This window comes from Pimephales promelas, chromosome 14, assembly GCF_988280905.1.
Source record: "Pimephales promelas chromosome 14, fPimPro1.hap1.1, whole genome shotgun sequence".
NCBI classification, from domain to species: domain Eukaryota; kingdom Metazoa; phylum Chordata; class Actinopteri; order Cypriniformes; family Leuciscidae; genus Pimephales; species Pimephales promelas.
Genome location: NC_142782.1, coordinates 21,386,493 through 21,507,746, shown reverse-complemented (window position 1 = coordinate 21,507,746; position 121,254 = coordinate 21,386,493). Strand labels below are relative to the sequence as shown.

Genomic DNA, 121,254 nt, shown 5'->3' with positions numbered 1-121,254 from the left:
CTTTTTACTCCGAATTCCAGCCTCTCTCTCTCTCTCTCTCTCTCTCTCTCTCTCTCTCACACACACTGGTATTCCAGTCAATATGAGGACATTCCATTGGTGTAATGGTTTTTATAACGTATTGCAGTTTTTTTTTTCAACTTCTTACACACATTTTCAAAACCTTGCCTCTTTTTTTTTTAAAACTTTACACACAAATTGAAGAATTGCATACACAAAATGCCTCACATCTCTTGCAAAATCAAGTTAGATTGTTAGATTTTCGTGTGTTACATAAAAAATTGTGTGCTGTGGTTTGCAAAAGGTGTTTTATGAATTTGAAAACTGAGTCGATGGCCAAGAATTGGTGTTTGGTTTTGCAGATTTGGTGTGTGTGGTGTTTGAGTGTCAGGATTCATAAATTGTGTGACAAGTAACTTGGATTTGGTGTGTAAGCAGTTGAACTGTAATAACATTTTCAAGCCCCAAACCCTAAACCTACCCATCACAGACAGCTTTCTGCATTGTTACATTTTCAAAAAAGAGCTGTTTCATCATGGGAACCATTTGGTCCTCACAGCGTAGGCTGTTACTAGGCACACGTACATAGCCAATACATGCCTATGCACTTTTTCTCACATAAACACACACCCACACACTCCCTCTCTGTCTCTTTAATCTGTTATAAAGACTGACAGAGGAAGAGATTGAGAGTTAATGAGTAAAGGCATCATTGTAAATATGAATATGTTCTTCAGTGACCTCTCCGGTTGGGTAAATAGCAAGAGTGCCAAACAGCAGCCACCAAAATTATTCAACGTCAGACAAGAACATTGCATTTTGTATGAAGTTTGTTTCTGACGTCAACCTTATTTTTTTTGTCATTGTTTTGGAGCACACAGGACACAGATACATCAAAAACTATTTTGTTACAAAATAGAAATTCATGGAATGTAACAAAATAAAATACAAAATAATTGTGAAAAATTTATTTAAATACATTTTATTGAAAAATATAAATACAAGTAATCAATATTTTGAAAATACAAAAATACTCCCACAATAAGTCCCTGTAAAGGCAATTCTAAATTAAAAAAATTCTAAACGCATTATAAATGTTAGAAAAGTAACATTGTTAGAAATGTATTGCTAAAACATATTACTAAAACTGTGAACTGTGTGAGGTACTGAATTGTGGAGTATTTTCCGGATTTTTTGGGCGGGGCTAAAACAGGGCTTGATGAAGCGCTGGAGCCCCTGAGCTCGTGGATACGCCCCTACTTGATGATGCACTGAAGCCACTGAGGCTGGCCCCTCCCCTAACAATAGAGCACATTCGCATCAGTTTGCCGCTTAATCACGAGTTACTGTCAGTACTATTAGTTATTCCAGCCTACAGTTTGCTACCTAGCTATGCCTTCGACACAGTATGCGTAGGCTACTATATCTGGATGCGACCGTGCACAAAACAGATCGGTGTCTTTATTGAAATTTCCTAAAAACGATCACATCAAGAAGAGGTGGATTAATTTTGTGGAGAGCCAACCTTGATGAAGAGCTGAGGATCACCGCCAACACCCGCCCCTGTAGTGATCATTTTACACAGGATCATTTTGTAAACTTTCGTCGGAGACAACTGGGATTCACTGATAATCCGTTGTTACTGGTGAACGGGCCGAACCGACGATCTCCCAGCAGCTTTCCCGCGAGTGGGCGTGGTTTCAGCGCAGCCAGCAGACACGCCCCCAGCGTGCTGAACACAATAAAAAGAGGCTATTCGCTGCAGTTCACTCGACATCCCCGCCGCTACACGGCGTGGGTCAAACTACAGTAAAACCTAAATAGCTAATTTACTTCTAGCCGAAATAGCGAAACTATTGAGCAAAGGTGCAATAGAGCCTTCATCTCAAGCTCAGAGCGAAGGGGGCGCTGCTCGAGGGCAGACCGGTCTTAGGCCAGTGGTCAGAACTGAATTTCGGACCAGACAGACGGTCTAGAAACAATGTTCCAGCAGGAGAATGGTCTCTGCACCCGGTCCTACTGCTGTGGGAGACATTCGGCAGAGCGCAGGTTGGCCTGTTTGCGTCCCAAGAAAACGCTCACTTTCCTACGATTTTCTCCAAGAGCAGGGATGCACTGGCCCACGTCTGGCCCCGCAGCCAATTCTATGCTTTTCCCCCCGTCTTGCTCCTGCCTTAGGTATTGGAACGAATCAAGGAAAACGGACACTCAGTGCGACTTGTGGTTCCGCTCTGGAAAACCAGGCTTGGTTCCCAGTTCTGATGCAGCGGACAAGCACTACACCATGGCCAATACCGACGAGGAAAGACCACCTCTCTCAGTCCAAGGGCTTGATTTGGCATCCTCGCCTAAAACTGTGGTCCCTGCACGGGCTATCAACGGGTACCCGCGTACTCCCAGAGGGAGTGTTAAACATGATCACGCAGGCTAGAGCGTCGTAAACTAGATGACTCTATTCCTCAAATGGTCTGTGTTTTCTGGCTGGTGCAAAGTTTGAGGCTTTTCACCCCTAGTCTGCGGGGTTATGGAAGTTCTCTGCTTCCTTCAAGAGCTACTGGATAAGGGCAGAACCCCATCCATGCTCAAAGTTTATATGGCGGCCATAGCAAACAAAACCATACAAAACCTGTGACTGGCCAGTCACTGGGGAAGAGCAATCTGGTCATCCGCTTCCTTAAGGGAGCTAAGAGGCTGAATCCTTCCAGACCCCCTCAGTCCCCATGTCGGACCTTTCCACGGTTTTTGAAGCCATGAAAGGTGCCCTGTTCGAGCCAATCCATTTGTCATTCCTTCAAGACAAGTGTTTCTCATGGCTCTTGCTTCAGCTTGTAGGGGATTTACAAGCGTTCTCAGTAAGCGCAACGTGTATGGAATTTGAGCCAAATGACTCGAAAGTCATCCTCAAATCAAGACATGGGTACATGCTTAAATCCCTCAACACACTGGTCAGGGCTCAGGTTATTTCCTTGTCTGTCCTGCCTGTTAACAATGAGGAAAAGGATGCAAGCTTCCTTTGCCCAGTCAGGGCATTAAGAGCTTATGTGTCTCGCTCATCTGTTTTCAGACAGACTGAGCAGCTCTTCGTTTCCTGAAACAGAGCCTATCCAAATGGATAGTTGATGCCATAGTGCTGGCATACACGTCTAAAGGCTTGAAGTGTTTTACACTGTGTTCCCCTAGCATAAGATATTACGCAGTACGAGAGAACCTCTCGTAAGAGAACCTCGATTACTGACGTAACCTCGGTTCTCTCTAGAAGAGGGAACGAGTACTGCATATCTTTGCTGTGCCTGCAACACACTCTAGTTTGCTTCGGCAATGAAAAAACAGATTATATCAGCCAACAAGCTATATTTATAGGCCCAGGCCACGGCAGCTTTGGTGGGAGGTGACGTAGTGGGTGCGAAGCGCCCCCATTGGATCTGACGTCACCAAGGCCCTCTCTTGATAGGCTGCTGCAGTTGTCGCAGGACAGCCAATATTGCACGCAAACCACCTTGTCTATGTCTGCATGCTGCTGCAACACGTTTTACATTAATTCAAAATTAAGAATAATTTTTGGCTTCAATATCGGGTGGAAAAGAGGTTTTCCCCTAGATATTACGTAGTACTCATTCCCTCTTCTTGAGAGAACTTACGTTAGTAACCGAGTACATTTTCGAATTTGGTGATTGATTTTCAAAATAAATTACAGAAAAGCCGTAATCTATCAATTTGCGTCCATTAATTAATTATTTTTTTTTGGGGGGGCAAAAAAAGGTCTGAAAATGTTTTAAAAATAAAGAAAAGCTATATAAATAAAACGGTAACACTTTACAATAAGGTTCATTAGTTAACATTAGTAAATGCATTAACTAACATGAACTAACGATGAGCATTACTAAACTAAATAAAGAAGATAGATTCACCATTTGTGATGTGGCAGTGAGCTTATGCAAGAGTGTTATTTTTATGTGATTATTGAGGTTGAATTCTAAACAACATATCCCAAACTTCCCTTACTACTTCTGAATAGGATGCCTACTTCATAAATTGTATGAAAATTGTGGAAATAATGGTTCAGATCACTAAAAAACAAATATGGAAATGGAGGTGCCCTTATATGGGCAGTAATGGAGTCTGGTTGTGACCTATTGAAAGCTCTTTTTTGGAGATATCAACCTAAAATTGGAAACACAATTTGTTCAGAGATTTGGCTTTGATTTTCTTGCAGTTTTAGAGCCCACCCTGTTTTTTTTTTCTTTTTTTATTGTTTTATATAAAATATGATTTAACTCAAACTAACTTTTTCCTGTTTCACTTTCTTCATTTATTTAACTTCCACAACAATCTTCTACAAACATGTCTTCTTTAAACAAGACCAATCTTACATCTATATTCCAAAGCATTCTTGAATTACAACCATTTAAGTTCAGATTGTGCATTTTCATGTTTATTCAAAACGGGGGCACGCAAATTAAGAAGTTAAGCAAAAGTACTTTTGCAAACGTATTAATGGGAGTTAATCGGACTTATATGCTCCATATGTTGAGTGATGATTGACTAGATAATGAATGGCGAGTCTTATCGGTAGAACTTGTGCTAGAGCTGCCATTTCAGGAGAAAACATTTTATTCAAAGAGTTCCCATTTTACAAGTATTTTGTACTCTGTCACAGTATTTTCATGTTGGCCTTTTAATTGCTTTTTGCTAGATTCCAAAACACAATGTCTGACTTTTTACCTGGTCTCCACAATCTACTTATGCATGATGCTTTTGGATAATAAAGCCCGGGCCAAAGCAAGTATAAATGGCTAATTCAATAAAAGTCAGAGAGTGAATCTTTAATAGATTAGGTTCAAAAGAAAAAATAAATCGAGTGGTAATTATTTTATCGTAAGATAGAACGCACATATTTTGAGCAAAAGAAATGTATGAGAATATATATTTTCCAGATTTAAAAAATACAAATAAATCACAGTCCATTGTTGTCCCTCTCTTTAGTATGTCTTTGTATTGACAATTTACTTTGAGAAACACATGCTTGAGAAATCACTTTCACCACAAATTTCACCACAAATTTGAAATCACCACAAATTTGTCTCAACAAGCTTGTTAGAAAGTTGTTTTGTTTACTTGTAACTTGTAAAAGGAATAGAGTTATACTCAAATTTGTAACCAGCTTATTTTGGTCCTGGGATTATTCTTCCAGTATTGATAATTTACAAACAGAAACTCTTATCTGATCTGAATATATTCTTAACAAATATCTCATTCTGCCCGCATTAACTTAAGCCTTCTAATCATGTAACGTACAACATTCACTTCTCTGTGTGTGTTTAAGTGGGTATGTATGTGTTTGAATGTGGTTTTAGGCAGAAGCCCAGCCACTCACTCTCTCTAGAAATGAACAATGGACTCTTTTACTGGGAGACCCACTCTGACGTCCTGCTCACAGTCTGAGCTCCATAACAGTGTGTTTGCGATACAATGATTTCTGTACATTCCTAATGAGAAGGGCACTTCCTGACCAGCAGAAGCATTCATGTACACTTGCATAAACACAGGAAAGTGAAGTGCCGAAACATACAAAGCAATGTCTGGACGTGCACACTCTGAAATACAAATACACACAATTCTGCAGATATGCACAAGTGTAAAAACAAAATCTGTGACATCACAGAACTATAAGTGCATGGCTTAGACTGAATAAATGTGGAAAAGGCAACACATACCCTCTGAAATTCCTGAAATCTCACTTTCACAAACACACAAATAAGGTGATAAAATATAAGCCTATAGTGAAGTGTATCTTTATGTGTATCACAGAAGAATGTGAGTGTGTTCAAGGGAGGAGGGCTAATACAGCAGCCTCGTGTTTACTGAAGAGTCTATGACACACACGTGCAGAGTCTCACAGTGTTTCTGGTTACTCCCCAGGCCTTGAGAAACACTCACTTACAGTGATGTCCACATGCTGTGATATATATCAAGGGAGAGTGTACACAGTACCAGTGAGAGACTGGTTCACACAACACTATCAGATCACTTATTCAGTTATCAGATCTATTTTTTTTAACATTCTCTTGTCTTATAAATCTATTTGTGTCTTATATTCATGAAATATAATATATATATATATATATATATATATATATATATATATATATATTATTATTATTTTTAAACTGTTTTAGTATTATTTAAAAGCGGTTTACCTCATGGGGACCAAAAAAAATTTCAAGGACAAGGATTTCAGATATTTCCATCTTTGTGAGGACATTTTGTTCCCATTATGTTACATTTATATATGTGTATAAATATATGATATATATGAGATATATTTGTTTGATACTCATGAAACAAAAACATGAAATCTCAGCTACGCAAATCTGATGCACTTTCTTACTTGTTTTGGACTTGTTTTAAAGGTACAAATATCTTAAATCAAACATTTTTAATCAAGATACATTTACTTGAGTCACAAAATTAGCCTACTAAAGGTATTAATGTTTTCCCAAAATAATTATCAAAATTATGTGAGTTTATACTTAAGAAAAAATATGTGCAAACAATAAATTTAAAACCACTGTTCCTCTAAAATGACAGATTTTTAAAAATATATTATTTCAATGAAAGGAATGTACTATATTTTACTTCGATAAGGGTTTCTATTTAATATTTTGTATTTTTTTTGGTAGTAAATTATATTTACGTTGTATTTATAATTCCTTTATTCACAAACATAAGAAGCTGGGCAGGTAACTTAAACTTAAAGTGCAGTCATAAATAAGGAGACGTACAGTTCCTTTAGAACTTCCTTTAGGAGACGTAGAGTACATTTATTCCTTAACGTGCATCTCCATGTGCTCCAATACCCATAAATTCCCAGCAACCTTATTGTGGCACTCTAAATCAGTGTCGCAAATATTCAGTGCTTACTAGAATATTACACACTCCTCAATCCTCAAATGCCCAATCCTAAATACCAAATTCCCAATCCTAAATCCTGAAATGCCCAATCCTAAATACCAAATTCATGTTCGAATTAGACTTTTCAGCGCAGTCTCATCCCAAGATGTCATATAACTGACGTCTTGGGAAGTCTTGTGACCATACGTCAACATCCGCCTTTTTAGGGTACCCTTAAACGTCGGACGTTATCGGATCCTAACCCTACCCCAGACCTAAACCTACCCCGTCACCTAACCGACGTTAAAGGTAAAGCGTCAGTTGTATGACGGCCCAGGATCGCCATGTAACCGACGTTTAAGGGTACCCAAAAAAGGCGGATGTTGACATATGGTCACAAGACGTCCCAAGACGTCAGTTATATGACTTCTTGGGATGAGACTGTGTTAGACTTTTAGTTTCAAATTTAGACTTTTAGTTTTCGTTTAAGACTTTTCATTTTAGACTTTTAGTTTTCAATCTGACCCAATAATCCCTTCATAATATGATTCCATTGTATAAGTTAATATAAATCTTTAGGGTCTAAATGAAAACTTTGTAATATACTTTTATTAAAAATTCTCATTAGCATTGTAAGAAAACACTAATTTTACAAAAACAGCAAACAGTGGTTTTCAGCACGCAGTTTCAGTGCATATGTCTTTAAATGATGATGAGGTTCGCTCACATGACGGACTATGATGACAGCTCGCTCAGGGCGAAGATGTGTTGAAACGCTGCTGTCAATCAACAATCTTTGGAGGGGCATCCGTTTTCAACAAAATTGAATGGGAAAACGCAAAAGTAAAAAAAAAAAAAGTATTTCCACTTATTGATCAATTTATGAGTTTCAGTGATGTGCATCTGTTCACATCTAAAAAAAAATGTGTTTGGGGGTTTCATGACCCTTTAAAGGAGTCCATATCTTCACATCACAGCCACATATGCAGACTGGAACAATTTGATCCTTTCTTCTCAAAAGGATGTGTATCATATTCAATCAGTGTATCATGTCAATCAGATTCAAAGATTTTCCATGTTCTACATTCATGTATTTCTGTGTTGTTAAAAGTCAACCATGTGAACAGTACACGAGAAGCTGATGTAATGAGCAAGGCTGACATTTGAATTTATGTGTGTGTGTGTGTTGGGTGGATCAGGATGGAGGCTGTTGTTGAGTTCACATCTGGTGTTCTGTGATATGTGAGTCTCTCTCCTTCTCTTTTGTTAAGCAGTTCTTTGTGCCATGTAGACGGAACATGCATTGTGTATGTGTAACACTAATCGCAGCTCAGAAATGACTATTGTTTAGTGTGTCAATGTGTGTGGCAATTGTCAGTAGTTGGCACAAACTTGCATCTAACACACAGTGTCCTGTAGATTGTTCTGTGTTCATCTATTTATTCTCAGTACATGAATGAAATATAGAGAGATTATGTCCAATATAATGTATCTTCTAGGTGAGCATAACCTATTTGTTTGAGGCAGCAGAGCCTTTAGACACTTGTGGAGTTTACCCAGTGGTGGAGGAAGTACTGAATCTCAGTACTTAAGTAAAAGTACAAATATCCAGATAAATATTTACTTTAGTAAAAGTAGAAGTAACACAATGACAACCATACTTAAGTAAAAAGTAAAAAGTACCTGATTATAAATGTACTTTAAGTATTAAAAGTAAAAGTACACTGTAAATGATTTCTGTTGTTTTCACAGGATTATACTGTTTTTCTCAACAGTTTCTTACTGTATAATCTATGTACAGTAAGTTACAGTAGATTTAGTTGTTTTCACAGTATTAAATTGTTTTTCAACAGTTATGTACTGTGCACACAGTTGACAGTATGTTACTGTAGAATTGCAATGCATTCTGGGAAATTATCAGTTACTGTTAATCTAAATACAGCAGTGCAATTGACCGCGAAAAACACCACACACAGTTCCACGGGTAAAATTGCTAGCCTACTAATGTTATTCTTACATTTAAAATAAAAATGTAGCACTGGTTGACCATTAACAGTCATAATTTATGACATAATTTATGTCAGTGGGGTGTGCATGAGAGCATATTTGACTTTGGAAGAGTTTCTCTGTCGTGTCAGTGGTGCTGCTGTCTTTTCTGCCGACCTGCAACTTCTTCATCTGGTAAGTAATAATTCTTATAATGTGTATGCAAACGGATTCTAGCTAGTAACTTTAAAGTTATTTAGAATAGCTGACCACGATTATATATTCAATTTAATATATTCTAGACATTTTAATATAATATGTATATGATAGGCTACTCTTCAATGTAGCCATTTGGGATATTACTGTAAATTCAAATACATTAGTACGAAATGACCGCGAAAAATAACCACAACAAGCTGCCATTTTATGAAGAACTCTTCAGTTCCCTTCCCTCTGTAAGAACACACAGGCCGTGCATCGCGTCGCTGTCGGTCGGCAACGTTTTCGCCATACATCTGGTTAGTAATTCATATTTTTATGCAAACCATATGAGTTACTTACGTTAACGTTAGAAAGAAGTGGCCGTGGAATGTTCTACGTCTGTATAAGTCAGACGCGGATTTCTTTTATGTTGATAGCCTTACTAGATTAAATGTGATTTTATTGACATATATTTCATATGTAACCTCTTATACGGTCAAAATGGTCTAATCATTTTGTTATTTACCACGTTAAGTCGGTGGAAGCGCCTGCACGTTCATTATTTTATGACTTACAGGGGTTAGGAATTGCTAATCGATAAATGTATCCTGAAATCGGACATCCAAGGTTAGGATTCGGATTTATTGTTATAAAATTAAAGTGCCGATTCCTCTTATTGATTTTTTCACGCTTATTTTCGTGTAAATCCTGACCTGGCGTTCCGCCAAGTGATAACTGATGGACCACGGAAAGCGCCCAGGTGTATTTTTGTCCAAAATACAAAGTGTGACTATAATATCATTGTTTTTTTTTTTTTTTTTTTTAACTATGTGTAAACTGACATGTAGCCTACTCATTTGAAGGGAACGATGCCTTGTCAATCTTTTTTTAAGTCATGTATCACACAAGCAAGATTTAACCTACGTTTTCACATTGTATTATATTACACAGCATACAACCGAGGACATAATGAACATACTTTAACAATTGATTTTAAACAACAGTCCAACAAACAAGATTTTAGTATTAAGTGAATTACACTTTAGACATCATTTTGTCTGTTTTTGCTGTTTAGCCAAAACAACAACAACAAAAACGTACTGTATTTTAACTGTCTTGTCTGTTCTCCTTTTCCACAGGTGTGAGCTGTGCATGTTAAAGGGTTAGTTCACCCAAAAATGAAAATTCTGTCAGTATTTACTCGCCCTCATGTTGTTCCAACCCCGTAAGACCTTCGTTCATCTTCGGAACACAAATTAAGATATTTAGGATATTAAAATCGCTCCTGCATACAGTCCATAGGCTTCTTGAGGGACTGGCTCTTGCTGTCCTCGAAAAGTAATTGAAGACATCGTTAAAATAGTCCAAGTGACTACAGGGGCTCAATCTTAAGTTTATCAAACGACGAGAACACTTTTGTGCGCAAAAAAACAACAAAAATAACGACTTTATTTCAACTATTCACTTCCTTCTCCATAAGCCTATAGTCCGTTAACGTAGTGTGATTGCGTAGAGCTACGTCACACGTAGGCTCACTATTGGTCATGTGTGTGTGATGCGTGTGACGTACAATAACAGAAGCTTACGCTATTAAACTAGTTAGCTGACTCGCGCAGAGGGAGAAATAAACGAATAGTTGAAATAAAGTCGTTATTTTTGTTGTTTTTTGCGCACAAAAGTGTTCTCGTCGTTTGATAAACTTAAGATTGAGCCCCTGTAGTCACTTGGACTATTTTAACGATGTCTTTTATGACTTTTCGGGGACGGCAAGAGCCAGTCCCTCAAGAAGCCTATGGACTAGTATGCAGGAGCGATTTTAATATCTTAAATATCTTAATTCGTTTTCCGAAGATGAACGAAGGTCTTACGGGGTTGGAACAACATGAGGGTGAGTAAATACTGACAGAATTTTCATTTTTGGGTGAACTAACCCTTTAAGAAGACCCCTATCCATCTTGATGACCGATGAATTGTAAATCTAATCTAATTATTCTATTTATCTAACTACTACTACTATACCTTGGTCCAGTACTGACCCACTGAGAACATTTTAAACAGATTATTATCCATCTGTGAATTTTGTCTATCTGCAAGTTGTTAAGAATTGTTGTGTGAAAATAAATGTTGTTGTACAGTTTAAGGTTTAATTGCATAAAAGCTTGGATAGAAAACTTCCTATTGCAAAAGTTAGAACATAAGTCTGCATATAAATGATTATTAATACCGTAATGCAAGTTTTTCATGGCACATGTGCATGATGAGGTTGTTTTGTGTTTAGTTTACTTTTTTTAAAGGACACTGGATAACTTGTCATTTTGTAATACTCATCTGGATTGGTGGTTTACTTGTCAAAGCTAGTTTATATGTGTCTCCCAGCCCTGCAAATCTGGTCCCTTAGATAGAAAGCAGCCAAAAACCCTTTAAAATCAGCAACTGACCAGTTAGACAGTCTATCTCAAACCAATAGACAATCTTAGACTAGTTTAAGCTGTTTTACCCCAGCAGGGAGTGGGTGGATGAGTTGTTATGAACTATCTTTCTAATAGATTGATCAGATAGCACCCCTTTAATCTTTTCTATTTTACCTGTTCATGATAATTTTTGCATGTATTTATGCATAATTGTTCATGATTGTCATGCATGATTTTTATTGTATTATATTACATTTTTATTATTAATGTATTTAATTGTATTAATGTATTTAAATGTATATTATGTAAATGTCCTAATGTGTTTGAAAATACACAATAAACCTTGTGCAGTTAAAGCTTCAATTGTTCTTTTTTCTATTTCCCATTAACAGTTAAAATAATATTTCTACGGATTTTCTACAGGTTACACAGTAGCACTATAAAATAAATACAATAACATTTCATACTATACAGTATTATTAAAAATTAACAGTGTAATTCTGTACTTTAATATGGTAAGAAATTACAGTAAAATAATGTTATTTAATTTGCAGTATGCTTAACAGTACTGTAGTTAGTGTTACAGTAATTTTACTGTTAAATGAAATACAGCAAGTACTGGATAATTGTTGCCAGTAAGTTACTGTTAATTTGACAAGAAATTTTTTACAGTGTACTTGTATAATTTATTTTCTTAATGTCTATTTTCTAATGATTAATAAAACATTTAATTCTAACTCATTCATCCTAATACTCCTATAATGATGTTCAATAATTATGGAAAAAAATTGTTGTCACCATTTCTGAAACAAGCTTGCAATTAGGCAATATGCACATCATGCTTATCCTTACTATATGTTAATAACTATGTTTGGCAGAAAACGCGATTGATTTATGGTGTAATTCTGAACCTCTTGGCTTGCCATAATCCTAACCAAACGAATATTACACACAGTGCATTTCCTATGCACGTAAAAACTAATTTTCGCGAGTATAAATTGCACGATAAACCAAACGCACTGCGTGCGAAACGCATTTAGTGTGACCGGGTTGATATATCTATGGCAACCAAACGTCACTGGTGAGACAAACGTCAGATTACGTTTTGTCAGGGGAAAAACTGATCAGAAAATGTAACGAAAAAGTAACAGAAGTTGTAGAAATGTAGTGGAGTAGAAAGTACAAAAAATTGCTGCAAAATGTAATGAAGTAAAAGTAAAAAGAATTCACTATTTATTCTACTTAAGTAAAGTAAAGATACGTGAAAAATTTACTTAAGAAAGAAAATATTTGTACTTTGTTACATTCCACCACTGAGTTTACCAGACCATACTGCATTTATATATACTATACAAATATAGTGTTCATTTGTTCACGTTCATTTTTCTGAAGTTATCTAGAGATAACTTTAGAAAAATCCAAGACAACTTCACAAAAGGTCTCAAAAAGAACAGTTGGAAGGAGTTGTTATTTTCGCAATTCATTTTGTTGCCACAATTATCTAAAAATCACTGTCCTGATCTAGGATGCCGTTGTTATCTTGTAAATGAATCAGTGCTTCATTGCTGCACACAAGTAGCCTGGATGCCAGCCCGAACCCCGTCCACAAAATTTTTTGGTCGGGAAGTTCGGTCTGGACTCGATCCATTGAGGAGTGATGATGATTGGTTCTGAAATCGTCAGGCCAATCATATATCACCATAGGGCGGGCTTTATACGATGATTGGCAGATGATCTCCAGTTACGTAATCATCACGTTATCAAAGAGCACTTGGGCTCAACTGTTTTTCGTCAAAGATGACGGCAGCTGGAGAATTGACATGTACAGATTCCGCAATCGTGTCTGTTGTAAAAGAAATCAACACTCGTTAACTAACGTAACCTCGGTTCTCTCTAGAAGAGAGAATGAGTGTTGCGTAAGCTGTCAGCCGTGTTGTTGTGGACACGGAGTCTAAGTCTGTCCTGAGAAAAGAGATTCTCTGTCTGGGAGACAGCGAACTCTTGGTCAGCGAACACGCCCGGTTGACTTGGAGACGTAGATCTCGCAAATGGTCCTGTGCATTATCAGTTCTGTTTCTGACTGGGTTAGAAGAAGCTAGTTGTCCAAATAGTTCAGTATGCACATCCACATCCCCCGATATCTCAGGGGAGCGAGCACTACCTCCATGCACTTTCTGAAAGTATGGGGTGCTAAAGACAAGCCGAACGGCAGGACGGTGTACTGATACTGACCCTCAAAGGCGAATCGCAGGAAAGGCCTGTGTTGAGGGGTTATTTGAATCTGAAAATAGGCGTCTTTCAGATCCAGAGAGATAAAGCAGTCCCTCGGGTGAATGTGTGTGTGGATTTGTCTGAGCATTTTGAATGATCTCCTCATCAGTGCTCTGTTCAAGGGCCTAAGATCTAGGATGGCTCTGAGACAGCCATCCTTCTTGGGTTACAAGGAAACACCTGCTGTAGAAACCTGACTGGCTCTGTATCAGAGGGACAGTTTCTACAGCCCATTTTTGTAGCAGTTTCGCTATTTCGGCACGAAGCAGATGTGCTTCATCGTACTGCACCGTAGTTTCGACCCTGGTTTTGAAACACGGGGGTCTGCGAGCGAACTGCAGTGAATAACCTCACCTTATAGTGTTTATCACCCACTCTGACACGCCCGGTTACATTTCCCAAGATTTTAAACTCAAAGCTAGAGGGAGAATGACACCCAGGCTTTGGTCGCTGTGTGTGTGTGTCACAAAGTTCACAGCGCCTGTCTGCTCGCTCGTGAGTGTGTGTGTGTGTGTGTAGTGGGGGAAACAGTGTTTAAGTGTAGCCTGGGTGAGTAATGAATAGTGGGCACATTTACTACATTTGACATACAGGCGGCATGAGATGTCTTTATTGATGTGGGCCCTGTATGAGTGTCACTGAACGGGCCATGCTTATGTGTAGGGGTGGGCACTGGGAAGTTTCCTACATTCAAGACACCTTCGGTGTGAGCCGGAAACACAGACATAATGCTCTTTTCGAGTTTTATCTGGGTAGCCGTAAAAACGGCTTTTGGGAACTGGCGAGTGGGTCGTGTGACGGGCTCGTTGGCTGTGAAATACACTGCTCCACATCTATCTATCCATTTTGTTTAGGTGGAGGCTTTGAATGAGCACTGTATATTAATTGTATCACTGCTTTTTATAGTATATATTTTATATTGTGCAAAATAAACTATAATAAAGAAATAAAAATACACAATAAATAATTTAAATAAAAATTGGTCACTGATGGTCTGACCTCAAAAGTCAGTATAGCTTTAGCGATAATTTATAAGGGTTATTAGGATTTGTGAGAAATTTGGGGGCTTTTGGGTAAATGCTTGAGCTCAGGTAACAGTGAGAAGATGATGAACTCTGAATTCTCAGAGTTTTTGGATGATTCATTCATTGTGTGGCAAAATGTGTGTGGTGACAGAGTTGGATTGTATTTAATTGAGCAATATCTAAAATAGATTAATTATTCAGTTTAACTCTTCATAACTCCGCATTTAACGTTGAAGAACTAAAATAATATTGCAATTATCTTTTGAGCAATGAATGCAGTGAAAGTGATAGGGGCTTTTTTCTTTCTTTTTTTAGCTCAATCTGTAGCTGATGCAGGGTTGAGGTCACACACATGATCTCACTCATTAAGATGCAAGAGGAACATGCAGGGCCGGCCCGAGGCATAAGCGAACTAAGCAGCTGCAAGTCGAAAAATGTAAAAATAAAATTGATTTCATGCGTCTGCCAGCGTTTAAAGGGATAGTTCACTCAAAAATGAAAATTCTGTCAGTATTTACCAACCCTCATGTTGTTCCAACTACAGATCTTCGTTTATCTTCGGAACACGAATTAAGATATTTTTGATGTGAATCACATTAATTTTGATTGAATTGTTTGATTGAATCTGAGAGCTGGATCACCCCTCCATAGCCCATAGGCTTCTGGAAAAAGTTGCCGGCCTGGAAAAGTTATTAAAGACATCGTTAAAATAGTCCAAGTGACAACAGTGGCTAAATCTTAAGTTTATCAAACAACGAGAACACTTTTACGACAAACATAAATAACGACTTTAAAAAAAAAAAAAGGTATCCCTCTGGTGCCAAAAATAGAATGAAGAAAATGACAGAGGAGGAGAAAAAAAGAGCAAGATAAAAGTATGTTTGCATTATTATTTACTGTATGTTTTGTGCAGCAATTGAACCATTCCTATCTACGGCAAGCCCAGAGGGGAAAAACACATTGCATACACACATACAATGAGCGCCAGTATCGGTATTATAGTAACATACTTTGTTGGATTCTGTCATGTACAATCTAACAAAGTCTGTTACAATAATAATAATAAAAACAATTGTGGACAGTTACACTGTACTGAGACATTTGAGAAATAATATTTGTACAGTTTTCAACAATAATTGTCATTGTTGAACACTTGCTCTTATTATGTTTTTGATTTCTCAGTTGTCATTATTTTAGAGAATAATTTATTTGATATTTGAGACAGTTTGTTTTAAGAAGTTTCAAAGAGTTAGTAAAAGAGAAGGCCTAAAAGAGTAAAAAATATGTAGGCTTACTAGGCTATCTATTTTTTAATAAGTTACATATACATACATAATCTCACTGTATTAATTTATAATGTATCATTATTGCGTGATAATTGTGTCAATAATCATCGACCCACAGGTGACTCGGGAGGGACCCCCACAAGGCTCGGGCCAGCTCTGGGAACATGCATGGCACATGCATGGCTGACACTCACACAATCCCATTCTAATGTAAAAAGAATGTTCAGTATGGTGAAAGTGTGAGGGTGGAAGGCAAATGATTGAGTGGGACGACCCGCAGATGAAGGACGAGTAGGTGATGATTAATGCAGAGTAATGTGACGGTTCTATAATAGGTTATTGTTGAATAGAACAGAACCCCGCTGACCACTGACACCAAAGTAGGCACATAGCCTAAATTCCACAAATGACACATATGCTGATATCGGACCTATGACTTCACAATATACACTGCACACATATGGTTGGTTCCCACTCCTCTTTAGACAAAAATGTGACCCCGGGTTCTACTTGTTGACACAGAAACAAACACATTGTGTAAACTTAAACCAACACACTTTTCCTCCCAAAATTATATGACTAAATACAGTAGATATAAATGTTTCACATATACTGTTCTAAATGATTGCAAATCATCATAAGATATGAAGAGCATTAAAGATAACTATGAAATTAAACAGATTGATCTCATGAAGTAGCGTGTGTATGACACGCCAATTCGTATTTCCATTTTTGGCGTGCTATCAAGATGCATAATCGCCTTTCAGCGTGTTTATGAACGCTGTTGACTTAACGTTATATAAATATATGATTTACCTCAACCCCGTCCCTAAACCTAACCGTCACTGGGGTTAATGGCATTTATGACTGTTCCCTTACCATCCTAGGTCAAAAAAAGATATGACTTACCTCAACCCCATCCCTAAACTTAACCGTCACTGGGGTTAATGGCATTTATGACTGGAGATTTGACTGCGTGTACAGACACTCGGAATGACGCGGACGTTAATGGCGTAGACATATACGCATACACGCGGATACACGTGGATAGCTCAAAATGCGTAGAGATAACACGCCACCTGACTCGAAAATGGCGTATATGTTTACGGAAAAGTCATGATGTCATGTTGAATTAAAGAACATTTGAATCACATATTAGAAACAAGAAAAAGATTGGAAAAAACAACATAATTGAAAGGAGGTATAGATGTATAATTAAAATAAAGAAGAGGAATTTACTTATTTGAGGATGTCCATCGTTCTGGTTGCTTTGCGGTTTGAGAGTCCTTTCAGTGTTTCAAAATAAATCTTCAAGTCAGCTTTAAAATGGTCAGTTAGGTGACGCCTTGGGGGTGAGAATGGGAAAAACACGTCCCTTTTCTCTATAGTAATCTTAATTGCACCTAACATATTAAATAAATATTCCACATCAATCAAGAAAAACACATACATGCATTCAAAGAAAAGATGTAAGACAGTTTCAGTATCCTTTTTACAAAATGTACAGGATTCAGAAAGGTCATTTTATTTCTTTTTAGGAACTCATTTGTTGGGTAAATTGTATGTATCATTTTATTACATACACTTTGTTATTAATACAGTATTTATTAGTGTACAAGTCAATCTCCAATTTATATTTCCACAATGTTCATTCCAAAAGTATTTATTTTGAGGTGTAGCAGGACACTGAATAAACAATCTGAAGTGTAAGTAAGAAACCCTTGTTATTTATTAATTGTGAGACCATTAGAAAATCATTTTAACACAATTGTCCCAATTAAAAATAGCTGTATCATCAGCTAGTTGACAACATTTAAATTCTTTATCCATAATGTTGATGGCTTGAAACAAGTCATATATAAAGCCAAAGTTTGCATGTAGAAGGAATAAGAAAGGAGTCGTTGGGTTGCTGAATACGATTAGTTCCCCATGGAAGTTTAACTGAACTATTGCAATCGCTATATAAAGTTTGTATTGCCCTTTTAAAGTGTTGACCAAAACCAAAAAGTTCTAATACGTCAAATAAACATTCATGTATCAAAGGATTTGTATATATATCTATTAATAAAATGTAACAGTTATGTAATCCTTATAAAACCAGACTGACTTACTTTATTCTTTGTGCAAAAATATGGGACAATTTCAGATCATTATTAATTAAGGTTATTGGCCCCCAATTGTCAAGAAGCAAACAATCCTTAACAATGTAATTAAGCCTTGACACAAAGTTTGGGGAAGGTTTAGCCTCCTTAAAAACTAATAATAAGAATTCAGAAATGTAATCTTGAAATCCTTAATAAAATTCACCTGTTAGGCCATAATTCCTTTGGGATTTATTATCTTTTTCAACTTACTAATGTTCTTTTAAAATTCTTCTTCTTTCTGAGTTTCATCAAGACTTGAGCCACACTTTTTATACAGGAGATAAAATATGAGCTCTGACAACTGTTGTGTTCAGAGTATTGTTTTTTTATTATTATTTTTTTTTTATATATATATATATTAATCTTTCACAAAATTAGAGTTTTTGAGGGGTCTTCAGAGATCTGGTCATTCATTTTGAGTTTATATATACTGTTAACACTAACATTTATTTTTTTCCAAACTATGAAAATACTTTGTATTCCTTTCACCATGCTCTATCCATTTTCACCTAATGAATAAAGGCTCCATGTGCCAAATTTTGATAGATATTGTCCAATTCAGCTTGTACTGTAAATTATATAAAATATTGATGACTTGTGCTTGTCATTTTTATCATAGATAGAAATTATTCCCTTGAGTATTTTATCTTGTCTCATTCTTTTTTTTCCTTAGATAATTCTTTATATTAGCCCTTTCAATGGCCATATTACAGATCTGAAATGTTGTATATTCCCAATGTTTGCCATATATTTTGTCTTTTTTTGCTTCTAGTGATAGTAGATTCTATCTCTCAAAAGTTTATTATTTAATTTCCAATAATTTGGTTTATATTTTATTGATTGTAGTAGTAAAGTAATCAAATTATGATCAGAAAAAACTGAGGGCTCTATTTTAGCTTCTTCCACATTGTTTAGCAACTCATTTGAAATAAACCAGAAGTCAATCCTGGATCTCTTAGATAAATTTGTGTTATTCCAAGTGAACTGGATTTGCTGTGGATGTTGTCTCCAACAGTTTAAATGCATAGATGATTTAAACTCTCCATAATTGCTTCCTCCGGATCTTTGAGGTTGACCGTTTTTGATGGGTCACTTATGTAGTTCCTTATGTAGTTCCAGTCACACCCCAAAATTAATTTAACGCTTACACCAACACAGACATTAGACGTCCAAATGAGTATTGACGCAGTGGTATTACTTTTTCAGCGCTTACGTACAACTTGGGACAGCGCGGCCTCTAGTGGTCGCTCGTAATAACTATAGAAATGTGTGTTTCTGAAATTAAACAGGCTGCATCGTTTTAATTCCGATAAGAACAAAAACCTTGAATATAAATGTATTTAGATCGTTTTTAATGTCTATAGCATACATTAACATGAGCACACCTGCTGGCAATAAACGCCATGCTCCTTTGGACTCGAGTAAAAAATGCATAGGCCTACAACGTATGGCTAATTGAAATTTCGGTTCAAGGTTGTAGCCTAGAAGTGTTTGTGTGCTTTGTTTCTGATGTTATGTAACACAGTGGTTGTTGAAAACACACCAGCAAATCGTGGGTGAAACGTAATTTGGAATTATTTGCACAAATAGCTGGGTTTCAGTCACGCGATTATGATGATGTGCTGAATTCACATGGGGGCAGGGAGTGAAGCGGACAATGGAAGAGATGGAGGAAAGTCCATACTGTACTACTTTACACGCTATTACAAGAGAAACATATAAACAAAAAATCAAACATATGTTGAACGTGATCCTTACGTTATGAAGAGGAGCGATTTTTCAACTGAATAATTGAATATTTTCCTGCCATCGAGGCGGTAGATATCAGCAACTACCTGGTTTTACAGACATACTTTGACTTTTCAAAGTTCGGAAATGTTACACGTTACACAAACAGCCACTTAAGTTGTATTAACTCACCTTTGATGAAGTGATCACTAATGTTACACATGGGCATTTTTCCATTTGGCACCTCCCGACCGCAGATGACAGACGTAGGTTTTGCAAGCCATTTTTCCAGAGTTTTTCAATCAATTTCTTGCATTTCCCCCCTTTATGAACAACAACATTTGGTACACGATAAAAACACCTCGTGATTTGATCGATTGAAGTAACCATAAACAACGCGAAACTGTCCTCCATTTGTATTTAGCGCCACGCAGTTCCGTGACGTCACATGAAAACAAGCTGTTTCATAAAAGATTTTACATTTTGTTTATGCAGTTTTTACTGAGCACAATACATATAGCATAATATAAATAATTTCATGATTAAATTAGTAATATTATTTTTTATTAATGACAATCCTTCAGATTCAGTTGGTGGATAATACAGAGTTCTTTTTAATACATTTAATACTATGTTGTTAGTAGGCCTATAATCTCCTTTTTAAAAGTGCTTTGTTGCATTTACATTTCTGAGAGAATTTAAAAAAACGTATTTTTTACAACAACAATACAATATTTTCAAGATCTCTAGGCTAGTCAATAAAACATTCTCTCTGAAAATATTTGAAAATAGCTAGCTATTTTATGGTCCATGTGCCCATTTGGGAAATGGGAAAATATATATTTGTCGTGATCAGAATTTTAAAAATTAATTAATAAAAAATAATTAATTATTCTTTCAAAATAATTAATCAATAAACTGACACATTACAATTACACATAACTTAATAATAAAAGAGACTTTTGCTTTGCGTGTAATATTCCATGTACTCTGTAGCCTACTACAGGTGCATGAGATCTCGCACATGCGCCTTTCAGTCGTGCAGTCTGCAGTAGCGTCCGTCCTGCGCGTGCCCACCAGACTCAAGCAGCGAGGCGTCACAACAAAGCTGGTAAGCAATACACAGGTATTGCCAATTTAATACAGAGACCAAAAGGGCATACCTAATCAAAATCATATGGCATAAGACGGTTTGCCGAAGTTTTGCTATGTCAATCTCGTTTATGTTGTCTGCGAGTTAGCACCGGGACTAAGCGCGCATGATTTTTTTTTTTTGTAAGTAATAACGTAGTAAAGCTCACAGGGAAATACAGGCGTACTAACTTAATGGATGTCAAAACACTTAAACGTGAAGCGTGTGTCTCTGACCGTGACCTTCCCGTCTGCGCTTAGCGACAGTGCCAGCCGAGCTTTCAAATTTAAAGGGCTGTCAGACACCCGCAACATGTGCGCCTTGACTGTACAATAGACATGTTTAGACGATTATTCCCGCTTTAACACTTGAACCTATTCGCTGACAGCATGCATTTATGTTGTGCAATTGCGTAATTATTTGAACGCATGCATAAATCCGAATAGGGCCTGGAAAATATTATAAACATCTGCTGCATGGTGGTAAATCGATCCGCCTCAAATGTACAGCTGGAATGCGGCAGTTATGGGTGCATTACGTTATTTCTTGAGCACCATAGACAAAGACTCGTGCCTATTGCCATTGTGTTGACATTGATACGTTATCTATTTACCAGGACGCCCTGTGATCCTGAGAATTAAAATGAGATTATTCAATATTAGTTTAGGTAAATTTATCTGACCCCACCCACTGACCCACACCTCCATCGTCTATCAGGTATGCTACAAATGAACCCATGAAGATTTCACTTCCTGTTTTGTTTTTGTTTTTTTACATTTTGTGCTTGTATTTGTAGTGGTAATTTAATTTACCAACTCACCACTTACAGATACCATTAGAAAACATAATAGACATCACATTCTCAGAATTGTGTAAAATGTACACAAGGTGCTATTTTGTGCAATCTTGTACAATCAAGTGGCAATAATTTGAAAAGTTGCGTTTCAACCCTCTCGGCCTGGCCAGCCATGATTTTTAAGGATCTTTTAACATGCAGTTGAAAATGTGTTGATATAGAGCGTTCTGATTCAGATGATAGCAGATGCATGTAATTTTACATGTATTAACATGATCACAAATCAAATCATAAATCATAACTTGTCATCCTCATAATATTGTAACCCCAGAATGACAGTGACATTTACAATAGTAATAAAATTGCAGTCAATCAATCTTGTTGTATTGTAATTCCAACATATGTATATTTCTCTAAGGTCATAGCAATCGAGATATGCTTTTAATATAATAAAACTATTTTCAGTAATGAACTCTACTGCCCACCTTTGTTTCATTTGAATAGTTGCGATGATGATGATTTGATTATCCTTTGTTTACACATTTTCAGACACGTCGAATGCATTTATTAGTATATACGTATGCGTGGGTCCTAGGTTATTTTAAGATGTCAGACAAGAGTGACATTGCAGCATGCAATGAATCAGCAACTGCACTCTCTGTCACCCAGTTGGTTAATCTTTCACACAAACATAAATTCTGAAGTATGCAATTAATAGAGATATATCTCTTATGGATTTGTTATTTTTAAATTACTAGGCTATTGTCTTTGCGTGCCTTATTCTAAAACTAAATCTTTGTCAAAAAATGTGTTCATTTTCCCCTTCAGCCAACAGTTGGGCTCTTCTACATCCCCAAGAAGAAATGTTAGCGAGGGCAATGAGGAAGATGTGCAGATCAGATGACAGTAAGTTTAAAAATGTTTCTTCATTTTGTTCATTTAGAAATGTTTTGACATTCATTGGTAAAGATTGCACAGGGTATATACAATCATACATCAATGAAAAATTCTTCCTTATGTCACTGGTATATTCATATATTTCAGTTGTGGAAGAGGAAAAACATAGCATGCCATCAGCGGGTTTTCTCCAGCAACCTGAGGTTCAAGATGACTACTCTGATGAAGCTGCACTTCATAGTAGGGGAGAGATAGAAAGAACCAATGAGAAGATGGATTGCAAAGACAAACAAAACACCCAATTGTTCCAGAATGCAAGCCATTCTGTGTCCCAAGATCTAGCTAATCATAATCAAGCCAGTCAGGCAAGTGACCATGAGCATGCTGGAATAATAAAACAGGATTGTTGGACTGATTTGCCTATAAATGACACTAAGGCTGACCTTGACCATAGTACTAAACTCCAGGGTAAATTGCCCTGTCCTCGATGTGAGAGAAGGTTTACAAGTAGTCAAGGCCTGCAGCGTCACATACAAACACATGCTCTTTCAACCTGCCACACACAGCGGTTTAAATGCAATCGCTGCAGAAGGACCTTTAGTACGCTCTTTAGTCGTCGGAGGCATGAGAAAAGGCATGAAAAAAGTAATAGGAAGACGAATGATCACACAATTGCCACTTGCACTGCTAGTCAGAATGTCCCTGGCAGTGGTGATCCTTTGAAAACAGCATCACAAAACCCACAGCCAAACGAGTGCATTAATGCAGCTGATGGTGAACACAGGGATGTTAAAAACCATGCTTTCAAAGCCTCACACTTCTGCAAGTATTGCAAAAAAGCATTTAGGACTCATACTAGCCTAAGGAGACACCAGCGCAGGATCCACGAGTGCCAGCTTCTTCCTAGAGGAGTTTATAAGAAGGTCAAAATCACTCAAGAACCTGAAATACAGCAGCTTGTTGAGACAGCACAGGACTGTCAGACTCTTAACCCACGTTGTGCAGAGGACATTGATCAGGAAAAGGAATACATGGTTGACATCTCCAGTAATATTTCAGAGAATCTCAGCTTCTACATAGATGGGAAAATTGTCTCGACGAGTGCTGTAAGTAACTGTGAGGTGATTGAGATGAATTCTGGGGGCTCTGCTGTGATTGGATTGAATGCTGTTATAATCAGTCCAGATCAAATTACACAAGCTCTTAAATTAGAAACCAGTAACGGCAGTTTCATCTCTGACCTGTCTGGACAATCCTCAGCCAAAAGAAGAACGTCGACCCCACCTTTACTCCCACAAATAAAAACAGAATTAGAGTCTGAATCCATCTTGAGTACCTCATCATCTTCCCTGTCATCTTTAACATTGTCCTCTGGGTCTGGAGCTCCACTGGTCACTGCTCATTTACCTCAGTGCATTGAGACAGTTGCCTTTCACAAGGAAAAAACTGTCTATCTGTCTCCCAAACTCAAGCAGCTCCTGCAGAATCAGGATGGCAGTGATCAGTCTTTTGCGTTAATTGCCGATGGCCACAACCTGGGTCCTCCCTTATCCCTGACTGTTTTACCTGCAACAACAACTAGATTTAAGAGAAGGACAACCTCCCCTCCCAGCTCACAACAGCAAACCCCTGATCTGAATGTAGAAAATCAAGATCAGGATTCTACAAATGCCAAGATGTCAAAGTCGGAGAGCCGCGAGTTGAGCCTCTTGGGCAATGAAGAAATTGACCCTTTAAATTTACCCATAAACAGCTCTGATGGAGCTCAAATGCAGCAACAGATCTTGCCATTGGACTGCTCTGTATCAAGAACAGGAGGAAACTCCTGTAATCAACAGCCATTGGACCTCTCCAAATCTGTGGGTAAGCGAGACAGCAGTGAAGTCTTAGCAGAGTCCATTTTGGACTTAAGTATTAGTGGAAAGAGTTTAGACTGTGACTCCACTGGAGTCTACCTCACTCAGCCTGCTTTGAGGAAGAATAAACCTAACTCTAGTATGCTTCAAAAGGTGCTTATGAATGAGTATGGTGGGGTAGACAATCCTTCTGTTGAAGATTCAGCTGCTGCAGGTGTCGTCAGTGCTCCTGACCTAACAAACCTTGCAGTTGTGCCAGTGTCTGATGCAAGTCCACCAAACCCTGAAAAGCTTTTGTTTGAATTGGCTCTTCCTCCTGCCTCAATCAATTTAACCCCTCCATTGCTCACTCCTGTCAGTATCCAACAAACTGCCCCAGTCCCTTCACGTCACTGTTCATCTTCTTCATCTCCAACTTTTGTATCCTTTCTATCAACTCCCACTGTGGAACCCAATCAGGACATTCAAACTCTCCATTCAACCTTCCTGGTATCTGACACTGTACCACCCACAGCATCTGTAGAAGACTGTGCTGATAATCCTGTACATCTCTCACAGGATGATTTGAAAGTGACAATCCCTGATTGGGTGTCCTCTGCTCCTGTAGGTCTGGAGAGCCTCATACCTGCAGCCCCTTCTCTGACTTTACAAGGCCCTAACTGGGTTGCTGATCCTGCCGTGTGTGAACTAGCTCAAAGAACGTTGGTTGTAGATTCTGTATTAGCTTCTGACACACAGATATTTTCTCCATCTCTGCCTGTTAATCAGACCAACATCACATCCTTGACTTTACCTCCAAACACTGTTGTTATTGAGTATACAGTTGCACTGCAATCTACAGAAAATATTCTCCCAGCTCTCCAAGCTAATTCTGTTCATTGCCTCTCAGATAAAATACCTGTCGATGCATTACAACAAGAACCTTGTGTATCTGAGCCGCAACCTCTCAGTCTAGACAGCTCCCTACTTTCTGAACCACCCACACAGTCGGTTTCTATAGAGCAGTCATCAAACTCTACAGATGGTACACCGACCCTCACGGCTTCCACTTGTGTTGTAAAAGCAGAGAGCAAAGAAGAGGGACAGGACAAAGCCCAGTCCTCTGATTGTTCTAAGCAGGAAAACACAGTTGAAGATGAATTACCACCATTGCATACTTTTTGCAAGAACTTTATGTGCAATGTTTGTGAACAGCCCTTCCAGTCCATGAAGATTCTCAGCCAACATGTTGGTGAACACTCTAGGGAGTGGCCCTATAAATGTGAATTTTGTGTACAGTTGTTTACGAGTGAAACAGGTTTGCTGGAGCACCGTTCCAGTTATCATGGCATTGGTAAAATTTATGTTTGTAAAACATGTTCCAAGGAATTTGCTTTCCTCTGCAACTTGGAGCAGCATCAACGAGATCTCCATCCCGGTCAAGAGTGTTCACACACCGAAGTAGTACATGGCAAGTTAAGACCTGAAAACCATAACAGTCCCAAAACTGACATGACTGATCCAAGCCTTCCAATGAAAGAAATTAAGCAAGAATCTGACAACATAACCTTAAAAGCAGAGGAGGATGCCTTGGACAACTCGGACACTTCTGAAGAGCTGTTTACAACAATAAAAATCATGGCATCTGGAGGGGTCAAACCAAAAGGCCCAGATGTACGTCTAGGCATCAATCAACACTACCCAAGTTTCAAACCACCTCCTTTTCCATACCATAATCGAACGCCAACTGGGATGACGGCTGCATCAGCCACCAACTTTACCACCCACAACATCCCTCAGACGTTTAGCACAGCCATTCGTTGTACCAAGTGTGGTAAGAGCTTTGACAACATGCCCGAACTGCACAAGCACATCTTAGCCTGTGCTAATGCTAGTGACAAAAAGCGCTACACTCCTAAAAAGAACCCTATACCCCTTAAGCAGTTTGCAAAAGCACAAAATGGGGTGTTGTCAACGGCAAGGATTGTTAATAGTAGGCAGAATCTCTCTCAAAAGGTCGGGCAACTGAAAAAAATGAACTTTCACGAATCGGCTGTTAAAATAAAAATGAGTCTCCTGAATAAGAAGAAATCTCAGCTGTTGCAAAGGGGCAGACCTGCAGGTCTGAGAAAGGCCTTTGCTCAGGATGACCTAGACATTTTTGCGTGTCCTCACTGTAGCAGGGAGTTCACATACAATGCTAGCTTAAAGAAACATGTAGCTTTTAGCTGCCCCATGAGGCCGGCCAGTAGAAACTCCAAGAAAAGAACACTCAGTATCGTTTCAGCTCAGGAGAACAACGGGAGCCTTCGTAGACAAATTTCAAATATGAGTGCAAAGCCACAAGGGTCAAACCATGGGCCAAAAATAATAACAAAGAGTCAAATCATCAAGCAAGATGCAGCAGTTGATACCGCTCAGGATTTTAGACTTAAAAGATCTTCCATTCTGTCAACATCTGTGGTTCAATCGGGTAAAAAAGGCAAGATAGTCCTCTCTTCGGTTGCTCAGGTTAATTCTCAGGAGCCGGGTGTTCGGGTACATGTTTTAGGTAGAAAAATGGAACAGGGCGTGGGTGACGTAAAGCTACAGCCCAGAAGAGAGGACCGTTTGTCTCTGAGGTTGAGAGAGAGAGTAGGAGGACCTATTACTCGCAGTGTGCAGCAGGCCAGCACCACAACAACAGTCCTTAAACAGCCAGACAGCAACAACATAATCATGCATCCTGTCATTCTTCAAGTCAAGAAATGAGACTTGTAAACTATTGACTTGTATCCATTTTTTTAAATGCCCCCTTAGTGCAACTTTAACCTGTAAATATGCATCTAAATATTGGACATGGTTGAAACAAATTTAAAATTATGGCTGAAATAAGCATGTCCTTTACTATCTTTTTAAATTCACTGGCTCAAACATATCAGCAGGCTATAATATTTACATATTAAGTATTATGAAATGCCATTATCTATTCATATGAGAACACAGTCAACATATCAGCTTGTCATATATGTAAATACTTTTGCCATCTGAAACATTTGAATGTGCTATCACAGTTTCTGGACATGTCCTCTTACAAAGTTTAGCTCCACTGCTCTAACACATGTAGTATTGAAATGACCTTGATGAGCTGAAAAGTAGATCTCCGGGAGCTAGGCCCAGTACTTTTGGATTACATAAACCTCAAACCTTAGAATTATAGTAAAATGTCATGTTAAATCAAAGTCTGAAGAGTGGGGGGTCTCATGCACTTTATGCTGTAGTTCATATTCACCTGCTGCATTGCAATACTGCAATTAATCAATTACCACCAATTATTATTAATGTATGTATACTGTGTTTAAGAGAAGACGAGATGTGTTCAGTGAGGTTCACTGATAAACAGGTATTTGTTGTAATGGTTACTGGCTTCTATTTTTGTAGATTGTGTTAGTTGTGTTTTATTTGTTTGTATTGATGCTGTTTAGACTCTTCATGCATGCCAGAGATTCCATGTATAGGTGAAGGGAAGGGTCAGAGTGTAATATATCTGCACCACAAGAGGCAGGAGAAATGTATATTCTGTTCACAAAGAAGATGTATGAATATATTTTAAAAGTCTTCATTTCTCCCTGCTATTCTCCGTATAAAACATAAACATATTTGGTCAGCTGCTGTCAAATGAGTAGGTCTCTTTTTTAATGCACATATTGTGTAGCATTAGGGAAGATAGTTATTTGTGAAATAAGACATTAGGTCTGGAAATTTAGCTCTAAATACAAGTGTTTTAGCACAAAGTTGTGTCTTGATGTCTCTTGTTGGCCAAGCGGATAAACAAAAAGTTCTAAAAGGGTCAATGATTTAACAATAATGATGATAACAGGCAAAGTTTAAGGCTAATATGAACAATGAAAAGTTTACTCTATGATTGACTGTTGTGACTGTAAATGAAGCAATTTCTAGCAGAAAGATGCACTTAGCTAAATAGTCTACTTATAATATATCAGAACTTGTCTTCTGAGAAATCCCAAACAGACGGAATTAATCTTTTTAAATATTATAATCATTGCTTGCGGAAATTTCCTTTTTATTAAACTAATGTAACTTTTATTCCATTGTTTAATTTCTGCCTACAAGTTTGCTATATGGTGTGACACAATGTTTTCAGGCTTTGAAAGGGTTTCAGAAGTATTTTAATGTGAAAGACTGAATAAATTGCTCTGTTCTACGTTAATTTAATGAATGTGTTTGGTTTTTTAATGACATAATATATATTAAAAAAAATCAATACATTCTATGTGTTTTACGTATGACTTTTCATGCCAAAATAACCACCTTCTATATTCAAGTGTGTGCTGATGTTATAGTAATAATATCCACTAGGTGGCGGCGTTGACTCGCCGCATGATCGCACCACCACAAAATTTACATCACAGTAGCTCTCATTATTGTTTAGAAATAACATGTTTGTACTGCATTTACAGAAGAAAATCTTTGATTTGTTAACATGAATGGGTCACGGTTTTATAAACATTATTTAGGCTGTGCAATGTACACTGTACGTATCGACATAAAATAAATAAATAACACGCCATAAATGTTCCGCCCTGAAAACATTCATTGAAAGCTGGTTGGCTAAGAAAATTGGCGCTGGGGATTGATGGACGTGTCAGGTCAAAATAAGGGCGGGACCAACAGTCCTTTAAGGCTGAAATTAGGATTTACTGCAGTGTTGTTTATGTGAAAGGTACAGATCACATAACAGAGAATAGAAGAAAGATTTATTTGAGACGGGTTTGCTTTTTCTTGAAGACACAATTATTTACCGATGTCTTTAATAATCTATCTATAATGCTTGTTCTCTCTCCCCATCGCCCTTCCCTCTGCCTTTCTGGGTGTAAACAAAGCCAAAGTGGGTAATTTTGTCGTGGGAGGATTTGATCTCATATAAGAATAGTAAGGGTTCTGCTTCCGTAACGAATTTTGTGAATAGCCTCCAAGCGATTTATCCGTCACTAAAACAACAAACTAAATTAAACAACGCCGTTACAATGTTGCTGTGAGACATATTGACTTGGATTTCTAGACTGATAAGCTATCCATATCCGACATCTATCTTTCCAAGAAAAAAATATTCATTGTTTTGTTGTTATGGGGTTGCCACGACATTAAGAAACCGCTGTTTGAGATACACAAAAGAGTTGAGGATGCGCCTGCAGACGCGCTCATTCCCCACCTCCTCGGGTGGGTGGGTGGGTGCATGAATGGGGGGGGGGGTTCTTTGCTCAACCGTTCTTTATTTTAAAAACACGTTTCAACCTTTACTGTCTATGGTTTCAACACGTAGCATGAGCGAGACAGGCGTTGGTATCCAAACTAAACCAAACCAAACCTCCCCACGCCCGGTCTGAACCGGTTCGGGGGTAGTGCGCGCTCTTGGAGACTCCCTCCTCCCCTTTGCTGAAATTCCTGCCACGCGCTCATACACACACAAAAAAAAAATCCAAGCAGAGAACGAGCACGCGCACGCCGGCGCATACGTCACTCCCTCCCCTCTGCCTTGTTCACCTCGCATCTTCCATTGGTTCCTGCGGACATCTCGAGCCCCCTCTTGTTCTCTCCCCCGATTGGTTCGCGGTGAGGACTGTGGAGTGCGATTGGTTAATGTGAGTGCAAGCCCTACTTACTCATTGGCTGATGCGGGCTGTGCATGAGCGCGAGGGAAAGAGTTGTAAACGCGAAGCGCGTGCTGGAAAAGACGAGGCGTAGAGCTGAGAGCGGCGCGAGCACCGGAGATCAGCAGGGGCATCACTCGTCACAACATCCAGCCTCTCATCCGCCCTCTCTCCATTTTGTCGCGATTTTTTCGCCATATCTTTGAAATCTAAATCGAAGCGAGCATAAGGGAATCAAGTTCTGTATCGAGGCTTTTGTCAGCCCGTGTTGGGGGCAATTACTGTTGCCCTCAGAGGGGGGAGCGCGTTATCGTTTTTTCGATTATTTCTATTTGGGTGGCAAAATTACTGCCTCTCACCGCGTGTTCGTTAAAATTGATTGTGGGTGCTTTCTTGCTTGATTTTGGTCTGACTAGAACGGATTAACTGGGTTTTTTTTGTTTTTGTTTTTTTTAACCGTGTTGCGGCTCTTTGTGTGGGTTCAGCTTCGTGTCACTGTTATAAGCTACCCAAAGTTCCGCACTCCGAGCTCCAAAACATGTGTTCCCGGGTGTGGTTTATCACAGACCGGCGGATCAGCCAGGAATACCCGCAGGTCCAGATCCTGCGAGCTCTGAAGGAACGCTGCGCCGAGGACGATGTTGAATTCCGCTATCTTCTAATGGATGAAATCGTCCTAACCATCACGGACGGACAGCTCGGTAAAAACCGCGCGCACATACATATTCATTCATACATGCATACATTCCATTTGTACGAGTGCTGAAATGGTTGTTGTTTAAACTGTCGAGTTGGCTAAACTGGTCAGTGTGGATGGTTAGCACGCTTGCTTTGAGCGGATGTGCATCACCGTGTGAATGTGTTTTGTGTAACGTTAGATGTGCGTGTGGGTGACCGCCTAACCCACTTTCAGTCAGCCACCACAGCCTAACGTTACCCGATGGATGGAACGCCGTTTAAAATAGTCGAGAAATCGTCGAGAACATATTCGACATTATAATCTCATATCGAATAAGTAAATAAATTCACATCATTATTTAGATATCATATAACCGGTTATTATGCGCGCGAACAGTCACGAGTGTGCGGCGCGAGCGCGTTCATTATCATCACATAAAGCCTCGAGCGCAGATGGCGCGACGTTCACAAAGACCCGTTATATCCAGGTGCTACGCAAGCGATGGTTTTAGTTTTTAAACCCTTGTTTTATATTCAATCAGCAAACTTTGATCGGAATGTATTTAGCAGACATGCTATGACGCATTTGCGCAAGGTTTCACATAAAAATGGCTTTAATCGAAATAATCGATTCATCACGTGCAAATATTCAATCCGCAAACTTTGATCGGAATGTATTTAGCAGACATGCTATGACGCATTTGCGCGAGATTTCACATAGAAATGGCTTTAATCGAAATAATCGATTCATCACGTGCAAACCGCAACATAAATACGACTTTTTAGTTGCAAGATGTTTGTGCGATCGTTTAGACGATTACTGATTTAATCGCATCACGTTCTGGTAGTAATGTAGTATTAAGAATACAGATAGACATTGTCTAACTTGTGGTATCCGGGATGCTTGAAGATACACACACACCTACCGCCTCCAAGTCATAGATTATCTTGTTTTAATAGTCACTAATACATCGGAGTCAGCATTGGGTACTAACGTTACCAAATAATCTGACATAACCCCTTATGCACAAAACGTGTGTCGGGGTCATGCAGTTAAATTAAAAGGATGGTTCACAAAAAAAAAAAAAAAAAAATCATAATACATTTCTTAATATGTAATCACCCTCATGTTGTTCCAAACCATCATCATGCTGATTTTCTTCAGTGGTAAATTAGATGTTTGGCACAATGTGAGAGGTTGGCAGCCTGAGTCACCATTCACTTTAATTGCATCTTTTTTTTCATGCAATGCTAGTGAATGGTGACCTAGTCTGTCATTCTGCCTAACATCCTCTTGGAAGTAAAACATACTGGTTTGTAACAACATGGGGGTGAGTACATGTTGTCTTTTCAGCTCAACCATCCTTTAAATAACAAGCTGACTGCAAGTTGCACTGTTTCATAAGATAATGATCTGGGTTATTGGCACCAGTGTTGCCATTGTGGAAGGTGGGGCTGTTTTGTTTTGACAGCATTTATTTTAGGTGGTGCAGATGGGCACTGGACATAAAGCTCTTTGCATGGACCTGAGGTAAAGGGAGTGGCTATGCACCAATGCAGCTCTGCCTTGAATCAGATACTTGTGACAGCTACGGTGTGACTTCGTGACATATTGGATTGCCAGTCTAACAGGAAGACCCGAATAGACAAGATAAGAAGGAGAGAGGAACTAAGACCATATTGAGCTACTTTAATGCAAAGGTAGACAGCTGTATGGAGAACGTGACCGCAACATAACAGGAGCAGGTTGTTGGCCTGTCATGTTTATGTGTGTCTGTGTTTAATGTGCTGTCCTGGATTCTGTCTTGGTCCAATAAAGAGGTGGTTGACAGTTGGTCAGCTCAGGGATTTAAACCCCCAGAGATCCTGACATTCTGCTGAGTTACATCATCAACATGAGACGCATGGAACAGAGTAGGTCAGCACTTGTTTCAGGAAAAGCATTGCAGTTAAAGACCATTGTTTGAGGACATACTGTTATTCCTAAATAACAATTTCCTGAATTTATTGGTGAACCTGTTAACAGGTGTGCCGCAAGAGTGTGTATGTTATCTTATCACCTGCTGTGCATGTTACCCCACATGCGGCAATCAAACAATCAATAAGCAATCAGGGTTCAGGACTTTTGGCAGACTGATTTTTCACTTTCATGATGGTGCGAGAGATGCGTGTATTACTTTTTGATGTCAAGTGTCCATTCCTCTAAGACATGTGAAATCTAACACCAGTTTATTGTCTCACACATGCACAAACTGCAAGCCTTAACATAACATGCAGATAATGCACACGTGACCTAGAAAAGGCCATAGTTAGTGGTAAGTGAAACTTCTGACAGGAACGATTTAATCAACTACTTCCCAAGACGTCATAGGGAAGATTTTATAGACGAAGAAGATGTCTTGGGTTGATTTTATAGACATAGAAGATGTCTATGTATAGGGTTGAGAAGTGTAGTGTTTAAATAGCAGTAGTGTCTGTAGTGCACTGACATTGAGGTAGTTCCCCATGATTATCTCAACTGGGAAAAAACAAGTTGCACATTTGTAAACATACATGTACAGGGTTCGTAATATGAATTTTTTTTTTTTTTTTTTGCATTTCCAGACTATTGCCACGATTTGGTTTTCCCTAATAAAAATGAAGAATTTAATAGAAAAATATTTATCATTCAAGAAGTGTATTATCATGGCAGCTATTTAGTGATTCTTTAGTGATTGTCAAACACGACTGAATCAATTCAAGGTGTACTTTTTTCATTAAGAAAAAATGTAGGTTACAAGCGTTTGGATATCTTATAACATTTTTAGCTCCGTATTACAGGGCCTCTAAAAGGAGGACCTTTGCAAAAACAATATACAGACGTTCGTGTGCGCACGAGAAACTAGGGATGCACCGAATGTTCGGTTTAAATATAAGGAATAAGTAAAAAGACTGAATAAATTTTACAGAACAATGACGTTTTTGATGACGCGATCAAAGAGTAACCAGTGTACTGTAAAGTGAGAGACACGCGCTTTATAAATGCAGTAAACATGCCCCCTTTGAGCAGATAACAAAAGAGTAGCTCGTCTGATGCATCTGTGGCAGACGTTATACCCTTACTCGCAGCACTAAAGCGTTTTAAACCTCTGGGGTTGACAAATGTGCCGGCGCGTTTTGCTGGACTTTTTTGACATAGCAGCAAAATAGATTTAAATACCCAGTCATTTGTGGTCATACATACTTAAAGTTTAAGTTCACCCAAAAATGAAAATTATGTCATTCATGACTCACCCTCATGTCGTTCCAAGCCCGTAAGACCTCTGTTCATCTTCGGAACACAGTTAATGATATTTCGAGAGATTTCTGTCCCTCCATTGAAAATGTATACATGGTATACTGTCCTTGTCCAGAAAGGAAATAAAGACATTGTCAAAGTAGTCCATGTGACATCAGTGGATTAGTTAAAATGGTTTGAAGCATCGATAATACATTTTGGTCCAAAAAATATTCTCCTTATGTAATCTGTATGAAAAGAGATGTCAGTCTCACTCATTCTTATGGCAAGTCATTATCTGCTCTTCGCCACGGAGACCGTTCACTATTGAACTGCAAATGATCTGAGGCAGGGGCGCCCAATCCTGCTCCTGGTGATCGACTGTCCTGCACAGTTCATCTCCAACCCTAATCAAACACACCTGAATGTGATCCTAAAGACCATAATAAGTTGGTTGCTTCAGGTGTGTTTGATTAGGGTTTGAGATGAACTGTGCAGGACAGTCAATTGGCAGGAGCAGGATTGGGCACCCCTGATCTAAAGCAATCCATGCAAAACTTAACGGCCACATCAACTCGATAAAACACATCAAGTTTAATCCGAATCATATTTTACGTCATCTTGGGATGTTGTGAGGAATAATAATAGTGTAATATAATCCTGGAAGAATGTACCTCGGAAGTACTGGTTTCGGTTTTCGACGAGCAACGGATCCAGCTGAGGATTGTGAATAGTAAATTGCAAGTGCTTTGTTCTAATCATATAGTTTATGTAAACCGCAAAAGTAGGCTTATGTCTAGGACAGTTATTCATTTGTTGTGGTTTCATCCACAATTTTTTTGCACTTTTCAATGCATTTTTTTGTTGTCATGCAGAGTTACATTCTTTCAGCAGTCAGTTATAGGCCTAACATAGGCTATTCAACTAGAGGGGCTTCAAAGATGGCCAAATAATTTTTTATTTTCACTAATTTATTTTAAGTTATATTGTTTGTATAATATCTGCTGGGATGTTAAAAAAAAGTTCAGTGTTAAATAAAAAAATTTAAATTGTATTTTTGAAATTAGATTTTTTTTTCCCTCTGAAAAGCTAGACAAAATGGTAAAAAGCATCATTTAATTTAATTAATGCAATGGTGAAAAAATTGTTAAAATAAATGGAAAAAATGCGAAACACTGCATTCGGTATCCAGCCAAGTGTTTCAATATTATTCTGCTTCAGCCAAGAATGTATTTCGGTAAATCTCTACGAGAAACCATTAAACTTGGCATATAGGACAATGCAGTTTTGCACACTGAGCCACCTATTGCGCCGTCAGCCAATTTTGAGGTGTGGTTTATTGGCCACCACAGAGTATGCGTTTGGGCAGACCAAAGGCCTTGATACATGATGTACTGCCATAACGAAAGCCAAATTTTGAACAGGTAATTTTTAGAGTACCAGTCTTTTTTTGGGTTACCATCAACCCATTCATGTCATGGTTTCTTCGCCACAGAGGATGCCTTAAATTGAAAGGAAGGAAATAGGTTATAGTTAGGGGTGGGCGATCTGACGATTTTATATCGTGACTGATCTTGAAGATGTCCACGATTTATCTTTCAAGTGAATTGTAGAGATTGTGATCGGTTATGTCCACGTAATATCGTGACTTATTGTCTGAGTGCCGCGGTCATATTCTCTGTTTTCATTTTGTTGTCTCTGTTTAACAGTTTTTTTGAAATGCATTACTGGATGGAACTGTTAAACAAAATGAAAAACTGTTTACGAAAGAGTATCATTGTGTTTGCCTTTATATTATTAGTAACAAAGGCTAACACTATTAATACTTTTTCATTTACCATCAGCATTTAGCAAATGCGCATTTATATCATTTAAACATCTTTCAAGATCTAATAAACCTTTACTTTCACAAACCTTGCAGGTTTAGTCATCATTGTGTCTGTGCTTGACTGTCAGATCAGCTTCACTGGAGATTCATGATCGTCAAATTATGCTGCGCTATATTAAATTGCCCACTTATATTAATATAATTTTCACTGTACTCTGTGTAAAATGAGTTACTTTGTCGTTTTTTTTTTTTTTTTGAAAAAATGATTCACACAAATTTATTATCATTTTTATATTTTTTTCCTAACAATTTCTTTATTTGTAAAAAAAAAAATATATAGAAAATAAGAGAATCGAGAAGTTACAAAATAATGTAAGTCGATTTAATTTACAGATTTCTTTTTTAAATCATTTTTTTATTTCGGCCAGTGTGCTCTTTTAAGATATCGGTATTAGCTTTCAAAAACACTTGTTTAATGACTATTTTGACCACTGATGGTTTAAAGCAATACTGTGTTTTAAATTGAGAAAATAGATCCGTCCATAGGCTTGTTCCAATCTGGATATTCTCCGATAGTACATCTCAAAATTGTGAAGATCTCGATTCAGATCATGATTGTTTGAAGATCGTCCACCCCTAGTTATAGTATATACAAAACTAGAAATTGTAGCGCAAGCACGCAAAATGTGCGCATGTGAATAGTTTCTCGAGGGCACAAAAAAGTTTCTCTTGTCCATGCAAAATTCTATTTGATCTTTTTTTTATTTAAAGGCTGCTCTGTCACTTCAAGAATCTAGTAAGTGAATCTAGAAAACAAAATATTTTGAAAATATTTTTTACAGAAGACTACTATAAGTATAAAATAATGTTTTTGGTTTTTTTTTAACAGAGATTTTTTTTACTTTTTTTTTTTTTTTTACATTTATCTACAGAGAGGTCTCGGATTTTGAAATGGTAAATGTGTAGGAACCCTGAATGCAGAAGGTGGTACACTTCTGAAGTTAGGAACCTCAGTGTTGTAAATTCAGTGGCTGAATTTCTGGTTTCTGTGGTGTATTCTAGTGTAATAATAAAGCATCAGGATTATACAGGAATAAATGCCAATTCTAGGCCTAACATGCACCATTTAGGCTGTATGTTTATGCAAGTTGTTTATGGTGGTCCAGCTTGTTTATGAATGGTAGACCAACATGGCTTTTTTTGTGGTCGAAATTCTGCAGGATGAATTTAAATATGTTAATGTAGTTTTGAGTACTGCACTTTCATTGGCAGCTGAATGACAAGTATTCAGAACACACAAATATGGATTAAGTAAAACAAATGGGTATTTTAACTTTTACGTGCGCAACTGTTGAAATATTTAGGGCCAGTAAGATTTAAAAAAAGAAAAATAATTCTGCGATGATGCATCAAATCAATCAAGAGACAGATCTTTTTTAACAAATAGCTTTACTATTTCAAATAAATTATGATTTTTTTTTTAACTCTCTATTTAAAGTATCTTGAAAAATGTTAACCGGCACAACTGTTTTCAACATTTAAGAATAAAGTTATAGTAAAAGTATGGAGTTATTTCATGTGACACTCAAGACTAGAGTAATGATGTTAAAAATTCAGCTTTGCCCTCACAGAAATAAATGACTAAATAAATCTAAAAAAAAATTGCAATTAAAAAAATATATATTTTAAGTGGGAATATTTCACAATATTATTCTTTTACCTATATTTTCGAGGAAATACATACTGCCTTAATGGGCATAGGAGAGACTAAAAAAAAAACTTGAGTGTTAGTTTATATTGAATAATTGTGTGGTATTATCCAGGCGCTATGTTTTGTCTATTTATCTACCTGTATCTAATTCCAGCTCACCTCACCCTCATAGCATACCTCTGAAGTAGGTTAATCCTGTTTCTATACTGTGCTTAAACACAGTAGGTTAATCATATATCCTCACTCGCTCTGGATTTAGTGTGTGAGTGTGATAGTCATGTTTCTTAACCCACAATGAGACAGCTGCCGCAGGACTGACAGAAGGGGGAAGTTAGGGGAAGTGCTGCTTCTTTTTTCTGTTGAACACAAGAAGACATTTTGTTGTTGTACCCCATTGACTTTCACAGTATGAATACTTAACTTGAGGATGAGTAAATTATTCATTTTTGGGTGAACTATCCCTTTAAGGGGCGATTCTCTGTGCTGCAGTGAATGTATGACTAACATTTCCTCCGGAAATTTGTCAGAATGGTATGAGTGTCAGATCTGTTAGTGTAGCTGGCTGGTTACGGTTGGTCTATATAATGTACTGTTTTATTGGGAACTAATCAGGTAAATAGTTTATTCAAAAGCAAATAAGAAATAAACCTGCTACCACCATGTTTATCAGTGTTGTGAAATACTGAGTAAGAATTGTGATGTTTTAAAACCTAGTGGACCACTGACACGATCCAAGATGGTGGACACAGAGAGCAATGTTAACTAGCAATATAGATACATTATACATATACTTACCTAGATGCATAATAATGAATCAAAAGTGACTTTTTACATTGTATCATAAGATTAGTTAAAAATGCTTTTGTTTTGAAAGAATCCTGTAAAAGTATAATATTTTATATAAAATAAATGCAGCATTTAGTGAGCATTACAGATTTATCTCTCAAACAATCTTGCTGACCCCAAACTTTTGAACGGAAGTGTAATTATAATTGATTGTAATTTTAAATGTATTATTGCACGCAATATATGTGTGGTCTGTATTTTTATAATTTTTTTTAATCTTATGATTTTAGTTTAGCAACATGCTAAAGTCAAATTCTATTAAAATCAGTTGCAACACATTGTGCGTTTCCAATGTGTGTGCTTTTTTGTGTAGAACGTTGAGATGCTTTCTATGTAGAGTAACTTATGAGGCTATTCTACATAGACAGTGTGACAATTAGGATGCTGCCTATTTGGGGAATTCACTCTGTTTTGGAAGAGTTATTGTCCTCAAAATGGTTGTTCAACAAGGTGGTGAAAAATCTAAGCAGGTGATTGTCTATTAGTCAACAACATACAATACATAATGTTATATAATTTGAACTAATGTTGTACTGGGAATCAAAAATGATGATTGTTTGTATTTCTCTTTCATTTCATATGCCCAAATCCCATATAGTCCTGTCATGCCTGTTAAACTGCATTCAAGTCCCATCTGCTTTGATCCATGAGAGGAAAAGAGAGTGCTGATGTAGCAGTTGCTAGTGAAGATGCTGAGTCGTGGTTTGTGTGTGTTGCTCCATCCTAAGATGGCGGAGAAGGAGAGATTAGAAATACTGTGACGCATTCATGTTTTGGCTCTTGTTCCCTCATCGCTCCCTTTTATATCCTCCGTTTTACATTTCCTGTTGTCTCTTGAATTACTCAATCACATGCTTTGCTTTATGTAATCTCTGAAATCCTTTCTTGTCACGCTCTATTTTTTGTGTTTTGTTTCATCCAAACAACAAAATGACACATTTGCCATTTTTAGTAAATTTCGATTGCTTTAATCTGCTCTTGTATTTGTAATTGGAGTCAAAATACAAGATTTAAGTCAAATCCAATGAGCGCTGACTTAATCTGATGGCTGGTGTTAAGTGAGCTTAAACCCAAACTGGCACCTTTAATTAAAAACAAAGCAGTGCTGCAAACTGGGTTAGTGGGCCGGCGTGAACGCTGCAGTGGCAAAGCAAGCAACCTTCTGCGGCATTGTGTAACTGCTCTCAGAAGGAGATCCGCAATTTAGTATTAGAGAGATGCTTCAAATTTCAATATGTGAGTGAGCGAGAGAAAGAGGCAACACATCCAAATGAAAGTCTGGCTCTCATTAGTTGCTCAGGTACATGAGTGTAATCCCTCCACACAATACTGCGGCGACCAAAACACAGACTGCACTGCCTACTGCAGCATGTGATTTATCTTCCCTTTCTTTCTTTTTTTCAGGTCTGCGGGTTGGGCAGGAAACCGTTACCTCATACCCCCAAGTTGCTGTGGTGCGTGTTCCGACCCCATGGGTCCAGTCGGACAGCGACATCACCGTACTGCGTCACCTGGAGAAGCTGGGCTGTCGTCTGGTCAACCGCCCCCAGGCCATCCTCAACTGTGTCAATAAGTTCTGGACCTTCCAGGAGCTCGCTGGGCATGGAGTGCCTCTGCCAGACACGTATTCCTACGGTGAGAGGAGATTATCATCTTTGTCTGTTAACGTATCATTCCCCAATAATCACTTTGTAAAATAAAAAATAAAGGAATACATTTTTCTTACTTGCATCTTATATACACCACTTTACGTAACCTACACCACCATTGAAAAGTTTTGGGTCAGTCATTTCTTTTCTTGAAAGAAATGAATACTTTAATTCAGAAAGGATGTTTTAAAAAGATTAAATTAATTGAAAAGTCATTGTTTGAAAAGATTTATATTTAGAATAAATGTTGTTCTTTTTAGCTTTTATTCATTAATGAATCCTGAAAAAAGGTTTCAAAAAAATATTAAGTAGCACAACTGTTTCCAACATTGATAATGACAAAGTATCAAATCAGCATATTAGAACAATTTCTGAAGGATCATATTACACTGGTTTGCTTCTCAAATAAATTATACTTAAATTATATTTCACAATGTTATTGTATATATGTGTGTATATATGTGCATGTATGTATGTAAACATGTATATGTATGTATATACCATGGATGTCCCGATTTCACTTTCACTACCGATGCCGCAGCTTGTGGCTATTTGCCGATACCGATATTAATCTGATTATTTTATCCTTGAACTACTACCAATTAAAATATATGGAAGCACTTTGCTCAATTTGCCATCTAAATATCTCATTCAAATGGAGAACACGTACTTCTCAAGTATATATACAGTATATACTTAAAGCTACCAACAGATTTAAGTTAATCATTAACAAGCTTTAAAATGGCCTATTTAGCCGTGTACTTTTGCTTCCTTTCATTTTTCCTTTTTAACCTGTAAAACAAAAAATGAACAGTTGTATTTTTAAAACGCAAAGTTGAACACCAAAATTACATACATAGAGCTGATTTAGGCTCTAGGTAATTTTATAGGCTAATAATAAATGTGTCTATATAAATAACGATGTATTTGATTTAGGAAACACTAGTTTATTAATAAATTTAGTGTCGGCTGGAAACATATCTCCATCTTTAGAGCGCCTTTAGAGAGAAATGCATAGCTATGGATTAATCTTGACGGTTTGCTTTCGATTCGAATTGTGTAGGCATTTCAAGCTTTAGCCTACATAGTTAGGAAATCTTTTGTTTCAGTTCATTTGAGATGCGATCCAGTTCACGGAGTCCATGAAAGCACGTCTGATTGTTTTGTTAAATTTTACAAAAGCACAACGTTTTCTTGTTATTGTGAGTTTACATTAAAGTAGTTGCGAATGATGTATTGTTGTTTTCTGTATGACCAGAAATGATGTTAAGTCGTTTCCACTGATGACAGAAAAACGCAAGTTTTCCCACCCGCGCCTCCATGCCATGCTGTGCGCGCCACACTCCGCACAAACCCTTGCTTGGATATGCGTCAAAATCTTGTCTACACTTTACAGCCTATGGTTTATAACTGACTGTTTTTTTTAGTACACTGAATGAAGAAGGATCTGAAGTGCCGGTGTTTCGCCTACATAAACCCACTGAACTGATCCGAAACCAGACCAATTTTCATCCAGCCACCCAAACCCATTTTTGCCCACAAAATAGATTCCAAAACTGCCCAATTGGGCTGGAAACTGCCCAATCCACAGGCTGCACCGCTTAACTGGATGTCGCAGCAAGGAAAATGCTAATATTCAAGCATTGTTGGATGGTATCGGAACATTTTTTTTTTCTCCCCTTCAATCTCCGATCTAGTGTTCTGGGCCATTATCGGCGCGATACCGATGACGTGGATTGGATCGGGACATCCCTTATCTTTACTGTATTTTTGATCAAAGAAATGCAGCCTTTGATTAGCATAAGACTTTCAAAAACATTACAAAATCTTACCACCCCCCAACATTTTGAATGGTAATGTATGTGCACTCCTGTATTTATAATTTTTCAGACTGCTGTTTATGCGACAGTCCGGTTTGTAGAATGAAAAGGGAAGCCCTCATCATTACACTGAAGAACCAGAATGGAAAAAACAGAGATAGTGAAAAGGGGAGGGGGTGTATATAACAGCAGTTACAGCTGCTGTAGTGACGTGTTTTTGGCAGAGCTGTTCTTACATACCCTGCATTTTCTCTCTTTCGCCCCCCTCTTACTGAATGCTGAACGAGTTCATCTGTTCCTCTCAAATCCACCAAACAGATTCTACATCTATGTTTGAGCTTAAATTATATTTCTACCCACTTCTTAGGTTTCTCTTTCTTCTACTCTCTTTCCATATGTTTGTTTCATCTATCTTGGACGCGTTCTATCAAACCAGAGGTTACGTTAATTACTAATCTTGTCGTTTTTCAAATGATAGTCAAATTTCAAATGATTTCTAGCATTTTAATATAAATACACAAAGGAAAACGCATTGTAAACAAATCTTAAAAAAGGGTTGCAATGAACGTTCTTTGTTTTAAATAAATCACAAAAAAACTTTTCACACCCGTCACACCCCAAGCATATCTCTACATTCTTAAAGGCGAAATGAAAACAAATTTAAATTATAAAAATAGACCATAAGGGAATAAGGGAACAAAGCGATACAGTTATTTATAGCACAACCTCTGGGTCTAACATGTGGCAGTCGCGTGTCTTCTGAATAACATATTTTCCTAAAACATCTAAGTCATGAACCTTCAAAAACTGGCCACGTAGTTGGACTGAGTGCCATCCGGGAAATGGGAAACGTGTGTGGCAAAAGAAAAAAATCTGTCAGCGTTGCAGATCTTCTCATGTGGATATTGAATGTCGCAGTGTTGCTTGTTTCATTAGAGCTGTTTGCATCTTGCTCTGGAATCTGGCACTCAAATTAAATCTCACTTTTAATTACATTCATTACATAATCACTAAGCTGTGTGTGTGTGTATGCATGTGTCTCCAGGAGGACACGACAACTTCCGCAAGATGATTGATGAAGCAGAGCCGCTGGGTTACCCTGTGGTGGTGAAGAACGCTCGTGGACACAGAGGTAAATAACTGATACTAGAACAGTCTGTGTACATAATAGCTCCTTTGGGGACTGAAAGATACAGGCCTTATTAAGCCCAGAACACACCAAGCCGACGGTCGGCTATCTTGCAGATTTTGTGAGTCGGCCAACTAAGTTTTCTTGGTGTGATGCGTACGGTTCCGTGCCGTTGGCTGAAAATATTCCTCGTCGGCTTTGTCTCGCCCGATTCGACATGTTGAATCGGCGTCGGGCCATTGGGGAAAGAGAACTCTGATTGGCTGTTCAGCTTAGTCAAAGTCAAAACGGTAAAGATAGAAGGCTGTTCTTATGTTGAGTGTTCCTTGGCGAATATTTCAATATTAACATGAGCGGAGTGGAATAAAGAAAGTGTTTAGCAGGATTGATATTCAAAACGGCAAGCACGTGCTGCTTTGTTTACGTTATGTGTATCTGCAGCGTCGGTTTTCATTTTTGAATGACGAATATAGACTAATATATCTGCAGAAATAGATAGTTGGCTCATTAAACGCAGGCGCAGAATGCACATTTTAGCTGACAGTCGCCTGTAGTTCTCTCGGTGTGTTCAAGTGCAGATTTTTACCTTGACGAGAGGCGACAACACAGTTGGCTTTCATCAGCGCTAGTTCGTTGGCGTCGGCTTGGTGTGTTCCGGGCTTTAGACTTCAGATCTGGGTGCTGACAAACCTTCAGGAGCCCTGAGAACGCAAACGCCTCAAAGTTATACAGCACGCTGGATCTCTGAAATCAAGCAGCTTAGAAACATCATCTCTCTTACCTTAAAAACAAAGGTTGTCTTTCTTTCTCCCAGTGCACATAAGGTGTCTTTGTCCTGCACTGCTTTTTTTGCCCAAGCAAATTTGAGGTGTGCGCTGAAAGCATAATAATTTTATATGCCTATGATGAGCAACAATACAGAATTACACAATCTGCCTTGAATTAAATCTAGTGTCTCATGGTCAGATGAAATCTTGCCTCATTAAAGCTAAGACCAGTGGCCACACCTGAAGAGAATTCAATATGTAAATTTTTTTTTAATGCTCCCAAATCAGCCCAACCAGTCTCTGAATGTGGTTACAGAGCATTGCATCCTTTTAATGTTCCATTCAAATCTCATTTTTAAAATATTTATGGCTTATTAGTCACTTATGCAGTTTTTTTTTTTTAATCCGTACCCAGTATATATGATCACTGCTGCATAAGTAATTTAAATGTATTAGTCAAAGGTTTGGGAACACTGAAATGTGTGTGTCCTGCTATACGCAACCAGTCAAATCTTAATAACCCGGTACCTTTTTAACAATGCTAACAATGTTGACCTTTGTTGGGCTGTGACATGTTTTGAAAGATTTCCTCTGATCTACGAGGAATTGGGTGGGGTGGCGGCAGCCTGATGGTTGAACATCTGGGAGAGTTCACAATCCTGCTGTTTCACCTTTGTGCCCTTTAGCGAGACACTTAATCCCTGGTTTCTCTAGAGGTCTCTCCCAGCAATTAGTCTTGCATATCTCCTTGTATCTGATAGAGGACTATTACCTAACAAAATTGATTATTCATTGCCCATTGCAAGTCTGGTTCTCTGGCAAAATTTACAGAGTTTCAGCTGTTTGAAATGAACAAATCAAACAAAAGTAATTGAAATAGCTTACCACAACAAATGTTTCAAGTGGTTTCCCCAAATTCAACTGAAAATACAACTTTTCATGGCTTCTGCAGTCTCAAAATGGTCCAATCCCCTGAATAGAATCCCTCACAACAGCACAAATCTGAAATACAGGTTTTGTGTCAAGCACACCTGATGCAACTAATCAAGGCCTTCATTAGTTACACCTGGTGTGCTTGAGCTCGAACACATTAATTATTTGATCTGGCTAGGTTTGTTGAGACAAATAGGGCGAAGTCAAAAGATGGCCTTGTCAAAATGTTCCAAAAGGTTAACAGAAGATATCCCTTCAAACAAGAAACAAGACACAAAAAGATAGCGAAGGCACTAAATGTTCCAAGAGACACAGTTGGAAGCATAGTTCGCACGATCAAAGTTAAAGGAACAGTGTTTACAGTAGCTGGATGGGGCAGAAAAAGGAAGTGATCAACGGCTAAAATTTATTTATGGCTTATGCTGGTAAATCCTTGAATTATAACAAACAAAGTGTAGATATTATGAAAGAGTCATTGTTAATAACAGATGTGTGAGATCGTGAAGAACTGATGTCAGCTTTTTATGAATTACTAAGGGTGCGCACTTTGTGCACTGTCATGCCAAACCATGCATGACCATAAGTTAGCCTGCTTGTTTTTGTTATAACAGTGTGGTTTGTGTGTTAATGCTTTAATAAATAATTTATCAGGAGCATTTATGCTAATGCGATATGGTGGGGACACGTAGGCTAACGTGAAAGTATTTGGAGGTACAGAAAAACTTTTTTTTGTGGGCGGGAGTGGGACAAAACATAAATGCTACGGGGGGAGAAAGTAACATGGAAAGTAGTTGAGAACGTCAGTTATAATAATGACCCATGTATTAAAAAATGGTCGGGTTTAAACTTTAAATCGGGCTTGGGCTCATAGTTACAGTTAATGTGTGGGGCCGAGCTGGGCTTGAACACAACGTGCTCGGGTAGGGTCGGGCTTGCATACCCAAGATCTACCTCGGGTATGCTAACAATTACAGGCATGAATTAGTTGTTTGTCCTCGGGGAACTTGTGGAGCCTCTCCCCAGTTTTTGATGAATTCGTACATCCCCCACAAACACAATAGTGAACCATTTTTGCTAGCCAGGTCTCCAATATAACTGCTAGCACACTTGCTGTTTAGACCTAATGGTGACTCTAGGCTTGAAGTATAGACCAGACATAGACAGTAAAAGCTTGGAGTCCCTTTATGATGTCACGCCCAGCCTTGTGGAAGGGAGGGGGTGTGCTTAAAACATCTTTATGTTCTTATCTTTATGTTTAGTAAGCACATTGCATCATTTTGTAAAAAAATTAACCTGCAATTTACACTTTCTGTGCAGGTAAAGCGGTGTTCCTGGCCCGGGATAAGCACCACCTCTCAGACCTTTGTCATCTGATTCGCCATGACGCCCCATATCTGTTTCAGGAGTATGTGAAGGAGAGCCATGGGAGGGATGTGCGGGTAGTTCTGGTCGGAGGGCGAGTGATCGGGTCCATGTTGCGCTGCTCTACCGACGGACGCATGCAGAGCAACTGTTCGCTAGGTATGCAATTGTGCAATCACCTCCCCCCAAAATTATCATTTTAATAACTGCTGATATTTTTTGTTGTCTGTGGGTGTTTTTTATTTTTCTGCATATTTTTCAAGATTTATTTATTTATTTTTCCATATAAATTTAAGATGTACATAAGAAAACTAATAGGGCTCTCCATAAAGTAATCGTCAAGTAATCGGATATTTCGTTGTACTAGAACTAGAAAACTAGACCTAAAACAATAGCCTTTATAATGGCTTAAAATACATATATAATAACAATGGGGCATTCATTTTTGCTTCAAATAATGTATCAAAAGCAAGTAATCTTGTGGTTTTATAGAACAACATTGGTAAAATACGTAATATAAACAATCTGTTTATGTAATGCCTGCAGAGGGAACCAACGGCCTGGCGATTCTTGTCCCGCTTTACAGCAGATCAAAATCTTGTTTAATATGGGCCAAACGACATTTAATTCAAATGTTAACTTAATCTTTAAAATGTGGCTACTTCTATATGATAGAAATGCTACAGCCACTAATTTCTTGAACAATAATATGTGGACATCAAAACATGCAAACTCAGAGCGAGGGTTTGACTTTCATTTTGAAATCACAATCAGTTGAAATCAGTTTGCATATTTACTCGACACTGGTAAATTGCCATAGAGGATTCTTTTTAAATCGAGTACTCTATAATTTAAGTTACAGCCCTAATAATTACAATAATAAATGCTATTGACTGTAATTTTCGATTCAAGGCAACATTTCTAATTTTCCTATACATTTTTTTATTTTTTTTATTTCAGTTACCGTTTTTAATTGTTTTAGTTCACAATAGCAAGACTGACCATAATTTCCCATTTAGCCCCTCTGCTCATGATTTCACTCCTTTTTCTAGGTGGGGTGGGAATGATGTGCCCCCTTAGTGAGCAGGGGAAGCAGCTGGCCGTGCAGGTGTGCAATATTTTGGGGATGGACGTCTGCGGGATCGACCTGCTCCAGCTAAACGATGGTTCTTTTTTGGTGTGCGAGGCTAATGCCAATGTAGGCTTCATCGCATTCGACCAGGCGTGCGGGATGGACGTGGCGGGTATCGTGGCCGACTACGCCCTCTCACTCCTGCCAAACCGCCTCAGCAGGAAGATGTCGCTGCTGTCTGTGGTGTCCAGCACCAGTGAAACTAGCAGCGAGCCTGAGGTGATAATCCCCACAGAGGTGTGTATTCCCAGCGAGATCTGCCCACCTGGCTCTAGCTGTACCATGCCTGACGGCGTGTCGACCATGAGCACAAGCTCCACCTCCAGCGAGAGTGAGGGGGATCTAAACGAAACGGGCCCCAACCCTGTCAGTGCAGATCCTGCTTACAATATCAACTCCCTCCTCGCGAGTGAGATGAAACTGTTGACTGAGTGAGCTGGAATTACAGCCACAAACACACAGATACACAGACATCAAAGAGCAACACATACTGAAGTGGACATTAAATGCATACAGATGCACACGTGTAATCATACTAACCCTCCCTGTAAACCCCCGTCTTAGGCTGCTCCCCTGATGTTTCTTCTCCATTGGCAGACTATAGAATTAAACAAGTGTACAGTGCAGTTTGGAAGTGCACCAGATAGTGTACACTCCAGTCTGGGCTGTAGTGCACCAGCTGAATATGCGTTTGCCACTGTAATTTGAGGGTGCATGTACTGTAGAGTGGTTTTATCAGGACATGATTCCCAAATGTAACCTTTCAGCGACCAACAAACTGGATTCTGATGTTCATACACACACACACACTGACATACACTTAAGGACATATTAAAGTCTTCTGTATTATAGAGAGAGAATGAATGAATGAATTTTGTCTGTTACAATCCTTGTGGTAAAGCCTGGCTGAAGGTATAATGCATTGCATGCATGGGGCGAGAGAGAAAGTTAGAGATTTCAACTGCCCACCAGGATACAAAGGCACATACCTCCCTGCCCTCAAAAAGTCCAGACAGACAGATAGAGGGACACCAAGAACAAAAACTGGAAAGCTGTGAATATTCTCATCCATCCTGACTCTTTTAAAAGCATGAATGAGTGAGTTATTTTAGGCTGCCTGTAGTAAATGAATTACTGCTGATCAGACAAGCGTAAAGGTTTCATTTGCTTTGCCGATGTTTGTAAAATTAAATGACTGATGTGGGACACGTATTGAATTACCATCCTTAATGTGTAAGTGATGATTTGGCCTATAGGAACTTGAATTGGTTATTGGTCATCTTCTACTTGGCAATTCTGTAATTGAGGCGGCCATTTTAAAAACCTCCACTGTCCACCATTTTGGATTGGTTCTCTGTTTACAGATCTATACTATGGAAGATAATGTGAACAGGAGCAATATTCATAAACAAAAAAAAGCTTCTTATTTCTAATTCATACCTGCTAATGCCCACAACGTCAATCTGCATGTCTGCCACTCCAAAAGCAAATCTCCCACATATAGAGTCTGAACAGTGAGTTGCATAGAAATAGAGTAGACTTTTAAATACTAATGTTTTTACCACAAGGGCTGAACGTTTTGCCAACACTAAGCGCTGACGATGAATAAGCTATTTGTCTTCAACGATTTGTTTGTACAAAAATATTGCAACAATAAAACTGAAGTGTCAACTCAAATGGGTGCTACAACTTCTCTTACTTCAGCCCAGTGGTCTAAAAGCCAATAACCGGAAAGAAAGACCAGGAATTGTATTGATTTGAGCACTGCACATTCCTCAAGTCTAATTCTTCTATTTAACATTAAGTGACTCTTTTAATATCCCTTTTCAATTTGGAAATGGCTAAAAATTTGCATTGAGTCTTAAATTGCATATTAAAAAAATGGACCAAACTATCCAAACCATACCATGGTTTGCCATGTTAGACGTCATAGTTTAGATCAATTAAATGTGAGTTCAGACTTTAAATGAATTACAGTTTACATTTAAGATGAAATATAGACTTGAAATTTTAGTTAACTCGGGGAAGCAGCCTTGATCAAATTCCTGTCCTTGGAAACGTGACATTCATGTTAGACAGTCCTGCCTATGTGTATCAATAAAAAAAAGGACAAAGCGTTATAAAATATTAAGAAATGGATGCTGTGTGACCTGATGGTTAAATGCAATCTTTTTCTTTTTTGTTTTATACTTAGTGTTCTGTTGTCTTTTGTTTTCCTAATTTATAATTTTATGTTTTGTTGAGAAAAAGGACAAACTGGTTTATATGCGATAACCTTGCTTGGGAAAGGCTGAAGAGTGGCGAAGGGTTTTAGTGTGAGTTTGACTGAACAGACATTGACCACCTGAGACACGCGCGCGCACGCACACACACACACACACACACACGCACTCTTCTCACCACCCCCTCTCAAGCGTTGTGATTTGCCGTCTTGTGTGTGATGTGTTCCATCATTCCATGCCACCAGAGACTTGCACCCTCCACCTCATCCCACTCAAGAACAAGTGTCCCTGTAAACTCTGACACTTTTCAGTGTTTGCTATAACGCACCACATGGTTGTCCGACTCTTACACACTCTGCCTCCACTTCCGGTAGAATACAACAGGAAGTTTCTTCTCCCCTTAGGTTTAGTCTACAAACTGTGTGACTCCAAATCAGAATGGAGTCCTAAATCTGAACTGAGAGCTAACATGGCGTCATCAGATCTGGCTCAGTGGAAAGCATTGTCTATATGAAATTATACTCATTCTGAGTATTAAGGTACCACTATACTCCTCTGACTTGGCAATTCATTTAGTGTCACAAAAAAACAGTTGCTGCTAATGAACTGTTCTATGGAATGGAAAAGGGAAATGTTTTGAAACTCCATTTCATTGCACCTCTTGTTTTGTACTTGTTTTCCTTTTTTTTTTTTTAGTGGGAACCTAAATGCCAAAAACCAAGCAATGTTGTATAATTTAAAACAAGAAATTACTAGTGATAGAACGCTAACATTGATGTTATGTGTCATTACGTAATAAAACCAATAATACCAATAAAGACATTCAAAAAATGTCCAGAACATGAAATTTGTGTCAGCTTGTCTTTATCTCACATCACGGTTGACAGACCTTTTCCATTGAACTTTTGCTATTGTTTGCCTCACTAAAGGTGCAGTCACATTTTGGACTTTTGCAGGCAAAATCCAATCAATTCAATAGGAATCCATGAGCTTGTGAGTTTTGTGAAGGAGGTTTGGTTTGTCGGGTTTGGTCAGAAAGGTTTGAATGTGAGCTGTGCTTCATAAACTATTGACAATGGATCCTTTTTGCAGGTGAAATTTCACTAAAGTGACTGCACCAGTTTCTCCCAATATCCAGTGATGATAGCTTAACAAATGAATATGAAATTAAGCAGGATCCCACCGTACAGTGTAAATATTGGGCAGTAAATTGTGGTCTGTTTTGATTTATTGTTTTTTGGAGGTCTGTGGTGTATAGGTTTAGCGGGCAATCTCATGCCAAGTGTTTCTCCGCATGTTGTAGGAGTTTATGGATTGACTCTCTCAGTGTGTTTTGTTCACTTAACCCCTGGATCAACACCTCAGCTTTCTTCCCATACTCCAGAGCCTATATACACAAACACAAAAACATAAAAGGAGTATATACCAATAACAAAAAAGAAAATCTGATTTCCAAACTTATAGACTCATTTAATTTCCAATTTAATCTGGTAGTACGACAAGTGTAGCTGTTTAATTGAGAGACCAGGATAGTTTGATGAATAATGGGATGTTAACAGCTTGATATAACAGCTGGGGAGTTGTGAGGTACTGTATTATATGGGGAGTTTATTGTTTTTGTTATTTTTGTAGTTGAATATGAGAGCTGGGAGGTTGAACTAGTTTCTAATATCTTGGGATTTAAAATGTAGGGGGAAGTAGAAGAAGGCCTAAAGGAGAATCCCATTACAACCAGAATAGCCGGGTCATGGCTTTAGCCATTATTAGTGTAATCTGCACATGTTTACGGCACAGTATGACTTCATATACACCCATGCATCCAGATCTGGATTCAAACGTTTCATCTCAGCACTTTCTATTTAATTTGGGCAATGTTTTGGTTATTGACTATGATTTGGTTATGCAGGGCAGTGGTGAGGAGGTGAGTGAGTGTTGAATTCAGGAGCATATTTTAAATGTATCATATGAAGTTTCTTTATAGAATATTTCATTAGTCGATCTTTATTGTTTACCTTGGTGTGGTTGTTGCATAGCAACCACAGCATAGCTAGAGAATGAGCCAACAAGACTGACTGGTCAGGGCGAGGTTTCACACACTGTTCCTCAAACTCTAAGAGACATCTCAACATCTGATCAGCCTCCACACACTGGGCCTCATCTATACAGACACACAAACAGGAATCTCAATGTCAGATACAAAGGTCACAGGTCAGTGAAGTCTGAGAAAACTGTTTCAAGTGTCTATATTAAATAAAAGCTTCACCACCGTTCGATCTTGCGAGGTGAGTAAACCAGGGAAATACCTGTGAAACTATGATAAATTCTGTTGAATAATCTCTAGTCTAGGAGATATTATCACTTTACACAGAGTTTGACGTTGTTTGCCTGGCCAATATTTTCCCACTTTGAGATTGTCTGAGTCGGCTGATAACCATGATCACTCGGTCCATTAAGAGCAATTTGTTTCCAAATATTTTTAGTGTATTTCAACTAAATATTGCATGATTTTTTTCTTTTCAGCGAATGTACATTACCGTTCTAAAGCTTCAGGTTCAGTAAGACTTTTGTTATATGAATGTATTTAAATGAATAACTTTATTCAGCAAGATTGCATGGAATTGCGAAATAGTGACAGTAAAGACAAAATTAAAAAAAAAAGATTATTTTGAACTCTATTCATCAAAGAATTAAATATTTTTTATCATGTTTTCAACAAAAAATATTAAGCAGCACAAGTGTTTTCAACATCGATAATAATAAAAGTGTAAAAAGTGTTTCTGGAGCCCCAAATCAGCATATTATAATGATTTCTGAAGGATCATGTGACACTGAAGACTGGTGTAATGATTCTGAAAATTCAGTTTTGATCACATGAAAAAATTAAACTAGAAAAGATATTTTTAAATTGTAATGATATTTCATTGTATTACTGTTGTACTGTATTTTTGAAAAAATAAAAGCAGCCTTGTTTAGACTTATAACAATAATGTATGTATAATTAAAATGTATTTGCTTATATCATTGGTTTATTTAAACATGTAATTAATAAATAAGAGTAATTATGATTATACCTATTGCAATTACAAGTGTCTTGACTGAACAGTGATGTAAGTCCACTGACATGATCAGACTGTCTGCCCTATAGAGAAAATAAAAAATAGAACTGGCTAGTCTGTGTCCCTGATTGATATCAGGTCATGTTTGTTGTTGTTGCTCAGTGCAGTCACATTCAAAGTGACATGCAGAGCAAGGCCGGCTGAGCTGTTTCCTGCTATAGAGTCATCTGGTCAGAAGTTAAAACGTGATGTGGCACCGGCACCAGTCTACTGACCTGAGGTCAGTCATCAAGAGGCCAGAGAGCAGGAAGGATCAAGTGTACTGACCAGTGACCAGCCAGTATGAACACAGCTAAGCCAGCCACGTCACTGGAAGACTTAGCCAAAACACCACTGAGGTTAATAGGCTTAGAGAGAGAACTAGGGCAGGAGTGCGGCACGTACTAGCGGCTCTGTCATGTTTGATCTTAGTCATCAGTAGAACAAAGTAGGTTTTGCTGTAGTACACAACCTCTTGACATGAATCTAAACATAACATATAGATGACTACATTCAAACTACATACAATACACACAAACTTCATGATGGTACAGGCTGTCATTAAAGCTTATAAATAATTAAATCCGCACCATGCAGATGCGACATTTCATGATAGATCTTAATAAGTCAAATTTACATTAGGATATGAACTACATTAAATTAAATTTACAAAATTATTTTATTTATTATTTGTATATATATATATATATATATATATATATATATATATATATATATATATATATATGCAAGATGTAGGTAAAATGGGCAGGAATTAAGATCTGATTGACTAAGTAAAAGATCTCTGAACACCAAGCAACATAAGGCAAATTATGTTCAATTACACAATCCTGTGCTAAAATTTAGGCCCTAAACTTATATATTGGACTTATATTCAGATTTACATTTATATGGCTTATAAATATATTTACATTTACATATTCACGATTCATATTATTATTTCATATCAATTATTTTCTGATTGGCCCTTCATAATACGTATATATATATATATATATATACACATTTGATATTTGATGAACAATGAAACCGTAACTGTCCACTGCGATGAGACTGTCTTTGTGTTGGTTGTCTTTGTCTTTATGCCACTTACCAAAACATTCTTCTGGTTGAGTGCCACTCCGACTGATATCATCCGTCAGCTTACACAGGTGAGAGTGCCATGAACTCGCCACCTGTAAACACACACGCACGCAATGCGATGAGAGACGTTTCACAGACACAGATGACTCAATGTGCACTGGTGGTGGGTGTGTATCTACCTCTGCATAGAGCGAGAAGGCAACTTCAGGCTTGTTTTGCTTCAGAAACACATCAGCCATCAGGAAATATCCTCCAGACGTCACAGTACTGTCCAAACCAAACATCTCACTGGCATAGTACACCTGCACAAAGAAAAAAAAATATTAAAATTTAAAAACGAATGTATCGAGTCAGTACCGTTTTAAAGAGATAAACAAATAACTGACATACATAAATGGACATGAAATATGGATTTTTAGTTCAAATTAAAATGATTAAACAATATCTAATGCCAGTATACCACTGGTACATTATTATGTACATGCAATCCAGTCACAGAGTTCCACGCATATTAGGACTTACGTCATTGGCAAAGTGAGTGAGAGCAGATGTGTATTTTCCCATGGCAGCATGCAGTCGGCCCAGGGTTCTGTGAAGCTGATGAAGGACAGTGTGACTGCAGCCTGGTGTTCTCATCACTGTCCACTCAGCCTTAGACAGATACTCATGAGCCAGGGAGAGAGAACCTAAACCTAAACACACAAAAACAACATACACTAAGAACAAGAACTAAAAACTCTTGAGTTGGAGTGAGCCTGGCTATTAGTGGGCCTTTCTGTGTCTACTCTATACAACCATCTTTGATGTTCCTATTGGAATACACATCTAGTGTTTTAAAGCAACACCAAGTAACTTACACTCTGCGGTCGCCCTACAGGTTGGAAGCGGAATTGTCCATTACTGCTGTGGTAAATATTTTAGCCTACCGTCGCACACACGCTCGTTGTTTATCCAGCAGCGGCTTTTGAATGAACGATGTTTACAGACAAGGTAGAGTATGTTTCTTAATTTCATGAAAGTATTATGTATCGCAACATCAGAAACGAAGAAAAACAAAATAAAGACTATTGTAACGCTTGATGTAAAGCAAGTCAAATTTGTACTTTAAAAAAAAAAAGTACAAATTAGAACTACAGAAACGCGACCCGATCTGGCAATCATAGCGTGGTCATAGAAGATATAAGAACGCAAAGCAAATCCAGAAGGGCCTTTCCCCCTGTTACGACTTAAAGAACCCCTGAAACGATTTCGGAAACCTAGATTTAAGGTAAAAAAAAATCGTAGTGTTCCTTTAAGGATTCATGCCTGGTTTCGTCAATTGTCAAAAAGTCCACTGTGTGTATTCTCATGTAAAGCGTCTATCTCTATAGACAGAAGCCTAATGATCAAGGGTGTGTCTCAATCCGCTCCCTAGTTCAGCAGAGCACTGCCCTTGCCCAAGGAGTTTGCCATTCCGAGTGCTTTCTCACTGTCAAAATGATCCCACTGCACTGAAATGTTCACTCCCCAGAATCAGCTGCTTACTATATTCACTTAATGGAATTGACGTCATGTCATCTGTCTCTCGAGTTGTGAGAACATGAGCGCAAGTGTAAATGAAGACAAAGCTTTAATACTGTCTGTAAAATAGTTTATTTCTAATGTGCATAGAAAGAACAGCTATAATGTAGATGCACTGAGATATTATAATTAAATGTCAGACGCATTTTGATGTGGAGTTTCTTGACATGGCAAACTGAGTCATCATCAGTGTCCCAATATTTAATGGATCGAGGCCCCAATTCATATTTACAATATGCTAAGTCATGTCAGTAAATTTTACCATGCCAACTATCAAATCTCCAGTCACATAAAGATGAATCTTTCATATGCTTATGTCAAAGAGCTTTCAGTGCAAGAGGTTCTCACTCAGACAGTACACATCTGCATGACTAGTCTGCCACATCCTCAATTACATAACAAACCGTCTCTCCGTTCAGTTCATATCCAAGCACCACCCTTGAGCCCACCAATAGACCAATTTTTAGCAAACATTTTGTTTCCATTCTCTACAGAAGTGGAAGTTATTGGCTGTTAGCCTCCAGAGAAGTTCAGAAAGTAAAGCAAACTGTGAAGTCTAATCTAATGGACCTTAGAGAAATTTAAAATGAATACAACCATGGGTTGGTTTTTGCAGGTTTTGTGCACGTCTCACCTATATTAGCCTGCGCAAGCAGTAGGTAAGCTGGTACCAGTTCAACAGCACAGGTTCCGTACACCTGCATGGCCCAGCGCAGGAATAGGAGAGCGGCTGGCAACACATCCTGGAACCTCTTCTTGGACACCCACCTCTGCGCCTCTAAATGAGCAATCTCTATTAGGTACTCCTAGTGTCGAAAACATACAAAACACACACTTATCAGACATCTGCCCTGTTAACAAATCTATTTGCCACATTTTATGTGCCGGAGTGCATATAAACCTGTTTCTTCACTCTTTCTTTTTGGTGGTGGTCATGGTCGGACTGCAGCGCGTGAATAGATACCAGCAATGGACACACTTTTTCATGAATACTGATCCAGTCAGTCAGCTGGTGATCAGGGTCACTACACACACACACACACACACACACACACACACACACACACGTACACACACGTTTGGTTTCCAAACTGTATGGTGACTTAGACATGATTTTTATATAGTACAAACTGTGGATTCTAACCCTACCCCTCATAGAAAACTTCTACTATTTTACATTTTCAAAAAACATCACTTAATGTGATTTATAAACTGTTTTAAGCAAAAAATATCCCCACAACGACAAGGATTTCAGATATTGTCATCTTTTTTGGGACATTTTATCCCCATAATGTAGGGTTTAGGCTACCAGGACACACACACACATAGCCTAACTTGGCTAGCTAAATGAGAACACTCAAGATAGTTTTATTGTTTTTAGATACACCTAAACCCAACAGAAACATTCTGTTGTTTATTTCAGAATGGTTTCAGCACGAGCAAGAGTCAGATTTAACCTCACTTTGCCTATTTCGGCTTATTCGGTTATCGTTTGTTGTGTTTCATCAAAAATAAAAATATTATTATTAATAATAATAATGGACCCACCATTCAAGCAACTGCCGTCCCAGAATTGGAGCTAATTCAAAAGTTTTTTTTTTTTTGTTGTCACATTTAAAATAATATTTGCGGGGATATATTTATCTTTTAGTTTTTTGAGGAGGACACTGCGCCCCCCTCGGAGAATATTCTGTTTCTAGAAGTAAAAAAAAGTGACCGAGTTAATTCAGACAGATTAGAAAAACATTTGCATGTCGACACTGTGAGACCGTTAATATGCGTCGTGGTTCGTGGTGTCTTTAAAACGGCAAGTGAAAACTCCACAGATGCACACTGAAAAAAACATATTTTTCCAGTCATATTTCTTTCTTTTTTCCTGGTTGGTTTTAAGCATGCATGGCTGGCTATTCTCCTTCCCTCTGCACATAATTTCTACTCCAGCTGTTTGAACTCGTTCAACCTTTCCATCTCTTCTGCAGTAACACGGCCAAGAATGCGTGCGAAAAACATATGTGCCTATAATGCCACCTGCTGTCTGTACGCGCAATTACACCATTGGGTATTCTTTAACAGTTTAAATTGTATTATAAAGAAAAACACATCATTGAATAACCCGAAGGCTCCAGACTCACCAGTAAAATGTGACCAGGCATTGTGTGCACTTAAGTCGAGCAGGTTTCTGGCAAAGTTCGCATAGCTTTTTCACTCCTTTTGCATTTGCTAGAGGGTATATAGTGAACGACATCCCAAATGCACAAATCTCTACAAACGTTAAAATTCACAAACTGCAAAATATGCTTAAATAGAGCACAAAAAATGCGTCAATTCTGTGTTCTTACTACAAACCGTTTCAACAATTTCCCATAACAAATCAACTCACGCACTATTTCTTGCTTTGTGTCTGAATAAGTTCAGTGTTTTACAAATGGGTTCCCATGGAGACGACCTCAAATTAACCGACGAGGACTGCCCCAGCGATTTTGGTGTTTTATAACATTTGGTGTTTTATCACAGTGTATAACAATGGCGCTGCTACTGTGTTTCCAAAGATAGATTACGTAGGCCTACTTTCTTAAACAAAACGCTTCATTTGCATAACCCTTTCGTCTCGAAATACAGGTAAAACGTGATTTACAAGTTTATCGCCATCTGGTGGTGCAATGTTACCGTGCTAAAAACCTCACCTAAAGTTAAATGATTAACGTTAATCAAAGTGTACTTTTCCTCCTCTAAACTATAGCATACTACAGGCTTTATATTACATGTAAAAAATAAATAAATAAATAAATAAAAACTTCAGTTTATTTATTGATTGTCTAAATGCCAATTTGGGGCAAGTTATCACACATTATAAATGCCATTTAATTAATGTTACCAGATGGTTTTTATCAGAAGTTACTCAAGTAGAAATAATACAAGCACAAAATAATTCAATGACAAGACAAATACCATTTCTATAAATACCATAAAAGACAATGCAAGAGCAGATGTGCAAGTGCATTGTTTAGATGTAGGCCTATCATTTAAAGAATTTATCTGTATCTTTTTTTTGTTGTTCACATTTTGCATTACAGTTTTGTTTAAAAATTGCTGCCCTTTTAAAATCTAGCAGAAAACCCTATTTTAATGCATCACATTCCATTGTGATGACTTACCCCATAACAACCTGTCAAACTACCATTATGCACATTTCAGTCTCCCAGTCTCATGTTGTATGCAAATAAATAAATAAAAATAAAAGGAATATATATATATATATATATATATATATATATATATATATATATATATATATTAAACTCAGTAATAACACTTTAACATTTTAAAAAAAAGTTTATTGATTTGCTCATCCTAACAAAACACAAACATACATTTCACACGTTTAAAATAGCCTAAGTGAAAATACAATTGTTTTTCCTCTGCCCTGAAAACCCTCCAAGGGCAGACTCTACCCACTCTCCTAAATTAATCATAAAACCGTGAGTTTGCATGGAATCTCTGTGCAAAAACACACACAAAATACAGTCAAAATCAAATACTTCCTACCTCAGTCTCTCTTGACCTCTGTCAATAGTCTTTCTGACAGGAGACGTTAAAAAAAAAAAAAAAAAAAAAAAAAAATCAATCTGGTTAGTGTTTCTTCTTTTCAATTGGCCAACAAGAAAAGTGGGAATAAGATGATGGAAAATTCTCAGGGTGGTCCATTTTCTGTACAGCAGTATTGTCCTTCACACAATTACCAAAACTAATAAGAAATCCACCTGCACACACAGTCAAGTGGAGTTTTAACAGCTCTTCCTGTAATCCGAAGTCAGTCGGAGCAGCAATGAATTTATGGGAGATACTGAAAGTGGAGTCATTAACACTGCATTGAACCTCTTTCTGCTTTGTCTAGCAGCTGCTATTATTCAGCTGAGCTCTGAGATTTACCAGAGATGTGGAGCACACATCCCCCAGAAACCAGTCCGATTCATTTCTACTCAGGGAAAAAATTGCCTCACACTGTGAATACAGTAATAATTCAACAATATGAATTTTACCTCAAATGCATCAAATTAAAGTGCGCACTATACAAAAATTCCCATCGGCTGTGACTAAACAACGTTGCTTAAAAATAGTTACTCGCTTGAGTTTGGACACAAATGTTTCTCAAAAATACCACACAGAAACTGCAGTGAACCAGCATATTTGATTGACCTGCTGTTGGGCCACAGTGTCACAGTGGCCAGCAGGTGGTGGTGTTTCTTTGCTTTTTCAGTGCATGTTTTTACCTGAAAGTGACTCAATGCAGCACTCTAGTGTGCCAAAACTGCCACTGATGTTTGAGGTTGTGCAGCTTGTTCTTTTTGCAGACCCAAGAGTCTTTTTGTTCTCCACATCATCAGAAAAATGTACTCTAAAAAACAGAAAGATTAAAATGGCTTCGGAAACATTTGCGCACGAGCACTTTTGTTTTGCACTAGCAGAACTTGAAATGAAGTCTCTTTAGCCAACAGAAATTCAGTACCGTGTTTGTTGCTGGCTCAAGTTGAAATTAAGGACTCTAATCTCCCTCAATATGGCACAAAGAAAAAATTCATTTCAGACTATGAAATTAAAATCAACGCACCCTCTTGATGATCACAAACAGCTCCATAAAAAGAGGTTTCAGGAATTAGTATTGCATGTACCTGAATGTGGATAGAAAGGCACTCAATCAAAGGCACAGGATCTGCTGGCAACCGTAATTAAAAGTTTCTAGACATCTAAAAAGAACATGGTCAAAATGGCAAATCAACACACTTTAAAAAAGGATTCCCTATTTGAATGTATCCTTGTGAAACAATTATCATCTTCACTAAAACAGAATCGAAAGCAAACATCTCCAACAGACTGCTCATGCGAAGTGAGAATTGACTTTCGGACAAAAACGAGACTGTTGCCATTTAGTGTTTGCTGCAGTTCTTAAAAACAGCAAACACAGAAATGTCCATGGTAACAGTACAGTGAATGAATAAAGGGATGATGAGCAATGTGAGATCACAAAAGCAGGAAGCAACCTGTCAAAAACGCATATTAAACTGCACTTGGAAACTAACCGTGAATTCTTCTGCCACACTAGGAAAGAAACACTGTAACTTCATAAATTCGAAGTCTATGATCTGTCCCATGAGAGATTGATTTTCCTAAATTATGTTCGGATTCAGAAAAAACGGAGCATTTGGCAGTTTAGCATAGCCTGGCACTATTTTCAACCAGCCAATAAGAACAGGGAAGACTACAATACAGATACATGAGAAACTTCACACTCAACTTGTATCCTACATGTAATAATGACCTTTAGCCCAAAAAACTATTCCTAGGATAGATATCCTTCTCCCATGTCTTGATCTGACCAATTCTGTGCGCACCTCACCTTAAAATGACAAAGCAATTCTCTTATGAAAACCTGCTCTATTTTGAAGTTTCATTTAAAGGCAGATGAACTGTAATTCTGGAGTCTCAAAAAAGGAATGCTCTCGTAATGGATGTAATACACCAGAAAAGGGTGAATTGGGTCAATAACGTACAGAGAGACTCCCATTTGAATGTTGGGAGAGTGAAAGTAACTTTTGAGGTGTGTGTGTGTGGGATTGCATAAAAAAAGACTTTCTTGTGCTTTTCGAAACATTGGCTGAATCATTAAGTAACGCTTTAGAGGGAATATTTCTTTTCTGGTTTTATCATTTTGGACGGTCATATAACATGAAGATTGATGGCATGTGTGCGCAGTTTATAGTGTCCTTCTCCGTTTGGCGACGTCCGCTCATGCATTACATTCGTCTCCACTCGCCTCCTTTGCCTTCTCGTTCAGGGCATTGTCTATATTTGTTTCTTCGTCTTTCTCTTCCTGCCTAGCTCTTCTCTCCTCCTCCCTCTTCTCTTTTTCCAACAGCCGGTAGTTGATTCCCATTCCCACGAACAGGAATGCGCTGGCGACCACCAGGACGGCTCCACAACCCTGATATGTGTATTTATAATCATGGTAAATATCATTGAGTCTTCCTGCAAGGAAAGAAATGGGAAAATGCTTCACTCAATGTCGGTTACACAGTAACTGGAACAGGACATGTGCTTGGAACAGGACATCTTTGAGCCAGGACATTCTGAAAGTGCCACAGGGCTAGTGGAACTTACAAATTGCTCACTTATTGTTTTATTATTACTCAAAGTTGAAAAAATTAAATAAAAACAGCTTTTATATTTAGTTAATATTTTAACAAGTTACTCATTTATCTCAATAATAGCATTTTAGTTGAGAGTATATCAAATTAGAAGATCCAAGCATTTTATATACTAATTTAACATTCATTAATTTATTTTCATTAAAATGTTTGAAATATTTAATTTTATATATTTTTTTTAATTGGCTTTATTATTTGAAATATTTTAGTTGAAAGTTTTAGTTGATTATATTTTAGTTGATAAAACCAAATATTCAAACATTTTACATAGTAATTGTCGCATTAAAATTTTATTTGATATTCATAATTTTCATTAAAATTCCATTAACTTTAGTCATCATTGTCATGCTCATACATTTTTGTGATTACATTTTAGTTGATAAGAACATTTTATAATTAAATTAAATATTGAAGCACTATTATTGTTTTTATTTATTATTTTTAGTATATTTATTATAATTGTATATATTCATTTGAAAAAACTAAAAACTTCCCATAATTGTCTCTATTTTGGCATGTCATATTAATATTTCACAATAACACTTTCAAGCATTTTATATATTAAATATGCATCAACAGTGCATAAAAAAGTGAAAATAGTCTTTAAAAGGAAAATATTACACTCAAAAGCTAATTTTGTCATCATTTACTCTATCAATCCTAACCTGCTTGGCCATCTTCTTTGGATGATCAAATGGTCAGTGGTAAACAAAACTGTTTGGTAACCAACATTCTTCATACAGGTTTAGAATGATCATTTTGTCGTTTTTGGCCTACGCCCAGCCTTACCCAGTACTGGCGGCCCCAGCAGCACAGGTCCACACTCCACGATGGTGACCAACCCGACAGCACTGGAGAATCTCTGAGCGCCCACCAGGTCCATGAGAGTCTCAAACAGCACAGAACTGAGCCAGCCGAAAGCCACCCCGAAAAACACTGCATAAATGGCAAAACCCATGTAATCGGTGGAGAACGGCGCCATCAAGTGGCAGACGCCATTATACAGCACAGATAATGCGAAGAAGTACTGGATGCGTGGACGGACCCAGCGTGTGTTGGCCAGCAGGCCCATGGACGGCCGAGCAACCATGTCAGTAAAGGCCAAGATGGACAACAAGAACGCAGCCTTATCCTTGGGAATGTCTTTACTCTTCGCGTAGTTACTGAGGAACACAAGGGGTGCGAAGAGGCCGAAAAACATGATGACGTTTCCTAGCAGGTACAGCAAGAAGCCTCGGTGGGTAAACAGGGTCAGATCCAGAAAGCTGTTGACGGTCTGAAGGCATGTTTTTTTCTCTTGACGTTTGGCTATGCCATCCTCTTTTGGGATGGCAGGTTGCGGTTTTGGTCCGATGGGTCGCATTAGTGACCCGGCAACACAGCAGTTTAGCAAAGCTCCTCCCAGGATGAGGAAACTGCCCCTCCACCCGTAATAATCGAACAGCCAGCTGTTCAACGGGGCCAGGGTGGACAAGAAGACCGGGCTGCCCGCCATCGCGATGCCATTAGCTATTGGCCGCCGCATGTAAAAGTATTTGCCAATCATGGTCAACGCTGGATTCAGATTAAAAGCCAAACCCAGTCCTAGAAACAGAGGAGAGAGAAAGCATGAGTACGCATGATTCAGAAAGTGAGTTTGTAACTTTCATTATTTAAATTCTACTCACCCTGTCGTCATGATCAGTGTTATTCAATGTACTTACCGCCTATAACTCCCACACAGAAGTAAAGACCCTCGACTGTGTTACAGAAGGATGCGGCGACTAATCCTGAGCCTGACAGAATCCCTCCAGCAATCATGATGGGTCGACTGCCATATTTATTCACCAGAATACTGCTGATTGGTCCTGTTGAGAAAAAACAGGTTGGTTTAAAAAAAAAAAAAAAAAATTTCAGATATTGTTCAAATTACAGTTTAACTCTCTGGGCTTCTTCGTAAATGGGTTACACTTAGCTTCCTCCCGGTCAAAAACGGACGAAGCCTTAAAATTTAACTTTACTTTTTCCCAGGATAACCGTTCAAATATATTTTTGTTCTATAATATTTTCTGATTATTATTTAGAATTTTCAGAGTTTTCTATGATATTTTGCATTAATTATATAATTTTTAAGAGCTATTTTTTATTTAGCCATTATAATTAATATATATATATTTTTATTTTATATATTTTTTAATTTTTTTTAAATAAATGCAACAATTCACATCAAAATAGAGTGCCAGCTTTATAAAAAAAAATGTTCAAGTAGAATAGCTTCACCTTGTGTCTGTAAAAAATAGTTACATGTGTGCAATGTCCTGTACAGCCTGTAGGCTGCCTATAACTTCCTATATAAAGGGAGGCTTTTTGATTTCTGTTGTTGTTTTAGACATGATTTCTCCATCTTATTCGTTTTTTTTTATTTAGATATAGATTTAGATATTCTAAAAGACAACTAATTATTTAAAAAAAAATTTTTTTTAGACAAGTATCAGGTTTTGCATTATGATTACAATCAAACAATAGCATTTGGTTAGAAAGGGAACACAATGCAAACTTTTTTGTTACTCAGTATTTGATAATTCAAATAATTGAAGAAAAGAAGGGATGGTTAGTGATAATTCAAAACACTTTACAAACATTTTGCAATAAATTGGTATTTTTTTTATTAATTTTTTATTCAGTAAGTAATAAAAACTTCATGAGGGAATAGCAATAATCTTCAAACAGGAATAAACAAAATAATACTAATTAAGTTAATTTTCTTGCGCTCTCTCTCTCTCTCTCTCTCTCTCTGTGTGTGTGTCTGTGTGTGTGCGCACGCATTTGAGCGAATCTCTTTTGTTTGGTATTTTTGCATATTCTCAAAATTTGCTGTTGCAGTATTACCAGTGAATCTCTCTCTCTCTATGTGTGTAGCTATGTGTGCGTGTGTGTGCATGTGAGCAAGATTTTTTTTTTCATTTGTTGATTTTATTTAGCATATTCTACAAATTTGCTGTTGCAGTCTTACCATTGAATCTCTCTCTCTCTCTGTGTGTGTGTGCGCGCGTGCATTTGCGTACGATTTTTTTTTCATTTGTTGATTTTATTTAGCATATTCTACAAATTTACTGTTACAGTCTTGCCAGTTTATCTGTGTATGTGTGTGTGTGTGTGTGTGTGTGTGTGTGTGTGTGGGGGGGGGGTCTTATTTGCACTCTTGATGTTCGAATCTAGAGTGTCACCCCTTCATTGCTGTACACTTTTTTTCTGCACAGTTGCTGATCTGTAGCTTGTACCACCAAAAGTTTCTCTGAGTTTTCCTGTTTTTTCCTATTTCCCATTCATTTCCTATGTCAGTCATTTTTGACCGGGAGGAAGCCAAGTGTGACCTTTTTTTTTTACGACCCTTTAACAAATCAGAATCATCTCCTTGATTTTTTTGTGTGTTCATATAGGTAATACAACAAAAGTCACCAAGTTTCAGCCCCATCCGATGTAGCAAAAAAAATAAACATTTCAAAACGTAACAGTTTTCGGTCATTTTTGACCGAAGAAGCCCAGAGGGTTAAACTGATGTGTGAGATTATTTATATAGCTAAACACAAATTAAACATAAGACTGGATTGGATAACATTTTTGTAAACTTGATTAGTCCTGTAAACAAAACATGTGGGTAAAAAAAAATGAAAGGTAGAACCAAACAACCTAAATCTAAAGTCGCATAAAATATATATTAAAAAAAAGTTAATTTGACCCCCTGGGGTTGACCATCAACATTACCAACCATTTGTTAAAAAGAAAAAAAAAATTTTTAGGCTTTTTAAATTTTTAGAGTTTTAGGCTACATTTTGTACCCTTTTATTGTTCCACCACAAGATGGCATTACAGTCATTCACACCTCTGACTGTTTCAAAGCAAGACTCCAGGAGGACACAGAGACGATTCAGAGGAAGGAAACTTCACTACATGGCATGTGACCAACTGAAGTGGTGTGAGGGAGAAAAACTTAATCAGCAGAATGAAGCTGACCCAAAGTGATCAGAACAGGAACAGACTAATGTTCATTTCAGTAAACAAGCAGTCTAATACAACCTTCCTTTCTTCAACATAATTAGGAGTTCCCACACAAACACACAATTGCAAGATTTAATAAGCGGTTTAAAATATATATAGTGAATATTTCTGAGCTGTACTCTGTACAAGAAAGAGCATTCAGAAACAAAAAGAACTTCGCTATTTCTTCCTCTTTTTTCCTGGTGAATAAACAAACCGCTCCATCAGTGTAGTGCTCTTCTTGTGAAAGGACCCATTTTAGAGCACCGTCACACTTAAAGGGTTAGTTCACCCAAAAATGTCATTAATTACTCACCCACACATTGCTCCAAACCCACAAGGTCATCTTTGGAACTAAAACTAAGATAATTTTGATACAAATTAAAAAGAGGTTTCTGACCAAAGTTCCCTCGATTTTTTTTCATACTCAGCCTACAATGAGATGGTTTGTGAAAACCATTGTAGAGTCAATTCATTTTGTACATGTAGCATTAAACCAAAGTTAAATTTAATGTTTATTGCTTATGAATTTTCAATTATTTCTTTAGCAGGGGGTTTCAAACGTTTCAAAAGAGCCGGCTTAGACCTATAATAAAATATAGGCCTAACATTAAAAAAATAAATAAATAAATAAACTAAGTATTTGAAGTGATAATATGAAAACAAATTGAAGCTGATATATTATAGCCTATAATTATAACATGAAAACTGAAGCATTTAAATATATCTAATATAGCTAAATATTTTCAAGAAAAGTGAATGTGTGAACATTTATAATAATCTAAACACCCCTGAAACCCTGAAATTTTATTTATGTCCGTTTCTCGTTCCCTCTCGTATTGAGCTATCTAGTCCACAAACATTCGTTTTTTTTTAAGGCGACTGATTTGGCTCACTGGCTGCAACTCGCACATTATCATATCATTGTCTTTCTATGAAACCTTTAAACTGCATTCACGTTTTTACTCTATAGCAGTTGACCAGCGCACTGCAACCATTTCTCACTTTAACTAGAATCAAATGCATTTCCCCACACATTTCGCACCTGTCCTCTACGTGACTCTACTCTGCATTTAAGTGTGGAGAAAAAAAAAAAAAAATTTCAACAAATCCCTTCGCTTTCAGTCTGTGACGCGGTTCACATTGTAAACAGTAAAAACTGCAGCTTTTCCAGGTTCTGCGTCAGAACGCCGGGTCAGTATTGGCCGACTCAGCTCCTGCGTCAGTATCACGGCTCGAAGACTAAGAAAGAAGTGTAGAAATTAAGTTGTTATTTTTGTTTTTGATCACAAAAGTATTCCCGTCACTTAAACTTAAACCAATGTAGTCACGGGGACTTAAAGTCTTAACCGTTCTGGGCCTTTAAAGAACGAGTTTGAGAAAGTATGAGAAAGTTATGACGTTGCTGTTTATAGAGGGGTCAAAAAGCTCTCAGATTTCACCAAAACATTTGTGTTCTGAAGATGAACAAAAATCTTACAGGTTTGGAAAGACATGAGGCTGAGTAACTAATGACAGAATTTTCATTTTTGGGAGAACTAACCCTTTAGGAACTAGCCCCCGAAAGCATTCAGAGTTGTATAACTTTAAAACGAAGGTCGGACATGGTAACGAAGACTTTTAAACAATAAACAGACACAGAAAAGAAAGAGAATCGGAGAATCCATCACAAAGTTATCGAGAAATCTGAAACAGTGCAGAAGAATCTAGCCCAAACTCCATAAAAGTCATAGCATATAGTTTTGTGTACACACAACCCAAACTAATAATAACAACATGTCATGGTAATGTAGCTTTGAAAAAAAAAGACTTGATCGATAATTCTTTATAATACACAAAGGTATAGACAAAAAGCACTAAAACTACTATAAATTCTCTCTATGTTTGCAAAACTTTGGATTTTATGGCTACCGTCACATGTAAATTTAACAGATATTTACAACTAGTCTATCATCATCAGGAGGAACTTTCCCATTTGTTCCATGCAGCCAATCAGAGTTCACACAATTTGTCTGTCCCCCAGTCACATTCCTTGAATTAATTTATTCTGACAGGCTTTGTGTAGCACCGAACACGCCGTCCTTTCCAGACCACAAAAAAAAAGGGACAAAAACAGCAGTGATCCAAATACACGATTATATAAACTGATTCCGAAACCCGGAAGTCAGAAGAGGATATTTTTTTTTAGATATTCAGTCTGAGAGCTATTTGTAAAGTACTTTACAGTTTTACAGAGATCATTTAAAATGTACAGGAGCACAGCAGTACGATTCTCACTGGAGAAAACTTGAACATCCAACAAGGCTGAAAACAGCCACAGATCACACGGTGTTGTGTCTTTATGCTTATACAACAGTAAGACAACCACAGATTGGAGCTCATCTTGAATCCGCCTTTACTGCGTAGTTGCAATGATCACATTCAAAACTACAGTGCGCATATGCAAAATAACTAAGTTCCTCCCCTCCAGCCTTCATGTACTCACTTCCGATTAGGAATTTTGGCCAAAATGATAATCACGTTTATTTTGATTAATATTGAGATCACGATTAATTACCACGATTATTTGTTGATTTTAACTAAAACAACAACTAATTAAAACTGCTTTCACATTGATTTTGTACTACATTCCTGCTAATCTACAAATATGTGCATCAAAATTGAATAGATGGATGTAAATGGATGTAAATAAAACTAAATCAATAAAAAAAACAAATATTACATGAAGCAGAACTATGCACTATGGAGTCATTGGCCCTCATTTATCAAAAGTGCGTACTACACCACATTTCCAGTGTACACCTTGCGTACACTCAAAACCACGGTGAGTTTGAGATTTATCAATATGGACGTGGGCGTAAGGCACGCTCGAATCCTACACCAGCTCAGGAGGTGGTGTACGCACGTTTTGAGTTAGTGAGGAAATGCGCAGAAAAATTCCTACCACCACAAAACACACTGACAAACTAAAATATATGATATATTATGAACCACTATAAAACAAACAAACAAACAAAAAAACAACATAGTAATTATAAACTTCAGTGTTTATTTTTGTGTAACGTGGACTTCAATGTTTCATTTGTGTGACTTTACCAAAGCATTTGTATTCATTCAGTTGCGAGCCCGTTTTACCCTGACGTTTCAGGATTATCCCCGGCAGGTGCGCACGGACTGGGTTCGGTAGCCTAATGAAAGGCTTTCAATGACCAAAAAATAATTCAGACTGACAAAATAATAAAAAATACGTTCTTCCTCTTTTAAATGATAATAATAATACAAATAATAATAACAACATCCTTCTTCTAAATAACAATAAATAATAATAATAAGAATACTCACAAATTGTCATGCAATTATTAATGTGAATGAATGGTACTTCACATCATCATCATCACTATTATACATGTGACGTGATTCGAAATTGAATGCTAATTCAAAAGACGTGCTGTAAAATAATGCATTGTGATAGGTAGGGTTGGGTTTCGAGAATCGAGTATCGATTGGAACCGAGACTAACTTTTTGTTTTTCCCGGAATCGTTCAAAAGTAAAAATTTCGATTCCTAGTTTCGATATTCACAGTCCGCCGAGCGGAAGAAGAAACCACGAACAACACCAACGAAGAAGCGTCTACCGGAAGTGTTGGCATAACCACGCGAGTCGAACATGAGTACCTTACGTCGGCGATCCAAAGTGTGGCTTCACTTTTCTAAAAATAACGAAATCTCGGCAAAATGCAAAATTAGTGACAAAAGGAGTATTTTTACAGAAGGAGTATTTCCTTCAGAAAGGCCGTTGGTTAGCAAGGTTAGCTAAACTTTTTTGACCCTGCCTCTTAAAAGAATCGGAATCGAGAATCGTTAGGAACCGGAATCGAAACAAGGAATCGGAATCAGAATCGTTCAAATTCAAACGATACCCAACCCTAGTGATAGGTCATTTCGGCTCCACGTCGGAGAAGTTTCTCTTCTTTGCCGTCTTCCATGTGTCCATGGCGTAAAATGAGGGTGTGGGGGGAGCGGAGACTTGAATATTTAGGGGCGTGTTATTCTAATGGCGATCGTTTTCGGCCGCGGGATTTATCAAGGGCAGGCATTGCGTACACCTGGATTTCAAAGGTATGCACATCTTCACAAATCAGGCAGTGAGAGGAGTGTACGCATAATCTTACGCCAACATATACACCCGTTTCTACGCAAGATTAATAAATGAGGGCCATTGTTATAATGCTTAAGAAATGTAAAACCTGGTTGTGGTACAGTGCCAGTGAGTTGTTGTGAAATCGTCCATATTAAAGTTTATGTGCTCGAACGATTTCCTTTTTAAATCTGTGACACCCAGAACATGTTTTAGCTAGATCTTGAATTTGGCAATCTAGTCTAGTCCACCAAATAGCTTCTGGCCAGACCTATCATTTGATCAACACCTAAATGTACTCTGTGTACTTGAGTACTTTGCACACTCACTCAGTACTCCACAACACAGCCTTGTGTTACAGAAAACTCATGGTGGTTTGAGTAGTCAGGAGGTTGTGGATCTCCTCTAGCTGGCCAGCCTTTCATGGTTAGGTCAAACACTTTGGCCAATACAGGATCTTGAATAGTTCCATTTGAACGATGTGAACCATATCAGTGTCATCTTTGACATAATCTAGGTTCTCCTGAGGAATACGCAACAAATCCATCTGCACTGCCATGGTACTTTGTGCCCTTGAACTCAATAGTCGTGCTGCTGCAATCACCGGAAAACTTTTGCTAGGGCAAAAAATAGCCACTAGAGCTTGATGATCAGAGTGAAATGTTTCCCATACTTTCTTGCTTACTGGCCTTAATGCCACAGACATGTAGGGAAGCAACAAAAGCACTCCACTCCTGTTTGTTCTGGGCCAGCTTCTGGATGTTACCCATACAAATAATTCTTAAACTTCCTCAGTCTCCATATTAAGCTTAAGCCCTCCTGATCAATCTGTATATTTGCACTCTGCAGAAGTCAAAGTCCTAGATGCAAATGCAACTGGAGACTGGGTAATAGTGTGTTAACACTTAATAGACACACTCTTTGGACCACATCCTTTTGCTTTTCTGTTGCAGCAATGCATTCAATGGATGTACCACTATGCAAATATTTGGCAAGAATTTGTGATAATTCATGTATTAGAGGCTCATTCGCATTTTCTAGTCGTGGTGCCTTCAAAATAGAGTTGATGTTTTTTCTGGAGACTGGTGAAGGCCGTCCACTGTATTCGATTGAATATTTGAAAAATTCACAGTTGATTTTGTTTGCTCTCAGTTCATACTCCACAAGACTTTCAAGAAAAGCATTCAAGTCTGTTGTAGAGGAAGAGACCCTTATGCGGCTTTTGAAGATTCTTCCATCTCCATTTGTACTTACACCTGGGGAAGGTCAATTTTTGAAAAACGTTGCCCACCTGATTTGACCTTAAAGTCACCACAGATTCTTATCACCACTTTTCTTGGCATCTGGAACAATAGGTGTATGCCATCTTGGAAAACTTTTGCGTATTGCACAATCACATGCTCTAGCTTGTCCTTCATAGAGGTCCTCCACCCTTTTTCAGTACATAGCGATCTAAAACACACCTTTTGTTTTCATATTTTGGTCTGAATCTTCATATACCCATGGGTGCAATTTTCACACCTGTGTAGGTCTTGATCATTACTCAAGTGCATTTTAGTTTGAGTTTGCCGAAATTGTTTTTGTAATCCGTGTATGATAAAATTGCCAGTGCTAATCCTGCGTCAAGTTCTATCTTCAATTTTACCCCTTCAACAATTGGAGTCACCCAGATCATTTTGTTGTCCGTCTTTTTAAGGGAATGCAGCTCAATGTACGACAAGCCTGCCATATCAGAGTTTTCTGAGTCTGATTCATTCAGTTCATTTACCTTTCAGCTTCTTTTTACGAATGCAACATGCCATTCTTTATTCACTTCAATTTGCCGCAAATTTATTTACGTGACATTCAGCTGTTGCCTTTCTTTGCAGTTCCAGCGCATCTAACGAGGCGGTCTCAATAGAGACAGCGACTCAGTAAGGAGACACTTTTGTGTGTTCTCACTGTGCAGACCGTAAACAAGGCTAACTCTGAGCGAGTCAGACAACCCATCGCCAGAATTGGCAGTGCTCTGTGAGCCTCCTAAGCTCTGTACTATACTAAGGGTTTATTAACAATACTTTTGTTACATCAAGATTTCGCAATATAAAAATGCAACAATGTGTATCCTTGATGCAAGCAATATGATTTGCGATAGAGTAAGTTATCCAAGGTTCAGCTTAGTGTATTTATAAGGTATAATTCACCCAAAATTGTAAATTCTGTCATCATGTACTCACCCTTAAGATATTTTTTATATAACCAGAGAGATTTGTCCTTCCATTTAAAATCCATTCCTCTAAAACTTAAAAATCCAAAAACTGTCAAAGATTTGGAAGAGACCCATGGCTTTATATGATGAACAGATTTACAATGTGCTTTCAAATGCGTGAGAGTGAGTAAATAGAATTAATAAACAGAGCAATTCCAAGAGGGTCCTCACATCATTGGTGCTCGGGCCCTAAATATTAGATTAAAGTCCCCGACCGTGAACCGGAAGTTGCAAACGACTTTTCACTTCACTCCTGGGACGTTAGGCCTGCTTGTCCCCTCCTCCATCCGAAACAAGCAACTCTGCAGAACTTTTGAGGTAGGATAGACACAAATACTTCCACTCTTTGTGGTTTACAGCATGACAGTGTCCTTTTAAAACTCATCATGAGTTCTGATATGTTTTTACAGAACCATAAGCAAGACACTCAGATCGGAGCTCATCTTGAACACATCTTTACTGTGAAGAGTGGGCAGAATGCAGAATACCTTATAAGTTACTGACTCAATACATGACAAAGAGATCTTATATTACATAAATTCAATTAGTGCCGACATGAGTCAAGACAAGTACCCAGACCTTAAATAAAAGTAAAGACAAAAGGGCCATCACACTAGATTTTGTGTTCAAATCCATACAAAAGCATATGTACAGAACACGATTTGCTGAGTTGTTTCAGCACATGTTTAGGTCAATTATGGACAAAACTGTATGGTTTGTCAATATTTCACCCAATAATGGGAAAAACAACCTAGCATTTTTTAGAGAGTGGGGTTCATGAGGAAACAAAGATCAAATATTTTTTTTCTTTACCTTCAGCATGTCATGTGATCATTAACTGACTTCAGAGAACTGTGAACAACTTATAATCCCAAGGGGAATTTTAAGTATATATTTCAGGTCAAATGTGATCAGCAGACCAAAGAAGTTTGAAAATGAGGATATTCTCATTTTAGTGTGCCAAAGTTCACATATGGTGAACTCTCACCTGCAAATTTTATGGCAACGATTTGTTTGTCCAAGAGAGGGTCTAAAAGTCACAGACTGGTCAAATCAAAGATATAAGAATCAATTTTTTGTAAGTTTAGATCGTTTAAACTTTACTCATAGGAGAAGCTGCATGTTTGGCAATGTCAAGGGAGTATTTTTTGAATGTACAGTGGGGCCAACAAGTATTTAGTCAGCCGCTGGTTGTGGAAGTTCTCCTACTTAGAATAATGAGAGGTCTGTAATTTTCATCATAGGTACACTTCAACTATGATAGACAAAATGAGAGAAAAAAAGGAAATCACATTGTAGGATTTTTAAAGAATTTATTTGTATATTATGGTGGAAAATAAGTATTTGGTAACTCACAAACCAACAAGATTTCTGGCTCTCACGGACCTGTAACTTCTGTCCTCCACTCGTTACCTGTATTATTGGCACCTGTTTGAAACCGTTATCTGTATAAAATACACCTGTCCAGAGCCTCAAACAGTCACACTCCAAACTCAACCATGGCCAAGACCAAAGAGCTGTCGAAGGACACCAGGAAGAAAATTGTAGACTGGCACCAGGCTGGGAAGAGTGAATCTGCAAGCAACTTGGTGTGAAAAAAAGAAAGAAAAAAAAAATCAACTGTGGGAGCAATTGTAAGAAAATGGAAGACATACAAGACCACTGATAATCTCCCTCGATGGGGCTCCACACAAGAACTCATCTCGTTGGGTCAAAATGATCATGAGAACGGTGAGCAAAAATCCCAGAACTACACGGAGGGACCTGATGAATGACCTGCAGAGAGCACACACCAAAGTAACAAAAAGTACCATCAGTAACACACTACACCGAGAGGGACTCAAATCCTGCAGTGCCAGGCGTGTCCCCCTGCTTAAGCCAGTACATGTCCAGGCCCATCTGAAGTTTGCCAGAGAGCATATGGATGATCCAGAAAAGGATTGGGAGAATATCATGTGGTCAGATGAAACCAAAATAGATCTTTTTGGTAAAAACTTTTTTAGAAGAATGCAGAGTTGCATCCCAAGTAAGTAAGTAAAATGTATTTGTATAGCACTTTTCTCAGACGAAGATCACAAAGTGCTTCACAACAAAAGAAAGCATTTACAACTATCATAAATACATTGCATCACAAAACAAAATACAAAAAATAAATAAAATAAACAATACGCACACATTAGACCAGCCTAACCACCCTACAATCTAGTTAAAAGCCTCTTTAAAAAGCAGAGTTTTCAGATGATTTTTAAACTTTTCCACACAATCCAAGCCACGTATGGAAGGAGGCAAAGCTTTCCACAACCTGGGTGCAACAACTTGGAATGAACGGTCCCCCCTAGTTTTAAAATGTGAAAGGGGGACAACTAATAGTCTCTGGCCTGTTGATCTCAGACTACGTGAGGATGTACGCAGCTGTATCAGGTCAGAGATGTATGGGGGTGCCTGTCCTTGTAGGGCTCTAAAAGTTAGGACCAACATTTTGAAGTTTATTCTAAGTTTCACTGGTAACCAATGAAGTGAAGCTAAAACTGGAGTAATATGTGCCCTTTTACTCGTGTGGGTTAAAAGCCTAGCAGCAGAATTTTGGACAGTCTGGAGACGACCAAGATCCTTCTTATTAAGGCAAATAAAAAGACTGTTGCAATAGTCTAAGCGAGACGAGATAAAAGCATGAATGATCATCTCCAACTCGGCTTTTGACACCAAGGCTCTTATCTTAGAAATGTTCCTTAATTGAAAGAAACAGTTTTTAATAAGATGTTTCGAGCGTTTCTCCAGAGACATGGCCGCATCAAAAACAACACCTAAGCTCCTGAGACTGGGCTGAACAGACGAACCTAAGTCACCAATGTGTTTCTTTATCTGAGGGATGCTCTGCTCAGGGGCAATAATTAAATTTTCAGTCTTGGCTGAATTCAACATTAAAAAGTTGTCATTCAGCCACTGCTTGATCCTACTCAGACAGTTCATTAAAGATGACAGTTTAAAAAACTCAGTAGGCTTAAAGGAACAGTATAACTGAATGTCATCTGCATACAAGTGATAAGAGACATCCTGAAACTGGCTTATTATCTGTCCTAGAGGGAGCATATACAGAAGGAAAAGAATCGGTCCCAGGACAGAACCCTGAGGAACACCACTCGATAAACCAGCAGTATCTGACATTTTCTGATTTATATAAACACTGAAACTTCTACCAGTAAGGTAGAAGAACACCATACCTACTGTGAAGCATGGGGGAGGAAACATCATGCTTTGGGGCTGATTTTCTGAAAAGGGGACAGGAAAACTGATCCGTGTTGAGGGAAGAATGAACTATGTATTGTGAGATTTTACGCCAAAACCTTCCATCAGTGAGAGCCTTGAAGATGAAACGTGGCTGGGTCTTCCAGCATGACAATGATCCCAAACACACCGCCCAGGCAACGAAGGAGTGGCTCCGTAGAAAGCATTTCAAGCTCCTGGAGTGGCCTAGAAAGTCTCCAGACCTCAACCCCATAGAAAATTTGTGGAGGGAGTTGAAAGTCCATGTTGCCCAGCGATAGCCCCGAAACATTACTGCTCTAGAGGAGATCTGCATGGAAGAATAGGCCAAAATACCAGCCACAGTGTGTGCAAACCTGGTGACTTACAGGAAACGTTTGACCTCTGTCATTGCCAAAAAAGATTGCTACAAATTACTGAGTTGAACTTTTGTTATTTTTCACCATAAATTCTTTAAAAATCCAACAATGTGATTACCTGTTTTTTTTAGTTTTCATTTTGTCTCTCATAGTTGAAGTGTACCTATGATGAAAATTACAGACCACTCTCAGAATCAGTGGCTGACAAAATACTTTTTGGCCCCACTGTATCATTAATAATGTTTTTTTATTTTTTTTTTTTAAATAATGGCAGACAACATACGCTACCATTCAAAAGTTTAGGGATGTTAACATTTTTTTTTTAACTAGGCTAAATTTATTTGATAAAAAAAAACAAAAAAAAAAAAAACAATCTGGTTCTGTTGACAACAGAACCGGAAGACAATATAACGCTGAATAAAGTAGTTTTTGTTATTTTTGGAACAAAATGTATTTTCGATGCTTCAAAACATACTAACTAACCCACTGATGTTACATGGACTACTTTGATGATGTTTTTATTTCCTTTCTGGACAAGGACAGTATACCGTACATACATTTTCAATAGAGGGAAAGAAAACTCTCAGACTAAATCTAAAATATCTTAAACGGTGTTCCAAAAGATGAACGAAGGTCTTACGGGCTTGGTACGACATGAGGGTGAGTCATTAATGACATAATTTTCATTTTTGGGTGAAATGACCCTTTAATGCATCCATGTTTATAAAAATAAAAAAAATAAAAAATACTGACCCCTAACTTTTGAATGATACCGAGATTGATTGATTCATTCATTAGGTTACAGCACATGCTCATTTGCATTAACTTTTTATATTTATTAAACTACACTTTTCCTCTCAAACATTCACTTTTTTGAATTCGGGTCACATTTACAACGACGAAAAAAATAGCAACCCTTCTCTATCTTTCTCTTACCCATCCCCCACTCTGCCTTTCCCAGGTCATGGGTGACTAGAAGAGCCTCTGATGAGTTCAGGCTATGTTCAAAGCAACACAAACCTAATGTAGTCAGATATAGTGTGTGGTGGAAACCAGACACGTTTGACACCAGGAAGTGACACCATCAGTCTACTCAACCACATTTTCTCTGACGTGGTAGTTGACTGCAAATATTAGTCATACTATGTGTACATTTGTATCCCTCCCTAGTACAGTGTGACTCTGCAACTTTTCAAACATTAAACCAAAAATTCATTGAAGAAAAGAAGCGTTTTAACAGTCTAATGACAAATCAGCACAACATTGGGTGATTGCCTGTTAGAAAAACTTAGCTTATTTTACTCTAGACACCCACAAACTTTAAAAATAAAGCACAAAAAGTACAGAGTTTATAACTAGATATGTGTGAGAGAGAAAGAGACAGTGTATCATTTAAAGAAAAAAAAAAATCATCTACATTTGGATTAGTTGTGTGTTGCTCTTGCCTTTACGACAACAATTTCAACTGTTATCACATCTTCCAAATTCTGCAAAATTGGGAAGTGGGCTGTCTGTTTATTTCAATAACATTTACACATTTTGTGTAGCTTTAAAGAGCCTATATTTACCCTGATGGTGGACCGTCACAAAAGACACACTATGGCTACGTCCACATTAATCCGGGTAGATTTGAAAACGGGGTTTTCGTTTAAAAACGCTCTCCGTCCACACTAGCGTTTTCAGGCGTTTTCCGGCGTTTCAGTGTGGATGAGAAACTTCTAAATTCACTTTACTACGCATGAGTGAAACTTCACAAAAGCTCACTGAGATGATACAGATGGGAAAATAAATAATAATGTTATCGCACAATAACAGGATAATTTTATTTGGCAAAATATCTCACCATCACGGATGCGTCCAGGTGGCATTCAGTCACCATATGTTTGGTCTAAAACGCAACTGCTCTCCTGTTTTGCTGCAGGACAGCAAATGTGAGTAAGCTACATTATCGGTCATCTTTGCAGTGCTGTGCTATGAAGAATAGCACATATTAAGTAACATAGAAAGTAACATATTTTAGCAATAGTGTAAAAATGAATAACACATAACAGGCACAATACCGATAAACATGAATATCTATTGGTACTACATGGATCACATGACTAAACTTGCGTCATCGTTTTGAAATACCTCCGGTTTCACTGTCCACACTACAACGCGAAAACGGCATTTTCAAATTTATCCACTTTGGAGAGCGTTTTCCAAACGATTCGTTTTTGTTGACTGAAAACGTCTCAGTGTGGCCTTCCGTCCACAGCGTCTCAGTGTGGACGGAAGGCCAAACCTGAGAGAAAAATATATGTTTTCAAACGAAAACATATTAGTGTGGACATGGCCTATGTTGTTATTGTAGCCAATCCTATCATTATATCCTCTTGAGGCCCAGAACTTTTTTCAAAAGTTTTTTCTTCTTCTTCATGTAATCACATTATTAAGAGCATACGAAACAAACGAAAAAAAAAAAAAAGATATTTTATTCCTATGTTATGCTATGACCTCTGTAGTGGACACCAGGACTCGATTGTTTAAAAAAAATTACATGAAATTATATATAGGCAAAAATAATGGAAGTATTTGACATATAGGCTAAACATCGTTTTTTTTTTTTCATGGAAACGCTTCCAACACGCTTGCGTGTCGCGTGAAAAATAGGCGTCGGTTCTATTTCTAGCATGCACGCGTTTTCCACACGGCTCATGCTGCGTGTCACGCAGGCAGTGTGGAAGCTCTAATCTGTTAAGATGGGAGCCGAAATAAAAACCAGACAGTAAAAAAAAAAAAAACGGACACACCACGCAGCTGGGACACACACATCCAGTGTGTCTCCGGCCAGCGCACGCGGCGGTGCATCCGAGGAAGAACGACTTCAAGCCGAATCGGTCCGAGCTTGTATGTCTCACACAATCAGAGCGTAAAAATACAGGATATTTTACGGGAAAATACTAAAACGGGAAGACAGCGGGAAAAGAGCCAAAATACGTGAGAAACCCGAAAAAAAACGGGAGGGTTGACAGCTATGATTCTGATACATCGACCTAGAGACGAACCTGTATGTATGAGTGAGTGGAGGCGGGGCTCATTTGTATATTCATACCATACTAAATGATTCATAGCTCATTTTAAGATATGACTAAAAAACAATGCACAAAAAAAGTTTAAATGTGCCATTTTGGTGATCAAAGATGAATTTGAAAGAATTAAATAATTGACTGTGGCATTTTAAGTACCAAGCAGGACAGAAGTGAAAGTAGTAAAACAAAACTGACCTCCCGCATACATGACAGCCAGCATGATTGATGAGATCCATGACACTTGGCTGCTGGTGGCATCGAAAATCACCTCGATCTCTTTGAAAAACACCGTAATGGATTTGGGGAAGGCATAGGAGAAGCCAATGCTGATAAAGGCCCCTACTACCACTGCCCAGCCCCAGCCGCCCTCAGGAGGAGTGTAGCCTACCGGCCCTCCTGTCGCTGGCGGCATCTTTACACGCACACACTGATGAGGATGATGACGAAGAAGAGAAGAATCAGCTGAGCTTCAAGCGAACTGGATCAGTCTGTGAGGGGGAAAAAAAAGAGAAGGATTTACAGAAGGCGGCACACAAGCATAGACTGAAATAAGATGATTCACATGACAGATCTCAACCCTAATTCTGTGAACGGTCAGACTCTGTAGATCACAATGGACAAGATCCAATTCAGGGAAAGTTATCCACGCGGACAGAGCAAGAGTACAGCATGTGAATGGACAAAAAAAACTGTGTAAACAGCTTGTAGTTTGAGCGTAACTGCTATAAGTTAGTTACTCTTTAACAGAGCTGATGTCAAAACACACAAACATACGAGACCTAGAAACATCAAAAGAACAGATGTTTGCACAAATGCCTTCACACACAAACAGTCTTTTCTGACTCTCTTTGCCTTTAGAGCACAGAATAGGTTTATTTGAGCATGAAATTCATGGTCTAGGCTGGTATGCGTGCTTGGAGGGGTAAAGGCTAAATCACTGCCAGGGCCTCAGATAGGAGGAAGGTTCATATATCAGAAAGGATAAAACAGATGGGGGTAAGGAGTCCCGTTTTAATTAAGTCCTCTCTTTGTTGCTTCAGGCAGATCTTACTTACCGGAGAACTCAAATAGCTGCTATGAATGATGCAACTACCGTGAGCTAATAATGTGTGGGGTGACACATGCACTTCAGGGGCTACGGTTTAAGCGAAGCAAAGTTTTACTTGGTCAAAACAATCAAAATAAGAATACATTTGATTATGTTAACATTATTCTGCCTTGTGGCTAATACAGGACACACTGACTTTTTGCACACTGCAGTAAGCTAGATCGATATTAGAATATATTCATAAAAGCTGGATGACTTATGTTGCTAAGTCAATGTTTTAAAAATAATTGCATGGTGGAGAAAAAAACTTTATGTATTACTACAAATAAAGCCATTTCTGCTTTTCAAACCACTTGACAAAATAGTGTCGTCTAATTTACTTGGGTATAAACATGTAACTTGTGGTAAATCAAAAAAATGTTCAAACAATATTGTTGAGCTATGCAAATTTAAATTTGGATTTAAATATTGTTGGAAACATTTGGGATAAGGGGCGGACTGGCCATTTGGAGCACCGGGACTTTTGCCGGTGGGCCGCTGGCCAATGTGGGCCGGCCTGGTACACAAACATAAAAATGATGGAAATCATAATATTACATTTTGTTTTCTACGCAAATGGATGAGGAAATCGATCGTACAGGCGCGGACGACAAGGCGTGTGTTTTTTTGTGTGTGTGCATGTGAGCATATCCCCGTTAATTAGTTTGGTCTACTCCATTGCATATCTTGAAACGCCATTTTTCATGTCCTGGAAACACACCAAGCCAACGCCAATGAACTAGCGCAGATGAAAACTTGTGTTGTTGCCTGTGCCGCGGGAACAAAAGCTGCACTTGTACACACCGAGAGAACTACAGCCAACTGTCAGCATGTTCTGCGCCTGCGTGTAAATGAGACAACTGTCTACTTCTGCAGATATATTCGTCTATATTCGTCATTCAAAAAGAGAAACTGACGCTACAGGGCGCAGATACACACTGTAAACAAAGCAGTTTGTGCTTACGGTTTGAATATCAATCCTGCTAAACACTTTCTTTATTCCACATGTTAATATTGAAATATTCGTGAAGGTAAACTCAAGTAAGATAACATTATTTAGAACAGCCCTATCTGTGCTGTTTCGACTTATTTGCTTGCTGTTTTGCTAATATTATTATGCAGTGCACAAACTCGTTCACTAAGCTAATCAGCCAATCAGAGTTCCCTCTTTCACTGACATGTCGAATCGGCCAAAAAAAGCCGACGAGAATCAATTTCAGCCGATGGTGTGGAACATACTGAGAAAAGTCGGCCGATGCACAAAAACTGGCCAACGGCCGACCGTCGGCTTGGTGTGTTCCAGGCTTAATTTACAGAGATGGATAGATATTTATATGAATTAATATTAATCATTGATGGGCCAATGTGTTATGATGTCAGATGTGGGCTGCTGTGGGTAAGAAAGTTTAGGGCCACTTTTTGGTCCCAGTCCGCCCCTGTTTGGGATAATGAAAGTAGACAAATCAAATAATTAACATTGTTCAAGTGCTTTTTTTTATATTTTAAATAAAAAATGTTTACATATTGTGCAATTTGTGCCTTAAATGTGCCTCTGGTCATTAACTTTTTAGATGAATGCTATGGCTTTAGGTCAGGTAGAATCTGCGACCTCCAACCCAGTTTGTTGGCTAGGTTATTTTATCTCGGAGGAATCATGACAATGTAGTTTCATTTTATGTACAAACTGGTTTATAAATATGGTCATATGGTATTTGCAGAATCATGGGAATTGTCAAGGGCTGCTGTTGCATGTCTGAAAAGGCTAAAAGCATGAGTGTACAGTACACTCCTGCCATTCAAAGGATGAAAGAGAGATTTAGCAGTTTTGGGCAATTGTTGGTGAAATCAAATGCAGAGGAGGGATTTTTGGCATAAATATTGCAGTGAGAGTTTTTACAGATAGCTAACAAACGATGATGTACCAAACACTCAAGAGGGTCGACGTGAGAATAACTGTTACCGCACATTAAGCCAATAAAAATATAAGAGATACCAAAATTAAGACACTTTTCCATTTTTACATATTGTGCTAGTGGGAAACGGCTCTTGTCATTCTGCCACTAGACACAGCTAAGACCTATATAGCCCACCTTTAACGAACAACAAAATTTGGTTCACACAGCCTAGTATCCTGCCCAAGTGCTGCTTAAAAAAAAAGTGACATCAGCAAGAAAAATATTTTGAGAGGAACAAGTTGAGATTAAATATTAAAAGACTCAAATATTTTCTTTGGCATAATTTGCAAAAAGTAAAAAGGGTCAATTTCGATTGCATGTCAACTTGGATGTGACTGTTTCAGTCCAGTGTGTGATTTCATCTTGCATTAATGCCATCAAATGTACAAACATCTGTTGTCAGACAAGCTCATAGACACAGTAGCTGGATTGTTCTGGAAACAAACTGAGAATGGAGACTTGAGCATTGTGATCCCACGTTCTCCAACTTCCTTGTGATGTTTGACTACAGTCTAACCTCTGTTTGGTTTGCCAATGAAGTGATGCAGTAACCTCTCCTCTTAATCCTGCAAATCTGTCAATCACCTTCACAACTTGCTGATTTGTATTTTTTCACTGTACCACACACATGCACGCCACGGGCTAATGAAGAGAATCACATGTCGACAAAACTCCTGGGTCTGGAAATATCCGTAGGCTTGAGCACTTTAAAAAGCTGATCTGTTTCCTAACACACTCCATTGAGACCTGAGAGGGGCCAAAACCCCAGCAGAATACCAGATCAACTGGAGCTATAAGACTTGTGCATTCCTACCCGCTGTTCTTTTAATCCTCTCGAAATATGTATGCATTTAATCTTACTTAAAACTGGTGCAGGAAAAACCAAGGTGCGTGTGTGTGTGTTGCGACCTCAAGATAACTCAAAGCATTTTTGTTTTCCGCTGACTTCGCATATGCCCTCGTAAGGGCAGTGTAGCATATCTGCCACAAAGTTAGTTTTTAAATCATTAATAAAGTGCGACAACCCTGCAAAAACAAATAAGCAAAGATTAATACTTCTGGTTACTACAAAACCATGTTGTAATATTCAGGGGTCAGAAATGAATTTAAAGAGCACCTACTGTATCATGGATTTTTGAAAATGACTGTTCATGTAGTGTGGAATATAGCTCTAAGGGAATGAAAACATCCTGCAAAGATTTATATCTGAAAGTGCACCGTATATAAAGTTATTGTCTTTCAAAAGTGAGAGTCGACTCTGAGTCTATGAAATGAATTGTTTTTGAAACGAGTCATTAGCTGTTTCGTAGTGACGTAGAGAGGTCATTGACCGCTCCCAACAACTGCGCCCGCAGACTTGATGTGACGTCTAGAACACATTCAAATACTTCAGCTGAATCGCATCATGTCGAGAAGACGCTGTGTTCTACAATGCAAAGACAGTCCAGGGACGAGCATGTGAAGAATCAGTGGTCAGAGTTCATATTTGCAATGATACCACAACAGTATAGCCCGAACCAATTATAATGACGAATCATTCGCAAGCCGGTTGTTCCCGAAGGAGGGCTCAGTATCCAGTGTATATGGATCAGGTTCGTCCTCCTCCGAATCACAATCTGTAAGTAATATTAATAATGTTTGCTGTTACGTTTTCTGTAGCATGCACAATAGTTATATTGTGTTGTGTACTCTCCGCGCAGCTTCTAAGCGGGGTAAAGTTAGTTTTGTTTTTGATATGCACCCCACATTCATTGAAAAAAGGCAATTACCTCCTAAACGACTTAGCCAAATATGACTTCGCTCTATATAATAAGCACTGTCCCTCAAAAGCCGCCGCAATGTGAATATCGCCGGGAAAGCTCTCTCTTGACGGAGACGCGAGTAAGGGACCGTGTGGAAAGTGTACTTTTTCTGACACGTTTGTTCAAACACTATATACAATTTTCAACACTTGACAAGCTATAATCCTGGTTATGGGCGTTCCGTTGCCGACAGTCTCTGCCTACGGTTTACCAATAACAACTGACTGGGTCATTTGAACAATCGCCGCAGATTCGAGTCACTCAAAGGAGGTGTTTGGGAAAATGAATCGTCGAACGAATCATTTGGGAGTCGTTGAGCAAATCAGTTAAAAATAAATGCATATTATAAGACAAATAAACTGTTTATCCTTGCATGCACGTTAAACTTTTTTTGGGAACTCCCAAAACTAAAATAGGAACATTTCAAATTCTATGATAGGAGCTCTTTAAAATCAGCACAACGCGATTAAGCATCTACACAATGTATCCTTATTTATATGGAAATCATTTCAGTTTAAAAACTGCTTGGACCATGACCATGTCTAATTTTAAATAGCCTGTAAATCTCCCAGAATGCTTCAGTATGTCCCAATTAAGCCATGAAGAGTCTCTTTCCTCCTGAGACTGCAGTGTTGGACAGGCTGCTGGTTCAGTGGTCTCCTGAGAGTCTGTGGATGTCATGAACTGCCCTCCACAGTGGATCTCAGTCAGACTCTCAACCGAAGAGGTTATGGCGTAATGTTTCTCTACTGGGAGCTGTGCAGGATATTGACTAGTTATACGTTTAGCGATAACGGTTTTGTGCTTTTTTTTTTTTGGTGCACCCCATACACAATCATGCAAAGAAAAAAATGCAGTAAACCACCCCTTTAATTAATTACATGCCAATATCTGCAGGGGTCAACATTAACGCTTGTCCGGGACAAGCACATTTTTCTTCAAAATCATGCAGCCCTACTCCCACACTGTCCCTGATACATAATCTTCATTTGTTACGCAGGTGACATTTAGTACACGATCCAAACGCCATACGGTTCTTAGCACAAGTTTGTAAAACTGGATCTTCCTGTGGACATCAGTCCTCTCTGGTACTGAACAAAACAGTTCACTACAAATAAACCCATCATAAAACCTAAAACTTTATATATGCTAGACACGAGTATGCATTTCTGAGATGCTCAAAAGAATAATAAAATCCCAAGAATTTGAAAAAGATTGCCTTACTGAATTTAAATAAAGCTTCAATTCAACCTCCATCATCAAAACATCTGTAAACATTAAATGCATCTTCCTGTGAAATGTTTAAAAGACAGAACATTAATGCAGAAAGGCCAATGACAGTGTAATAAGAAAGATCATGGTAGATAAACAAAAGAAATATATAGTCACCCACTTTGAGACTAAGAGCCTTTAGATATGGCCAATTACAGCTGTCTAGACTAGAGCTCTACTGTAGTCTGGTCAACCAGTTTACAGCTGCCGTTATAATGAGCGCCCTCAGCTAGGTTTAATTTAGAAGAATATACTTTTCTTACTATTGCTGTATACACATTATACACATTTTCCTTACCGAGTTAACATATCTGTATACATGTGGGGGAATACCATATCCCACGATGCAATGTGCTCTATCTTACATTTTATATTGAGTGTGATGGATGAATATGAGATGTTGCAATGTCTATGGCTCATATGACTCATGATTTGACTGCCCAGAGTTAAGACAGAACACAAAAACATATTTATTTTTAAGATGTAAACTAGGACTCCACTTTTAAACATGCACTATTTAAAAACAAAACAGGTAGTATACACTAGTGTATGAGCTTATCACAACCCTCTACAAAGCGAGTAAATCACTCACATATGCAACTGAATCTTCAATGGGCAACTAAAGAATTTCTATTAGCCACTCGCCAACAAAGAGTTGTCGGAAGCTTAATGATCGTGATGGTGAAATTATGGGACTGTGGTGTAGTTTATTTAGTTGAATTTTACTAATTACTAAAGTTTTATCATTAATAGTGCTTGATTCTCATAATATAATGCGTGATTGATGTTAAGAGTGTACGTTTAGATATTTAAAAACCTGTGCCATTTTATTTGTGTGTGTGTGTGTGTGTGTGTTTGTGTGTGTGTGTGTGTGGTATAGTATAGTATATCAGTCTGGTGAGTAACCAAAAATGTTTTCCAAGCCAAAGGTGAATTTATTGCCAAGGTGTACATCAAGGGTTGTTATCAGTTTATAGCGGTGTAAACTTGAAGCGAATTATCTCATTTCATCAAAGACAACTGACACATGACATCTGGCTGCATCTCAAAAGGAGGAAGTGATCGTGTGCGTATTTAGTATAGTATAGTATAGTATATCAGTCTGGTGAGTAACCAAAAATGTTTTCCAAGCCAATGGTGATTTTATTGCCAAGGTGTGAATCAAGGGTTGTTATCAGTTTATAGCGGTATAAACTTAAAGCGAATTATCTCATTTCAAAGACAACTGACGCATGACATCTGGCTGCATCTCAAAAGGAGGAAGTGATCGTTTCCTGAAACTTCTTGTTAATGTTGAGTCATTAATGTTCAAAAAGTCAGGGAGGAAAATGTGATAAAATGAATATGCCTTGGTATACAATCTTTTAGGTAAAGACTTTGTCAAAACTTCTTTGTGAATAGAGAAGGACATACTCAGTTGTTTTGAACTAAACCAGTGCGACTAATCTACACTCACTCTCATGTGATTTCAAACGTGTATAACTTGGAACAAAACAAAAGAAATTACAAAGGAGTTTTAAAGGTTAGGAATTTTTTTTAAATGACATTATGAAAGTATAACAATATTTCAAGTCTTCCGAATGTTCTGATAGTCTATATTCAATGAAAATATTCTCTTTGGTGGGCTCATGAGAGAACGGATTCATGAACGGATCTTTTATTGTATGGCTTCAGAAGAATTATGTTAGGTCCATACTTTTATGGTACTTTGAATTCTGAAAGCTTTACTCCACATCCAACCACATTAGAAAAGGAAGCCATATGGAATGATATGCAACGACACAACACAAGTAAAAAAAAAAAAAAAAAAAAAAAAAAAAAACATGGCCATTTTTTGTATATTTTTGCAAAAACCCTGGAGAAATCCTTAAACCATTTCCTCTTCTTAAGAAATCTGAAATCACCCAACACCTATGCGTCAAGTGAAGCACTCGTGAAATCTGCATCATAATGTATGTAGTGTCGCCTCTAATCAGAAACCAAATTTGGAAACTGTTACAGTTCATTGAAGCTAAATGCCTTGTAAAGGCTATCAGACTGATGGCATCTTTCACAATCCCTTTTCTTTCACTCTCAGTAGAGCAAAAAGGATGGTACTGAATGACATGCTTTGTTCATCCACACACTTTGCCAAAGTACACAAGCTTCTGAAAACAGACAGCTCAGTATAACGCCTGATGGAAATCTAAGTGGGCCCACAATCATTCATTTATAGAAATTCTTATGATCTTGATTAATTATTAACGGGTGAAATAAGTAGCACACACATAAGGGATAGCCATTAAAACAAGTTCACAGGCACTTACAAACACATTAAAATCACTTGCCCCTTCAAAGTCTTGAGACCTGAGAGGTGGGTTTAAAAACTAAACACAATTTATTCATTGGTTTCTGACTGATATACCCAACGTCTGTCTCCACAGGGCTCTGGAGAGGAAGCATTTGACTAACTCTATCGCAGCCTCTCTTCACATGTAAAGGTTTAGTGTGCTTTAAAGCAATAATTCATCACAAATATGAAAATTATTATTGACAAGGGCAATAAATGGGGACTGAATCTTTTTAAGCTTCAAGGCAAAAAAGCTCTAAAAGTACCATAATAGTAGTACATCCAAAACATGCTATATTTGCTATACAAGTTCTTGAGTCATACAATAACTTTGTGTGAGCCTGAGGAACAGAACGAAATTCATTCCATCCAATATCTCAAGCAATTCAAAACCATCATGGCGAACAGTGCACATCTGAAATGTCTCAGCTAAAGGAAATAATTTATCGGCTTTAATACATCAGCCAAATTTTCTTATCTTTTCTTTTCTAAAATAAACATGAATCGTTTGATAAGATATGGTGGTCGATTATCAATGTGCATCCAGACAAGATATTTATTTGAATTCAACCCCATGTAAAAAAAAAAAATAAAATCTTTGAAGAACCTAATGGTCCAAATGGCCTATATGGTCTAAAACCAGGATTTATGAGGAAGCCTCAGTTTAAAAGTGTGATTTGTAGACATGTACAATTCAATTCCATTAATAAAATCTTTTTTCATAATCTATTTTTATAATGATATGCCAAGCTCTAAAATATTTAATGAGTAGAAATTATGAATAAATATATTCTAAAAGTTATAGCGCCTTCGAATATATTTTGGACAAAGCGGCCCTTGAAGTTAAAGAAAAGGTTCAGAACCACTGCTTTAAGGGTTTTTACAAGCATTTAAGAGTGCGCATATCGATAGAAGTAACATTTACCACCTAGAGAACAGTGGGACACCCAGATGGACTGGCCCTAAACAGGCACACCTCCCCCTTGGCTTGTACTCCATTCTTATTCAAATTCCCTTTTGAAATTCAAACTTGACACACTCAATAGATAAGATGATGAGAACGTATGTCTTAAAGCTCATCTTTCATCAAACCACAGCCTTTAAGTTACTAAAACACTCCTGTGTTGACTGATTGCATGGTAAAGCTCGGTACGGCTCACTTTTGGGGAGGGCGACGCAACTTTAATGATCAGTCTATATAATCCCACCCACTTTGAAGCGGTACTAAACTACAGTGGAAAAGCAAGTTGAGTTGAGTAAAGTGAGCCGAGTCATGAATGTCACAGCATTGACTATGAATTTGAGTATCCACTTTAAAGAGATGACGCAGTCAAAATTTCTGACATGCAACAGTGAGTTTGTGGCATTCATAACTAGCCAAAAATAGAACGTCCCTTCTGTCATTCAATTGCCACCTCATACAAGGCACATAACCACAAACCACCACTGTGAGCCTACACACGTTGACCTGCCAAGCTACCCCAGACTGACACTATAATAAGTGTGTGGCTTGTCTTCTTAGCAACAGACTACACATGAAAAGAAATAATAAACTTAGCACTAAACAATACCTGTAATGAAATACAATATCCATCAGTGTGTGCTTGATGGTGACAGTCTGGCATCCAACACAAATCATTCAATTATGTGCTCTTGATTGATCTTGTGACTTTTGAATTGCTAAACCTGTTTTTCCTCCCACATCCTCAACATTTGCCCTTGTGTGAACCTTTGATCAATTACAAATCAGACGTGACTGCTGAACTTTAAGTCAGCCAACTAGATCTCAAACACCACATAACAGCCCATTCAAATGGACTTAAACATTACATACGCAGTTTTATTGAAGGGAGGTTATCTTTACACTCTCAACGTGGGTCAAAGTTGGAAATGAAATTGCATCAGAAGCCTTCTGGAGTTCATTACTACAGAAATAATTTCAGGTAGCTCTTTTAAAGGGTATATTGCAGGTTAACCACCACAACCAATTAATGTGTAAATTAAAGTGCTCAATATACATGTGTGTGTGTGTGTGTGTGTCTATATATATATATATATAAATATATATATACACATACATCTGTCTTAAAATGCATTAAAATAACATTTATTGGAGTTTCTTCAAAGGTAGCATGTTTTTCTTACAGTAACTGGGTAATGACGTCCAATAGGAGCGCGGGCGATAATTACTCACTAGATAACGGTTACTCGCACAGAATAAAACGATTTGCTGTACTCCTGTAAACTAGAAAAACATCTACGATAAAACATATAAACTAATAATTTTTTATTCATCTGTAGCAGAAAAGCAACAAGAACAACTAAAAAAAAATAGAAATGATTTACAGGCCAGAGTTTCTATTTATAACATGTTTGCAGCGATGTAGCCAATCACACACATACGGGTTGATTTCTAGGAAGCGATGTAGCCAATCACACACATATGGGTTGATTTCTAGGAACGCAATGGCCAATCAGAAGCATTTAGACTTCCCTCACCGCTCAAAACTGACTTTTTGTTCAGTGATGAATTCTGTATGCTGGCAAATCCTCAAATTATAACAAAGAAAGTGTAGATTATAAAAGATTCATTAACAGATGTGTGAGATCGCAAAGAACTGATGTCAGCTTTTTATGAATTATTAAGGGAGCGCACTTTGCGCGCATTCATGGCACACCATGCATGACCGTAAGTTAGCCTGCTTGTTTTTGTTATAACAGTGTGGTTTGTGTGTTAATGCTTTAATAAATCATTTATTAGGAGCCTTTATGCTGATGCGATATGGTGGGGACACGTAGGCTGACGTGAAAGTATTTGGAGGCACAGAAAAAAAGTATTTTTGTGGGAGGGAGCGGGACAAAACATAAATGCTACGGGGGGGGGGGGAAGTAACATAGAAAGTAGTTGAGAACGTCAGTTATAATAATGACTCATAAAAAAAATAGTCGTGTTTAAATCGGGCTCACAATTAACGTGTCGGGCCGAGTGCTCGAGTAGGGTCAGGCTTACATACCCAAGATCTACCTCGGGTATGCTAACAATTACAGGCATGAATCAGTCGTTTGTCCTTGGGGAACTTGTGGAGCCTCTCCCCCGTTTTTGATGTATTCGATGCATTTGTTAAAAATGTAACCAGCAATTTACACTTAAAGTAATGATTGTGAGTGCATCTTTTGCCGACTTCCATTTCCAGAGACAAAGTCAAATCAGGTTTCTGATAGTACCACAGAGTTCAGAGTGGCACCATTTGTGCCCTTATAACAGTGTGACCTGACTGTTTGTTTTTCCACTGACCAGAGCGCCCAGGGAACGACGTCGTTACGTCACCGTGTACGTCGCTAGAAACGCTTGCAAGTACATTGCTTTGGGATTATCTCTAACTCGTGTACCAAGAAAACTTTAAAAACAAGTGAAATATGTAAGTCTTTTAATCTTTTCGTTTGATATGTAATCTTTTCTGATAAGTTATGTACCCCTGTCTTGTGTCTTTTTTCTTTCCATTTATTTGTTCTATATCGTGACTGTTTTCTTCCTTGCTTATGTTTCAAATAAAATAAATAAATAAATAAATAAAAACGCTTGCGTGTTTCTGCAGTTTCTCCTGGCTTTGCGATGGCCAGAAAAGATGTTTAGAACACATCTAAACCCGCCTCAGCCCCCGACGTAAGCATGACGTGCTAAAAGAACGGTTCTAGTCCAGCAAAGAGTTGGTGCCGCTTTGGAACCAGTTTTCCTGGCCGCGAACCAGTTCTTTGGCTGTCGAAACACAAAGAACTGGTTCGCGTGCAGGCACCGGCTCCGAACCGGCTCTCAAAATGCTTTGATGGAAAAGGGGCTCTCTACCAACCATTGTTCTTCTCCAAGCTAGTTCTTCTCCTAAATTGAGTAGAGATCTTTTTGATTCAATCTGAGGTGACTTGGCAACCTACAATTAACCTCATGAGATTATCTTGCAACATTGATGATACCAATTAGCTCATGATGAAATATATCAGAAATGTTGAAACTTTCCCCTGCAATAAAAAGCTGATGAAAACTAAATCAGATTCTCCTCATGAGAATCCACTGTTAAAATGGGCTAACCCTATATAAATTCAGTTAGAATTCTGACCCAAATATATGAGTGGAGCAGAGTGAAGTTTTCGGAGAACTTCTTATTTGTTTAGTCAACGTGTCGGTTTCCTCTCACGAATGGAAGCAGAGCTCTAATTTAGCTTAAAACAAGCAGTGCATTTTAAAATTCAGACCATCAGTGTTTCTCTTACTCACTTGGTCTGAGTTGCTTGTTGTTGACATTGGTTGAGAAGAAATATACAAACTGGGAAAATTACTATGCAAATCAAGCTATTCGGTGTCTCAAAACCTGGTGATATGCCTGCCTAGAAAGCATCTGAAGGCATCAAACAGCACATGCCTCTGATGCTCAAAAACTTGTCTAGGTAGCGCGTTATGCACCTCATCGGGATTTGATCCAGCCTAAGACTAATTAAATGACTGAGTGAAAGCAAAAGTAATCTTCAAATAACTATCAAAATGATCAAACAAAAGGATATATCCGCGATTGAACAGATGCAGTTTAATTTAATGATATATTTTTTTTTACCCCACACCCTTCATTGCGCACGTGAGCGCGTGACACGCGTAAATGGCGATAAACTCAAACGGTGAGAACAGCGAATAACGTGATAAATGAGACCCATTTCTTGGTCTGTGAGAGAAGGGTCTGTTTCGGTGTTGGAGGGTCACACAAACCCCAAATTCACTCAACATCCCGCCACAATCTGCAGGTCTGAGCGCACTACAACATCACGAATGAACCACAAAGAGTGTGCTCGCACCACCAGAGCTCAAGTTAATTCATTGTGTTCATTTAAACTAAAGCTCAAAATGCCGTTTTAAAAGGAGCACCTTTCTCTCGAGCAGGACCGTGTGGTACACAGCCTGTAAATACACACGGAAAACACATACCTGCGCGTTTCATTTACCAACTCCGGTGGCAAGAGTGCGATATCCTTCTGTGATGTGATGTGATGTGAGCTCCCGGTTCACCGAACAGCATGGAGAGCTACTTTCGTGGATATGTGGTGTGACTTACTTAACCCAACCGCTCGACTATTGATGCGCATGCGCACAACTACTGTGTACGGCCCCACGAACGCCCGTGTAATATAGTCTCAAGTTACAAGGACATTTGAGGAGTTAAGATGACTTTGAACGTGATGTTAAACTTCACTGGGACTTTTGAGGCTAATTCAATATGTTATTTACCCATTTGCCCTTTTAAAGATAATGAAAAGTGCGTGATTTAAAAATCAGAAAGTAGGCTAATTTAAGTTCAACTGAAGTTGAGCCTAATACAGAAACGTGTTGAAAAGTTTTGGGCGCGTTTTAAAATAAAATATCTAATCATTCTTAAACAAGATATATTCAAATCTGAAGAAAAAAGTAGCCTACATTTTAATGTGGATTGTGGATAGGCTACTTTTTACTTCCAGTATTATTCTTTCTACTTTTCCTACCCTTGAAAAGACATTGATTTTCTTATGCAAGATTACTTCTCAAGCAAAATGAATCTGATTGTTTAAAAGTATGTTTAGACATCCGAAGTAGGATTGTTTTTGGGGATAGGCCTATATCAGCCACCATATCGGTATCTATGTTCGTTTTTAATGTTATCGCCGATAAGAAAATTTGGCCTTTATATGATATAATACAAAGAGATTGACATATAAAAGAACACTGAAATGAAGAATTAAAAAAAAAGTCTTGGTTAACAACTTGTTCCGTTTATATGAATATTTCTGGTGTGCACAAGCATGCAAACACAGATAGTGGCCTCAAAGTCCATAACCAAATAAGCTCTATAGTGGAACTTACTGAATAGTCGCATGCATTATGACTCAAAAGCTGCTTCAAATGACTTTGCATATATGATATGCAAAGATATATCTAATTTGGAATAATTACATTCTCACCATAGAATTCCAAACATTTGTGAAATTTACTGAAACACGTGTGAAAATTCAACAGACATGCACTTTACAAAGGTTCACCTTTATATAGAGGGTGTGTCATTAGTTCATGATTGACAGCAATGAAAGGAATTTCTTACAGGAGCTGATATTTTCAAAGAGATCCCCTAGTGTTCTGAATCACACCCTGAGATCAGTTTTGATGAAACATTCTTAACCCTTGTGCATCCTATGGACATTTTTGTCCTTTTCAGTTTTTTTTTTTTTTTATCACTTCGCCTGCGTTAATGCTAACGGTATAAAATTTGGCACAGGTATGTATTTTTATTGGAATTTTACTATGTAATAATGTAATATTACATTTTCAATTTTGCACTATACACAAAATACTCCCTCTCAGTGCTTTTTGGACAAAAAATGTCCCTATTGAAACATTGAAAAACGTCCCCATTACTATTTTTTTAGCAAATGGTGCCATTTTTACAGGTTTGGCCTATAAAGCAATATCCTGTTTTCTGTTTCAGCATATTATAGAGCCAATTGGATAAATTATGCAACAATATTTGAGTTGGTATGGATGTCAGAGTGTGGTTAGTATGCGTGTTAAAAATGAAATATCTGTGAGTCTGGATGTGTGTGTTTATAATATTGAGAGAGAAAAACTCAACTGCAAATAACAAATCCAATTACTGTGTGCATCAGTGGAGTTTTGCTGGTACCAAATGGGGAAAATCCCAAACAAAATCTTACCGAAAGCTAATTTTTTGAGATGCTTAAATTTGGAACACCACTTCTTTAGATTCATGGCTTTGATTTTCTAGCCGTTTTGGAGTTCAACTTGTTTCATAAAATATATATTTTATGACAATCATTCTTGTGAAGATCAAAGTAACGAACTGGAATGGTTGGTTGGGTGGGCATCTTTCATTTTGATGAACATCTGCATAATACAGCCGTAGGCCTATATGTTTGAATAGATTTGGCCCAACATGTGCTGTAGTAGAAATTGTTATGGTTTAATAGAAATTCAATTAAAAAAAACTGTTAAAATAAAATATATATTTTATATAAAATAATGTTCATAAATGGTTTTCATAACCATAAACCTATACTTTTTTGGATTTATTTATTTACTTATTTATTTTTTACTTCAGCAACAATCTGCCAAGGGTCTTCTTTAAAATGACACCAAAAATTTTAAGTTTGTGCTCTCAAGCTTCAAGTTTTTATGACAGTTTTTTGACACAGACATTTTTGTCAATGTACGTGTAACTTTTTAAAATTGATGCACAAGGGTTACATCCCCCATTTAGTTGTGATCGTTTATTAAAATTCCATGTTTTATTACATTTGGAGTATCTGAGAATGGAGGAGTGAGAGTAATAACTCTCTCAAAAAAACGGAAATTCCAGAAAACTCCCCACTCAAGCATTCCAACTTGGACATCAATACAAGTGGAATCTCTCAGATCTCTTTAGTCAAACTCTACAGGTATGTCCGAAAACATTATTGCTAACATGATCCATGTGTCAAATGAATTAGATTCAAAGGTGAAATGATTATCTTTTCAACAAATTAATAGTAAGTTCAGATGTTTATGATGTTTATCATAGCTCGAAACAAGCACTTCCATTATTCATTCAATGCATAAATAAATCTTTAATAGGCTAATCTTTCACTCTTTATGCACTTTCTTTTTAAACAAACACTGGTATTATCTATAACTTGCTTTCATCATCTTTTAGGGTTCAAATCCATAAGAACAGCTTTATCAGGAGCAGACACACATCACTGCCATCATTAAAATCTCAGACTTCACCTATACAGGAAAAGTACATTGTGTCATTGTACCTATTGACATCTTTCTGCACTTTCTCAATCTAAATCACCAATTCATTTAATTTCTCAGCAAATGGTAGTTATTGGATCATAGCAAGGGATGATATCCAGTGTCAAAGTCAAGAATTGCACGGCAAAAGAAGTGATAATGTAACCAGCCCTGCTCGATTCGCACAGGTGTCACATGGGCGGCGGGTGCACTAACAAGGATGCTAAAAACGGTAGACTCTGGTATCAGTCGCTTAGTGCACCTCTTGAGGCCAGGGGAGTGAGGTTTACACAGCTCTTGCTGGCATATATGTTACACTCAACCCTCCTAAACCTCAATCCAATCCGGGGTCACGGCACTAAATGTAATGGGTACTCACCGCCGCCTCCGGTTCCGAGCGGGTCGAGTAGGACCGGTTACAATAACATAATTTTGTTAGTTCTACGTAAATGCAGGCTAAAAGCTAGATTAAGTTTATAGCTTTAGAGCAGTTTCCATAAACAATTATTTTCAAAAGGGATGTTTTTGAACTTTTATTAGAATTTTCACCCTTATGTTGTTACAAACCTGTGTGACTTTTTAATTTTTTTTATTCTGTGTTGAACAAAAAGAAAATGCTTTTTTTTTTTTTTTGTCCATGCAATTAAAGTGTTCAATGTTGTTATGGACCACACTGACATATGTTATATGAACATCTCTTTTTTGTTGTTGTTCTAGAGAGTGTACGTCTTTCCCATATCTCAGAGCCAACATGTTCCTGCAAAAATCCTCTCCCTCTATCTGTTGTTTTTTCACTTCTGCAGATGTAGAATGACCCATCGCTGTTTGAACAGATCACATGTGGGAACTTTAACCCACAACACAAGCAAACTAGTCCGCAGGCCTGTTTATCCACGCTGCACTTCTTCTCTTCTCAAGTCCCTTTCAAAACATCTCCCTGCAGCTCACGAAGAAAACCGCCTGTATCTCCTCTGGTTTCTGTTCCATTTATGATAAACAGAAGTCTATTTTTCTGCACACAAACCAAATATTTACATCAGCAGCTGAGATGAGTGAAGCAGTACTTTAACTGAATAATGTAATTAAACTGTGGATACGGTCAGTCACAACATTAACAGGGCGGATGGCTCTCTGATTTCAATTGGCATGGTTAATGTTGTATTAGTGTGTTCTAATATCCTTTCAGCTTATCTAAAAGTCATTTCCAGAATTCTGATTCATTTTTCATGTAAGAATCTTTTGTGTGATTCTACTGGATAAATCCAGGTGAGATTCCAGTTCAGAGGCCAGATTAGCTCAGGTCAAACGGCCATTGAATACAGATTAAACTCACCACCCCTGAATCACAAGACCTTCAGTACAACATAATTATAAAGTGCAGTACAGTTATACATTTAGATAGCCAATCCAGGACCACAACTGTCACCATGACGCTCACCAGAGACACGCAGAGAAGTTGTGCTCTTTTTTCCGTTACTAAGAGGAGGCATGTGGAGGGAGAAGCATGTGACATGCTCTAGATAGTACAGAATGCAGTATAACACATCTGATTTAAATGCCTAATTCAGATGCACATATAGACCAAACTAAAGTATGTGTTGCGCTGGGGATTTTATGTTCTCTGACTGAGCTGGAAGGACATTCTTAGCACTCGAACACTGATCAAAGCCAAAAATGATCACTAAATACCCATCAACACATTGATCACATATTGCGAAGCAGGTTTTAGGCCCAGTTATGTAACATATCAGCCAGACTGTCTTGTCCTCTGCTGTACAAAATAAAAATGGTGAAGAGCAGTGGTTCCAGCCAGCGTCCCTCGAGATGACAAAGTAATAGTTCACCTTATAAGTTCACCAAAAGAAGATAGTTTGAAGAATGTCAGTAACAAAACAGTTGTCAACAGTTTGGTTACAGACTTTCTTCAAAATATCTTCTTTTGTGTTGCAGAAGAGAGAGATTCATACAGGTTTGGATCAACTTGAGGTTGAGTAAATGATGACAGATTTTTGGGTGAATTGTTCCTAGTTTAAAGTGATTTAAACCAAGCTTTTAAATTTGTTTTTATGTGAAGGTCCAGGATCCCAACACTAGATATATGAGGTAGCCTTTTAAAATTTCTAGACCTGGAAAAGTCATTTAAATGAATAAACTATTAAAATGCCTTGTGCATTTTTATAAAGAATATTTCATCAGGCAGAAATTTGGAGCGAAAATCAATTAACTTGGATGTTTAAGTCATTTTAACTTAAATTAAACGTACTTTAATAAGTTGATTCTTGTATGGATGGTGTATATGTATTTTGATTTTGATGAGTTAACGCAATGTAAAAACACATGTTCTCATTACTCATTGATGATATAACTTTTTTAAAGAATTATTATTGCTGAATTGAGACTATATTTCCTGATTTGCAAGATTTGCAATAATAAAACTTTATGTTGCACGTGACTTTAAATCTTATTCACTTATCTTATACAATTTTATGTTTTTATTTTTACTGTAAAACTTGTCTACAGAAAACTGTTCTGTATTAAATGCTAAATGCCTGAACGCTGCAGTGTATAATTTCTGTGCCACTAATAGCACCAAATTTAGTAGCAAAACTTCCGATTGCTTTCAGACAGACTGTTTTAAAACAGATTAATGTTTTAATATGCAGCAGGTGCACAGTATTTACATTTTTTTTTGCACTGCAGACCAACAAATGGCTTACTTGTCTCTGCGAATTAGCCTACACATCGAAAAATTATGCATTTCTACTTTTATATATCTATGGATATACGTTTGTTTTTACTGTACCTTGCATGGTGTATTGTACTATACACCGACTATGAGAGTTATTGCTCTAAACCACATGAGAGCAGCCGTATCCCACCGCACTGCCAATCCCTGTCATGTGTATATAGGTGTCAATGTTTGTTGTGATGGTCATATTTACTGCACAGAGGGGGCTGTTTCATCTCCACATGCACCCTGTCACCCTTCAGTACACCAGGAGGTGGAGCCTGTACACGCCTCTGCTGTGATTGGTGGACAGGAGGTGGCTCCGTGGCCATCTGTATCTGATTTAAGGAAGGGATTTGAAAGTGTAGAGGGGTGGTTGCTTTTCAAAAAGCTTGTGAAGGATATGAGAGATCTGCTGACTGCTGGCTGCTGGCTTTGACCTTTAACAATGTGCTCATGAATATGTGTATGCAGTAAAACATGGGGATATAACAAGGGTCTTGAATTCCTTATGTGATGATGCCAGATGGGATTTGATCACGACCTGAATGAGTATATGGATACTTACCTGTGATCTCTGTTAAGACATCTTATAATGTCTTTTAACCCTTCACAGAAGTGTATTTATACAGATACATAAATGTAATGACATGTGTCTGTAATGCATGTGTGTGCTTGTGAATGAGTGTTTTTGCATTGCATGTTCCTCTTGGTGTGGGGAAGTTTTAACCAGAACCAACAGGCTGGAGTCGGTTTCAGAGTGTGTGTGTGTGTGTGTGTGTGTGTGTGTGTGAGAGAGAGAGAGAGGTGTTCTCACTATAGTCCTTGTGGAACAATGCATGACATGCGGTGAGTGAAATGCTAATAGTTTTACTAATAATAGCAACAAAGCTGTAGATTTTCCAATGAGTTGAAAAGTTCAATCAGCTTGAGCACATGAGAATCAGTTTGTCATTCAGTAATTCTATGCTTTCTCAATGTAACAAATCTACAGAATGAATAAAAGTTACACTTTATGAAGTTTAGTGACCTTACTGTCAAGGACAAGTGCAACCACAGAAAATGAAAATTTTCGGGACAGCATCATGTGTCCAAATTTCAATCTTAAACTGTTCTATTTCATCAGAAACGATCTCAGGGCTTTATGTATAAAATAATTAACTTTTTCTTTAACAAGTTTGGCACCGCTTTTACCATGTTTAACAGATTTAAAAAGTGCAGGGATGGGGAATTTTCTGGGAATAATGACAAAAGTTTTGGTCTGTTGGCTGTTGCTCATAATAGAATTCAGAAGACTTGAAGAATCATGCACAAGCCACGTGGAACACTTACGGTCAAGCTGTGTTCCAGTTAAAAAAAACCCAAAAAACAGACGCAATAGCCTAGTTAAGTGCTTTGTCCAAGGTTAATAGTGAAAAAGAAGGACTCTCTCTAGTTCATAAGCCACCCAGTTTACATATCTGAACCATTTACTGTCTCCACACGAGCAACTGGAATCATAAAGAAACACGTATTTAAGCCTTAGGCTACTTAAAAATACTTAATAATATTAAGTATTTTTAAGTTAATAATTCAGTAAATTAAAGTTAATGTTTATACATTTAAAAAGTATATAAAAACTGTGATCCTACTTGCTAAACAAGTATAAACTATCAATTAGATGACAAAAGGCATGATTACTTTTTTTTTAAAAAAGTATTGATCATGTCGATAATTTAGAGGCCTTAGAAGCTTGTGTATGAAATATAAATCTGGACAATATCTGGCCTATGCTCCACCGCTGTGGTTTCTGTTACCATGGTGACATCTAGTGGAGATCAGAAGTTATTACAAAGGCAGGTTATTATGTCATGAATTACACTTTGCCGTATCTTAACTGTCCTAATTTTAGGCACAGGGCATGTGAAAATAGATATTATAAAATAATAATAATAAAAAAATATCGATTAATCACCTTTGTACATACGTAGCCTACATCTTCTTCTGTTACTGCTAAACTTATGACCGTCAACGAGTGGATCTCTGAGCTGGTATGGTGAGGTCATTATTTGGGGACGGTCATTTGTGAGTAATTTGAAAAGTAGGCTAATGTGTTAAGTTACTTTTGTGCTTTTCGTTTTTTAATAACAACAAAAAGTTATATTTTTTGTCAAATGTAAAGGAAATTTACACCAAAGGTGAAATGAATAAGCCTCAGGCTGAAGGAAATGCAAATGCTCGTCTGTACAGTAGAGGGTGCAGCTCAAACAAACCTTTCAGCTGTACTGCTATTCTAGATTGTGTTAAAAAAAACAGCAACACAAAAGTGAATGTTTATCTAAAGTCATCATAGGTTTGCATCAAATAAATTGATTAAAGTGAGATTAAATACATAAAGACCAGGTTTCACAGACAGGGTTTAGATTAAGCCAGGATTAGGCCTTAGTTCTAAGGACATGTAAGTTTTGGGCATTTTAAAGTAACCTAATGCTTTATTTTACTAGTGAAAAAGGTAATCTGATTATGAACAACTTTAAGTTTTAGTATAATTGAGTTTTATTGGCATCCGACTTTCTGAGCTGATATTGCCCACTAAAATATTAGTTTTACTCACAAAAAACGCACTTTTAGGCTAAAAGAATCTGCAGTATCCCACTAAATTTTCCATTCTGCCAAAAGAACACTTTGCAGAAAGTGAAATGAGTGCTGATTTAGGCTTTCCCATAATACAACAAAGATGACAGAGAAAACTACTTTCAGTGAGAGCTGGTAAAGGTCAGATGAGGTCAGCGTTTTGACTATAGACCTGCAGGATTAGATTAGAATAGATTAGATTAGACGAGATTACAGGGATACGATCAGAAAGTCTTGTGTCCTGAAAAAGCCAAAGAACAATAAGTCATTGGCATATTCAGCCTTTAAGATGATGGGATTCAGCATTACAACACAATAACACTGATGGGCATTTTTGTCTGTAAACATGGTTTGAAATGTAAAAGATGTTTATTTACTTGCAACTTTAAAAGATTCAATTTTAGTTTAAACGATTTTCAAATAGAGTTTTAAAGCTGTCAGAGCCTGTACGACTTATTTTATAGGCAGATAGAGAAAGAAAGAGTGAGAGATAGAATGGTCTTCTCTTTCGACAGTGGTCCTGACAGACTCTGAGTCCATTCTGATGAGGACATTAAAGGTCCCAAATTCAATAAATGCACCCAAGTACACGTGCACACACACACACACACACACACACACACCCCTCAGTGTCACACAGATACGCTCACTGACACGTAATTAAGATAAGTGGACAGGGGCATTATTGCAGCCCCACAGAGACAGACAGGTGAGAGCAGCAAATTAACCCCTGTGTGTGAGACAGAAAGGCAGGGGGAGATCACTGGGCTAAAAAGAGACAGGTAAATTGACCTCTGAACGAGAGTTAGAGTGCGTGTAATTGAATAAAAAAAATAAAAGCATGCAAGAGGGTTTCTGTCTGACATTGATAAAATGGCTTCTCGTGACTCAAAAACATATCTGAGAGATAATGATGAATAATAATGGATGGCATTTTATTTAAGCAGGAGTGTTCTGCTCAAATGCCTGGTGTCTAAAAATCCATTTACATAATACGCCACGTCTGCATGTTTATTACATCTGGGCAAAACGTACAGCTTCATTGATGAAATAGCAAAATTGTGTCATAAAGTCACATACAGTTAATGTACAGCTTCTTTAAAATAATCAAATCAAATAGACAGATTATTAATGTGGTTTGTACTGTAACTCTATAGATAATTTGCTATGTCTAATGAAGATTTACGCGTTTAGGTGGCAGAGGGAGTGTGTATTTCACTATAAGTGTTTGAAACAGAGTGTCTGTTTCACATAGAACTTGATATACAGTAAGAGCATAGCCATGACGGCTGAGGACATCTCTCTTTATCACTTTCATTCTCTAGTTTTGCCATTGTCCATCTTTGTCTTCTATTTTTTTTTCTGACAGTGTCCTGTGTCCCGTCTGCACATCAGCGTGTGAGAGTGATGTGTGGGGAGGTCTCGGATGTCAGGCCGTTGTTTAAAGTGCTATCTGTGGCCTCAGAGGTCTGCAATATTAACCACTCACCGGAGGCTCTCCTCCATCCCTTTCTGTCTTTACAGTGTTGTCAAAAAGAAATTCTACATGTTTTGTATGTTCCCTAGACTTTTTGTATTTTATGTATATTTGTATTTGTACAGCTATTTTGACCATCCTCTCCGATTTTTGTGCAGTTTTGGCCATTTTAAGGCCTCGCACTTTAACAAACTCCTCCAACAGCTTTAATTTAAAGATACTTTTTAAAGAATTCTTTGATGAATAAAAATAAAAAAAGATCATAATTTATTTAAAATAGAAATCTTTAGTAACATACACTACCATTCACAAAGTTTAGGTCAGTAAGTGTTTCTTTATCAGCAAGAATGTGCTGAATTGATAAAAAGTGATATTAAAGAATTTATATTGTTGGAAATGTTTTCAATTTGGAATAAATGCTGTTTTTTTTTTTTTTTACTTTTTATTTATCAATGAATCCTGAAAAAAGTATCACAGGTTCCAAAAAAATATTAAGCAGCAAAACTGTTTCCAACATTGATAACCAGTATCAAATCAGCATATAATGATTTCTGAAGGATCATGTGACACTGAAGACTGGAGAAATGGTGCTGATAAAAATTCAGCTTTGGATCATAGAAAGAAAAAAAATATAGGCTATCCTATAGTATATTTAAATAGAAAACTATCATTCACTTTAAAAATATTGTTGGTTTAACTTAAAAAAAATGAAGTAAACTGGTTTCCTTAAAATTTTAAGTTCATTGAAATGGAAAAATTTAGTTACTACAATGAAGGAGATTGATTTAATCATCAGAAACTCAAAATATTATGTTATATGAACTACATAAATTATTTAAGTTGATGACAAAAGAAAAAATGTTGTGATTACAAATCATGAAAATATTTTTTTACAGTGTTTTTTCTGTGTTTTTGATTAAATGCAGGTTTGATGAGCAAAATAGACTTCTTTCAAAAACATTAAAAATAGTAGTGTTTCCAAACTTTTCACCAATAAAATTAATGCTAAAAAGGGCCAAGTTTCCTTTTAAAGAAAGTAGTGCGGTTTATATAATTACGGTAATTTATCACGTAGCAATACGTGTCCGAATGTCCTGATTTGAATTGCGAAAAAAACGCTTGTGTGTGTGTTAAAGACTCCTCTGTGACTGTCTGAGTAAGCGTCTGCTTCTAAACTGTTATGCATCTGTTTCTGCTTCAGTGGGTTAGCATGGCAGCAGGACAAACCCATCACTACCACTCTAAAGAGCAAGGGAGGATTTGAAAGTTGTCATACACAGGAAGGGGATGTGAGTGGATTACTGTGGGATTCCAAATAGGGATATGGATATTTAAAAGAGACATTTCTGGAAAAACAAAATATGGCAATATATTAAACTAAGAGTCCCTATGTAACCATGCAGCTTTGGTAATTTCAAATTGATTTTAAGACAGAAGGCTAATGGAAACGGAATACATGCACGGTTAGCTTACACGCGGTATGCAAATAGTGGACATTTGTTGGAAGGCCGCAAGCGAGGGCACGCTAGCTAGGTTAGCGTAGGCTCATTAGCTTGTGCGGGTTAGTGATGGCTACTTAGCTCACTCTATAAGGGGTCTCTCAAGTCAGTTGGCTAATTACTCCCCATTCATCTCTTCTTAACAGTCAATTAAATAATTAATGTTTGATAAAGGTGCGATGTCAGGCTGATCTCGTCTGTGAAATATTAATTAGATCAGGAAAGTAATTTATGAGAGTAGATTAGTAGAGTAATTTCCCTCACCCATGAGAGAAAGAGCCAGTCTTAGACAGAAATAGAGACAGAAAGAGAAAAGGAATGAGTATTTGTCAGGCCACTTTACTGTAATTCTGCCTGCACCTGAATGTTTTGTTTTTGCGAGACTTAAATTAAAATGTCCTATCAGCCATTTCTTTTTCTATGGTCTTTAAAAGTTTATTTTCTAAAACATGCACTACTAAAACCATTTTAGAACCACTGGACTACACTACACCCCCTACCGAAGAGTCAAGGGTTATCCTATTGTTTCAAATACAATTAAATAACAACTTTTTATCCGTACTGCCGGAACTGTACCGGTTTTACAGGATTAGACAAAGGAGATGATTGTGTTGGCGAGGAGATGACTTTGATGACTAAGTAACAGTTTGCAGAAGAACAAAGAAGCTTACGGCAGGATTATTCTCAGGTAAGTGAATCTGTGTTGTCTTGACAAGGCCAGACAACATGAGGGTGTTTGTGTGTGCTATATAGTGCTTGTGATGAGGGCCGAATGTGTGACAGTGACAGTATGGTTAAGTGCGGGGAGGATCATGATGTATGTAACAATACTCCCCCCTCCTGTATGGTGGCTCCTGACTGCGTGGCAGGGGAGTGATGACAGAACAGTCAAAGGGGGAGTGGAGGGAGGAGCTAGGGAGGAGATAAAGGAGTGAGGGGCTATTGAATGAACCAGAGCAATGCAAAGATGAAGGTTCATGGCTGAACTGATGGAGGGAGGAGCCAGGGTGAAGCCAGGAGCCTACCTGACTGAGGTGAAAGAGGAAACCCAGCAGGAGCCAAAGATCTGGGTGACACCAAGGCAGAGGCGGGGGGATGGGGGAGCCTGGTGGAGCCGAGGGAGCGTTGAGCCAAGATGGATCCACACACCAAGGCTCCATACACTGTTTGTCTCTTCTTGGTCTCAGACTATGAGGACTCGGGATTTTATTTCAAAACCGCTCAAGACCCCAACTACTGGGATATAAATAAATTCACAGTGCATTGTCTGATCTATTTGTTTTCATTAGTAATGTTGGATATAAATCTCCCTGCTTCAAATGCAATCAATAACTTATTTCTAATTTGATTTCTTATGTCACTGTTGTGCTGGATCATAAATGAATGGGGGATTGTGACAAATATGTCATCTAAATTAAATACCCTCCAAAATTCAAGATATTATTGCAAAAAATAAAAAAATAAAATAAAAAATACTTGTATGAGACCTTATCTATATCCTATTATAACATAAGACATGACTACAAGAGCAAAATAGCTGTTTTCACAAATAGTTTGAGTGTTATGTGATTGAAGTGATGTTTGAACATAAGTATATTAATGTTTCAGGAGAATGCATCAAAACAAATAAAGAGTCAATAGAATGTGGGTGACACCCGGTGGCTATTTTTGGTACAGCGCCTAAACAAAGTCTCATAAGAACTTATATGTGGCTTTGATTTTATAATAATTTTATAGAAAAAAAATATTTTGAAAAATGTATATATATATATATATATATATATATTTTTTTTTTTTGTAAAATAAACATTTAGGTCTATATTCCAAAGCAGGGGGGTGACAGTTAAAATAGCTTGAATGTAACTGCACCCTTGCTTTATTTAGTATACAAGAAAACATGAATATGCAAGCCCCGCATCCACTCACTCACACCAGCTCAGAGATCCACTCACTCAACTCATAAACAAGTTAATCTATTAGAATCGTAATGCATTATATGTATCGCTCTCTACACTGTAAAAAGTGATCAATTACCTTAACTTAAAAAAGTGAGGACACCAAGTGCCTTAAAAAAAGTAATACACTTCATACGTAATTTAAAAAAAATTAAGTTATGTGAACTTAATTCGACGTAACTTAATTTTTTTCAATTACGCATGGTTTATTTACTCAATAATTGTAATGCAATAGGTTTCCTTGCTTTTTAAAAGTTATGTCAACTGATCAATTTTATAGTGTACCTCTTCGGACACATAGCTGTACTTAATATAATTAGCCTTTGGCTTGACTACATTATCAAACAGCTTATAATGTGTTAATGTTATACAAACCATATTCTTGTTCACCATCTTAGAGTCAGAGAGCTGCTTTTCTGTCAGCATAGGAATGCTTTTAACAATCTAGAACTTGAGTAGAGAAAGGTATAGTTCATCATAACATAATAATGTAAATCATAAAATACATTGCTTTTCCTACAAACAGAAAAATATACCGTGCAGGACCTAGCTTCTCTTGAGACTCCCCTGCTTCGTAGCATAGCAGTGTTGATATGCTAAAGCCCGCCTGCATGTTGATGTGATTGATATACTGTACAGGGCAGTTTGTGATGGAAGAAACATCGATTTCAAACCACGTTTTTGAGACTGTCTTTGGTTAACTGCAGTTTTAGGGAGAAAATACACAGCAATGGTGTGGACTTATGAATTTGCACAGAGATTTTCTTATAGGGTATTAAAAACCCCAATATTAAATTCTTGATTTTCTTTAATAGTTTTGATTACTCCACTTACACTATTTGCTCAAGTTTGACGACTCATCAAATGCACATCTAATAAGTATAGTAATATAATTGGATGTTGATTGTATAAAGAACAGCATGTGAGGAGAGGCAAAGTGTTGTATCTCCACACCCTTCTCTATCAAACACACAGTCACTACACACAAACAATTGTTCTCTGGTTCTGGGAAAGGATAATATCAACAGGAAGTGGTGGCAAGGGCCTTAGATCAATGTTGTCTTAATAACAGCGCAGCACAGATCAGGACGAGGCTCTTCCTCGGAGCACCGTTAACTCACACACACAGCACTGCTGGGCAAATGAGAGAAAGATTAGGGGAGTTTATTGTGTGTTCACTCACACTAAGTTTGGGCCCAAAACTTGCTCCGGGCTGCAAGTTGAGGAGAATACCAAGGCAACAAATGACTGTGTGTTCGTGTGTGAATGTCTTTTGATTGCTATGGAAACACATCTCCATCCTCCCATCTCCGTGGGCAACAGGCACCCCGAGAGAGTTATTGGATTAGCATAAAAGCTTCTTTCACAATAAAAAGCACTTTTATTGCTCTGATCGTTTAATTTCTAATGAAGTTATGGCCAGTGGGAGATCTCTGACCCAACCCTGCATGGCCTTTTCATCCTCTTTGGTTCTTTCTTTTCATCATAGAGTCCTCTCTCATAGCAACATCTAAAGGGGATTTAAAAAATACATCATACCAAACACTTGGACATTACTGAGAGAGACTGGAAAGTAAATGCATCTCACAACAGACAGAGAGACAAAACAGACAATATAGACAAAAAGAGACTAATATTGTCAAAAGAAACATTTTAAGAGGATTGAAAGTCTGATGAGACAGGACAGACGGACAAAGATGTACAGTAAAATATTTTTTTCTGAGACTGTCAGGCTGCTCTAAGATATTGAGATCCATTTTGTTGTGTCTGTGTGAATCTGAACCCGCTCTGGGTTTCCTCCAAGAATGCTGAACACCAAAGAAAGCCAGCGCATTCTGTTTCATCGATTCTTTGAAGAGTTAGTATGTGTTTGTGAGGTCAGAAGTTCCTATATCCGCCTGGTGTGTAACGATAACTGAAATCATGTGGCGTGAAGCTCCAGTGAAGAACATCACATACACCCTTCTGATGATCCAACCACACCAGGAAGTCCCTCATGTCTGGATATCAGCTATAGAAGACACCTGCGGGATGTGCTGTTTTTAGGATTGTTTCTCCCAGTAGATTCTGTTTTCTTACATTTGAGTTCATGTTAAAAAAAAAGTGTTGGAGCTGTACAATAGCAGTTAGAACACTCTGCATTATGGTGATACTGTTTTTTTGAGCCCTTGTCATGTCCTGATCCATTTTTTTCCTCTTCTGCCAAAAATTTCTTGTCATCCAGTGTGGGATATCCAGACTTTTCTAAATGGACTAACCCATATGGAGAAAAAGATGGCATGAAGCATTTGTCAGGATAAACACACTTGACAGGGAGGTATAGGCTAAGTGAATCCACACAAGCTTATGTACAAACTGAAGCAGAGGTAAACAGGTGAGTAGATATCTAGTTTGTGGACGATTTGCAGATGATAATGAAATGACTCGTACAGGTGATTGACAGAAGGAGCAGATGGCTGGGAGGATTGTTGAAGCACATATCTCAGCAGGTAGACGAAGGAGATGAGCACAAGCAAGCAATCTCTTCAATCCACGAGAGAAGAATCACAGAAACCAGATCACAGGTGCCGATCACAGGTGACGATGAAGGTCCATGTCCCAGTTCAAGGCCGGACATCGAGTAAACTGAGGTGTGTGATCATTGGTGACTGATGAGATGAGTAAATGAGTGACAGGTGTCAGTAATTTAATTCCAGGTGACTGGGGCCACGTTTACACAAAGCTGGGTATTTAGCAAAACGAATATTTTCCCCCTCTCCGTTATCAAAAATAACATTGTTCACACACCCGCATAAATACGCCGTCGAGCGCCATCATAACTACAACAAACCTATTGTGAAGGGGTTAAGGATAAAGCCATGCAAGCCAATCAGAATCCTCAGAATCGACAAGAGAGAACCTAAAACGCTGTTTTTCCCAGTTCACACGACAACACATAGTCGGCGTTTTCAGAAATCTCCACTTTGGGCGGAGTTTTAAGAAATAATCGTTTTCTGTGATAAAAACAGGGTTTTCGTGTAAACGAGAGGCCATTCCGCAGGTAAATATCTCCGTTTTCCCTTCGTGTAAACGGGGCCTGGGATCGTTGAATGGTGGTGGTGAGATAGCCTGACGTGAACCCCAGACAGAATTATCCAACTTTAAAGTTCCCGTGAAATCAAAATTGAACCTATTTACTTTGTTAGCGAATATTACTAGTCTTGTGGTGAACAATTAATCCGTGCAAGTAAAAATATATTAAAAAAATGTTTTACCTTGGTAATCTTTAATCAAAATCTAAGAAGGTTGCTTCCGGTCTGGAACGGTTTCTTTTTCTGATGACGTAGGTTTCACAGCTTGGGTGGGGAAACGCTTAACCACTCCCCTCAAACCGTTAGTTTACTATGAGCGAGAGATGGAGAGGAGGCATAGCTGTCAACCCTCCCGTTTTTTCCGGGTTTCTCACGTATTTTATCTCTGTTCCCGCTGTCTTCCCGTTTTAGTATTTTCCCGTAAAATATCCCGTATTTTTACGCTCTGATTGTGTGAGACGTACAAGCTCGGACCTATTCGGCTTGACGTCGTTCATATTCGGATGCAGCGCTGCGCGCGCTGGCCGGAGACACATTGGCTGCGTGCGTCTCAGCTGCGTGGCGTGGCCGTTTTTATTTTACTGTCTATGGTTTTTATTTCGGCTCCCATGTTAACAGATTAGAGCTTGCACACTGCCTGTGTGACACGCGCAAACGCGTGCATGCTAGAAATAGAACCAGATGCCTATTTTCCACGCGACACTCAAGCGTGTTGGAAGCGTTTCCAGGCCAAAAAAAAAAACGATGTTCATATGTCAAAAATTGCCATTATTTTTGCCTATATATATTTTCATGTCATTTTTTAAACAATCGAGTCCTGGTGTCCACTACAGAGGTCATAGCATAACATAGGAATAAAATATATATATATATATATATTTTCATTTGTTTCTTATGCTCTTAATAATGTAAAAAAAAAAAAAAAAATCCCTTATTTTGGCTACGGATTCCGGGAAATCTCCCTTATTTTCAATGTTCAATGTTGACAGCTATGAGAGGAGGAGCGCTAGAGTAAAACCCTGCCCTCTGTTCAATATTCCGTTTCACTTGGAAATACGTCACAGCACTGGAGAAAAATCGTTTGCAACTTCCGGTTCACGGGGACTTTAATAATAATAATAATAATAATAATCTCAGTCTCCTCCCAAGATGTCATACAACTGACGCTTTTGACCATACGTCAACGTCGGTAAGATGACGTTATCTAATCCTAACCCTACCCCAGACCTAAACCTACCCCGTCACCTAACTGATGTTAAAGGTAAAGCGTCAGTTGGATGACGCCCCAGGATCGTCATCTAACTGACGTTAAAGGGTACCCTAAAACGGCGGATGTTGACGTATGGTCAAAAGCGTCAGTTGTATGACGTCTTGGGATGAGACATGTATTATGTTAGGTGATCTCAAATGAATAAATAATTAAATATATTTTTAAAAATAAAATATAAAAATGTAATTTAATATGTCTGAAGCAATTGATGTCTGAATACTTGCATTGATAATTTGAGCACACATATTAATATACAACACCACTGTAGTCATTTATTTTCTGAGTTGGAGCCCGTGGTATAAGTTAAAGAATTATGGCGAGAGCATAACTGTTCCTAATAAAAATAGATTTCACAGACATGATAAGATTCAGTTTTACAGGACGCCTTTGACTTGTCTTGGTGACCAATCAAATTTTAGGGCCATCTGGATACACCTGTGCTGTAATCACTCTCTCTCTCTATCCCAGTTTATAATATTATCTTTTGGAGGATCAGATGTGCCAAAAGCATCTCTGGCTAAAAAAGAATGGGGGAGCATTACACAACAGAAAGATCTCCAATCAAAACAGTGATGGAATATTAGGATCTATATAAAGACTTAGACCCCAGAGAGTCAGCTCCACCTGTCTGAGTATCAGGAAACAACGAGCACAAACAGCATTGATCTACAATATATGTGCTGTCAGCTCTGATCACTCAGAATTATTAAAAACATTTTCTGTTCTCTGATTTATTTATGGCTGAATGGATTAAAATAAAATCAAAAGTTGAGATTTTTTTTTTTTAAATTGGGCATATGGTTAAGGCTGCTAATTCATTTGCAAATGATGCTCTACTGACAGCATTTTCTGCTGTGGGACTTATCAAAAGCTCCCATTGTGTTTGAATCTCACACTTCTGATATGATGCAGGAAGTGTGTGTGTGTGTGTGTGTGTGTGAGAGAGAGAAAGAGAGAGAGAGAGAGAGAGAGAGAGAGAGAGAGAGAGAGAGAGAGAGAGAGAGAGAGAGAGAGAGAGAGAGAGAGAGAGAGAGAGAGACATATCATAGTGTATTTGCTGTTTGCTGCCACGCTATGATGTTCCAAGCTGGATCAATATCCAATCAGACCTGCATTTCTCACCTACCCAGAATTCCCTCTTGCTGCTGGAGCGCTGTATCCTGGAGATGTGGAGAAACAGACTACGAGACAGCTCTGTGCGTATGAACAATATATATAACAGCTACAAGGACTTGCTGCCAGAGATCAGAAACTATCCCGCTTTATTAAGGTATATTATTTTAGGTTTCTCCAGCTGAAATCCGCTCTTCTAAAACTTCATGAGTGTTTCAATTTGTGTTGGGTAGTAACTTCCCCACAGTGTTTGGGAGTAACTAACTAAAAGTACCAAGCTAAAACAGACAAAAAGACAGATAGATAGACATATGTCAATATATCTGAACTAGACAGACAGATAGATAGAAAGATAGACAGAACAGCATACAGTAGATAGATAAATAGAACTATAGATTGATAGAAAGATAGATAGATAGATAGATAGATAGATAGATAGATAGATAGATAGATAGATAGATAGATAGATAGATAGATAGATAGATAGATAGATAGATAGATAGATAGATAGATAGATAGATAAATAGATAGATATAGGTGACATTCAAAGCACATTTCTCTTGAAGTGAATCAGTTTTAGTGATCAGTGATGCTTCAGAGATTGATCACCTGCGAATCTGAGTCACAGGCTCAACTGAACACACATCACTCAATATCCTGCCTATCCAGCTGGACGTGACGTCTCATTTCAAATACAAAAGACTTGCTGATTATCTCGTTTTCTTCTTTCTTTTTCTTTCATCTCTCCATTCTCCTGTGGGGTCGAGCCTTGGGCGTCAGATCTGACCTCTTTTGTGGAGGGTTTTTAGGGGGGGACGTGATCGATTAATGAGAAATTCTCAGCAGAATAATGAAGGATGACAGGAACACTAATCACTCTCACTGTGATTGATCTGCATGCTAGAGTGATAAATTAGTAGCTTCACCTTATTTCTCGCTCGGACGTATTCTAATCACTCTCACTAATTAAAAGCTATTGACGAACACAGCGAGGGGCGTAACCGGGCGGCTGCGACAGAGATGAACTCTCACTGACACGTAACTCTGTCTGTACTGTCTTGTGTTTGCATGTGAAGTGTGTTCTGTAAGTGGCACTCGTCTTGGTTTCATTCTGTCTCAGTGAAATTTTTATTAGGGCATCACAGACAGTATTTCAGACTCTGAAGAAAAGATGAACAAGTGTTCCTCGATAAATCGGCATCACTATTATAACTACGTCAAAAGTAGCCTATAGGTACATTAATTGATACCAAGGGCCCTATTTTAACGATCTGAAATGCAAGCATCAAGCGCGAAGTGCAAGTAACTTTGTGGGCGGGTCTTGGGCGCTGTTGCTATTTTACCGGTGGGACAAATGACTCTTGCGCCCGACGCAAGTTTAAAATGGTCTAAAATGGTCTAAAAAAGTCTAAAATAGCTTCATTATTTAGGTGTGGTTTGGGGGTAACGTGAAATAAACCAATCAGTGCGTCATCCAACATACCCTTTAAGAGCAGGTGCATGGTGGATTATTATTATTTATTTTTTATTTTTTCTGGTCAGTGGCGGAATTGTTTTCTGGAACTGCAAAACAGCACAAGGGAAAGCTTGCACCAAAACACGCCTCCTTTTTGCGCCGACCTGCCCAGTGAGTGCTAGTTCACTTCCTAGTTTCCCGACGTGCGTCTGTGGAGGGAAAAGCACGCTTTGCGGGTGCAAATTAGGAATGAGACATGCGTCAGTGTACAAAGTCATTTGCGCCGGGTGTAAAATAGGGCCCGTAGTCAATACAAACAAATTATAAATGATGTAATGATGCTAGTCTTTCTGCAGTACATTTCAAATCTGTACACATTTGACAGGAAACAGTAGTTATCATGAATTTGTCATCATATATTATTATTAAACAAATATTACAGTTAACTAGCTAAAACACAAGGATTACACTAAGGATTTTCTTTTTATTACCAATTACAGCTACAGAAGTTAGTTTTTTTAGGCGCAGTAAGTGATTCTATATTTTTATTTTGTTGTTTGAATAACATTATTAACATAGGTAACATATGAAGAGTTCAGATGCAAAAGCCTCTAAATGCCATTTGAAATTTTCTTCAAGAATGTTAATTTTTATCAAGCTTGTATATTTAAGTTCAGTAATTTCACTTAAATGGCAATGAAGATTACATATGAATTGCCGTTTAAGTGAAATTACTGAATTTAAATATACAAGCTTGATAAAAATGATTATTTTAGAAGAGAATTTCAAATGGCACTTAGAGGCTTTTGCATCTGAACTCTTCATATGAGGCTGCTGTCACTTTAAGACATAATGCATGGATCCATTATATTGACACATCTGGTATTTTCGCACCTGTTTACATTCACTTAAGACTGTGTTTGTGGAAACTTGTCAAGATTGGCATTTTGAATTTTCTGTGTATTTGCATGATAGTATATTAGTGAACTCAATTCGGTTTGCGTATAAGAGGCACATTCTGCGCTTAGGTGTCTGCACGCACTATAACGATCGATCACAGCGCACAAATACCGCATTGAGTTTGGCTTAAATTGCAAATTTGCATTTCAATGGCTTAAAATAACTTAAACGGCTTAAAAATCACTTGCAAATGCTAAACTTTCTTGAGCAAGCACCACTGGCCTGATTATTCAGACAGGTAATTATAGTTTTGAGAGGGCTGAGATGACAGAACCACCCCTAACAAGCGAAAAAATTCTCGAAAAATGGTGGTAACATGTCTCTTGACTTTTTAGTCATTCAAATTATTTTAATATTTTGTTGTGCATATTATTTTAACCCTAGAAAGCCTGAATAAAATTAAAACCTACATAAATTCATACAAATAAGTGTTCTATTAATTAAATAATTAAACAAATTGATGATACTTTGATTTGATACGTCAAACTTGTTTGTTTGTCCGCTTTTCTTGAATAGAAGCAATAAAAAAGATGAAAATTATTCTTTTTAAAATTTAGCAAGCTCTAAACCAATTTATTTCGATGTACTATAAAATATTCTTTGAAACTTCCCTCTACATTTCTCACAGACCAAGTGAAAAATATCAGACCATTTCACACCATCTCACATAATATTGCACCTTTCTAAACATGACTTTTGGCCAGAGTTTGCACCTCTTTTTTTGTTTGGGCCTTCAGCTGTCTATATAAGGAAAATGCAGTGAGAACTCAGGGCCTTTTCTGTATCTCAAATCAGCTCAGGAATGCTGAGTCTCGCAACATATTTTGCATTTAATGAAAAATCCCTTTGCCATGAGAAGAGACGAAACACGTGTGAGACCTTCACCTCTATTCGAATACCGCCATTGGATCGATTTAGACGGCCTTACAGTTGTGTCTGTTTCAGAACAGTTTCACTGTCAACCAACAATGGTGAATTGAAACGTTCAGTAATACAGTAACAAAATTAAAACAATAGGACACATTCAACAGAAAAAAAGATTTGAACAAGCCTACGTCTAATAATGTAATTGAATAAAATAAATAAAAAAATAAAATAAAACCTTGCATAGTCTTCACTGTATGCATGAATTAACATTGATTAACAACCCAAGGGTGTCAAAAGATACTGCCATCCTAACTTTTTTCCTCTCTTTTTTCCATCCAATGAAGGAAGTCTGTGCGTGTGTGCGTTTGTGTGTGTAAATCCCTAGATTAGTCCAGAGGCCTTCTCACTCCACTTACACATGCTGCTCTCACCGGGGAATTTCTGTTAATTAATGCTAGATTGGAAAAATTAATTTAGCTGCAGGGTAGCTAATCAATAATCATGTCCCAAGTCCATTAAACGTCTCTTTCGCTCTCTCCTTACCCCCCTCCTCTCTGTTTCTTTCTGGACTCACAAGGTGATTTTCTCCCTAATTAATCATAAAACCCTAAAACCCTGTTACATCCACTAATGCCGGTCAATCAAATCAATAGACTCATTATTGGACGACACACTCACAAAACACACTTCTGACATATCCACAATCTCTCTGTTACCGAGGCAGTGTGGTTTTAGAGACAGTACAAAGAAAGACTATTTTGTTATCTTATACAGTCAAGTTACCCACCTAACCTATTTATGTTTCAAAAACAAATTGGAATCAGTGTTTTACACTGTTTCTAAAATTTTCTAAAAATATCCAGTTTTCCTTCCTCGCTAAATTTTTGTTCAAGAAACAACCCTGGTTTAAGTGAAAACATCATTTGAGATGCATGCGAGGAATATTAAACTCTTTGCACTTTAACCACTCCGAATCTCATTAGTCGTTCCTCAGAGCTCATTTTTTTCAGAGCAGGTTTCTCTCTTGAGAGTTGATTTAAAGTTGGACATTTAATATTGCAGATATTTTTTCTCTGCTAAAAAAAAATCTTCAGCTCCAGCAGATGGAATCTATAAATATGTATTATGATGTAAATGACTCAACATCAATGCTCAACTGCTTCAGACATTGATAACTTTAAAGATCTATCTATCTATCCATCTATAATAAAAATGAATTAAAATTCAAATGAAAGAAAAATTATAATAAAATTCCTTTAAATAAACAGGATTTTTTCCGCTTTTAACAATTTTTGAATATGACAGTACTGTCATTTATATATCAACATTTCTTTCAGCTCCGTTAACTAAACAGTTTTTTTCTTCTGAATCCACTGCAAAACACTGCGTGATTACCTTTTCCACAAAGGAGACGTAATGCTGCCTCAAATTTAGCCAAAAAAACAAAACAAGGTATCCTTCAATTTACTTGCTTTAGTTTGGAAAAGCTGCCATATGCTTCATAACAGCTCACATATGGTGGCTAAAATTTAGTCTATATAGGCAGCTTTAAAAAGTTTAAAGCAACGTTTCACACCGCATTTGAACATCCCTTGGGATGTCATTCCTCAAGGGAACAGCTTCTCAGTTTGAGACAGAAAAAAAGCAGTTGCAGAGTGTTTCTTAAAATTCCATACCCCACCATCACAAACTATGTGCAAAAAAATGTGATGAAAACAATCTTCTCTGCAGGAATATAACTTTGATTTGATTGGCAAGACTTTTTTGAATCATCTAACATTGTGTAGGTCTACAGTATATACCGAAATATGTCTGAGATGCATAATGATGCATTTCTAAATGACAACCTAAAATGGCCGGTTTGTGTGTGTGCATATATATATATATATATATATATATATATATATATATATGGTTTCTGTTGTTCTGTAGATTGTAAAGTTTTGCTTCTGATAAGTTAAATGTGTTTAAACAAGGTATGAGCTTTCAGTGTCATGTTTATTTCCTTTTTTGGTCTATATCTTGGTGTAGCTGGTGGGTTTCTCTCATCAGGATTATTAACTTGTGTATCATTCACACTGTAAAAAGTGAATATGGGTGTAAGTTGGATTACTAGAACTATTTGAGTCTATTTACTTCGTATTTCTGCTTTCCTAATCGTAATTGATTATTGTACACTCATTCAACTTGAACGCATAGAAATTCACAGACACTCAGATATCTCGCTTTCACCCAAAGTGTAATTTCCCTTTAAGGACCCTCGCGTCAGACGTTTTTTTGCTGACGTCATGACGCACGAGCCTGTCTGGAACTTTCTGCTCGACCGCCATTTTCTTTTTCGCACTCGGATGAATAAGGTAGGTTGGAAGTTTTGTTTTTTAATTAATATACTCAAATATGCAACTTTTGGACGTTTGTTTTAGTTGTTTATGAGTTAATGAATGTTGTTTGTGAACATGAATACTAACAAAATCGCAATTAACCACATTTTTAAACGTACGTTTGCAAACTAGCATTACTGAATAGTTCTATGCAAGTTAACGTTAAACATGATGTTATCTTTAACTTAACTCGTTTGTTTTATAAAAATGTGTTCAGTTTGGATCTTGGGACTTGTGTAACAGTTATTAAATAGTTTAAAAAAGGATAACCGTCTGTGCCGCGTGAGAAATTGGAAATGTTTTGGGCGGGAAGTGGTCGGGGAGCGGGACAAAATGCTCGAATTTGAATTCCTGCAGTACAATATTTGAGTTTTATTTTTTGTCTGTTCTTTTATTTGTCTTTGAAACGTTAGCTCTGACTTATTCATCGACTTTTTTCGCCCAAAATGATGCTGAAAGTCTGTGATAAACGCCATTGGGTGCATCTCAATCAGTTCATTAAGTTAACCAGGGCACTGATCAGGGAGTCAGCCCATTATTAACGTTAACGTTACCTGATTCCCTGATCTGTGGCCTGTGCTTAACGCTAGCTTAATTTGCCTAGCTCGAGGTGTTTCATGCAGGAAAACAAATCGGGGTTTTCTTTAAAATTATGATTTTTTTTGTAGAAAATAGTAGTATTTCACAACTAATTAATTACTTGACCTGTAGCAAACTATTTTTTACCACTTAAGTTAAATACTAATGATACAACATTTTTCTCTCCTTATGACCGAAAGCTTTTTCAAGTTTGACGATTGAGGACGACACTTTGCTATAACATTACATGGTAAGTATTTTCTATTAATTTAAGTAATTTCTAATTTCTTCTATTGATAATAGATAATATGAATTACTAATGTTGGACATGTTTGAGTAAATTCCATCTAATGTTGTCTAATGCTATTGACTTGCATTTTATCCTAATTAAGAATTTTGAACTAAAACTAAAAGAATTAAGAACTAAAATTGGCATCAACTCACCCTTATGACATCCCGAATGCATGTGCCTTTTTTGATTCTCAGAAATATCTTTTTTTAGTTTATACAGTGTAAACCAATTTTGAAGCTCAAAATGATTATGATGTGACATGTATTGTGCATGTAAAAGGTGCACAAGTACTGGCTGATTTAAAGGGAATAGTTCACTTTGAAATTAATTTTTGGTGTGTTTTAGCTTACCTCAAGGCAGGGCATCCAAGATGTCTTTGTTTCCACAGTATTTTCAATTTTGATATTTTTCGGTCAAACCGTTGTCTATCAGTCATATAATGCAGGTCTATGGTCACCACCTCAAAGAGCATGCAATGCAATGGAAGATTATTTCGATATATCTAAATATGTTTAGTGAAAGGTAAAACTTCTGAAATCTCTGTGTAAACAATGAGTGACGTTGACTTGCAAGCGATCACTTCCGGCGCGTGCGCAGACCGAAGCGCCCATGCCGTCAGTTCATTTTGTCATGGCTGTGTTACACGAGGTAAAAACGATATAAATACTGTTCGTTTTCTCACACAAACCGCTTGTTTCGTTTCTTAGGCCATCAATGTGTACTTACATTTATGAGTCATTCAATCATCTTTAATTTTTGACTTCTCTGTGTATGTTCTTTGAGGTGAACCTAAAAAAATATTCTGTTTTGAACGGTAACGTAGACATCAGTGTTTATATCTGAATAATGATTTTTTTTTATACTTCTGTGATGTATATACTTTGTCCAGTCATTAATACAACCTTTTATAGTTTTGTAAATTAAGTTTTGTTTATATTTTCTTGTCCTTTGCTATCCTTGGGGAAATCTGATTCTCCATTACAGATTACTCCGAATTTTAAAAATAAGAAAAATAATCACAAATGCTTTTTCACAGACTGAAAACATTCACACGGAAAGAAGAGTGTCCTGAAGGCCCTCATCGTTTTCCTGGGGGAAAATCCGGTAACACTTTAAAATAATGGTCCGTAGTTAACAAGTAGCTATGCAGGAAGTAATAGGTAGCACTGCATTAACACCGAACTTAATACTATTAACTAATATGGAAGCAATATTAACTAAGCATTAAGTAATAGGTAATTTAGTACAAAGGTAGTTCCTTGGTAGGTATTTGATTATTACTAAAGAAATATATCCTCATTGAGAACTACTACTCTTGCCAGGATGGACGCATGTTCTCTGTTTATTTAAAACTTAAACATAAAATAATACTAATAAAGACAGTTTTTAAAAATAAACCTTAAATAATTAGGAAGTGATGCTGACACTCTCATGATTGGATTAGTTCACTATTATGAGCTCTATTGAATGTCAGTCACATATATCTCAGACTCCAAAGACCTATAACTTTATGTTACAGTAGCTGCCTGAGGAGGACTTCTCTTTAGGACATGAATATAAACATGATGTTCACTTGTCAAAAACAATTTGCATCTTTAATGAAGAAATTGGCTGCATTTATGTTACGATAAGCGCGAAACCACATCTTCCAGATTACAGTGTTTGTTAGAATATTAGTGCCTCACAGAACCTGTACAGTATGTGTCAAATATAAAATTAAATTACTTGTATCATTTGTGAAAAACCTGTTAACTCATCAATAACTACTTAAGCGTTACCTTGTCATCCCGCAGGAACTACTAGTGATGTGGCCTATTATTTTAAAGTGAAAAACATGTTAACTCCTAACTAACTACAAGCGTTACCTTGTCATCCCACAATGTTTACACAAGTTATTTAATTTTATATTTGACACATACTGTACAGGTTCTGTGAGGCACTAATAATCAAACAAACACTGTAATCTGGAAGATGTGGTTTTGCGCTTATTATAACATAAATGCAGCCAATTTCTTCATTAAAGATACAAATTGTTTTTGACAAGTGAACATCAATGTTTATATTCATGTCCTAAAAAGAAGTCCTCCTCAGGCAGCTACTGTAACATAGTTATAATAGTGGACTAATCCAATCATGAGAGTGTCAGCATCACTTCCTAGTTATTTAAGGTTTATTTTGTTTTAAAACTGTCTTTATTAGTATTATTTTATGTTTAAGTTTTAAATAAACAGAGAACATGCGTCCATCCTGGCAAGAGTAGTAGTCACAATCTCAACCTAGCTAATGTATTTGGGGGGATATATAAACTTCATAAACTGGTTTCCACAAAGAACCCATTTGAGGCACATGCTTCTGAAATGTTATGATCATGTTAAGAGTATAAAACCCCCACAATTGTTCACTTTTTAGATATGTTACTATTGTGATTTAGTAATTAATTGATTATTAATTCTTAGTTCGCAAGTAGTTCTCAATGAGGATATATTTCTTTAGTAACGATCAAATACCTACCAAGGAACTACCTTTGTACTAAATTACCTATTACTTACTGCTTAGTTAATATTGCTTCCATATTAGTTAATAGTATTAACTTCGGTGTTAAAGGGTTAGTTCACCCAAAAATGAAAATTCTGTCAGTATTTACTCTCCCTTATGTTGTTCCAACCCCGTAAGACCTTCGTTCATCATCGGAACACAAATTAAGATATTTAAGATATTAAGATCGCTCCTGCATACAGTCCGTAGGCTTCTTGAGGGACTGGCTCTTGCTGTCCTCGAAGTCATTAAAGACATCGTTAAAATAGTCCAAGTGACTACAGTGGCTCAATCTTAAGTTTATCAAACGACGAGAACACTTTTGTGCGCAAAAAAACAACAAAAATAACGACTTTATTTCAACTATTCGTTTATTTCTCCCTCTGCGCGAGTCAGGTTACTAGTTTAATAGCGTAAGTTTCTGTCATTGTACGTCACACGCATCACACACACATGACCAGCGTCGGCCAATAGTGAGCCTACGTGTGACGTAGCTCTACGCAATCACACTACGCTAACTGACTTACAGGCTCATGGAGAAGGAAGTGAATAGTTGAAATAAAGTCGTTATTTTTGTTGTTTTTTTGCGCACAAAAGTGTTCTCGTCGTTTGATAAACCTTAGATTGAGCCCCTGTAGTCACTTGGACTATTTTAACGATGTCTTTAATGACTTTTCGGTGACAGCAAGAGCCAGTCCCTCAAGAAGCCTATGGACTGTATGCAGGAGCGATTTTAATATCTTAAATATCTTAATTTGTGTTCCGAAGATGAACGAAGGTCTTGCGGGGTTGGAACAACATGAGGTTGAGTAAATACTGACAGAATTTTCATTTTTGGGTGAACTAACCCTTTAATGCAGTACTACTTATTACTTCCTGCATAGCTACTTGTTAACTACGGACCATTATTTTAAAGTGTTAACGAAAATCCTCAAGACCTTATCAAGGAGTACCTTGTGAGTTGAAATTCTGCATGTTCTATTTAGATTTTTCAGAAAGTTTAAATTTGTGTTTTGTAGACTGCAAAATGTTTATTTATTTATTTTTTTTTATGTACATTTCTTTAGGATAAGCAGCGAGATGATTGGGAGGGTGAGCTGGAGCAGTTCACCATGGCGGTGTATGTTATTCGGAAGGAGGGGGGAGAACATCACGAACCACCGGCTGACATAGGTGTCGTCATCGAGGGTGTTAAAGTTTTGAATGAACTGCCTTCGTTCACATCAGCTTGTGCCTTGCTTCTCGGGATGATATACATCATCAATCTGGCTTACCCAAAACCGCTTCGTTTTACTTTCGAGGTATTCCAGAAAGTTCTCTTGCAGCTTGAACAGCAAAAGATGTCACTAAAAGTTCAAAGTCTTTTCAGTAGACAACAGTGAACTTGCAGTAATGTTTGAATGTGCATATGTCTAGTCTGTGTTTGAAAGAATGTTGGATGTTTAATTTGTTTTCTTATGTTTGTAGACTATCCATTTGTTCATTCATACGTCTAGTATGAATGTGTAGTTGTTTGTTTGAATCTGATTGATTCACTTTAAATTTAGGGCATTACCTGTAAAGCTC

General features: G+C 37.6%; 4 protein-coding genes and 1 long non-coding RNA gene across 7 annotated transcripts; 3 read left to right on the top strand and 2 right to left on the bottom strand.

The window, feature by feature from the left end:
* The first annotated feature begins 20,944 nt into the window (after positions 1 to 20,944).
* prdm2a (PR domain containing 2, with ZNF domain a) lies at positions 20,945 to 28,813 on the top strand. Of its 2 annotated transcripts, none has more exons than XM_039678630.2 (3): positions 20,945 to 21,054; positions 22,700 to 22,777; positions 22,916 to 28,813. In XM_039678630.2, the coding sequence occupies exons 2-3, from the start codon at positions 22,735 to 22,737 to the stop codon at positions 27,352 to 27,354; spliced, it is 4,482 nt and encodes a 1,493-aa protein (XP_039534564.2). In that variant the 5' UTR covers positions 20,945 to 21,054; positions 22,700 to 22,734; the 3' UTR covers positions 27,355 to 28,813. The 2 variants fall into 2 exon arrangements, with proteins under 2 accessions (XP_039534564.2, XP_088975704.1); XM_089119578.1 differs by lacking the exon at positions 20,945 to 21,054 and adding an exon at positions 21,126 to 21,792.
* A 1,537-nt stretch (positions 28,814 to 30,350) lies between these two features.
* On the top strand, positions 30,351 to 48,447 carry rimkla (ribosomal modification protein rimK like family member A). The gene is made up of 5 exons (XM_039678937.2): positions 30,351 to 30,955; positions 39,978 to 40,208; positions 43,088 to 43,174; positions 46,189 to 46,392; positions 47,286 to 48,447. The coding sequence occupies exons 1-5, from the start codon at positions 30,793 to 30,795 to the stop codon at positions 47,798 to 47,800; spliced, it is 1,200 nt and encodes a 399-aa protein (XP_039534871.1). The 5' UTR covers positions 30,351 to 30,792; the 3' UTR covers positions 47,801 to 48,447.
* Positions 48,448 to 50,684: 2,237 nt separating this feature from the next.
* zmynd12 (zinc finger, MYND-type containing 12) lies at positions 50,685 to 57,771 on the bottom strand. Its single transcript, XM_039678964.2, has 8 exons — positions 57,479 to 57,771; positions 56,248 to 56,371; positions 55,981 to 56,152; positions 54,309 to 54,478; positions 53,966 to 54,088; positions 53,797 to 53,878; positions 51,600 to 51,745; positions 50,685 to 50,974 (listed from the first exon to the last, which is right to left on the bottom strand). Exons 1-8 carry the CDS (start codon positions 57,589 to 57,591, stop codon positions 50,861 to 50,863), a joined length of 1,044 nt encoding a protein of 347 aa, XP_039534898.2. The 5' UTR covers positions 57,592 to 57,771; the 3' UTR covers positions 50,685 to 50,860.
* Positions 57,772 to 60,999: 3,228 nt separating this feature from the next.
* slc16a1b (solute carrier family 16 member 1b) lies at positions 61,000 to 92,202 on the bottom strand. Of its 2 annotated transcripts, none has more exons than XM_039678861.2 (5): positions 92,061 to 92,202; positions 78,842 to 79,134; positions 63,253 to 63,396; positions 62,339 to 63,133; positions 61,000 to 61,370 (listed from the first exon to the last, which is right to left on the bottom strand). In XM_039678861.2, the coding sequence occupies exons 2-5, from the start codon at positions 79,056 to 79,058 to the stop codon at positions 61,132 to 61,134; spliced, it is 1,395 nt and encodes a 464-aa protein (XP_039534795.2). In that variant the 5' UTR covers positions 79,059 to 79,134; positions 92,061 to 92,202; the 3' UTR covers positions 61,000 to 61,131. The 2 variants fall into 2 exon arrangements, with proteins under 2 accessions (XP_039534795.2, XP_039534804.2); XM_039678870.2 differs by lacking the exon at positions 92,061 to 92,202 and adding an exon at positions 79,224 to 79,298.
* Positions 92,203 to 116,075: 23,873 nt separating this feature from the next.
* On the top strand, positions 116,076 to 118,329 carry LOC120489344 (uncharacterized). Its single transcript, XR_005624749.2, has 3 exons — positions 116,076 to 116,258; positions 117,062 to 117,111; positions 118,190 to 118,329. It is a non-coding gene; the product is annotated as an uncharacterized LOC120489344 (long non-coding RNA).
* The last annotated feature ends 2,925 nt before the right edge of the window (positions 118,330 to 121,254 follow it).

Bases quoted from the DNA above. Each gene is read 5' to 3' on its own strand.
- prdm2a (XM_039678630.2), top strand. From the start codon at position 22,735: ATGTTAGCGAGGGCAATGAGGAAGATGTGCAGATCAGATGACA. The intron at 22,778-22,915 runs GTAAGTTTAAAA...CATATATTTCAG, and splicing joins GATGTGCAGATCAGATGACA to TTGTGGAAGAGGAAAAACAT.
- rimkla (XM_039678937.2), top strand. From the start codon at position 30,793: ATGTGTTCCCGGGTGTGGTTTATCACAGACCGGCGGATCAGCCAGGAA. The intron at 40,209-43,087 runs GTGAGAGGAGAT...ATGTGTCTCCAG, and splicing joins GCCAGACACGTATTCCTACG to GAGGACACGACAACTTCCGC. The intron at 43,175-46,188 runs GTAAATAACTGA...CTTTCTGTGCAG, and splicing joins GAACGCTCGTGGACACAGAG to GTAAAGCGGTGTTCCTGGCC.
- zmynd12 (XM_039678964.2), bottom strand. From the start codon at position 57,591: ATGTCGTTCACTATATACCCTCTAGCAAATGCAAAAGGAGTGAAAAAG. The intron at 56,372-57,478 runs GTGAGTCTGGAG...GTGTGTGTGTAG, and splicing joins TGCCTGGTCACATTTTACTG to TGACCCTGATCACCAGCTGA. The intron at 53,879-53,965 runs GTAGATACACAC...GTGTGTTTACAG, and splicing joins CCTTCTCGCTCTATGCAGAG to GTGGCGAGTTCATGGCACTC.
- slc16a1b (XM_039678861.2), bottom strand. From the start codon at position 79,058: ATGCCGCCAGCGACAGGAGGGCCGGTAGGCTACACTCCTCCTGAGGGC. The intron at 63,397-78,841 runs GTCAGTTTTGTT...TTTTCTCAACAG, and splicing joins GGCTGTCATGTATGCGGGAG to GACCAATCAGCAGTATTCTG. The intron at 63,134-63,252 runs GTAAGTACATTG...CTCTGTTTCTAG, and splicing joins CTGTGTGGGAGTTATAGGCG to GACTGGGTTTGGCTTTTAAT.